Source organism: Saccostrea cucullata, unplaced genomic scaffold (assembly GCF_032062105.1).
Source record: "Saccostrea cucullata isolate Sc308-1 unplaced genomic scaffold, CSIRO_AGI_Scuc_v1 ctg99, whole genome shotgun sequence".
NCBI lineage: Eukaryota > Metazoa > Mollusca > Bivalvia > Ostreida > Ostreidae > Saccostrea > Saccostrea cuccullata.
The window spans coordinates 680,372-782,652 of record NW_026939269.1 but is presented as its reverse complement, the minus strand read 5'-3'; the positions used below and the strand labels follow the sequence as shown (position 1 = coordinate 782,652).

The window sequence follows — 102,281 nt, the reverse complement described above, 5'->3', positions numbered from 1 at the left end:
CCCAGGGGAAAATGTCAACATCACCATCGGCCATTAATCCTTTTGTGTCTATGGCGCTAACAGTCTTTCCACATCCGCTGGTCTTGGACCAGTCTTGTCGGCGATCCTCAAGAGTGCTGCATTGTTCTTATCTCATTCTCCACTGTGCTTCAACATGTTGTTCTAGGTCTTTCTCTTTTCCTCTGGAGTCCAGTGGAGTACCGTTCTTGTGACTGATTGAAGATCTCTCCGAAGCACTTATTCTTCTCCATCTTTTCCTATTCATAATTGTACACGTCCTCCTTCCTACATCTCCTGTAGTCTTCATAGAGAACCACATTAACCGCAAGGTACATGTAATTATAATGACTGTCGTTGTTTCACCATGTTCAGTTCTCAGGCCTTATGATGCTGTCAAGGTAGACAAAGCAGTCTGAGTGATTTAAAAGATCTGTTCCATTCACTTGAACAAGAGCAGCTGTATCAACGTTTAAAGCCATTTCTTTCGATGAAAGGTTTCTGAAAACGGTTTTAATGTGTCGGTCCAAAACGTTATAGCAACATATACGACGTAATGTCATTTAGTTCAAAGCAAAATTTTGAAAGATGTACAATCCAACATTGTGTTTATGTCTGTTAAAAATGAATCTCTAAGTTAGAAAATCTGCCTCCTACTAAGGTGACACACAAAGTCAAATCAAATAATATCAGAATTTTCATTTCTCATATTTTGTTATTAATCATTACCCTATGCAACAATAGATCAATTATCATTAGTACCCATTAAATAATTTTTTGTTACATAAAAATGTTTTACTACTTATTTTTCTAAGGTAAAACGAGTAAAGAGGGATAACTTAGGAAACATTATGTCACACAACCCATTACACTTGACCATGAAAGGATCGAAAGAAAAGCCCTCGAAATATGGTAAAGAAGGGGGAAAGCCATGTTTTTATTGCTTATCAAAAATTTTCCGCCTGGATCTTTCGTTTAAGTTCGTGGTTTAAAAAGGGACAAACTTCAAGGTCCTGAGATAAAAGACTAACCTAACAGAATTTCTTAAAGAGTTGTCATAATTTTGTACATTTCGTGTGAAATATGAGATCTTTATCTCCTTATCCAAATACCAATATTTAATTTGATATAAATTTACTAGTAACCTAAGCAAAATTAAATTAAATCTTATTTTACAGGAGAACTAAATAACCGTTTTCTTAGAGATGATAGGTTATTTTATTTGAATGATAGGGGGGACACATATTTATACTTTCTTCATTTTAAAAACGACAGTGAAAACGATTTTGTTTGTGATTGTCTAAATATTTTGTTTAGATATACATGTACCTTCATTTACTTTACCTAGCTTCACTTACATGACATCATAAAAAAAAGAAACTTTAATTTTTTTTCAAATTTTACAAGAAAGGTTAAATGGGTTTAACGGTAAACTAAGTACATGTACATTTATGATCAGATACAACCCTGTAAAGCAAAGAATAATTTAATTCCAATGACGTTTGAATACTAGTATTTGGAGTAGTCTCCCCTTGCATTATTTATGAAAACCTTTAAATGCTGACATACTTAGAAAAAATGGAAGTGTATGAAGAATGAGAGATTTTAAAGTATATGTACGGATTGATTACAAATATTCTCTCGATATGACAGAGGCACGGTCAACGTTTGTTTGTTAGTATGTTGTTTAGCGTCCCTCTCGAGAATTTTTCACTCAAATGAAGACGTGGCCGGTGGAGAGCTGCAAATATTGTCCTATACTCTGGCCTTTGTCCTATACTTAGGGCCATTGAGCAGTGAGGGATCTTTTTCGTACCAGCATCTACTGCGACACGAGACGTCGGTTTATACAGTCTAGTCCAAAGGACCAGTCTCCACGACACACAGTGGGAATCGAACCCGCGACGCAAGGATCAACTCCTTAAATTACACGGCGACTCTAGTGCAAACGCTCTAACCACTACACAGGCGAACTTGGTGAATATTTTTGATCGTTATATATTCGCATGCATGCATATTTATCAAATGTTATCGAAATTATCTGTCGGTCGTTTAAAGACCAATTGATACTTGACAAGAAATCAATTTTTCTTTCGGTTACCAAGAAACAAATGACATAAAAGTATTAAAATATTAGATGATTCATTTCAGACATATTCATTCTCATTCAAAAATAATAATTTCCATCATTAAATCATATCGATTGTTGGAGAGATACTTCCTCGACCTAAAGATTACATTCACTTTCCGCTTTCAAAGGAAGAAGGAAACCAATTTATATATATTAGGGTACATGTAGTTTCGCACGAGGATTTCTTTTTTATTTGGAGATTCCATTGATAACTTTATAGACAATAAATTTTCATTTAAGGAAATAAATGACTACCGTAATTCATAAAGGATGAATGTAAAGATTCATGCAATATTGTTTTGTGCTATTTTCATTCATTTGCCTGCATCTATGAAGACTGGATCGCATTTATATGGTAAATGCATTGAAACTTCTTATTCGACAGATGTGATAGTATCATGTACATGTGACTCAGATGATGACGTCTTTACCTCCGTTTCAGAAAACGTCACTATACTTATCTATTTCAAATCGAGAAGCAATAAGGCGATTGACAATCTGTGCCGTAATACTTTCAAGAATTTAAGGGCTATAAACCTCACCAATAATATGTTGAGCAGCATTCCAAAAGGATGTTTTTCTAACTTTCCTTCTCTTGAGAATCTCAGCATATCAAACAACGAGCATCTTGGATTGGATAATCTATACAATGCGTGTTTCGGACTTAATAATACCAGAATAAAACACCTTTATGCAAATAATATTAATCAGGTGAAAAACATTTATCCTTTTCCAAAGAATATATCTCTTCTACTTCAAAACACGACAATGAAATCGTTACACTTGGCGTACAACGAAATTCAATTTATTGAATCTGGGACGATATATTCGTTGCCACAGACACTTCAAGATATTTCAATCCGTGGAAATAGAATTGAAACAGTGCCAAATTTTATTGAGATAGGGCACCTCAAAAGCCTCAACCGACTGGACATAAGTTTCCAATGCTCCACGCGTAAATTCCGCTCCAGATTTCGAAGACGAGTAGATTTTGAACCAGAGTTTGAAAACCACACAATCGATGAGTTTTGCAGTTCAGAAGTGTCACAAGAAAGCAAGACTTTAATGGCACTTCCGCCTAGTCTAAAGAAGTTGATTTCCTCGGGTATGAAATCGGGATCGACCTGCATTCCGCCAATGAATATTCGACGAGACAGCATGCTCGAATACATTGACTTATCTAAAGATGCATATTACAGATGGATTGGTCCCCTTAATTTCACCCAATCTAATCAAATCAGGGTTCTTATTTTATCACATAACCAATGCCGGGATATTAACAGTGGATTTTTTGACAATTTGTTCAGCCTCTCCACGCTGGATATAAGCTACAATTTATTGGGACTTTTTTTCAAACGCAATAAGAGCAAAGACGTCTTCGAGGGACTGAAATCTTTAAAGAACCTGATAATGAGTTACAACTGGATCAGCCAAGTGCCTGATGATCTTTTATTACATAACAGTTTGTTAGAAAACCTGGACATCAGCAATAATGCGCTGGAAACTTGGAACATCAGCATCGGCCATCTTAAAAATTTATCATCCATTGACTGTTCCTTCAACAAGCTTGAAACTCTTCCCAAGACCATCAGGGATAATTTGGATGAATTAAGTCTTCACCATAAAATAACTTTAAATTTTCATCATAATAAAATTTTATGTTCATGCGAGAATGTTGAATTCATCAATTGGGTCTTCAAATCAGAAGTTATCATACACTTATCAGAAGCCGACCAGTGCTCAGGATACAGTGGAAATATTACCCATGCTTATATTTACCTAAAAAAAGAATGTGGCAAGAATCTGGACAGAAGGGACTGGCTTTATCCAGTTCAGTTCATTGCTCTTCTTTTTATTCTTTCTGTTATGGCTATTGTTGGGTACAGGAAGCGCTGGGCTATCATTTATCGTTGGTACCTGTTTCGTCTGCGTAGGAAAGGATACACTCCAATAGGGGGATGTGAAGATGGCTACAAGTATGACGCCTTTCTGTCGTTTGCAGATGAGGACAGGGCCTTTGTTGATAAAGTTGTGGGGCAATTGGAGGAAGATTCCGACACTCAATTAAAGGTCTGTGTACATTACAGAGACTTTACTCCGGGAAAATCAATTTCCAAAAATATTGTCAATGCCGTTCACTCCAGCAAAAAGACAATCGTGTTCATGTCGCGTTCTTATCTCAAAAGCCATTGGTGTAATTACGAACTTCGCATGGCGGTAACAGAGGAAAACCACATGAACCGCAAAGTAATTATAATGACTGTCCTTGAAGAAATACCCAAAGCAGAACTCACCTTAGAAGTATTACAGTATTACAAAACGAATAGCTACATTTCAAAACCAAACAACGAACAAGAAATGAAACTGTTCTTGAAAACTTTGAAAGGAGTAGTTGCAAATTATTTAGGTTAAAAGGCGAGTTTTGCGCACCATTACCATTAATGTTTTGTTTTGTTTTTTACAGAAAACTAAAACACTTTTGTGTATGAATCCGGTGTTGGACAGAGAATAATGAAATTAATTTATTGCAATATAAGGGTAGACAGAACAGCTAAATTTGTTGCATACTCAAATAAATGGATTTTCATATCGTAAATAATTGTAATAAATCATTATTATTTAAAAAATTATTATAAGAAAATCAATGATTTACAAACTAAATTCACGCATAGCCATCACACATATTAGATACCAGGGTCTTATTGGAGAAAATGAATTGTTCAAATTCTTCATTCGGAATGTTGTTCCAAATATAGCGCGTTTGGCACACAACGTGACCGTATTTTCATTAAAAATGTCACCCCTATCTGTTCAATCGGGGATAAATCGGTTGAAAGTGTGATTTCTGTCATGTATTAAAGTCATTGACAACACGGGTAACATTTGGTATGGTGTTATCCTGTTGCACATTTTGTTGTCTCTGTATGAACGGTTTCACATGACGTTGGTTTCTTTTCATCCCAAATGAAAGTGCATGTCAGGTTATAGATAGAACGTTCTTTCGTTAAAATGATACTGTCATAATTATGGACCCAGTTTGTGAGGGTTTGTCCCGAGACACAGATCATTCTAACTACTGTCAGGCGTCCATTTACCGGTATTACCCATTAAGGGGTCCTATTTTGATCTGTAATATCATCCCACACCTTGACGCTAAATTGTCGACGTTGCACTACACAGGCTACCGGTAATAAACCCTCCTGCGCGACGACCACCATTGCTGCTCAAATGAATTTTGATTCATCAGTGATTAAAACGTTGGTCCAGTCTTGAAATCGGTACCTCAGATTTCTCCAACACCATGCTAATTCTGATGCGACTGGGGCAGTATTGGACGTATCGTAGGAGTCTACGAGTAGATCTGATGTTATGCTTACACAAGCGATTAGTACAATTCTACAATTCTCTGCACTTATTCGCTTCATACCAAGGATTATAAGAGCAATCAAACTTGCTGTCTGAAAATGATTTTGTCGATATATGTTATTATAGATATGGTTATTTTGGTGTACCGAAGTCACATGGGGACATCCTGAACGAGGTCGTTCCAAATTGTCGAATTATTGGAATGAAATGTATGGGGATAACCAACAGTATTCAAGCTCAAAAGTCCATTAAACAATACAAAATAGGATCAGAGCAAACAGGGACCTCCAAAACATTAGAGGTGGGATCAGGTGCCATGGAGAAGTTAGCATCCACAGCAAACCGGTCACATCCGCTGTGTGCTCCTTGTCATGATCGGGAAACAACAGAAAATTCTGTCGACACATTATGAAAAGAAAAAGTCAGTATTTAACTTATTGATGAATGGTGTTCGATGACAAGGTCATTGTATCGACCAAACAACTTACGCTAAATGATAACTTTAAATGAGACTGCTGATATTCTTGTCTCAGCAACTTGTTTGTCAATAACGTTTTTTAAATTGTTCAAACGTAGAGCATGCTCTTGCGTATATCGAATTAACTGAGAGATATTAACCCCGTATGCAGGTGATAGAAACGTGATGGAAACGTCTGTATAACGACCAAAGAGGGTTTCTGTGAACACCAAATTTTCAGACAACAATGTTTTGAACTAACTAAGCCTGTATCATTCCAGCAGCACGAATTCTTTGATTATCATGAAGCATTTGCACAAAAACAGTTTCTCAACGAGCTCAAAAAAGATACCCTCCGATATGGCGAAATCCATGTTTTGCTCTATAGGACACCCAAAAAAGTGTCAGATGAAAAAGTAAAATAGGAAGTGCACAATTGAATAGCATTGTGCAATGAAAAATATGTGAAAGTATCATGAAATTTTATTCAGTGGTATAGGGGAAGTTACGGATTTAAGAGATGATTACATCGCAATATTATTGGTAGAATGGCAGTGTTCGCGCTTCCCAAAATATGTGTGCTATCAAAAAGTAAAATAGGAGCTGTACAAAAGGCACTGTGTAAAAAATGTCATTAGTGGTATAGGAGGAGATATGGATAAGAGATGGGTACCCCAAAGTGTAACGGACGGACGGACGTACTGGCGGAAAGACACCTCAATCACTTTTTGCCCCCACCCCCCACTTTTCAAGCGAGGATAAAAAAGAATTAACACATCTGTCTGCTATGTATGTCTGATTAGAATGCCTAGATAATGCATTAATTCAGTACGTGCTTAAATTGACTGACATATACTCAGCATATAGACCTTTTTAAATGACACCAGCTGATCCCTTGATTAGGGCGCTCTATGTTCCCCTATTTAAGTGACACCAGCCGATGTTTTGGTAAGGGCGCTCTATGTTCCCTATTCAAGTGACACCAGCCGATGGTTTGTTAAGGGTGTTCTATACTGGAGATGCGAACATCCGTATACAAAGCACTTGCAAGTTTTCAAAAGTGAAAAAGTAAATATCCTAGTGTTAGTAACATAATTTTTCACGTTGAAGTTTAGATCAGCTGTGCCAATGACCATGAGAAAAAACTTTACTTATTTCATTACCTAAAAGAGAAGGAAACCTTATCGATAGTTTTCGGTGTGTCAGTATTTGGTGAAAAAATGTTTAAATCAAAAATGTTACATAAAAGATAATTTTTTTTTATCGTTACCATCAAGAAACATGAGTTTTTGATTGAATATCTCCATCGTTTTCAGAGATAAGAATTCCAACAATATATCTGAATTTCCATGGATACGAATTGCGCCGTCATAAGCAGACCTTTCTTGGTATTCATTTTCAAAACCTGGTATGAAAAACTCTCTACATGTCTTCAATTCAACATTTAGATGAATAATAGATATAACGAACAGAAATCGAGCTCAGAAGTACATTGAAAACTTACAAACTGGGAGCAGTGCATTCAGAGACCTTTAAAGCATCGTGTTGAATCAGTAGGCCTGGTGGAGTAAGCAACCCATGTCGACTGGTCACAACCGCCGTGTGCTCCTGGTCAGGATCAGGAAAACAGAAAAAATCCGGCGACAATTTTTTATGTTATGGTCTATCAATCTGTATGTAAATGTTAGTCAGCATGCGACTTAAGGACTTACGCAGATTGCATATGTACATGTATACACATACATGTACATATACCGTACAACAGACATACCTACTGATATATTTCAAGATATTCTTAATTTAACACCATAATCTCAATAAAAATTTGAAGACAAAAATCAGTATACATTACCAGGTGTTTTAAAGAAATATTAAATGGTAAAAATCCTTTTTTTGGAGAAAAATTATCAAATTTACGAAGTTTTTCTGTACAATTCGATTTAAAAAGGTGTACAGCACCATGACAAATAATTTTAGTTGTAAAAAAAATTCATCAACTATTGAAATTTTTCAATTATACTGAAAACAAATAAATGAAGCTCAAAACTACGTTGCAGGTGCCCTTATTGTTAGATTGTATTCATTGAAAAGGTGTTTGTATTGGTCATAAAATTTGTCAAATGTTGACTTTAAACGAGCATGTTGATATCCTTGTTTCGTCAACTTGTGTTACAACAACTTGCCTTGTTTCCAAAATATTTTTACGTCGAGCATGCTCATACACTCCAAAATGAAAGATATGGGGATAACAAAAAGTATTCACTTTCAAAAGTCCATTAAACAATACAAAATAAGAGCAGAGCAAACACGGACCTCCAAAACATCAGAGGTGGTGGGATAAGGTGCCATGGAGGAGTGAGCATCCTCTGCCTACCGGTCACACTTGCCGTGTGCTCTTTGTTATAATAGGAAAATAACGAAAAATAACGGAAAACCCGTCGTCAATTAATTGCGTATATACCGGTATAGTGGACTAACAATTAGTATGAAAAACGTCTGTCAGCATAGACTCAAAGTTAAATTGTATTTGCTGACAAGGTCATTATATCAACCATAGAACTTACAAAATGATGACTTTAAGCGAGACTGCTGATATCCTTGTATCATCAACTTATTTGTCAATAATTTGCCTCGTGTTAGACATTGTACATACGTAAAGCATGCTCTTGAGTATCGAATAGACTGACAGATATAAACCCCGCAGGCAGATGATGAAGGTATGTCGCTGCATAAGTAAGGGAAGTTGACGATTGAAAAGTTCAAGTCTTTACGTTTATCATAGAGCTTGGTTGTTAGATTACCATCAACGTCTTTTCTAGTAAAATATCCAAATATGAAAGAGATGTGTCTGACTTTGTGAGTTTTTTTTTATCACAAGCTCACCGGGATATATCGTATCGAATTAAGAATGGAAATAACCATTGTTATCTGACAATACGCAGTCGATATACCTTAAAAAAGAGATGGTTACTCCTCCATGGCACCTGATCCTATCATGTTCTGTCTTTGCTCTGTTTCCAGTTTGATTGTTTCAGTGGACTTAAAAGCTTAATTGCTGTTCATTGTTTTTGAATTCAGTGTGATGACCACTAAAGGGGGGAATTTTAAGAATTAATTTTCATACACTCATGTCAAACTCTTGTTAAAGATCATTTTCTCCGAAGACAAACTCTTCATTTCAGACAATAATTGGCTTCATGAGCAAAGACCTTGTTATAGAACAATACATGTACAGCAGTTCAATATTTTAAGTGCATTGTTCCGAATGACAGCAAGAAAGGCTCATAGCAAAAGACCGTAGAGAAAGACCTGTTTCGCATAAGCCCACCCTTTTGATCTAGTATATACGTGCACTGAGAGAGAGGGGAGAGGATATGTGAAATCTTCAAGATGTTGCATATGAATTTGTGGAAGCAGAACTCTTGGTAGTTCTAACAGAAGACACAATGGCCATGGTTATGACAGAGCTCATCTGACTTTTCTAAGCAGTTAATTCAACAATTCTACCAGAATACTTCATTTTTTCTGCATTTTATGTTAACTAATAAATTATAATATTATAGTTCAATGTAGAGTTGGTAAATTTTTTATAAAATCACATTTCAATGATGAAGGTAAAACTTTAAGGTAGTCCGATCCTTAGGTTTATAAAATTAGCAGTTAAGTAATCAAAAATACTCATAAAAAAACCTCTGAATCCACAAAGTTATGTAAATTTATCCACAGTATTTCTTTCAAGTTAAAAATCAAATTTAATAATATATAGGGAAAGTTGTCAAATCTCCAATATTTTTGCAGAAAAAGCGAATTGGAATATCAGCAATGCATTTTCTAATTGCAAATTGATCAGCAAATATATTTTAGGTTTAAAAACGATAGGTATCCAGGCAATCAGAGAAATTGTCATGATTTTTATACTTATTTGGTATTTTTTGTCTTCTATTTCTGTCATGTATTCTATAATACATAGTGTAAAAGGCTTTTGCTATCATTGCAAGACACCACAAATCACTTCTTTTTTCATATCATGCTAATAGGCATTGGTATCTATAAGGCTGGATTCAAGAAAATCTTATTTTTCTAAAACTGTATTGATTTTTTTCCTTTTATAAGGTACAAATGTCAAATTTTAAAAGACTTTTTCTAAGACTTCCAAAAACCTTGAATCTTATGAAGATGAATAAAATGATAATTGTTGCATGAAAAAATTTCATTTTCAAGCTTCATTCTGATGCATTTCCAAATAAATATTAATATTTGGAGTTATCCTTCCTGGCTGAGGATCGGATATCCTTAAGGGGAATGGAGGAGGAGATTATTTTCGTAGACAGGATCACAACCAATTAATAAATCGCCAGAAAAAAATCTACTGTTTGTTGCGACACGGCGTTATTTTGCCTCAGAGAGCTTCAAGTGTGTAACTACAAGTTCACTAGTCTTCAACTCAACTTATGTGAAGAGGATGTCAAATACTGTGGTCAATGTTTTAGAGATGTCTCCAGTTATTCCTCTTTGCTCATTCTCATGCACAAAGATAAAATAAGTATATTCAAATCACACCCAGTAACCCTATTTGTATAAAGTGTCGTGTTATTCTCACCTTTTTACACTTTTACGCAGTTTGCCCCGTTAGAAGTTCGCTCAGTCATATAATTCTGTTTTTAAAAAAATTATGCCGTGTTCTTTGAATTCACTCGTTTTGAATTCGCCCTGTCGTGAGTACGGCAAAAATAAAACGGGGGCGAAAAAAATCCTGTATAATAGTATTTTTTTCAAATGAACCATTTGGATATAACGAACAACATTCAAGATCAAAAATTCATAAAACTATACAAATAGGAGCAGAACAAACACGGACCTCCAAAACTTCAGAGGTGGGATCAGGTGCCATGGAGAAGTGAGCATCCCCTGCCGACCGGTCACATCCGCCGTGCGCTCCTTGTCATGATCGAGAAATAACGGATTATGTAAGTTTTGTAACAATTTATTTATGTACTGGTGTTTCTTTTTGGGGTAATAAATAAAATCCTACAGCAAACATACCCATTTGGACTTTCTACAATAGAAAGTAGTCATATTGTTGAAAAATAAATACCCCGGTAAAAGCATAACCTACTCTAAGGGAAAGGATTATTAGATTTCTGAGCAGAATTAATTCATTATACGCATTATTTCTCTTTTTTCCGACTAAGGGAAGGATCAAACTGCCTGGTCAAAATTTATAGACATTTGGAAGTACGCACCCATAGTAAAGGTGAAGTGTACAAACATGATTTTCCGACATAACGGGAATTCTTTTGCTTTTTTTCAAATCTTTTAAATTATGACACTTTACAAGGTAAATGAGCAGGACATTACATTTATACACAATTTCGTCGAAGTTTTTTTTTATTGTTTTAAATATATCTTTTTTTTCGCATTTTAAAGAAAGTAAATAAGAAAACCTCAAAAGGTTTTATGAATATTATACAAAACTTGCCTATAAGAATTAATTATATTGGTTTTAAATCAACGTTATCAATCTGTAAAGTATCATTTCATCATTTGCTTACATGTCATTGTTTGAGAGGTACTTCCTCGTGACTTTTAACTCATTTATGTCCGGTTTTTAAAGGAAAGGACCATTCTCTGAGCCCAATCACTTAGTTGTTTCGCACGCGGAACTTTTTACATCGGTGATTCAATTAATTATACGTTGAATTATTTTATTTCAGACAGTTAGTGACTAAACGGAATTCACGAAAGATGAACGAAATAAGTCTTGTTATATCGTTATTTTATGTGGTTTTTATTTACTTGGCTGCTTCTGAAGAAATGGAATTCTATTTATGTGGCAACTGCACTGAAACTTCTAATTCGACAGATGTAAGTGTAACCTGTGATGGAGAATTAGACACAAAATCCCCCATTTCAGTGAACGTCACTACGCTCATTTATCGTAAATCCAGAAACAACTGTGTTCTCCGTGATCTGTGCGACTGTGTTCTCCGTGATCTGTGCTTCAAGAAGCTGGAGAAATTACGGATAATTAAACTATCTAGTAATAAGTTGAGGAGCATCCCAAGAGGATGCTTCTCCAATTTTTCTTCTCTTGAGAACCTAAGCATATCGAACAACGACCAACTTGGATTCGATAATTTATATAATGCGTGTTTTGGACTCAATAAGACCAGAATAAAACACCTTTATGCAAGTAATATTAACCAGGTTAAAATAACATACCCGTTCCCACTGAACATCTCTCTCCTGCTCACTAACACCTCACTGGAGACCCTACACTTGGCCTACAACGAAATTCGAATGCCGGAGTCTGGAGCCATTTTCTATTTGCCACAGACGTTACAAAACGTTTCAATCCGCGGAAATCGGTTTGAACCAACACCACTTTTTTTTGAGATGGGAAATCTTAAAAGTCTCCATCAACTAGACATCAGTTTCCAGTGTACGACGCGTCAATTCCGCTCTAGACTACGCAGACGAGTAGATTTCGTACCCGATTCTGATACAAGTAACCATACGATCGATGAGTTCTGCAATATGGAAAAGTCACCGGAAGCCAACGTTCTTATGACACTTCCTTCTAGTCTTAGAATATTGATTGCTACTGGTATGGTTTCGGGGACGAACTGCATTCCACGTTTGAGTACCGGAACTGGCAGCATGCTTGAGTACATTGACATATCAAGGGATGGGTATCACAAATGGATCGGTCCTATCAACGTTAATCAATCCAATCAAATCAAGGTTCTAAATTTATCGCATAATCAATGCCAGGATATCAACAGGGGATTTTTTGACAACTTAGTGAATCTCTCCTCGCTGGATATAAGTTTCAACTCTTTGGGACCTTTCTTCAAGCGCAATGAGAGCAAATACGTCTTTCAAGGACTTAAATCTTTAAAGAATCTAAAAATGAGTTATAACTGGATCAGCCAAGTGCCTGAAGATCTTTTAATACAGAACAATCTTTTGGAAAAACTGGACATCAGTAATAATGGGTTGGAATCTTGGAACATAAGCATTAAGCATCTTAAAAAGTTAAAATTCATTAACTGCGCCGTCAACAAGCTTGAAACTCTTCCAAAGGCCATCAGAGATAATTTGGACGAACTAAGTCTTTCCCGTGATATAATCTTAGATTTTCATCATAATAAGATTTTGTGTTCATGTGATAATTTGGAATTCATCAACTGGCTTTTCACATCAAGAGTATCTGTACATTTATCTGAAGCTGACCAGTGTACAGGGTATAACGGAAACATTACCAATGCTCACGAATACTTAAAAAAGGAATGTGGCAAGAATCGTGACAAGGAATGGCTGTATCCCGTTCAGTTAATTTGTATTCTCTTTATTCTCTCCGTTCTGGTAGTTGTTGGTTACAAGAAGCGCTGGGCCATCATTTACCGTTGGTACCTGTTTCGTCTGCGTAGGAAAGGATACACTCCAGTAGGGGGGAGTGAAGATGGCTACAAGTATGACGCCTTTCTGTCGTTTGCAGATGAGGACAGGGCCTTTGTTGATAAAGTTGTGGAGCAAATGGAGAAAGATTCCAACGTTCAATTTAAATTATGTATACATTATAGAGACTTCACGCCGGGAAAATACATTTCCAAAAATATTGTCAAAGCCGTTCATTCCAGCAGAAAGACAATCGTGTTCATGTCACGTGCATATCTCAAAAGCCATTGGTGTAATTACGAACTTCGCATGGCGGTAACAGAGGAAAGCCATATGGACCGTAAGGCAATTATAATGATTGTCCTTGAAGAAATACCCAAAGCAGAGCTGTCTTTAGAGGTCTTACAATATTTCCAAAAGAACAGTTACATTGCAAAACCAAACAACGAGCAAGAAATGAAACTATTTTGGAGAACATTGAAGGGCGTTGTGGCAAATGATTAAGTTGTATGTGACTAATGTGTTGCTTCAGTTCTTTGTTCTTTCATTGAGTAGCAGTATAAGAACTTTTTGTCCCCCGCTTGAAAAGTGGGGGATATTAATTTGGGTCTGTCCGTCCGTCCGTCTTTCTGTCTGTCTATAACGCTTTCGTTTCCACACGATATCTCGAGAACCCTTTGAGCTTTTGCAATGAAATTTTGCATAGCAACTTCCTATGGACTAAAGAAGACCCCTATTGGTTTTGAGGTCCAAAGGTCAAGGTCATAAATGTATACATTCTGTTTGTGTGTAACACTATCGTTTTCGGGCGATATTTCAAGAGGATGTTGAGCTTTTGCAATGTAATTTTATACCAAAAGTCCCTAGGACCTCTCTCTGCCCTCTCAATGGGTCCTGTCCCGTTTGTTTTATTAGTATTGATTGTATTACATGTCGCTATTTTTAGCACAGGGGCATGAAGGAGAGTTGTTACGTATGAAACAGATTCTCGGCGGACTTTATATTCTTATTACATCTATTAGAACTGTTTAATAAAGGTTAAATTAGACACCATGCATTGTGTTAAATTTTGACAATATATCGAACGTGAATATATACATGTAGGTGACTTAATGTTTGTATATAATTTTCGCCATGATAACGCGGCTCCGTGGTCTAGTGGTATGTCTCTCACTTTAATAAAAGAGAAAAAAAATGTCTCTCGCTTCACATATGAGAGGGCCAGGGTTCGCACCCGGAAAATCCAATTTCTTTTTTCCCCAAATACTTTTTTTTTTACTAAATGATAGTATTCAGTATGTGAAATGAAAAATTTATGAGGTCTGGCTTGTACAAACTCATAAAATCATCATTACAGTGTGATAAATATTCCATATAAAAAGAATCTTCTACACACATAATAAAGAATAATCAATCAAGCCTTTACATCCATATTGGCATACATGTATTTTATTTGCTTTAGTATACATTTAATAATTCTACAAATTCAGTCAAGGGGATCCGAAACCCCCAACCCCACCCCCTGCGCATGGTTTACTTTTTCCCTAAGCGGAGGGACACAGATTCGCTGAATTATAGCTTGTTTGAGAGAATTTCATTTCAAAAATGAATTCTTTTCCCCTTCAATTAGTTTAAATTTAGAGCATTTGCTCTAGAGTTACATCCTTACGTCGCGGGTTTGAATCCCACTGTGGGACGTGGAGACCGGTCCTCAATTGAGATCGTATTAACCGAGGTCCCGTGTCATAGTAGGTACTGAACTTTCTTCAGTTTCAGCATTTGATCTTTGTTTTCCGGAAGAATGACAATGTTTTAAAGTTTTTGAAACAGATTCATACTCAGGCTTACTTACAAGTCCCATCATAAGTTTTTTCCCAACCTTACTTATACTATAGGAAATGTTAATAGGAAGCCTGGTTGCCCCCCCCCCACTTTTAGTGATGTATCGAAAATGTAGTATTACAGGGGCGTAGCAACTGGGGGGGCCAGGGGGGGCCTGGCCCCCCCACTTTTTTTCCCGACGTTACTTATACTATAGGAAATGTTAATTGAAAGCCTGGTTGGCCCCCCCACCTTAAGTGGTGTACCGAAAATGTAGTATTAGAATTTGTACTAAAAGTAGTTGACACTGAGAAAAAGTACCTTACCTTAACACCCCCCCCCCCCCCCCCCCCACGAAATAGGATTTGGGAATTTGGGCAAGTTTTCCCTTTTTTTTTGCTTGTCAACTTTTTTCAGGTAAGTAAAAAGAATTTTTCTCTGGCTGGCCCCCCCCACTTTCAAAAACGATGCTACGCCACTGTATTAGAATTGGTTCTGAAAGTATTGACACTGAAAATTTTTCAACTTTGGCTTTTTTTTCCGTTTTTTGTTGTTGTTTTTTTTGCTTGTCAACTTTTTCAGGTAAGTAAAAAAATCTCTTCTCTGGCTGCCCCCCCCCCTTTCAAAAACGATGCTACGCGCCTGATAACACTCCAAAATGTATGGATGACGCATTTAGGGATGCAACACCATTAGGCTTTTCTTTCGATGCTACAACTGGCATATTTGGTTGCATGGTCCAGTTAAAATTTATATATTAAATATTTTATAGAAGATCATTTCTGTAAAAATTTGAAAATCTTCAGTCTTTAACACCCCCCCCCCCCCCCGAGCCATATCTCCTTTGAGAGTTTGTCTGGCGTTCTCCATACCGCTTTACCAAGTATTATGATCCACTCTTTTTCGTAAGTTTATGCATATTTCTTGAAATTCAAAAATTTCTCAAAAATAAATCAGTATCTTTTCGTATTGAGATGTCTTAATAAAGCAGACAAACTGCATAAATACTGTTAAAGATATCTTTCCCTCAGAGATCTATAGTGCAAGAACATCAATAGAACATATCTTGCTTCATACCAAACATCAAGATAAAGTTAAAGGTGCACGGCCAAATTTCCTCAGTGCATTCATTATTTTTTGGAGAACAGGCTTTTTTGAATTTGTCATGTTTCAGAAAACAGGTGTATTTGAGTAACTGCAGCAAGAACAAAAGGGATTCGATACCACGCTTTGTTCCGATTTTTAATTAACCTATTTTGATAAGTATTAACAATACGTTTGACAAAATAGAAATAGCTCTGAGAAATAACAAAGACTTTTGGCCATTTACAGGAAATGGACATAATGACGCAATTAATGACGTCAATAAACATCTATTAAAAGCACTTGACAATATATTGCGTCATTTATTAATAGATGTCATATTAATATATGTTTTCCTTTATATAACACTACTGAAAGCAAGCGTTTTTATAACTGTATAAATACATGTAGGGAGTCAAGAGGTCATAGATGTTCGTATGGATAAACGTTCGACGTAATTTCTCTGTGACGTCATAAAGGGTATTACAATTTTTGAAAAAATAATGCATTTCACAAAAAGTCACAATCAGGCAAGTTTAAAGTATGTGTTGGGATGTAAAACGGGTTGGCACATGATCAAATCTTCCAGGGCTTTATGGGATTTGATCACGTGACCAACCCGTTTTACATCCCAATAACACTCAAAAAATGAATTCAATTTTCTTAAATAACGCCAAGTCGGTAATAACGTAAATATATTTCGGCTGAAAATTTGGTTAAAATGACTGGTTTTTGAAAGGGTGATTCACAGTGAGCCTACTCTTTTTTTCTAAATTCAGAAACATTCTAAATGTGCCAATTTAGGGGTTGTAATCTTTAACACGGGGCACCATTTAATGTCACATCCCACTCACAGGCACTTGACAAATGGATGGTGTACCCCCTCTTCTTTTTCCCTTCAGCAGGGGACACAAATTCTCTGAATTAGCTTGTATTTGTAATAAGTGGTACCCTTGTAAAATGCTGCAAAGTTAATAAAAAGTATACTCATACAATGTATAACACAGCATAAGGGCTTATCTCATCAAAATAAATAATTTTAACTACATATAACAAATTGTAATATGCCGCTACAAACAAAATTCACTTTGAAAAAAAAAATTTCCTGCTCATTCAAGATGAGCAGCCACTAAACTCTTTATACCAGGAAACTCATTAAAACAGGACCAACTTTTCAAGAATTGAATGAGTTCAGACTTAATTCAAACGGTACAATCATAAACAGTGGTTTTAAAGGCTTATATCTTCCTTGTAAGTCATTTGTTTCAAAAAGTAAAATAAATAGATAAACTGATATATGGCTTTTGGATTCATTTGATATTGCTTTGTGCACATTTACAATCTAATTTCAAATAAGGAAGAAAATAAACACATCAACACTTGCTCATGGTTTTAATTAAGAGATTATATCACTGTAGCTGTTTCAGTGCCATTTTAATTTATTTTATAACATTACGAGACTTCTGTGCTTCATTAACCAGGAATGTGCACAATCTTTATTAAATAATGTAATTATACACATTTCCCTCTCCGTGTCCTTTTCTTCATGATTTTAATTTTAGATTAGTCTATAGAGTTTCTGACGAATGCATACATGAATTTAAAAAAATTTCCGATGAAACATGTTTACATTCTCAGATAAAATGCATAAAACTGATCACAGTGCTGCTTTAAATCTGTCCGAGTTAAAATTTGCCTTGTAGATATTTTTGTGTGGGCTATAAGTCTCTCATCCTTTGTCAGCTATAGATGGGGCCTGGTATTCCTCCAGCTGTTCAAAATGTCTCTTAGTGGAGAGTAAATGTAACTCAAACTTGTCCATCCCTTTCTCTAACTCCCCTCTCCTAACTATTTCTACATTCCCTGTGTTTGCCTGTCAAAACAAAACCATGCATATCATTAGTTTCAACCATAGGGAATCAAAGATTTCAGATCTCACCTCAACAGTTATCTAGTGAGACAAACTCTCACCTAAATAAATCTTAATGGTAGTGTAAATCTATAGATGTAACATTTATGGAAGTTTGTACTGATTTTACTTTTAATTACTTGGGAATGGACCTGCTCTACAATTAATTCTGCTTAATTGGCTGGAGAATGTCAGATCATGCATCTGAAGGAAGTATCGTAATCTGCATTTCTTCCTAGTTTTGTCAGCATTAATTCATCCCCATATTTTCAGTCAGGCCATATTTTCCCAGTAACATTTTTCCTGTTGTATAAAATATTCTTTATACCACCAAAATTTGCAAACTGCAACCTGCTACTCTTTTCATAACATCCATTTTAATAGTCTATACAGGTAGTTACTTGGCATTGATAACTCCTCCTAGAATTTTTAACCTTTGCAGTCATCTGGAAAAAGAAGGTAATTTCCAGCATGCCAAGTATGTCTGGAGTTATGCCAGTCTGGTCAACATAGGGTGGCATAGGCCTAAAGTTACTTTAGAATGAACCTGCTCAAGAACTTTTTGTTAACAGTGACACTCATCCAGAAAATGTAGGTCAGATCCAGCATCTGAAGCAAGGCTTGTGGTGTGAATCCCTAGATTCATTATCAAGTAAAGAGTACTCGGGTAATGTTGCAGAAACTTAAACCTGCTCAAAAATTTTCTACCTGCCCCCAAAACCTTAACCTGATAATCCCCAAGAGTGCAGCATTCAAATCCAAAATGGTACTGAAAAACTGCAACTTGGATTGATATAGGGCATAAAAATACTCAGAAATTTCAACTTGGGATGCCATTGCTAAGGGTATTACATTAACTCCTCAAACTTTGTTGATGTGAGTTAAAAATATCATACACAAGTCATAGCAGAAGTTTTCTCTCAAATAAAAAGAAATCATTTCTCACCAGCATTAGGGAAGCTAGAAATATCCTACAGACTTCATATGTCTTCTTGGCTTTGACCACCTCTTTAAATGCAGTGTTAGACTCCTTACTTAAGGAACCTATTAGGAGGCTTCCATATTTGTTGATATCAAATGGATCATGTGTATCCTACAGAGAAAAACATACATGTATAATTCTAATGAAAAAAAAATAAATATGCATGATTGCTTACAATCAATTAATCTAATACAGTGTTATTAAAAATGTTTTCTGGAGGAAAATACACAAATGTTCAAGAATAACAAGCTTTACTTAGACAGGAGCATATCAGCCCGCCTTTCACTTTGAATTCTGAGCCTGGTAACACTAAACTTAGTAACACACCTCCTCCTCCAGTTTAGGAATGACCTTCTCCTCCCACTCTGCTACTCGCCGGGACAATTCTGTTATCTGGGCGTACTCCTGGGCACTGATCAGGTACTGCTCCTGTGGACAGACATTCAAATAGGTGTCAAAATATTACAACTTTACTTGTAACAATCTGACTGTTTGGAAAAAGTTATAAACTGTAGCTTACCACATGATGTTTGACAAGCTCTTCATAATCATTTATTATTAAACCATCATCAAAGGTGGCACCGAAATCTGTAAAGGATAAAGCAAGGTGATATTTACAATGGAGTAAAACTAGAGGTACTGATACCTCCTCTTGCATATGAGTATAATGGCAAAGTACAAGATCTCCTGAGAAATCCCAAATATCTATCCACTCAATAGAGAATACCACTTTTACTCTTAGTTTTAGGGAATAGGGAAAGTTATTACACTCACTGCTTATAAATGATATAAATAAAACAAAGGGGGCGGATATCCAAATGCATAAAACAAAAACATAGGTATAAATCAGAGATTACAGAGCTCACCTCAACGAATATTGTCTTTAAGTAAGGCAAAGTCACAAAATTACCCAACAAAAAGTGTACATCCAAAAATGCAAAATTTATGCAATTTTGATCTAAAACTTTGGAATATACCTATATAAAAACTTCAAAGTAGTTCTTCATCACGAAAATGTGATCAAAATCCAGCATTTGAAGCAAGCTAGTTTAAGAGTTTTCATCCCTTGATGCATCATTTGGGCAAGTTTGGTTTATATAAGCCTTATAGTTTTCTGGTAATAGACCTGCACCCATAACTTTTACCTGGTCCATTATCTGGAAAAAGTATGTCGAATTCAGCATTCGGAGCAAGTCCATTAGTATGCATCCTAAGATGTATCATCCATGCGAGTTTGCACAACACTGGGCTTATGGTTGCTTAGAAATGAAACCTGCATAAAAATTTAACCTCTTCACTCATCCAAAAAAAATATAGGTCAGATTCAGCATCTGAAGCCAGCCTGCTAGAACGCAACCTTAGATGTATCATCCATGCAAGTTTGGTCATTAAAGAGCTCATAGTTACTTGGAAATAAATCCTGCATCAAAAACTTTAACCTGTTCACTCATCCAGAAAATGTAGGTCAGATTCAGCATCCGAAGCAAGTCTGGTAGTATGCATCCTAAAATGTATCATCCATGCAAGTTTAGTATAGGGCTCATTGTACTTTAGAAATGAAACCTGCACCAAAAAATTTAACCTGTTCACTCATCCAGAAAATGTAGGTCAGATTCAGCATCCGAAGCAAGCCTGGTAGTATGCATCCTAAGATGTACCATCCATGCAAGTTTGGTCATTATAGGGCTCATTGTATCTTGGAAATGAATCCTGCATCAAAATCATTAACCTGTTTACTCAATCGGAAAATGCAGTTCAGATTCAGCACCCGAAGCAAGCCTGGCAATGTGCATCCTTAGATGTATCATCCATGCAAGTTTGGTCAACATAGGGCTTATAGTTACTTGGAAATGAGACCTGCACCAAAAACATTAACCTGTTCACTCAACCAGAAAATGTAGGTCAGATTCAGCATCCTAAGCAAGTCTGGTAGTGTACATCCTAAAATGTATCATCCATGCAAGTTTGGTCAACATAGGGCTTATAGTTACTTGAAAATGAGACCTGCACCAAAAATATTAACCTGTTCACTCAACTGGAAAATGTAGGTCAGATTCAGCATCAGAAGCAAGCCTGGTAATGTGCATCCTTAGATGTACCATCCATGCAAGTTTGGTCAACATAGGGCTTATAGTTCCTTGGAAATGAGACCTACACCAAAAACTGCACCAAAAATGTTAACCTGCTCCAAAAACATTAACCTGGTCATTCCTTTGCTGAAATTGCAGCATCTGAAACTATGAATGGTACAATGAAACACACTAGAAGCATCTTCCATGCTTTGTCTAATCAATATAGGACATAGAAGTACTTAAAAAGAAAACTGCTCCAAAAAACTTAACCTTAACCTGGGACGCCGACGGTATTACATAAGCTCCCCCAGCTTCGTTGAGGTGAGCTAAAAACTGCACCAAAAACGTTAACCTGCTCCAAAAACATTAACCTGGTCATTCCTTTGGTGAAATTGCAGCATCTGAAACTTTGACTGGTACAATGAAACACATTAGAAGCATCTTCCATGCATGTCTAATCAATATAGGACATAGAAGTTCTTAAAAAGAACTGCTCCAAAAAAGTTAACCTTAACCTGGGACGCTGACGGTATTACATAAGCTCTCCCAACTTCGTTGAGGTGAGCTAATAATTATGCAAAGGAAAAGTTTATTTTTTAAAAAAAATTTGAAAATATAATTCCTACCATTATTCTTCATTGACTCAGAGTACGGCATGTCATCAGCGACTGTATTTATAGCATCAAACAAATTCTCATCATTCATCTGGGGCAATAAAATGTCTGCTGCTCCATCGTCTTCTTCATGAAAATCTGTCAATAACCAGAAGTCTCTGTCGAGACTGAAGCTCTACTGGTTTGTACTTATAGCAAAGGAAGAGAAAAGTACTTAAGCAGTTGGAAATTGAAACTTTTCAACAGCAATAAATAGAATAATGATCCTTGATTAAGTCTCTATATGTTCTTAGTGCAGTCTACTTGCATGCCACATTTATATTATAATCAGACTAAAATTGTATTTGGAGTAGCATTTTGAAAGAATTTCACAGAAATTTCTATTTTTAGTAACCACGGCAACACCGTTCATCGAAATCAAAAACCGATACACAGAATTATGTATCTTATTGTAGATTACTTGTGTGCCAAGTTATACTGAAATCAGACTAAAACTGTAGAAGGAGTAGCATTTTGAAAGAATTTCACAGAAATTTCTATTTTTAGTAACCACGGCAACACCGTTCATCGAAATCAAAAACCGATATACAGAATTGTGTATCTTAGTGTAGTCTACTTGTGTGCCAAGTTATATTGAACTAAAACTGTAGGAGGAGTAGCATTTTGAAAGAATTTCACAGAAATTTCTATTTTTAGTAACCACGGCAACACCGTTCATCGAAATCAAAAACCGATATACAGAATTGTGTATCTTAGTGTAGTCTACTTGTGTGCCAAGTTATATTGAAATCAGACTAAAACTGTAGGAGGAGTAGCATTTTGAAAGAATTTCACAGAAATTTCTATTTTTAGTAACCACGGCAACACCGTTCATCGAAATCAAAAACCGATATAGAGAATTATGTATCTTAGTGTAGTCTACTTGTGTGCCAAGTTATATTGAAATCAGACTAAAACTGTAGGAGGAGTAGCATTTTGAAAGAATTTCACACAAATTTCTATTTTAGTAACCACGGCAACACCGTTCATCGAAATCAAAAACCGATACACAGAATTATGTATCTTAGTGTAGTTTACTTGTGTGCCAAGTTATATTGAAATCAGACCAAAACTGTAGGAGGAGTAGCATTTTGAAAAATTGTTTACAGACGGACAGACAGACAGACAGACAGACGGACGGACGACGGACGCATTACTATCGCATAAGCTCTTCTGGTCTCTGACCAGTAGAGCTAAAAACTAGAACTGTCCAATTGGGACAAATACCCCCGCTGTGTTTTTTTCAGAGTAGGTGCTAATTCACAAATATTTTATGGATCTACTAAGAGGTGTTCACTATTGTCTTAAAACAAATCGGGTGAAAATATAATTGCATGCTCATTAATTTTTTTCAATTTATGAATCTAAGGTGCAACCAAATAAAACATCAATACTAATACACTGTAACAGTTTTTTTTTTTAATTTCATTAAAAAAACAAATTGCAATTATTTGTCATGCTACTCTGATAAATAATTGTTGAAAAAAGAAATATTATACAAAATCAAATTAATCTTTATAACTTTATATCAAATTCATTTTTAAAATAATAAAGTGCCCCACCACAGTATGATAAAACCAGAAGTCTCTGTCGAGACTGTAGCTCTACTGGTTTATACTTAAAACAAAGGAAGATAAAAGTAGCAGTTGTGACTTGAAACTTGAAAACAGCAATAAATAGAAAAATGATCCTTGCCACTCATCAAAGCAAAAACCGATGCACAGAATTATGTATCTTAGTGTAGTCTACTTGTGTTCCAAGTAAAATTGAAATCAGACCAAAACTAAAGGAAGAGTAGCATTTTGAAAAAATTTCAAAGAAATTTCTATTTTTAGAAACCATGGCAACACCCTTCATCGAAATCAAAAAACCAATGCACAGAAGTATGTATCTTAGTGTAGTCTACTTGTGTGCCAATTTACATTGAAATCGGACCAAAACTGTAGGAGGAGTAGCATTTTGAAAGAATTTCAAAGAAATTTCTATTTTTAGTAACTATGGCAATACCGTTCATCGAAATCAAAAACCGATGCACAGAATTATGTATCTTAGTGTAATCTACTTGTGTGCCAACCAAATCTCTAGAAGAAGCATTTTGAAAGAATTTCAAAGAAATTTCTATTTTTAGAAACCATGGCAACACCCTTCATCGAAATCAAAAAACCAATGCACAGAATTATGTATCTTAGTGTAGTCTACTTGTGTGCCAAGTAAATTGAAATCAGACCAAAACTGTAGGAGGAGTAGCACTTTGAAAAAATTTCAAAGAAATTTCTATTTTTAGTAACCATGGCAACACTCTTCATCGAAATCAAAAACCAATGCACAGAATTATGTATCTTAGTGTAGTCTACTTGTGTGCCAAGTTATATTGAGATTGAACCAAATCTGTAGGAGGAGTAGCATTTTGAAAGAATTTCACAGAAATTTCTATTTTTAGTAACCATGGCAACACTCTTAATCGAAATCAAAAATCGATGCACAAAATTATGTATCTTAGCGTAGTCTACTTGTGTGCCAAGTTATATTGAAATTGAACCAAATCTGTAGGAGGAGTAGCATTTTGAAAGAATTTCACAGAAATTACTATTTTTAGTAACCATGGCAACACTCTTAATCGAAATCAAAAACCGATGCACAGAATTATGTATCTTAGTGTAATCTACTTGTGTGCCAAGTTATATTGAAATCGAACCAAATCTCTAGGAGGAGTAGCATTTTGAAAGAATCTCACAGAAATTTTTATTTTTAGTAGCCATGACAACATCGTTCATCGAAATCAAAAACTAATGCACAGAATTATGTATCTTAGTGTAGTCTACTTGTGTGCCAAATTATATTGAAATCGAACCAAAACTGTAGGAGGAGTAGCATTTTGAAAGAATTTCAAAGAAATTTCAATTTTTAGTAACCATGGCAACATCGTTCATCGAAATCAAAAACCGATGCACAGAATTATGTATCTTAGTGTAGTCTACGTGTGAGCTAAATTATATTGAAATCGAATCAAATCTGTAGGAGGAGTAGCATTTTGAAAGAATTTCACAGAAATTTCTATTTTTAGTAACCGTGGTAACACCGTTCATCAAAATCAAAAACCGATGCACAGAAATATGTATCTTAGTGTAGTCTACTTGTGTGCCAAGTTATATTGAAATCGAACCAAATCTGTAGGAGGAGTAGCATTTTGTAAAATTGTTTACAGACAGACAGACAGACAGACGGACGGACGCCGGACGCATTACTATTGCATAAGCTCTTCTGGTCTCTGACCAGTAGAGCTAAATATTGTTCATTCAATTAATATTAACAGTTTAGAGTGTGAGGAAATCATGGCAACCCTTAAAAGGATTTCCATAATTTTTTTTTTATTCCTTTTAATATTTGTTTAAACATCTCCTGTGGTGTAAGCATTAATTATAACAAATAATCATCAAATGGTTGCATTATAGCTTGACAAATGCTCCTCCCCCACAAACACACACATAGGCATATTTTTCATGTGGGACATGATGCTCTGAAATTTGTTACTTGATATTTTAATTTTTTTTTAAATATATCAATTTAACTAATTAGTATTAAAAACTTAATCTATAACAAATTGATTTTAGAAATAGAAGGCTGGCCATCAAATGACATATGCTATTTAAACTGACCAGCAGTTCCTCTGTCTAATTCCCAAAGGACCTTAATCAGAGATAAAAGCTAACATAAATGATTGAGACAGCTAGCTTTCCTACATTGAACTCATTAATTAATCTTTGACTGGATGCAAGTCCATTGATAAATGCCAAGGGATGCAATTTTCTGTTATCAAAATTCTCCTTGACCGGTGCTTGATAATTATACCCTTGGGAGAGGTAGATTATCTCTTATAAAATAACATTTGATATGGATTGCTGTAAAGTATATAATGAAAAAATATTATTTTCTTATTTAAATTTAACATTTTTTAAACAGGGATACAGAAACACTCTTACATTTTTGGGATTGTGTAATTCAATAGTAAAAGACAGGTTTCTTTTTAAAATTTCACTTAAATTAAAGGTCACGGTGACCTTAAAATAGGTCATGACACACCTTCTACCCAAGATGCATAAACTGTCCAAGTTTGATGATTGTCAGTCTAATAGTTTTCTAGTTATGAGCCAAACAAAACCATAAAATAAAAAAGAAAAAACACCTGTAAAATGCAGAAAAATTACCCAATCATGATGAAAATACCAGGTGCACAACTTCATATGGTGAATAAGTGTACAAATTTTCAGACAAATCCATCCAATAGTTTCTGAGAAACGGTCCGGACAAAATCTTGTCTACAGACGGACGGACAGACAGACAGACATGCTGATTCCAATATACCCCCCTAAACTTCGTTTGCGGGGGTATAAAAAATCACATTGCAATGAACAAAGAATATGTAGTATAAATATATGATACTTGTGAATATTTATCTTCACTGTTACATTCAGAGATTTAATACATGTATATTAAATGTACATGCCTTCTTGTTCCACCTTTTCATCTTCATTTTCTTCCTCTACATAAGCAAACTGCTAAAAAAAAATAATTGATAAAGTTAAATGTACATATAAAGGGAAAGTTAAAATCTTTTATACAACAGAATTCTGGATATCATCATAAGGGAAAACAGTGGCATCTTAAAGCAGTTCCTCTCGCAAAGATCATATCTATAAATCTAGACAGAATTTGACATCAATCCTGATGCAAATTAGTCAAATTCTAACTAACTATAAACATGATAAATTAACACAAAAACATTGCACACAAGCATCTTACTATATTCCCTCCAACTCCATTGCAAGGGAAGAAAAAAAAAACATGCAAGCTTAAAATATTCTTAGAAATGACAAAGCAATATTTTATTCCATGCTCTGGTTGAGTACCTTTGCTTTATTTTCTTTCCTTGACAGAGCTTGCCTTCTTTTGTATTCCTCCCAGAAAGGTTTATCAAGTTCAGGAAAGGACACAGTTTTCAAGGGATTCTTTGGATATTTTTCCACATTAGTGACTACAGTGAAATTGTATATAATTTTTTTTTAACTACCATCACTACATGAACAGAGCATATATGAATGTACAATACAAATCTGAAATTGATAATATTTAAAAAATATTATTTTATAATGGAAGAAAAAAAAATCGTAAATTATTATAATTTTTACTTCTACATAAATATATTTACTATTATCTAACTGAGCATGAAAATGAACAATTCCTTTATTATGAGTAACTTTAGCTTAAACTACAGCTACATACATGTCTGACAGACAAACTGAGTAAGGGGACACAACTTCTTTATCTCAGGCTTCTTTTTTCTCTTCCTCTTGTTTGTCAAACTGTCATCTACATTGTCTGGGATCTTAAAAGTCTTTCCTGAAAAATAAAAATTTTAGGAAGTTTAAATAAAATAGTAAAAGCATTAAATGAGAAGACGAGATCTCTTGTAATAAATCTGCTTTCTGTTCAAAATATTTTACCAAAACAACATTAATTTTACCTCTCTTTGTGGTGCGCTCTGTTACATTGCCGGGGTCATGTGGATCTATCATCTTCCAATGATCAATTACCTGTACAGAGAGAATTAAAGGGAACCCATAATACAAGTATTTCATGAATTACCAGGGACCAACCTAGACCCAAAATTTAGGGAGACTTCACTTCTCCTTCAGAGAAATTTAGGGAGAAGTTTTGAAATTTAGGGAGACTTCTTGGCGCACGTGACGCCCACTGATCATTATAAAACTTTTCTAAAATGAAACTATTTCTTTGTTTATAACTTAAAATACATTTCAATAATTTTTCTGTATTGACATCCTAGTAAAAATATTTAAAAAAGACAAAAGGAATCTGAATTTTTTTCCAATTACAAGGTACAGTGAAGTCGCCCGGGTCACGTCAGGGTGTTTCGTTGATATTTTGCAAATCTGTTCAATTTATATTTTATGCAAAACATGTATTGAAAGAACAAATAGTGAGTCATCCAAACACTTTTTTGTTTTCAAAGTAGTACACGGGACCAATATTTACAGGGGTATTTCAGCAAGGCCTAGCTTCCCCAGTTAAGAATCATTTTCTCCATTTCCAGGTCATGTGACTTCATGATCGTGTAATATTCATGGAACGTTTCGGAACTCGATTTTTATGATGTTGAAACATAAAACAATTCATGCAGCTTGGAAAGAACTAAAACAACCACAGAAATTATTTTTAAAACAATTACAACAAAACAAATTGCAGTATGCAGAATTTAAAAAATGTATTAGGATTAAAAATATTACAATTAAATTCATTTATTTAAAAAATGCATTTGAAGGGTTAACTCGATTTTAATTTCTAGAACAAATATTTTCCAGTTAGAATACTTTTGATAATTAATGTAAATACATGGTTGTCGATTGGTTTTGTACATAGAATTTTGACATGTTCATGCCACGAGATTGCGTGACCCGCAATTGGAGAAACTACTACAGTTTGATTTAATAATCATTATAATTTTATTTGAGCAGCGATCATTATGATTGATTTCTGAGTTAAAACTAAATGCATTTGCCATACTTTCTAGCTCTTATTATTTATCTAGAACTTTTATATCAGTCTTTCTGCAGCGAACAAAAACGAAAGTAGCCCGTCACCGCAGCAGAAACATCCAAGTCTTTAATGCGTGCGTTTCAGAATTTCGATTGTCGGATGCTCTTTTAAAGTTGATATTCAAAATTTTGTAATTAATTACATACAGAAAGACCAGTTCTTCATGACCAGCGTATTCATTAAGTTTTTTGCGCTTAAATTTTAACAATATGGCATAAAATACACACGAGTGACCTAGAATTTGAAACGACCCGGAATTGGCGACTTCACTGTACTACGTACGCATGCTGATTGAACTCTGTATATCAGATGTGTAATCTGTTAGACGGTCAATAAGGCCATAATAAAAATATTCCTAGATTCTCATCCCCGCCCGCCCCGATTTTATACCACCGCCTCGATTTTTTTAGTCTCGTTACGATTTTTTTTAATTTCTGTTTTTCTTCGTCTTAATTCTGATCGGGATCGGTATTCATCTTTTAAATCCCGCGAAAGTTGACATGATTTTGACAGCTGAAAAGACGGTAATTGCTGTAATACATGTATATATTTTAAACAGGGGTCATGTTGAAAAAGATCGGTGTAAGTAAGAGATAATTGAATCTTTACTATGACTTTTATTCGGGCATGTAGATTTACACCGATTGACCAGGTCAATAAAAAATCTACAAAACTGAAAAAATAAAAAATATAAAATAAAAGCATTTTTAAAAAAATTCGGATGAGAATCTAGCAATTTATTTATTATGGCCTAACTCCACAAATTAACAGTAAAAATATGTCTGTATTCACAGCATGAATTAATTATTTGGCAATAAAAAGATCTAAAATCATCTTTAACATCTTTGGCATGACATCGATAGCTGACCAGCTGTTTTGCGTCTGGTTGTGCATAACTTGTAACAATGGACTTTTTCATACCCGGAAGCATAAAATCTAGAGGAGTTCCGACAGAGTATTCGATCCATGGGTCATTGGTAGCCAAACAGGTGCAAGTGTCCTGCTGTTTCGTTTAGTTCAGCAGTAATAAAATAAGATTTATAAACTACTGAGGATTCTACCATGTTTCTTAATAGATTTTTTATGATTTTCAATAAAGGGTTTGCAAATGTTAAGGCGACTTAAACTTCGCTTTCATGATCAATTACGGCCAAGTTTGGCGCCCAAAAGCGACTATTTCGCCTCAGTCGCCCCCTAGGTTGATCCTTGAATTGCATGTCGCATCAAACACCTTTATGTTTACAATGAACTTACAGGTTTGGGGGGAACAATTTGCACTCTTTTTCTTTCAGATCTCCTGAGAATCTGTGCATCTAGACTCTGTCAAACATAAATTATACATGTACATGTTATGTCTACTGGTATATATCCAACATTGATTAATTTTAAAAATGAGGAAGAATTCTTTTACAACAGATTACATGTCTTTTTTCTGAAATAATTCTATCTGACAAGAGATGAATATTTTCTGGACACAAATAATACATAATTTGTAATTAAGAGTTCTTTCTTGAGAAGAAAACCGATAGATTACCTCTCTGTTGTTGGGAGGTACAGCTCCGTCCACCTCATCCTCCATTGGAGCCGGCTCGAAAGGTTCTGCCTCATCTCCTGCATTGTCACCCACTGAAATAGTAGAAAATATCTTTCGTAAATATGGTATTTCGGCAGTTTTCTTATTTGTTTATTACTTGAATTATCTGCTGGTTTTACAGAGTCCTCATGATTCTGGTGCCTTATGATTGCTCATTCTAGGTATTTACTAGCGATATCTAGAGGTTTGTTTTTTATGTCTACTTACTAGTGACATCTGGTGGTGGGAGGTCATTGGTTTCCACTTCCTCTACATTGTCTCTTCCCATCATTCCCTGTGTACATTGTTCTGTGCTCTCCTCCTGTATTGTGTTTAACGAGCCACCTTGTGTAAAACAAACATACAAGAGTGTATAACAAGAAACCACTGAAGATAACAAGATAAATGCAGTATGGCCAAAAATAATACTTGGAAGCACACCCTCCCCAAATATTACAAACAATGTATAACAATGTCTAAATTGCTATTACCATGTAAAATACAATTAGATTAAAACAAAAGTTAAAACTACATGTATACCTTGTAGGGAGATGCAGTCTGATAATGTCTTCTCAAGTAGAGCCATGTGAGACATGTCTAGGAGCAGCGTGCCACTCTGATGAACAGAACAAGTGTTCATCTTAAAGTCATTTCTGCTGGCCAGGACCTCCCCCTTCTTACTGAAATAAGAAACAAAGAATTCAGGATGATAAATTTCAAGCACAACAAAATTATTTTTTTTAACCTGATCATACTTTACAGTATATAAGTAAAGGATATTTCCCTTTACTATCTTAGGAATCTGCTGATTACGCTTCACTATACCTTAGTAGAGGGTTAGCTCCCTTTTCTATCTACTGATCATATGTTACAATACCTTAGTAGAGGGTAAGCTCCCTTTTCCATCTACTGATCTTATACCATGCAAAGTTAATTCCTTGCTTCTCAGACCTTTTTTCAAGGAATATGAAGGAAGGAGGCATTTTTTCTTCTTTTTTATTGCCCCCAAATAATGATGAGACAGCTTTTTACATTGCACAAAACCTCAAAAAATGAGGAGGGGGTGATTTGTTGTTTTTATTTTATTGATTTAGCAATAAAAAGGGTCAATGACGCACCCTTGGAAGGGATGAGGGAGGGCCTGAGAACCAAGAAATTAATTTTCTATGGCCTTACAATACCTTAGTAGAGGATTAGCTCCTTTTTCTCCTTCCTCCAGAGGAATCAATGACAGTGGCATCTGAGGTATTGGCATCACATTCTAAAAAACACAAAATTATATCCCGTACACATGAGTCTTGCTTTGTTTTCACCTTTTTAAAATAAATTATTCTTGTCATTGTTAACAATTATACATTGCAAAATAAGTGAAAAACAAAAATTTAAAATCTTGTAACCATGACAGTAAAATTAAAAAAAAATTACAAAAGATGTTTGAAGAAGTGCTTTTACAGTTGTGTACACTAAACACAACTAACAAACCTTATTTCCATATTCGTCTTCTTTCAGCACAATACTCTTGTGTTCTTTAATATCGTCCAGGCTCAGAAACTGATCAAATTAAGATTACAGTGTGTTAAAAAAACATTAACCTCCTTTAATTGTAAGGGGAAAAAACTGTTCACAAACTATTTATTTTGTAAAATTTAAGAGAGCTGCATGTTTTTCTTCATCTTCAATATGAACAATGTGAAGCACCTTCACTTATGTACAACTATGTTATTAGTATTTGGTAAGAATAACCTCATCATCTTCATTTTTGTCAAACCCAGAATCCTCATCATCATTTCCTTCAGCTGATGCCTGTTTATTCTGTTTTCTGTAAGAATAAATCTTACTGGAATCAGCTGTTGCTTATTTGTATAACATCAATTATACAGCAATAAAGTTATAAAATGCCTTTTAAATCATCATTATTTGTGTGATAGTAAGTTGACATTTATGAGACTCAATGGTCATTGCAGTAAAATCTGTTCTTTTAGCATGTTTAGAAATTTCTTTTGAATGTCTAACAAATGACAGTCAATTTTTACAGATTTCGCAGAAAAACTACTTTGCATCATTTTTTTTCATATTTTTTGGAGTGTGTATCATACACTCTTTGTTTTTAAATGAGTTGAAAGTGAGTTTTGTGCATTACCGTAATTTTCGGGTTATAGGTCGATGGGGTATATAGGTCGAAAGGCTCATTTTCAGCCTTAATTTTTGAAAAATCCTAAGATAGGACGAACTTACTATATAGGACGAGGCTTTGTTTCCCGTTTTCTAAAGATTCTCACGCAGATACAACGTATCAGAACAGGTAAACCTCTAAAATTACCGGGGCAATTCCGTGACATGAACGTATCAAGAAAACAAACAGGTATTTTAATGAGTACAGCATTTAAATAAAGTTTTTTAAAAAATGTAGTTAAAACTTCTTTGAATTGTGTTACTACTTTTTTTTCTCCAACTTGCCTGTTCAATGCCTCCGTAGTTTCATACTGTTGTTAAACCAGAGGCAAAAATAACACGTAAATACATTTCTTATTTTAAGCTATAATTCGGGAAATACCCGAGATCAAAGAATAATAATTCTGATTTCAGAACAACTTGGACACATTCCTAATATAGTTTATTCAGTTAGTTATTTACCGGTGGACGACAATTGCTTCGATGTCCGCCATTTTCATTTTTCTTCTTCAGGGATTTGCTAAAACCCGCAAACGACCATTGAATGTATATATAAAGCAACAGTAAAGAATTGAAATAATATTACCACGCTGAAAGTTTAATTTATAAATTTAATTGAGAGTACCGGTACATCCACAATTTGACAGTCATTATGAATTTCATGGCTTTGTTTATTCAATGATGTGTAACACTAATACCCTATAACGGCACGTGGATTTGCTAATCATGCCCTGCGGGTATTAAACCAACACAGGTGTTGAAACCTTTGCGTGTACACACAGTGTAAATCCTTTTATCTGTCAGACAATTAAAATTCGTTAGAAGCCAATCTTTGTATAGCGGTAATTCAGTGTACTTCTTGTGTACGAAGAAGCTTTTGATAAACCTTATTATATTAGTTAAAATTATATTTCTGTCTTAAACATATTTCTGTAACCTGCATTTATTACTAATTCTTTGCTTGTAAAACTCCATATCAATAAAATTAATTTTTTATCATCCGCATGTATATTTCCATAATTGCTTGTAAAACTTCAAACTATCTTTCAAAACGATTTTTAGGAATTGACTGGCAACAATTTATTTCACTCATTTTACATTAAAATAAATATAAGACTTTTACAATAAAAAAATTAATACTATTTCAATTTATCAATCTACTAATTAATGGTAAAACACTACACTTGTGATCTTGAAAATTTTTCCGTATTTCAAATTTTGGTACAGTTGCGGTTTTACTTTTAGTAAACGATAGCGACTTCCTAACTTCACAAGATGGCTACCGCATGATGGCAATGGATAACACGTTGAGGAATTATTAACTTGATGAAGCACAGTTTTTTCCTTTGTCATCAACGGATATTTAATGGAATTTATTTTGTAAGAAAGCTATAGAATAAATATTTTATTGTTTACCTAGGCATTAATTTTTCTGCATAAAATAATGAAAAAAGTTATAAAAGTGGCACAGATTTGCTCTGAAATTTACGTAAATTTTATTGATTTTGGGGCATTTTTCGTAAACTTGAGCCTAAGAAAGGTCGAATTCGTATATTGGGCGACCCCAGCGGTTCTGAGAAAAAAAGTATCGACCTATAACCCGAAAATTACGGTACATAAATCTACATTAATCTACTTGTTGACTTGATATTAAAATCGAAACAGAATTACTTTTTACTTGCCAGCAAGTCCAGAACTTGATACACCAAGGTGTAGAGATATTCAACCTGTAAGTAAGCATAATGTTTGATTTAATTTTGGTACATTATTAGTGCATTTATTAAGATTTCAATGATGAATCTATAACTTTATTTCTCAAAAAGAATCCAATTCACAGTATTTTATAAAAGTTTCAGTTACATGAGACGTATCTTTATATCATTCATTTATTACAAATAAACATACATACCTTTTTACTATATACACACACAGAGCCTTGAATCAGCATTGCTGCTTCAGCAAAATTCATTGTAGTAATCCCTCCATCAAAAGTTATCACTATGTTGCCAAGCTATAGATTATCAGAAACAAGTTCAGTACTAAAACGAATCATTTGACGATTTGCACAGTAAAAAAATGGAAAATAATAAATAGGAATGAAAATATAGGTTAAATTTTACAGAGAAACAGATTTCACAAGTCTCAGACATGGGGCCAAAACAAGGACCCATTCCCATGCTTAAAGCAGCTATCTTTATAATATTGTATTACAATAAGAAAATGAATTCCGTATATACATGTACTCGCCTACCGGTATAAGTCGGATTTTTTGGAGTTAAACTTTGGTCCAAAACTCTATATCAGACTTATAAGCAAGATACAAAAAAAATGGTATTTTAAAAGGTCAATCTTTCTAACATAAGCTTCAAAAATACAACTGACTTATAGGTGTGTATATACGGTCCTGTAAATGTCAAAGCAGAATGTCTTTATTCTTCATGTCACCTCCTCAGGCCCCCAGATTACAATTTTTGGCTCAATATTTTTCCGTAAATCTATTCTTTATATATTGACAGTCAAAGAGAGTCCATCGGACCCTCCTTTGGGTTTTTCTTCCTTCTGCTTTGAAACTTTTTTCTCAATTTTAAGTAAATGTTGCTATTTTTCCCTAATGGAAAGGCTGAGGCTCAAAGTAACAAGACTATCTAAAGAAACCTGCACACAATTTATATCTCAAATAAATCATTGAATAGGTACCTCTTCAAGGTAGTCCTCCAGTGATGATGCGATGTCTACATCCCAGTTCTTGGTGAGGTCTCGGATAGGCTGCAGCAGGTTGGCAAACCTCGACTCAAGCTCATCTTGAGTATGTGATGAGCCCATGATGAGCCTAGATCTGCAAATATAATCTGTTGAATTGAGTGTTCCTTTATTTTTTAAACTTGTACCTTTTTCTCATCCAAAATCATATGCACTGCCAAACACACAAAGTTTACCCTAAAAAAACTATACTGGATGCTCTCATTTTAGGGTTCTTTCTAAGATTTTTTTTATACAAGTTCCAGGACTCAGGTTTTCTAAATTGTTTTTTTTCTCTCCATTTTTATAATTATCAGTTAGTTTTAATGGTATGTAAATCTTTGTTTTCCAATACATTTTTGACTTTCTGTCCTTGACAATTGTCCAAGAGCATTTTGGATGGTAGCTGCAGATCTATAGCTTACTATTCTGAAAAAGTTAGACTGGACGACCTGAGAACTACAGTGCCACATAAACATTGAAAAATGTGTATATTTATTGTACATAAAAGGTGTGCTGTTTCTTAATTCTCCATTCATGCATTCATTCTGCATCTCAAAATTTTACAAACCATATGTTCCAAGCTTATTCTTTTACTACTTTCCACAATGAAAATTTACCAAAACTGTTTGTTATAGCACTTTTGGAACTGAAATTGAGACCATCAAAAATTTCGCCTATTTAGCGTGAAACACTCTTCCTTAATACAATAGTATAAATAGGCGAAATTTTTGATGGTCTCAATTTCAGTCCAAATTTCAGACCAAATTAATTTGCCATCTATTGGCATCTATTATGATCATGATCATATTAGATGCCAATAGATGGCAATTAAGTTAATTTGGCCCTGTGCACTTCATGCATGACTTGTACAAGCAGTTTTGTTATGGAATTAGTAAAAAAAAAAAAAATTAGAAACACATGGTTAGTAATGTTTTTAAATAGAAATTATTTTTTTCAAGAATTAGAACATTTTTTGTCATAATAAATATACACATTTTTTCAAAGGGTAGCACTGTAGCTCACTGCACCTCCATCCTAATTTTTTTCAGATCAGCCAACTACAGATCTGGAGTTATTTGAATGATTAATTTTAAGAAAAGTTTTAGCAATCCAAGTGGCAAATGTTCTCTCTAGGTGACCCAAGGCCCTTAGCTGCATGTTTATTATCTGTTGTGTTATAAATCATAATTTAACCTATATTAAATCACGTGTTATATGAGTTAAGAGTTGAATCCGTTACTCTAAATCTACAAGTTTAAGATACAAAAATATAAGAATGACAGGTCAAATTCACGTGTGTTTACAAACATTCAAGGTCGAGGTGTCACAAATAGACACTAGATATTGATAATAATTTGAGATATTCAGCAAGTCATAACACCATGAAATTTTAGTCAAGAGCAGTTATGAATCAATCAATCAATCAATCAATCAATCATTTATTTGAATCTCATCACCATTTTACAATAGCGTACAGAGACTACAAAAAACATATAGGTGATTTTACATACAACAATGAATCTGACACAGGTGAAATTTTATAATTACTATACCATAAAGCCTTCTTATAAAATAATTACAGATGAAATCATCAATGTTGTCATTTTCAACGTTTATATTCCCGCTTTCTGGGTTCGCCGTCTACTTTCTATAAAAGTTGGGAGATACTAAAGACCTGACCTACTAAAGACCTGACTGACCTGACCAACATAAAATTCGTCAAAATCACTATTATAAGACCAATTATCATATTTTTTAGAATATTTTCTTGATAACAATATAAAATTAAGTTAAATAATTATTAATATACACATTTTCACCATATTTGTTGTTATTTATCTGTTCATTTCATGGAAATGTAATGACCTGACCAAATATGAATTGACCTGACCAAAACCAGAATCATCAATAATAGTTATATTTTTTAAATATTTGATAAGTTTTTAAAAATTGTCTTCATTGTAATAGTTAATGCTTTGGATAAAATGGTTTTAGAATCATTTTTACCTCAAGTGTTATTTTATATCATGGAATTTTAATGACCTGACCTAATATGAAATGACCTGACCAAATATGAATTGACCTGACCAAAACCAAAATCATCAATAATAGTTATATCTTTTAAATATTTGATAAGTTTTACAGACTTATCCTCATTATAATGGCTAAAACTTTGGATAAAATTGTTTTAGAATCATTTTTTACCTCAATTATTAGTTTATAACAAGGAATTTTAATGACCTGACCGGTAATATGAAATGACCTGACCAAAAATGAAATGGCCTGACCGAATAAAAAACCATTGATAATAGCTATTTTTTTTGATATAAGATACATTTTAGAAAATATTCTTCATTATGATGTTTATTACTTTTGGTAAAATTTAAATGCTTCTAGAAACAGTTTTCCCAGTATATCATCATGATCATGAAATTTAAATTTAATGACCTGACCAAATATAATTAAAGAAATGACCTGACCAAATATGAAATGACCTGACCAAATAGAAATCATTAATGATAGCTATCTTTTTTTGAATATTATATTAACCATATGATTGTCTTGATATGAATAACCTCGTTGACCTGACTGACCATTTCTACCAAAGACCTCACCGATCATTTCTGAAGTAAAGACCTGGCCATGCAACCATGTCTATACTTCAGACTCGACCGATTATTTCTACTAAACAGCTAAAGGCCCAACTATTTTGAAAATAACTTTATATATTTCTCTAAACTAAAAACGTAAATTGTTATCAACTGAAATGAAATTATTCTTTTTTATAGAGGTGTTAAAATCAATTGTCCTGACAATTAATGTAGATTTACTGTATAATGTCCTGACTGATCATATTTCATATTTGAATCAGTGCATTTAATATAATAAGATATTTAAAAGGTTATAACAATAAAAATGTATAATTTTATCATATATATTTTGAATTCTAGTCTATAAAACATACACTGTATGGCCTGAACGGCATTAAGTCCTGACCAGTTTAACACGATTCTTTAAATATTGAATATTTAACAAAGATCTTGATCTGACTGATGTAACAAACTAACCTAAAGAAAGAATTTGATTTGAGCATATGATTTTTTTTTTAGTTGAACAAAAATATTATCTTTTTAAGATCATTACTTTAAAGAAATATACTTTGACCTACTATTATATAGATCTCTGATCATGAAATTTTTATTTTAATAAGCTTTTTAAAAGCTTGATCTATAATCATGATAATTGTTTAACATTACATTTAACATTTTCAACAATGAACACTTGTTTAAATCTACAATTTCTTTATAAACTTGGTCATTTTTTTGTTTTTGTTTTATTTTGCTTTATTTGTTTGATGGAAAAAAAATATTTCAAAAGATAATTTAATTTTAATAACCCCATTTTAATCAGTATAATGAAGTTTAATGTTTACTAGTATTATACAAGCAGTATACACAAGGGATATTGAGAGGTAATGGTTAAACAAACAACATAGGTCAGTGCCCCTTTTGACACTTCTATCACAGTAACATTGGAATCAACAATGTAAACTGGGAAACAGTAGTTAATCCATTTCATTTTATCAGTTTTTTAGAAAAGATTTCTGCATGAATGTTATATTTAAATTAAATTAAAATAAAATAACCAAGAATTATTAAAGAAAGAAGGATTAAATCAAATACTTTTACCATAGAAATTGTAAAATTCAACAGTTTTAATTTCATCATTTTTAATCTGAATTTTTGAGAAAAAAAAATATGATATGTATTTTTGATTCTTTCATAAGTTAAAAAAAACCCCATAAATTAATACACAGATATCACAGCCTAAATACATGTAACATGTTTAAATTAAATAACAATGTTTATAATTCGTTTGTCTGCATAAAGGTTACAACTACAGTAGTATATATATATCTTTACATGACACAGATTTAATCTTAATAATCCAAATTTTTAAAACATTGGACGATGTGAAAAAAGATAAAAATAATATTTACTAGTAAAGTGTAATATATAAAATACATGTATCTAAATATTAAATAGCTGCTTTAATTATCTTATACATAATACTGAATCTTATATACTCAATAATTTCGATTATTGCACTCATAAATGCAAAATTAAAAAAAAATAGATATAATTTGAATAAAATTATAGTGTCGGTTTATTCCCACTTAGTGTCAGGTCTTTAGTACAGGTATACAGACATGGTTGGTCAGGTCTTTAGTAGAAATGGTCGGTCAGGTCATTCATATAGACACGTGGTTGGTCAGGTCTTTAGTAGGTAGAGTCGGTCAGGTCTATAGCATTGGACATGGCCATGCAGTCAGGTCATTGCAATATATTGTTGTAATTTCACTAATATTTTTTCAAATGCTTAAAAGAAAGATTTAGTATAATTTTTAAATTTCATGAGTATTTAATTCTTTAATTATAGTTTGTGAAAATTCACATAAATGTATATAAATTCAGACAGTTTGCTTGGTCAGGTCAATGCAATTTTTTCTGTACTAGTTCATATTAAAGTTCATAAATGTGTGTTTTCATGTCTGAAGTGTTTAATTATAATTATATAATATCATACAATTGATTATGATATAAACATAAAGTATGAAATATTTAAAGAAAGATAAAGATTTTAAGTGATTTTGGTTTTGGTCAGGTCATTTCATATTCGGTCAGGTCATTTCATATTCGGTCAGGTCATTAAAATTCAATGATATAAACTAATAATTGAGGCAAAAAATGTTTCTAAAATCATTTTACCTAAAGTATTAACCTTTATAATCAAGAAAATCTTTTTAAACATATCAAAATATTTAAAAAATGTAACCAGTATTGATGATTTTGGTTTTGGTCAGGTCAATTCATATTTGGTCAGGTCATTACATTTCCATGAAATGAACGGATAAATAACAATAAATATGGTAAAAATGTGTATATTAGTATTTATTTAACTTAATTTCATATTAGTATCAAGAAAATATCCTGAAAAATATGATAATTGATCTTAAAATAGTGATATTTGACGAATTTTATGTTGGTCAGGTCAGTCAGGTCTTTAGTAGGTCAGGTCTTTAGTATTTCCCATAAAAGTTCTAATCATTGGCTTACTCCGATTCATTTTAACCAATCAAATTAGGAATAATGAAAAATATCCTTCCACCAAATTTCTACATTTTCAATTTCCTTTAAAATCCTTTGTTTTTCTTCAAATAAATATTGACCTGAATTAAAATTGTTAACATTGACATTAAGAATCAACAATTTGGATATTTCTTGGTTCAAAGATACTTGAGCTCTGTGTTTATAGTGGGACTACAGTTGCTCGGAATAATATCCGGTAGTGTGTTCCAGGGCACTTGCTGATGCTGCTTTCCTAAGGGTTTTATTAACATGACAAGCATCAAGGAAACCAGAGATTTTTTTCTTTGGTGCATTGCAGTCATTTATTTGATTGCATTTTCATCACTTTATATTCAGATACCAGGTATATTATTGAATGTAGCCTTTTCAATGAAATTTTTGTTTGTGGTGTAAAACCGGGCCGAGCTTGTAAAACCACCTACTCAGGCTACTGCAACTTGTTTCTATTTTATGATATTGTTTTATAATTAATCTACCAACATGTTAACTGCTAATGATAAAATGTACACCAAAGATACTTATTACATTTAAGGGCCAAATTGACAGTCATTAACAACAAATTAATGGATCGCAATGCAAACGATATATTAGATTTTTGTATATGCATGCATCAATATACCGTATAACGGGTAATTTTTACTGCTGTAAATTTTAACAAATTTCTGTTGAAATGGGATGATTTTATTTTTAAGCGTTGAATTTTTAAGAATTGAGCATGTCCGTAAAAATCAAAATCGTCAGAGGTGAAGTTCCAGATCAATGTTGCACTAACATACATATATATACGTGTTTTAAATGTCTGGACAACCCGATGTAAAATAAAAATGAAATTGTTCCCGTAATAACGAGTGTCAATTCCTTAAGTGATATGTTTATTCATTTAAATACCTTTATATATCACATGCTCTGAATTTATTCCTTTGTCAATGACATACATGCCAACTTTCCCGATTTTTTCGGGAGTCTACCGATTTTTAACCCTGTCTACCGCTTGTCTAACCGATTAATTTTTTTCTCCCATTTCTACCGATATTTCGAAAATCCGGAATTTTTACCGATTCGCTTTGAATAATACAGTATTTCCGTGTGCAGAAAACATGTCTGTTTCAATGTTTATCGGTAGGGTATCTGTTTATTGCTGCTGATAACAGGTAATCAACAAGGTGTCAACTGTGCTACCAGTCATTACAGAGGTTTCTATTGCTCCTGAACCTCATTAACAGTGTATTTTAACTGAGACAATTAAGCCAGATGTGGAAATTTTAGAAATACACACGACACTGGATACAAACTGACAAACTTGTGAGAGTTCACACTTTACAGCAAACTTCGACAATATACGTATCAACCGTTTATAAAAGGTGTTCAAGTTTTGGAATATTGCATTCCTCATTAAATTATAATCTACTTCATGGAAAAGACACTGCCAAAATCCAACATGGAAAAAACCATTAGGACTGCCCAGAGTGATCAAAATAAAAAAGAAAGGAAAAGACCATGCCTTTTGCAGACTTTGATTGAAAAGTTAAAATGACTTAATATTCCCTCTGATTAAGAAAAAAATAATTTAACAATATTTTGTATAATGTAACAGTAGCCTTATAATAACTTTGTAATTTACCAACACACAATGAACAGTTCAGCTTATTTGCAAAGTTTAACATCCTTATTTATGTACTAATATGTTAACTTTGTGTATCACATTCTTCAAGGCAGAGGGTATATTGATCTTAATATTAACATATTAAATAATTTTGAATAAAATTGTCTTTTTTAAAAAAAATTTAAATGATATATAATAAATATATATTTAAATGATATAAATGTTGTATTTGTGCTTTTCTTTAAGTTGATAGAGAAGAAAACACTTTTTGAAGTAGTAATGATATAAGATATAATTAAGGTAGTAGATTGATAATTTAGAAAAAAAACCTACAAAAAGTTATTTCACGACAAAATGCCGCGAATTAAGAACTTTTGAAAATGACGTTACGCGCAATCTCCCCCAAGACAATTTTCAAAAGTTGGCATGTATGCAATGAATACACATGTTCATGCATTATTCTTGTTGCGCCCCATGTACCCGTCTTCATTTTAATGAAAACAAAGAGAGACAACTCAAGCCATCATCATTAAGTTGACAGAATTACAGGGGACACAGATTACGATGCATTAAAATGTCTAAGTTTTTACTAGAAGCAAATAAAAAGAAGAAAGGGTCAAAGTCTTGAAAAACGGATAAAATTTGAAGACTTCAGTCTATAATAATTAAGCCATTATCGGAAATTATGCGTCCCGTAAGAGGAATCAGGTAATTGAAGGTGTTTGTATAATTCGTGCATTAATTAAGATTTACTTGTTTGATCCTAATCGATAATCAATTAAAAAGTTCCCCAAAATACCAATGAGTGTCAGTACAAATTCTACAGCCTCCAGGTACTAAGCTAAATGGCAAGGATAGCATTGAAATACTCTCATAATACGATGTTCAAAATTTAGGCGAGGCGTTTTTTTACTTCTGTGAAATTTAACGTGTTTAAGTTTTACGGATTTATAAAACTCTTAAAAATTAGCAATACGTGAAAAGTACCCGTTTTACGGTATTTTTCCCCCCACTTCATTACCTAGCCCCCAAAAAAGACACAAGTAAATATGAATTGTAGTAATTTACTTGAAATACATATGAGAAATGTGTAGGTACTTTGCAAACTAAAATACCCTACACATTTGAATTTAATTTGAATTACTTAAGATATATTTAGAGAATCTGCCCCCTCCACCCACTTTAGGAAAAAAAGAAAAGCATGCTAGGATCAAGAGGGGGTGTCAAAAGAGGGGCATGATGCCATAGGGAGTTATTTTATAAAAGTCATTTGCAAAAGCTTCTTGAGATATTGCAAAGAATTGAAACTTTTATTCAGACAGAAAGGATGATTTTATTTCCTTGATCATTGACCTTTTGACCTCAATTTCAATGGGGGTGTTACATAGGCCATTGGGAATTGTGCTTAAAAATTTCTTTGCAAAAGTTCAAAGCCCTCTTGAACATGTTGAAAAATGAAAGTGTTATAACTGACAGTTTTCATGAATTTATGACCATGACCTTTGATATTTGGCTATCAAAATCAATAGGGTTTCTTTAGGCCATAGAGTGTTATTATGTAAATTTTCATTGTGAAAGCTCAAGATTTGAGGAGAAATCAACTGTTATGGACAAGGTATAATTTTTTCAGAGAAACAGACAGATGGATGAAAAGGGCAGAAACACTGTACTCTTAGTTCTTTGATTATGGGGGGAGAGCATAAAAACTGACCCCTAGGTCTAGTAGAGGTGCTATAGGTGATTAAAAATTTATGCTGTACAAACCAGTAGAGCTTCAGTCTTATCAGAGACTTTATAATTTTGCTTCATTGATATACATAAAGTGGAATTTAAATTTTAGTTTGAATACATCTTATTTTTACTAATGAAGAATTAAAGTTCTTAGCGCACTCTTTTGTAAAAAAGTGCAAAATGTACAAATCTTACGAGATTTTTGGGACAAACATAACATAAACATGAAAACAATATGTTAGATGTCGGTGAACAAATCCTAACAGAAATCAAATGAATTATTTTATTGTTGTGGACTTTATATGCATCATGAGTAGAAACGTCGATATCAATTTTTTATCTATTGTTTATCATTTGTATCTGTTATATCGGAATGAAAAATACATTTAACTTTTAAAATTGGATTGAGATTTGCGACTAAAGGCGCCTCTAATTCTGAAGAGTTCCATAATGGAAATAAAACGTATTGTCAATGTTTTGTTTTATAAAAATATTGCTTTCTGTTGCACACTTCGAGTCCATTTTCTCATAGTACATTAGCTATTTAGTTAATTTACACATGCACTTGGCATAGCAAAAGTGTTAAATATCAAAAGTATGGATCTGTTATATTCATATTTAGTGACAAAGTCAAAATTTCTCATAAATATGTAAATCAGGAGATTATAATTGTCAAGTATAAAACATCTGAGAAGTCCAGATGTAACTTCAGTCAAACCGATTTACAAGTATATAATATCCTCACTTTCTGATTCACTTCCTGTTGAAGGAAAATGATTCAAATCCAGTAAATATTGCTTATAGGATAATACCTTGAAAATAGAAACATATTGACTGAACTTGAATAGATTTCTAAAATATATTCTTTTTAATCTGTTGCTTGTAGTTTCCTATTTGTAAATTCTATTGGTAATGCTATATTATGTATAAATTTTAGAATAGAAAGTTGTCACAGGGTTGAAGGGGGGTGGCAAAAATATTAGGTGATTGTTAAGTTTTCATGAAATTTTATCATGCTGGAAGTGATTTATTAAAATGTAATATGGACTGAGAAATGTTTTAGGTATGTTATTTTGTAGTTATATATGTTTTGTGTTCATATTCTGCTGAGAACAAGTTTGAAAAATGCTGAAAATTTTTGTTGTGCCCTTTATAAATTAAAATTTTTTAACACACTATTCCCAAAACATTCATCGTCGGAAACCCACGGGTGATCTTGTCTTTACTAATCACCCGTGGGCAAACTTGCCGAAAAATCGTCGTATGTAATTAAATATGCATGGGTCATTTGATTGGCTGCATCACAGAGTCGCGATGCGAAACAACGAATCACAGTTCACGTTACGTATGCATGTTCGGCATTGCCAAAAACATGAAAAACTCATTCCGTAGTTAACACAGCTGATAAATCCACTCACTGGTGCATTTTGCAGTTAGAAAGAGGTACTCTTTCATAATATCTGATGGATATTAATGTCAGTGACCTGTACGAATTGACTTTCATTGTTTTAAATCAAACTTCGCACGTTTTAACAAGCGTCAAAATATTTACCATAAATAGCAAAGTAATAAACATATTTTTCAAAATTGAAGAGTTCCAACTTTCTGATTGGTTGACTAAAAACAACAAATTAGCATATTTTACGGCGATATTTCAGCTAGTTTGCCCACGGGTGATAAGTAAAGACGAGATCACCCGTGGGTTTCTGACGATGCAAAACATTACACTTTCAGTTTTTGGTGTTTTGATTTATTTTGAAGTAATTTAATTGAACATCATGATTATCTCACTTTGTATTTACTTTAAGGTTTATTTGGTGACAATGGTATTTTGCCAGCCAAGTTGACTTTAAATTCAAAAGGTAATAATTAATTTCAAAGATAAATATTACGCATTTATCAGAAATTCTTTAACAGAATGTTAATGATTTAATATTTCCATTTCTATTTATGTTCTCTGTGATATCTTTTTGAATGTTATTTGAGTTGATATCTTGATAATTCTACTGGAATGAAAATTTTGCCCATCATGCAAATTATCCCACATTTCCAACTATCTTTAATGCCCTGGCATACTCTACTAACTAGACAGTGATTCCTTCTTTGTGGGGGTCTTTTGAAATGTAAGCTTATTAATATGATTGTGATTAACTTTATAGAGATTTCGTCCTGGGAGGAGCTTCTGGAGGGCCAGCCCACCTTACTGAGACTGATGCCGAGGCTTGGGCTGGATACGGAGACCGGGATGGACCTGCTGTGTCTGTGTGGGATCCTGATCTCCTTCTGTTGTGTCGTCTTCTCCACCACCCGTGACATGATCTCCTTCACCCTGCTATGGATGATTTATCTCTCTCTGTATCAAGTAGGAAAAGCTACAGCTTTAGTCTAATGATGGTCAGGTCTATAATGACCTAAACAAGTTAGTTTTGAATACGAACTGGAAACAGGAATTTGCCATCTACATGGACCATTAATGTTTGAATAGCAATGTAGATTCTATTTACAAATGCTTTTAGAAATATATTGCATTTTGCCTTTGAATAGAATATTTTATTATACAATAATTTAATTTTCTTCTAAAATAATGAGAGAAATTACATTTTATTTTAACTATTACAAATAACTAGTAAGTATGTGTATTTTATGTATTTTAGGTGGGCCAGACATTCCTTTGGTTTCAGTGGTAAGTGAAACAAATAACAATTTAATGTTGTAAAAGTCATTGAGGCCTCTCTGTAAACATGTTGATGATAATGTATTTAACATATACAATAAATTATCATTTGTAGACAGTATATAAGAAGTTTGGCTGCACAGTCATCCAGTTCATCCAATATTGTATTGAATTTTATGAAAGCGTATATTTTTTTGAAATTAATGAAAAAAATAAATTTAAAGGTCAAGTGAAATTCAAAGTATGTCTATGTCTTTACATTCACAGGGACATTCTGTTGCTGGAGACGGGATTTCTCGCCGTTCTCCTGGCCCCGTTTAACATGCAGTTTTTCTCCTCCCACCACCAACACGACAGAATCACTCTGTGGTTGGTCAGGTGGCTCCTCTTCAGATTGATGTTTGCCTCGGGGGTGGTCAAACTGACCAGTGGGTGTCCCACCTGGTGGGGACTTACAGGTAGAAAGTTTCCAAGACTTCAGATTAACTTTAAAAAATTATTATTTTGGGTCTTCTTGGAATGAATTAATTTCATGATGATTTAAAGTACATTTATAAGATTCATGCTGACAAAAGGTATTTTTTATTTTGTAGCTCTCACAGTGCATTTTGAATCTCAGGTAGGACTTACCTGTAATATTTTAAACTAAACTGTACAAGTATTTTCTATTTCTCTAAATTATTGAATTAATGATTATGGTCATTTGCAGGGACAGAGATTATTTAAACAATAAAATGCTTTCTTTGTTTGTTATTACTGGAATGAACGGAAGCAGCTGTTGCAGAAAAAATACATAACCCGCTTATGCGGGTGTGTAAATTTTTTCTGCAATAGCTGCGACCGTTCATTCCAGTAATAACAAACAAAGAAAGACATTTTATTGTTTATATTTATATCTGTTTAAATTATCATTTTAAGTAGGATTAAAAATATTAATTATTGTTTTAATGATGCGAACGTCTTTGTACGTTTCATTGATGGAACGGCCACTGATCAAGAAATCTGTTCAGGCGACATGCCTAATGTAGTTCATGCAGTGATGAACGCAATGGGTTTTCTTAAGAAATAAAGAAGAAAATATCAGTGGATGTAAATATTTCCCTTTGCATGTCTCAAAAAAGATATAAAAATTGTTGGAAAGAAAATGGTTAAAATTTCAAAGAAAATAAAAATTTAATATATAATCATTTGAAATGTTTCAGTGTATCCCCACTCCCTTTGCCTGGTTCTTTCACCACCTGCCTGTGTGGTTCCTCAAGCTGAGCTGTGTGGTTACCTATGTGATAGAGATTGCTATACCTCTGTTGTTCTTCTCCCCAGTCAAGTCCATGAGGATGTTCGCTTTTTATTCACAGGTGAGTACATGTACTTCTCTAGTGATCACGTTTTGTGCCATTTGAAGCTTTGTAATAGATGCAAAATAACTTTGAGTTGAAAAAGGGGATTCTGTTTGTTAAATTTTAGGGTATCGCCCAAAATTTCGTATCGCGGTATATCAGGGTTTTTTCCCACAATATCACGATAATATCATGATATTTTTAAAAGCAGTTTTTACAATGATTTTTTATGAAAAGTCATTATTTTTCTAAAAAGTATGCTAGATAAACAAAATGTTGCTTTCTTGAAATTTTTATGTATATAAAATCAATTATGTTTGGACGGTAAGATGCCGTTCTTTTCACTTTTTACAACCTTTTTTCTACTTTCTGTAACTGTAATTTGAAAGATTGAACAAATAAATGAATAATTTCTGGACTTTATAATATGTACCTAAAGACCGGTATTTAGATCTCGGTATCACGATACGTATCACGCAACAAAAAATCGCGATATACCGGTATACCGATAAAATCGCACATCCCTATTAAATTTCCACAATCTTCCTGTTCTCAGGATTTTTAAAAAGTATTTTTATCAATAAATCTTCCAAGCTTAGTGACCAAGGTGGGCAATACCAAAATACCAGCAATTGTTTCAGAGTTTGTTTTTTTTCGTCAAGATAAATATGGCATCACATAATAAATACATGAATTCAGTAATTCATTCACAAATATGAGTGAATGTTGCAGCAGGCAGTCATTGAATGGACACATAACCTTTGGTGTGTGGTAATGTGTCAAAGTGGGTTTGGAACAATTGTATTTCTATGTGATTACCAATCACTGTCTTTCTTGAATCTTTATTTAAACCGGTTTGATGAATCGTAATTGTTGATGGACTCCATTGATTTTCATTCTAATGTAGAAAATCTCTCCATTGAATTTTCATTCTAATTTAGAAAATCTCTTCATGAAAGAATTTCTTAACAAGCTTATCAAAATTTTGAATTTCTCATCAATAATGGTTTCATTTCTTTGAATTACAATTGATTCTACTTTTTTCCATTTTGAAAATAAAATGATCACTGGACATAAAATTGACGTAAAAAGAATTATACCAGTAATTAGGATGATAGTTATGAATTGCCACAACTGAAATACTGCTTAACTTAAATATATGTTGTTGATGGATTATCTCTTTGGTTGCATATTTCTTTTGGTAAGAGAATGATTCTTGAAATAAAATGTTGTCACAAGTACAAAACAGACACTAGTTTTGGAGAAGGATATTTTTAAAACTTTAATACAAGTAACATTATGGCCCCCATCTTATTCGTGATATGAAATATGATAAAACTTGGCATTTTAATTGATTTTATTATGGAATAAAACAATAAATTTAATATTCATATAAAAAACTATCAGCTGAGCATTGGCATACATGTAAATAAGGTTTGTATTTGATTGGAATGCACTTTATCTCTTGTATCACAGATTTTGTTCATAAAGTTGATGGGTACATATATGCTAATGTGTTTGCATAAATTTGAAAAGGGTTTTCATGATTTTATAAATATTCAAACATTTGTGGTTAAACATTCACCTAGCATGACACTCATACACACACCCTCATACATCCTCAAACTGTCAAATATACCTTCTGTAGGTCATCTGATTCAGTCCACAGTTTAATCTAGCATCATCTCAGCAATAAATAATAAATATTCTTAATGTTAAATTTTTAACAAATTGGCTAAAAAAAATAGAGTCACTCTTATTCTTCAGTTGTGATATCTTTCTTTCTGAATTGAATAACTTGATTGAGCCATGCATCTTTGGGTGCCTTAATTTTCCACACCAGACCCTCTACTTTGAGAAGTGTGTTAGCTATGACCTGTGTGATTGTTCTCATACTTGATGCCGGGAGGGTTTCAGACTGTCCTTTGATCATAAGAGTTATTGAGTTGCATGAACTAGGGTCACTCACTGAGCAGAGAAGGAGGAAATTGGCATCCTCTAAAGTAGCATAGACCGCATTCTTCCAGTCTATGCGGGAAAGGACGTAGTCTTGAAGACAGGCAGAAATCCTTTCAAACACACCCTTTGGTAGTCGAAGTGGAAACTTGTATTCCAAAGTAATGGGTTTTACATTTTCAGGAGGACCTTTCTCAAAATCCTCAACCAAGTCGTTTTCTGCCATTTCTTTGTTGAACCAAGGAAGCACCATTAGAGGAAGTTTGATGTTATTTCCTGTGGGGACCTCTGGCTGGGGAATTGTGTAACAAATGTCAAGATAAGGCATGAGTTCTAGGAGTTCTGTAAACTTACAATCCGTAAGGCGATGGTTGAACCACAGACAGCTCAAGAGTGGTCGAGAAATCTGTCCATATTTTACAAAGATTTCCACAGCTTCATTGAAAGTGTCTTTATTGAATTTTCCCATGCTCATGAAGATTTTGTTTTCATCGTAGTTGAAGAATTCCTCAAAGTTATGATGATATAGTGAGGTGATTAAATCCACCAACAGGCGTGGTTTGTGGAACAAGATTTTGGAGAGTCCAGGATTGTTTTTGAACCACATCACTTCTCCAATGTCATGGAGGTATTGAAGAGCACTTTCCAGGGAATCTTCTTTAACATGGCAAAGACTGGCTACTTTTTCCACTACTTCCCAGCTGAGATAGTATCCACTTCGTCTTTTGAGCCTAGCCCTGAGTTTGTTCCACAGGTCTGGTATACATCGCTGGCCATGCGGGAAGAGTTCTGTGTCAATGGCCAGTAGTTCAATACTGTTAACAAGCTTACTGACACCTGGTAATCCCTCTTGTGAAGACACAGTGGCAATTTCAGGTATAATTTTTACAGGTTTTGATATAAGGTACTCCAGTTTTTCTTTCAGATTTCCTAGATGTGCCACATATTCTTCATTGGAACTACTTTTTGCCTCTTTTAAGTCTTTCTCAACATTACCTAGTTCCATTCGTAATTTTCCAAGATAGTTTTCCAAGTGTTCCTGAACTAATTCTCTAACCAGATCTTCTGTTTCTTCAACAGCAAAGAAATCTTCACACAGATCTATTTTGGTTCCTACAAGTTTGATTGCAACACCAGGTGTGTACCTACTGAGCAGGTCCAACCACTGCCCGATGGAGGTTTGATGGGTATTTTTTGAGTACTCACTATGGTCATAAACCAGCAAAACCAGGGCATTGGCATCTAGGAATAGTGGATAACTTATCCTGTAGGCATCATCTCCACCAAAGTCATTTATCACAAACTCCACCATGTTTTCTGTCTTCCATATAGTTTGCTCAATGAATTCAGTTTTGTTGGTAAGAGGCAAACTTTCTGGTTGACTCTCTCCATGCTCTTGAACTACACTCTCTATGTTGCTTCCGTAACTTTTTCTTCGCTTGTCTTCCAAGTCATAACTTTTTCTTCGCTTGTCTTCCATGTCTTCCTGCTTTGATTTCCTGCCTTTATCATCCTCTTCCACAGAAGAGAGAGAAATACCATGAACTAGCCCCATCATCAGGGTGGATTTTCCACACTGAGATTCTCCCAAGACTAGCATTTTCTGTCTCTGCAGGTTCTCTGTTTTGATAATGGCCAGTTTTTTGAGGTAGTCAAAAATCTTTTCAGTTTTGTCTGTCCTCCAAATCTCCATTGGTGGAGTGGTGAGTGGGTTTTTGTAAAGCCACAAACCATGCTTGTTATATCTGTCATACACATGGGCATCTTTCAGTTTGGTCAAACGATGTAGCCTCATTGGTAAGGTGTGGATGTTGTTTTCTGTCAAATTGAGTGTCTCTAGTTCCACCAGTTCACATATTTCATCAGGTACAGCAGTTAGGTCATTCTTTTCAGCATGGAGATATTTAAGATTTCTTAAACCTTTGATGTTGATTGGAAGTCTCTTCAATCTGTTAAATGACACATCCAATTCTTTCAAGTTCTTTAGGTTTCCTATGGTCAAGGGTAGAAAGTGGATTTGATTGTTTGCAAGACGAAGCTTCATCAAACTTTTCAGATTTCCCAGTTCATCTGGAAGATTGCTGAATTGGTTGTCTGATAAATTCAGTAAGGTGAGGTGATTTAAATTGTACACACTCCTTGGCAACACATTCAGAAAATTTCGACTGAGATTTAGTTCTCTAAGACCATGGTTAGTTGTTTCAGGCATGTTGTTAATTTTGGTACCTTCTAAATCCAGTGACTCAAGTGCAGGTAGGTCAAACACAATTTGAGGAATGTAGTCTGATTTAACTTGTCCAGTATTGAGAAACTTTTCCCGCATAGCATCCATTTGTCCACAGAAATCACGATAATTCAGACCGAGTGTTTTTAATTTCAGTAGTTCAGGTAGAGTTTCTGGTAAAGTTGAAATCTTGTTTCCCCACAAAAGAATTTCCTCCAGGTCTTGACAATACACAATCTCTGGTGGCAGGGAGGTGATATTTGTGTGCTTCAGGTTTATTTTCCTGAGATTGCTCAAGTTTCCAACCTCAGGCACAAGAATGTTGATTTTGTTGCGGCTGACATCCAGAACGTGGAGGTTTGTCATTTGCCAGATGATCGTAGGAAGTCGCTGTAGATTGCATTCTGATATGATGAGTTCCCGTAAATTGGCGAGGGTCAGAATTTCCTGTGGTAAGCTGGTGTTGTCGTTGGCCTTTGTTCTGCGTAGTCCGTAGTTCTTGCTCAGGTCTAGCTTTTCTAGCTTGTCCCATCTGGTGATCTCAGGCGGCAGAGTTTTGAGGTTGTTTCCTGAGAGGTTCACAATACCAAGGTCTTTCTCTGAAATTAATAGATCTAATTTAGAATGTATAACATAATTTGAATTGTACTGAAATTCTTATTCTATTTATAAATCATAAAATCTTGAAATTTGCTGTTTTTCTGAATCTGAAAATGCATCCATTCATGTTTGGTTTTGAGGGTCACAAAATGTTCCAATTTTAATGCATTATGGCAATATATACTTAAACCTTATCAATTAAAAAGATCTCATTTGAAAACACTTTTACTCTCAATTGAACTTACCAGCCAGTAGGTTAGGAGGGACAGCTGTTAGACCTTGGTCTGACAGATCCCTGATTTTAAGTCCTGACTGGGTCCTGGAAGGGGACTTAACTCTCACTTTCTTCTTCCCTGCTGAACGGCCTCTGGAAGAAGCAGAGGAGGTTCCCTTACGATTTGGGGAGGGACTTTTGCTTTTCTTTCCCCCAGGGCTGATGGAGTCTCGTTTACGGGAGCTTGACCTTGACTTTGCCGAGCTCTTTCTGGAGGGGGAGGGAGATTTGGATTTACCAGACTGGGGGCGAGAGTCGGACATCTTGGCAGAGCTTGCCCTCTTTGGACTACTGCTAGCAGCTCTTGTAGGGCTAGGGCTTTTGGATCCCTGTAGATATTCAAAAGAGAACAAACTTTTATTAAGAGTACATTTTAAATACAAAAAAAGAATAACAATTTATGAAAAATACTATTTTAAAAGATACTAAGAGAACTTGTGATAATATTGTAGAATTTGAAGCTAATATGGTCTACTTGGTTACTTATTATACTAAAATACTAAAATACACATGTATATAACTTCTTCAAAAGCAAACAATAAAATACAATGATGGGTTTTTAATGGTATACTTAATAAAAAGCAAAGGATGTAAGAAAACATCATAAAGTTGATGCCACAACAGACGTATCTCTTCTGTAATCTGTAGATTATTATCTACCCACATCATTCTTCAGTGGACTTATATCAGTTAGGTGTCAAAAATGTCAATAAAATGTTAATGGCTGATGGTAGAGACTTTTATGAAGTACTTGTAAATTCAGCATGCCTATTGGATGTATAAGTCTAGACCATGAATTGGATTTTAAAAAATTCCATTCAAGATTAAAAGATATCCCAGATCAATAATGTCTCTTTATATTCCTGGACATATTTGTCCCTTGCAGATTTACAGATAAGAAGACTTAAGTACAATATCCATGAAACATCTGTTTGAAGTGGAATGTACTGTAAGGAATAAAGTAAATAAAAGTTATGTAACATATCTCAGAAAAGCCTTGCACTCATTTTTTTTCTGAATTCAATATTATGAATTCATGCAGTGAAAAAGGAGATAGGAAATGAAATTAAGGAATGCCAAAAAGCATGGTTTTTAGTATCAGATTGCATTTTATATACTTGAATAGTTTCAAATTGAACTTTCCATGCATTTTATAAATCAGCATTTCAGAATAAACAAATTTAAAGCTCGCTTTCATTAATTAGCAGGCTGATCTAGGTCTACACCACTGAGTATTTCAAGCTTAGACTTGACATGTTTGAAGTAGACATAAACTGGGGATTCATGTTTTCCTGATTATCTCCTAAAATGTGAAGATATTTTCCAGATTATCTCCTAAAATGTGGAGAGTATGTCATTTCCACCATTACTTCTAGAACTCCCTCAATCTCCATAAGAATATATTTCAGACTTAACTCAAGTACACAAATGCATTTGTCAATTTAAAAAAGGATCTAGCTTAAACTATTTGACAGGTACAGCAAACAAATGCCAAGGTTTCCAATGGACCACTTTGTAAGCATTTTATAATGAATGGTAATGCCCTGTGCTGGCTGAATAGGTAACATGGGTTACAGCTTTAAATCAATAAATCTCTCACAGAATTCCATTACTAGCTACTATTCCACCCCAAATCTCACAAAACAATTAATAAATACCACGCTGATAAGATCCATTTAGAGCTAGAAGGTCCACAGTGTAAATAAATTGTTATTAAAAATTGACCACTTCGTAATTATAGATTGCCTTATGCTTAGATAAAAGGAAAAAAATTCAATTTAAACTGAATACATTTCTAAATAAAATTGAGTACATGCATTTTCATATTTATAAAAAGTAAAAGTCTTTAATATGCATGTAAATACATTTCATATTCAATTTAAGGTTATAGATTATTGCTGTCAATATTAATTTTTTTCTTCGGCAATTGTTACCTTTTGATCAGGAATCCTTTCAAATCTAGCCTTTTTAAGCATGCCTGCTCCCTTGTCTTTGTCCTTCATTCTTTATATTAATTAAAACAATATTTTTCTGCATAAAATTACTTTTCACAGGTCATTTGATGTTCTCAGGCCCAAGTCTCCATTCTAATGTTATTTCCCAGAATTAAGAAATTTAAATTGGATATTGTTTACTGCAAGCAGGTTGTCACAGCTCCAAAAATACAGAGTTCTCTGATGTCTGATTAAAACGCTTAATCCTACATTAATCCTCCGTTAATAAAAGGTTTAAAGCCCACACTAGCAGTTGAATAAATTTCTTCTGTGCCAAAAGTTTTCCTAAACATGCATAGTCATTTCTAGAATGCATTCATGTTCCTTTCCATTCCATTTAGAAATCAATATACATTGAACATCCGTTATTAAATTCGACAACATGATCTTTCCATTTTTTAAAAAAGTAGTTGTTGCTTGTAAGATCGTAACCTTGGAGCCTCCTATGTAAACTTGTGGATTTAAACTGAGGGGCTCTTCAAGGGATTTAAATTGGAATAGATTTGACTGTTCAAGTTTTAGTAAAGTTGAAGTAGGGTGCATATATAAACTAAGTTTGAAGGAAAACAAAATGAGGATTTTAGAAGTCAATGGTTTTATTATAAATTTTAGGGGACTTTAGTAAATGATAGTATGTAATCAAATACATAAAATGATAATAAGCATGAAATTGGATAGAATTTGTTTTAGGTCGATGTTTTTTCTTTTAATTATAATTTTTTATTTCTCCTTCATTAGTTTCTAGCTACGTATTAATTAATAACTTTATTTTACAAATCCTTTTAAAACCAAAGTGAAAGTTTAAATGGTTACTGTGACAACAATTGAGAGTTTTAACAATTTGAGATGGTTGTACATACCCGCTGAGTATTTGTAACCAACTGACAAGTTATGGTAGACCCATTTCTGGTCATCTGAATATTATCCCTGCTCTCTCTTCTCATAGTGAAGGGAGATAATCTGTGATCTACAAGTACCTCACAGAATCCATTGATGTTCAAATTTACAAACTAGATCACACCATTTCAGAGATGGAAGTGTTGAAGTCAATGGCAGTAACTAAGCTATGCAGTATCATTATTGAAATTTAACCCTGTTATAAAGACGTAATACCCCTTGTGGTCAAATTGAAGTACCTGTACAATGAACTGTGTAAATTGTTTTAAATTTGAAAAGACTACTTTGGCCAGAAACACGTTTTAAGACTTTGGGCAGTTTATATCTTTAATATTATGTTTAAAATCAAAAGTAATTGCACTTGTTAGCTGTATTAATTCCTTAATGACCCCTTTCTTTCCCGAGAGGTCTGAGCCAATTTAATCCTGTTGCAGTATGAATAATATTTTTCTTTTGGGCGTATATATTTAATGCAACACAATATTCATTGCTCACCTGTGAGCAGCTGTGGATTAAGAATCGGAAAATTACTAGTCGTCCCCGCAAAGTGTGTTAATCTGTCTTATCTCCAGAGCAGACTAATTCAATGGGATTGTTTTCACAAAAAACTTATTACTTTTCTTACTTCTCCTTAAAATTTCTATAATGCCTTACATTTTTAATGCACAGCAAATCAAAAATACTAACCTTTAATATATGGAAGTAAAATTAAGTTATGTCCAAAATGAATTCAAAATAAATCTCTTTAGGTAATTATGAGTCCAAGAGATAAATTCTGCACCATTACATGGTGGCAGAACTGTACAGATATAAAACAGCAAAATCATTTCTCTCTCTCTTGACAAAAATCAACAGTATTTATGTGTTGTCAAGACGTTAAAATCTTTAAATTTATCACCTGTTATTAAGAAAATTGCACTGAATAAATGCATCAAAAAGTTTAAGATATATGATTCAGCTTTATTCAGGGACATTTAAATACATTGTTGTGACCAGTGAAATGTGTATTTAGGATACTATAAGATTCTATTCTGTTTGAAAATGCTTGATAAGGCCTAAGAAAAAATATACATGTTTACTACTTCATGCTAAAAAGGGGGGCTCTTATAGAGAATCATACAAGGATGCAATTTCAGGATTTTATATCAAAAAATAAATAGTAGAACATGCTTATAGTTAACACACTTATGACAAATAATGCTTAGAACAGTGATTTTTCATTCCCTGTGGGTTTTCTTGGGTGCTTAGATATGTGACTGTATATATGTTCTATACAAGTTTTGCACATTTTTTTAACTTTATGACAAAATTCTTCCACTTTACTTGGCAAACATTATTCAGGTAACTGCATTATTTAAATATAAATCTATGAGAAATGTCCTGATTTCTTTAAAAAAAAAAGGTTTGGTTACTTATCCTTTTAAAAATATTATGATATAATGAATTTAATTTTAATGAAGCCAAATTTCCCATCCCTGGCACTTCTTTATAAGTGTGTTTTACCATATTCTGGTTGATCAAATAAGGATCACTTGGCTATAACTATAAATAAACATCTTACTTACTTAGGCCTATATAGGTAAAAAAAGAACAATTAAAAATTTTATCGCTGTAGATGAAAGGAGTTTGAAAAAATATTGAAAATGAAATGAAAAAGAAGTTTAAAATCTTTTAATAACATTCATATTGAAAAAAATGTGTCCTTTAAAAAGATTATAGACTTTTTATCTTGATTCAGGTAATAAACATATGTTTTCAAAGTTCATGACATACTAGTGAATGAAAATTACAAAACTCAGAAAGATTGTATATTTTTGGGATTTACTTTTCTCCACTTTCTTCTTTGTAAAAGAAAAAGTCACCGAAGCAACGGATAAAACTTAAAATGTCAATATGAAAATCCTGTAAGGTACCCCTTTAAAGTTCCCATTTCCTATCAGTCCATTGATCTATTTTAATTCAGTATTTCCCCTATGTCTGAGCCCTGGATGACAATAGTCCAGTCCTACTCTTCACAAGTTCAATGCCATCTTCTACCAAAAAAAAAAAGGTTCAAGTGAACATTATATTTACTAATCAACAGTTCGATGACCAATGCCTACCATTTATAGTTGAATGGCTTTAACAAATAAGTCTATTGACAGCTATACTTTTAGATAAACAGTTTATGAACAGCTGGAGTATGATGCCAGTAAAACAACTTATAATTATTTTGATTGTGGTATTCTTGAAATCTCCAATGAAAGTGGTACAAATAATCAGTTAATTACACTTTCACAAAATTAGTTCATTGGCATCCCTAAGACAGAGTGAGCTCGTATAATCCAACAGTTCAATGGCATCATAATACAGAGTGACCTCACATAATGTATCTGCTTTTTGGCAGTCCTTATAGACTACTCTAGATCTGTGGCAGTTCTAGTTAACATCTCAGTGTTATTCCTACTAATAAATAACCAAATGACAGCCCTAGCAAAAATTGATCTGAAAAAGGAAGCTCCATGACAGTCCTACCAATAAAGAATTCAGTGGCAGTTCTACCAAGACAGAGTTCAGAGGCTGTTCTACCAATAAGAGCCATAAAGACCCTTAAAGAGTTCAGTGGCAGTTTTACCAATAAAGAGTTCAATGGTTGTCCTAGGAGTTTAATGGCAGTCCTACCAATGACAGTCCTACTGTCCAATAAATAGTTCAATGGCAGTCCTTCCAATAAATAGTTCAATGGCAGTCCTTCCAATAAAAGTTCTATGGCATTCCTACTAGTACAGTGGAGCCTCGTTTGTCCAGACGCCTTGGTTCCCAGTCAATTTGTCCGGATATATGAAGCGTCCGGATACCTGAATCACCAGTTAAATAAAACAAAATTACATTTACAAATTTTGTTCCTATGAAAAGTCGTCCGGATACTGAAGCATCCGGATATCTGGGGTCCTGATATCTGAAGGTCCACTGTAAATAGTTTGTTGGTTGTGTTACTCAAATTGCTAAATGCAGGAAGTCTAATAGCAATCCTAACAACATAAGCTCCTGCAGTCCATAAAGCAAAGTTATTAATAGTCTATCAACAAATTTTATAATGGCAGTCTTATGAAAAAGCACAATATAACAGAATTATGACAATTCTACCAGTAAATAGCTCATTGGTCATTAACATTCAACACAGTCCTGCCAATATTGCAAATTGGCATTATTCCTACCAATGAACAGCTCAGTGGCAGTTCTTCTAATGATCTATTTAATGGCAGTCCTACCAATGAACAGCTCGACTGAATCTTAAGCAGTCCTACCAAAAAATTGTATTAAATAGTTGATAAGTCTTGCTGCTGGTAACAAGTTAGCCTGTTGTTTTCAGATCAAATACATTGTTACTTATAAAGAAATAAAATTGAGTCTTTCATTTTGTGCTGTATTGAAATTACTATGTTTGATGTATGTTTTGTTTCAGATTCTTTTACAGATACTGATTATTGCCACAGGGAATTACAATTTCTTTAACCTTCTGACTATGGCTCTGTGTGTATCACTGGTAGAGGACGATTTCTTCAAGAGAAGTAAAGGTAAATTCTAAAGTGATAGCAGAGTGACTGTATGAAAAGAGTGATTTTGTAATATGCATAGAGGCAGTTTGAAATGTTTTCTATAACAATTGTTTTGGTTTTGATTTCAGTAAAGAAGAAGAAGTCAGGAATGCAGAGCCTTTTCAACTGTGTGTTTTCATTTGTCATATACAGCTATTTTATATACCAAACAGTGAAGCAGTTTTCTCTCCAAGCTTCTTTTAATCCTACCTTTGAAATTAAGTCCAAAATAGGTAAGATTTTAGTACAAATGTATAATTTACAGTTACAGTTGAACTTTGATATCTGGAACAATGGTTTTTCAAATACCATTGATATATTTTTTGGAGTTTGATTTTTAAGTTTATCTGGTATTACCATTTAAAATTTGTGTATATTTGGAAGATTTTTCTTAGTCTCTTTAAGTTCAAGATAACGAGGTTTGACTGTAACATATATACAGTGAAACCTGTCTAATCCAACATACACTGGGAGACAAATTTTATGTCGGAATGGACAGAGTGTCGGATTGCACAGTGTTAAAAACATGGAAAATTGGAAACAAATTTTATGTCAGAATTCACAGTGTGACAGTTTGAACATTTCACAGGTGTCGGATTAGGCAGTGTTCACTGTAAACATATATATATATATATATATATATTATCAATTTAAGGCATTTTTTTTCAAATCTAAAAAATGGATCTATTCAAATTGTACTAGGATATTGACCAATTTTCCATTAAAAAAAATAAAATTAATAATGTGTAAATCTTCTCTTTAGCTTTCTCCAAAGCAGATTTTTTCCAGTGGTTAGAGTTTATTGTTCCTTGGACTATTGTTATTGGGGCTATCTCCTTAGGATATCAAATTCTTATCTCCCTTGTCAGGTATGTAAACTGTGTCTCTCTTCTTTTTTCACATGCTCTTGGAGCTTTTTTACCTATTAATCTACCAGCTATCAGTGAATCACTGAATTGTACCTCTAAACAGAGAGGTAAAGATTTTTAAGGGGCGACTTCAGATGGATCATTTAATTTGATATCAGGGATATAAAACAAGACTATTTGATGAAAAGAAGTGTTAATGTCAAACTCTTATCAGAAAAGGACCTCTTCACATTGATTTTAGTTGTCAAGAATCAAAAGTAATTGGTGTAGGAAAATCAAAGTCCATTGATTTCTTAGGTTTGGAACTGTGAACTGTTAACCAATAACTAACTGATGGTCAAACAACCAATATTGGTTATTATCAATAGCAGAACTGCTACAGCATAGATTGTAACAAAACTGTTAAAACATTCTGACAGATATTACCTTGTTTACCTCTGAAAATTAAGATTATTTGAGATGTGGGAATACTTAGCATATAGACATTGTACATATGACAATGTCACAGTCATATAATTTATAAAAAGATTTTTTTGTGTGAAGTAAGTCAAAGTTTTAAAGAAATACTAAAAGAAATGCAATCAACAGTTATACTGCTGAAAAATCAGCAGTTATACTGCTGAAATGTACATGTACTCAATTTTTAGCTCACCTGAGCCGAAGGCTCAAGTGAGCTTTTCTGATGAAAATTTGTCCGTTGTCTGTCGTTGTTGTCGTCGTCGTAGTCGTTGTCGTTGTTGTAAACTTTTCACATTTTCATCTTCTTCTCAAGAACCACTGGGCCAATTTCAACCAAACTTGGCACAAATTATCCTTGGGTAAAGGGGATTCAAGTTTGTTCAAATGAAGGGCCACGCCCTTTTCCAAGGGGAGATAATTATGAATTTGTTAAAAATTAATGGCATTTTTAGCTCTTCTGAGCCAAAGGCTCAAAGAGCTAATGCTATGGCCATTTTTAAAAAATCTTCTTCTCCAGAACCGCTGGGCTAGGAAAGATGAAACTCATGTGGAAGCATCCTCAGGTAGTGTAGATTCAAGTTTGTTCAAATCATGACCCCCGGGGCAAGGGTGGGGCCAAAATGGCCGACCAAAGTTTTACATAGGAATATATAGGAAAAATCTTTAAAAGTCTTCTTCTCCAGAACCACTGGGCCAGGAAAGATGAAACTCATGTGGAATCATCCTCAGGTAGTGTACATTCAAGTTTGTTCAAATCATGACCCCCGGGGCAAGGGTGGGACCAAAATGGCAGACGCAAGTTTAACATAGGAATATATAGGAAAAATCTTTAAAAATCTTCTTCTCCAGAACCACTGGGCCAGGAAAGATGAAACTCATGTGGAATCATCCTCAGGTAGTGTAGATTCAAGTTTGTTCAAATCATGACCCCCGGGGCAAGGGTGGGGCCAAAATGGCCGACCATATTTTTAGATAGGAATATATAGGAAAAATTTTTAAAAATCTTCTTCTCAAGAACCACTAGGACAGGAAAGATGAAACTCAAGTGGAATCATCCTCAGGTAGTGTTGATTCAAGTTTGTTCAAATCATGACCCCCGGGGCAAGGGTAGGGCCAAAATGGCCGACCCAAGTTTTACATAGGAATATATAGGAAAAATCTTCTACTCCAGAACCACTGGGCCAGGAAAGATGAAACTCATGTGGAATCATCCTTAGGTAGTGTAGATTCAAGTTTGTTCAAATCATGACCCCCGGGGCAAGGATGGGGCCAAAATGGCCGACCCAAGTTTTACATAGGAATATATAGGAAATATCTTTAAAAATCATTCTCAATTACCACTGGGCCAGGAAAGATGAAATTCATGTGGAATCATCCTCAGGTAGTGTAGATTCAAGTTTTTTCAAATCATGACCCCCTGCCCTTGGGATATGGTGGGGCCAAAATGGCCGACCCAAGTTTTACATAGGGAAATATTGGGAAACCTTTTAAAATCTTCTTTTCAAGTACTTCAAAGCTATGATTAGTGATACCCAGGGTATTTATATGGAATCATCCTCAGGTAGTGTAGATTCTAGTTTGTTCAAATGATGAACGCCTGGAAGGGGGGGGGGGGATAAATTCAAGCCTGATGTGCTCAGGTGAGCGCTGTGGCCCCTGGGCCTCTTGTTTTTAATGTTATCTGAAAAATGGTTTGTGTTGATAATAAAGCAGCCAGTTACTTAGTTGAATGACAAGAAATCAATGTCTAAATAAATAACAGACTTTTGAAGGTATTTCATATTTTGATTATGTTTCAGTTGCCTTATAGAAGAGAAAGGATTAATATGGAAGGTCTGGAGTTTGATCCAGTGTACAATAATAGCAATCGCTGCAGCAGCCATGTTTTCTATCAGTTTGGTAAATCTTCCTTGTTCTATTCAATATATAATAATTCATAAAGTGGTTTTCCTAGTTTAACACATATGAAAAAAAATTATTTATTCAGAATTCAGATTGTGTTCTTTATAATGAAAGGTGCAATTCATACACTGATATAGACAACCAGGCTTATAACATGCATATTTTGTTAGCATCTTGACCCCAACTTTTGACAGACAAATTTGGATACAGGTTATAAAACAATTATGGAAACATTGTAAACCAAAAAACAAAGTTGGAGACAATTAAGAAAAGTGAAAGTAGGGAGATATCACAGTACATGTACGAGGGTTGATCCAAAAGTAATGTCACAAATTCAATAAAATCGCTACCCGTCGACGTAAAATAACAAAAATAACAATGATGAAGTCTACATTTATTTCAAACTGGACCTGAAAAATTCAATTCAACATGATTTATACTTTTCAAAATATCGGATTTTATACAATGTGCGATTATGGTAGTCGCCGCACCTAAATAACGTCATATGACAGATACGCGCCGTCATACATTTAAACGCTTCCCTTCGTTTCATTAAAAACATTTGAGATCCACGAACACGTTCACGAATTTCACTTTCTTAAAGAAAACTTGGTACCCATCGTATACTCAATCTTTCCATAATGAATTCTTCTGTCAAAGTTCTTTGAACAGTAGAATAAGACCAACTTAAAATTTCACATATCGCTCTAATCGTCAGTCTTTTTTGACAACGTCACACACCATTGAACATATCCGTCTGTCCTCCCATCTTTCGATCTTCTTGTCATCTGCTTAGCATTAATAACCCACCACCCACCCAAAATCGCTGAAACCATCTAATCGAGTCTCTTATTTATATTCTTTCCTCTGTGAGTCTGGTGAATCAACGTAACTGTCTGCAGTACTGGCGATTTCTCCATTTTTAAGCGAAATGCATTACAGTTTGTTTTGGCTTTTTTGTCCATTTCGACATTTGCTTTTTCAATGCACCGGAGTAAAACAACGATGTTTTTTATTACAACATAGCAATTGTCATATAATTTTCAACTTAAGACTAGAAAATGATTTAAATTTTTGTCTTTTAGAATGTTTTCTGATAAAGTGCTTTTAAAGATGCTTTTAAATGTGTTTGGCTTTTCTGTTCTTAAGAAAATACACTTTAATTTTTGACGTTCGGTTGTGACGCGGCGACACCCCCTATGTTCTATGTTTTAAACACCTATAAAATAAATTCAGTAAAACATTATTGAATGAAAATTTCAAGTTTAATTAGAATTATATTTGTGCATCTTTTGGTATATCATATTTGATTATATTGCGCCAAATATAAAAGATATGGACACTGTGACATTACTTTTGGATCAACCCTCGTATATATAGAAAAAAAATTCTGCCACAAAAACATATCTTGGAATATTGAAGAATCTTTCTGGACAATGGCACAGCCTCTAGCATGTTTAGTCAGCCATATTCAATTTTCGAAAATTTTAGAGGACTTGGGGGCTATGCCAGTCCATTCAGAAAAGATATTGATTCAGCAAAGAAATATACAGGAAAATTTTTAAAACTTTCTTCTTGAACTTGACATGCCATCAACCCCCCCTCCCCCCTCCCCTTTCCCATGTAGGAAGCTGTCTTGAAAAAATTGAGTTCTGGTCCTACTTGTGTTACAAAGAATGTATATTTAGTGAAACAAATTAAAATCTCTCTTGTTACAAAAATGGTAAAATTTCCTTATTTTTAGCTCACCTGAGCCGAAGGCTCAAGTGAGCTTTTCTGATCAAAATTTGTCCGTCGTCTGTCGTTGTCGTTGTTGTTGTCGTAAACTTTTCACATTTTCATCTTCTTCTCAAGAACCACTGGGCCGATTTCAACCAAACTTGGCAAAAAGTATCCTTGGGTGAAGGGGATTCAAGTTTGTTCAAATGAAGGGCCACGCCCTTTTCCAAGGGGAGATAATCATAAATTTGTTAAAAATTAATGGCATTTTTAAAAAATTTTCTTCTCCAGAACCGATGGGCCAGGAAAGATGAAACTCATGTGGAAGCATCCTCAGGTAGTGTAGATTCAAGTTTGTTCAAATCATGACCCCCGGGAAAGGGTGGGGCCAAAATGGCCGACCCAAGTTTTACATAGGAATATATAGGAAAAATCTTTAAAAATCTTCTTCTCCAGAACCACTGGGCCAGGAAAGATGAAACTCATGTGGAATCATCCTCAGGTAGTGTAGATTCAAGTTTGTTCAAATCATGACCCCCGGGGCAAGGGTGGGGCCAAAATGGCCGACCCAAGTACATAGGAATTTATAGGAAAAATCTGTAAAAAAAATCTTCTTCTCCAGAACCACTGGGCCAGCAAAGATGAAACTCATGTGGAATCATCCTCAGGTAGTGTAGATTCTAAATTGTTCAAATCATGACCCCGGGGCAAGGGTGGGGCCAAAATGGCCGACCATATTTTTAGATAGGAATATATAGGAAAAATTTTTAAAAATCTTCTTCTCAAGAACCATTACGACAGGAAAGATGAAACTCATGTGGAATCATCCTCAGGTAGTGTTGATTCAAATTTGTTCAAATCATGACCCCTGGGGCAAGGGTGGGGCCAAAATGGCTGACCCAAGTTTTACATAGGAATATATAGGAAAAATCTTTAAAAATCTTCTTCTCCAGAACCACTGGGCCAGGAAAGATGAAACTCATGTGGAATCATCCTCAGGTAGTGTAGAGTCAAGTTTGTTCAAATCATGACCCCCGGGGCAAGGGTGGGGCCAAAATGGCTGACCCAAGTTTTACATAGGAATATATAGGAAAAATCTTTAAAAATCTTCTACTCCAGAACCACTGGGCCAGGAAAGATGAAACTCATGTGGAATCATCCTCAGGTAGTGTAGATTCAAGTTTGTTCAAATCATGACCCCCGGGGCAAGGGTGGGGCCAAAATGGCCGACCCAAGTTTTACATAGGAAGGAATTTATAGGAAAAATCTGTAAAAAAAACTTCTTCTCCAGAACCACTGGGCCAGGAAAGATGAAACTCATGTGGAATCATCCTCAGGTAGTGTAGATTCTAAATTGTTCAAATCATGACCCCCGGGGCAAGGTTAGGGCCAAAATGGCCGGCCATAGTTTTACATAGGAATATATAGGAAAATTTTTTTAAAATCTTCTTCTCAAGAACCTTTAGGACAGGAAAGATGAAACTCATGTGGAATCATCCTCAGGTAGTGTAGATTCTAAATTGTTCAAATCATGACCCCCGGGGCAAGGATGGGGCCAAAATGGCCGGCCATAGTTTTACATAGGAATATATAGGAAATTTTTTTTAAAATCTTCTTCTCAAGAACCATTAGGACAGGAAAGATGAAACTCATGTGGAATCATCCTCAGGTAGTGTAGATTCAAGTTTGTTCAAATCATGACCCCCGGGGAAAGGGTGGGGCTAAAATGGCCGACCCAAGTTTTACATAGGAATATATAGGAAAAATCTTTAAAAATCTTCTTCTCCAGAACCACTGGGCCAGGAAAGATGAAACTCATGTGGAATCATCCTCAGGTAGTGTAGATTCAAGTTTGTTCAAATCATGACCCCCGGGGAAAAAAATGGCTGACCCAAGTTTTACATAGGAATATAAAGGAAAAATCTTTAAAAATCTTCTTCTCCAGAACCACTGGGCCAGGAAAGATGAAACTCATGTGGAATCATCCTCAGGTAGTGTAGATTCAAGTTTGTTCAAATCATGACCCCCGGGGCAAGGGTGGGGCCAAAATGGCCGACCCAAGTTTTACATAGGAATTTATAGGAAAAATCTGTAAAAAAGACTTCTTCTCCAGAACCACTGGGCCAGGAAAGATGAAACTTATGTGGAAGCATCCTCAGGTAGTGTAGATTCTAAATTGTTCAAATCATGACCCCCGGGGCAAGGATGGGGCCAAAATGGCCGACCATAGTTTAACATAGGAATATATAGGAAAATTTTTTTAAAATCTTCTTCTCTAGAATAGCAAAGCCATAATTGAAACTCATGTGGAATCATCCTCAGGTAGTGTAGATTCAAGTTTATTCAAATCATGACCCCCGGGGCAAGGGTGGGGCCAAAATGGCCAACCCAAATTTTACATAGGAATATATAGGAAAATTTTTTTAAAATCTTCTTCTCCAGAACCACTGGGCCAGGAAAGAAGAAACTCATGTGGAATCATCCTCAGGTAGTGTAGATTCAAGTTTGTTCAAATCATGACCCCCGGGGAAAGGGTGGGGCCAAAATGGCCGACCCAAGTTTTACATAGGAATATATAGGAAATATTTTTAAAAATCCTTCTGAAGATCCACTGGGCCAGGAAAGATGAAACTCATGTGGAATCATCCTCAGGTAGTGTAGATTTAAGTTTGTTCAAATCATGACCCCCGTGGTTAGGGTGGGGCCAAAATGGCCGACCCAAGTTTTACATAGGGATATATAGGGAAACCTTTTAAAATCTTCTTTTCAAGTACTTCAAAGCTATGATTAGTGATATTTATATGGAATCATCCTCAGGCAGTGTAGATTCTAGTTTGTTCAAATGATGAACGCCTGGAGGGGGGGGGGGAGTAAATTCAAGCCCGATGTGCTCAGGTGAGCGCTGTGGCCCCTGGGCCTCTTGTTACGTAAGTAATCCCATGAAGCATAATTTAAATCAGTCATGATATGGGCTCGTACATCCTCCTCTGGAACATTCGGAGTTGGGAGGTTAATAAAGCAAGTTTTGGTCCCTTTGGTGAGGTGGGCTATGAAAGGGGGAATTGACTTTGTCAAATTAATACATGTTTGCAGTCTACTATTTGCCATAGACTCAGATTGGTGGCAGTTGGGAAAGTTTCATTTCATACTAACTGTACATATCCTTTTGTTTGTCAGGAGAGAGCTTATTGTGACTCAGTTAAGTATTGCACCCCATCAGCCTCATCTCAACTGTTTTCAGTATCTTGTAAACAAAATAAAAATATGTATAGAAACCAAAAGCTTTGTCTTGATTTAGTGGCAGAGCTTATAAGACCATAAGTCAAAAAGTCTCAGGGTTTTTTTTTATTTTGAAATTATTTATGTATTCAGAAATACCAAGTACCACCAAATTCTGAAATGTAATTATAATAATAATGGCAAATCTTAAAAAATTATAAGACTGCGACTTGGGAGACCTACCTGTATGTTAAAGCTGCTGTGATCCATGGTGTATGATTGATTTTAGGTACCCTACACGGTAATAGAGAAAGGTTCCCAGCTGTATGTCTCCCCCGATTTACATAGATATAGGAGTTACCTCAAAGACTACCATCTCACAAATTCCTATGGTTTGTTTAGAAGGTAACTATTGCAAATATGTTGTCCTGGGCACTTCTCTCGGAAAATAAAATCCCACACAAATCTAAAACAACAGAAACAAATTATCCACAGAATTAGCGAGAAGAAGTGATGCTTTGTGAAAGTTTTTAAATTGCCTGTTTATCTAGCAGAAATCTATAATCTTTTCAAACACTGGTCTCAATTTCCTGTTTGAAAAAAGATAATTGAGGGGAAGAATTGATTTTAAGATCAATAGTAAGAGATTGAAAAAGTTAACAAAATTCTAATTTAAATATTGATGTGCGTATATGTATAATCTGACCGTAACGTTGCTGGAGGTCTTACTTTATAATAGCCACATGCATACCAATATCAGTCATTGTTAAACCTCTGTATTTTGGTATCAACTACCTGCATTTATATTTGGATGATCAATTCAGGCATTTGGATTTTGCTTAACTACTTCAAAAAATAGTGTGGGATAGTATGGGATAACAAGATAAAATTCTCACAACCTAGAATAACAGAATGAATTTGATTCAGACTGGATCTCTTAAAGTCCTTACTTCATGGATTCCCTTTCATATGGTACTCTAATGCACTATTTTTATTTTTTTTTTGCATTAGACTGTATTGAATAGTTCCTTTTCTTACAAATGTTTTAATAACATTTCCTTGTTTTAGCAAATTGAAGTTATTGAAATCTGTCAGTGTGCACTATTAAACTACTAAATGTCAGCCCTATACATGGAATCATTTTAATTTGTTGTGGTCAGTGTTCAGGGACAAGTAAAATTTTGTTGGTCCATCGAGATATAATTTTGTGGGTAACTTGTAGAAGAGTCAATGAATAAACACATTAACAAAATAATTGTTCTGGGGATGTAAATTCTTGGATAAGGATAACCCCTGAACATTAATTCAGAAGCGGAGAATTTGGTTCATTTTTAGATGTGTGGGATTTATTTTCCTCTGCCCAAGGACACAGACATAGTTAATCTGCATGTAACCTTGAACTTTGACTTTTGGTGTGTCATTTCAGATACCCTATACTGTGATTGACCAAGGTTCTACCAAACATATTCCTAAACCAATATTCAGATTGAATGAGAAATTAGATTCTTTCCAGCTTACCAGTTCTTATGGACTGTTTAGAGTGTAAGGCATCTGTTGTGATTTCCCTGCATGAATTTAACAAATTAATCATTCTTGATAATAAAATCGGCTTCTTATTTAAAAATCACTTAATAATATTTTAGTGCATGCAATACAATTCACCTTTTTTCTGAAAATATAAGAAATATTCTGTGCTATTAAAATAAATCTGCAAGTTTCTTATCTTGAATATTTTTAAATTTTTGTCAAACACTAAGGTTGGTGTCTTACAATTAGGACATAAAATAAAAAGAAATCTAGCTGCTTCACTAAAAGTACAGCATTTTTGGCAGGATCACATATTATTTAGTTGTTCTGAAATAAGAGGGTTAAAACTCCTACAGTGAATTGCATGTTGCTGTGGATTTTATTTATTGATTTTTATTTTGGTCTGTCAATAACAATTAATTTTTTTACTAATAATTAGAGCATTAATTAAACCAGGTATAAATTAAAAAAAAATAAAGCTATGATTTGGATGTACTATACCAAAGTAGTAGTCAGGGTTTTAACACTTTGCTCAAGCCTTTGGCTTATGCCCCATGTATCAAATCCTGAATTCTGTTTACTAGGCATAGTGCATCCAAAATCATAAGTCTTTTATATTTACATTGCATTATGCTGACTGTTGTATGCACGGAAGAGTTAAATTAGATTCTTAATCCTAAAGCTGGTTGCTGTCATCAAATCTAAATGAATTTTTAAAAACATCATTCATTATATCAAAAAACTTTGTGTTGAGCCCTCTTCCAAGGGGAGATAATTAAGAATTTATGAAAATTTAAACTACTTTTCAAGAACCACTGGATATCAGAAATCATGAATCTTACAAGGAAGCATCTGTTCTTACTGTAAATTCAAATTTTTGGGGCCTAATAGGGTTAAGTCAAAACAGGGGAAAAAATCCAAATCAAATCATTAATCAATATGTACAGAATATTACCCTTGTCCCTTTCTGTTGGGCAGAGCTTCTCTAAGCCCAGCTTAATGAAATATTCTTTGTCTTGCATGTACATAACAAATATTCTGGTTAGGTGTGTGTAGTTTTCTCAGAATAAGGTGATGTAATTCTTGCTGATGGTTTTACAGAATGACCGGAGTAGGAGGTCGTCCAGAGGTCATTATCGAGGGCAGTAACAGTGTGGACTCGGGCTGGAAGGAGTATGAGTTTTACTATAAACCAGGAAACATATCTAGAGCTCCTCCTATCGTAGGCAAGTCTCTAACATCCTATCATGTTCTTTTACAATGAATTTTCAGTGCCCGTGGTTGTTATTGCCAGAGAAAATGTTTAGGTCTCTGTTATATAGCTTACAGTCCAAGCATAATTATTTAGAAAAGGGTCGCTTTTGCATATTTGTTTTTTGAATGTGGCAACCAGGAAACATGTCTGTTTTAATTTCTCCTTTTATTTTGTTCAAAAAAAAAAATCCTAACATGTTCTTTTACAATGAATTTTCAGTGTAAGCCATTGTTTTGTTTATGGCAAGGAGCCTGCTAGAAGAGCATCAAAAAAGAAGCAAAAATGAATGTACAAAAGTTGAGCAATTTCTTTTTACTGTAAAAAAAAAAAGTTTTAAAATTTAATGCTAAATATAAAGTTTTAAAATTCCATATTTTGATTACCTGTCATTTTGGGAACTTTTGAAAATCTCATAATGAAAATTCTTTCTAAATAAGTTACTGCTAATTTTAAAGCAAATAAATTAGATGTTGATACCACACAACCCACTCTCTTCCAATAAGAATCAACAACACCGCACCTCACCCCACTGAAAACCCACCCTCTTTCCCCAGGCTAATACAGTCATACACTACATCAGCTTTGAGGTGGTTATATTGAGCAGTTGCAGTGTAATTGTTATGTCACTTCAATTCATTGACATCACCATATTGGCATAGAGACAGTCAAGTTAGCAAATCAGATGACAGACAACAAAAAAACTGAAATATAACATGCTAGAACATTCAAGGCAAGCTAGTTGTTGTAAGGTCCCTTGTTAGTAGAGGTGTCTCCATCACTGACAGCCTTACATTACTGGTATTCTACCCTCCGTGTGTTATAATGCTGTGATCCTGTTACAGCCCCTCACCAGCCTCGTCTGGACTGGCAGATGTGGTTTGCCGCCCTGGGCAGCTATCAACACAACACCTGGTTTGTTCACCTCATCTACAAACTTCTGATCGGGCAGCAGGAGGTTCTAGATCTGGTACAACACAATCCTTTCCCCCAGAAGCCCCCCAAGTTTATCAGGGCTAAGCTGTACCACTATCACTTTACAGGACAGACACCCAAAGATAAAGGGTATAGGACAAAAGTTTTTATTTATCTTTATTTAGTTGTCTACTTGATTTAAATTATTGATACTTTCACTTTCAGAAGGAATATAATGTGCTCTTTTAGAAGTCTGTGTAGGTTTCTGAAAGGTTACAAATTAAAAAATGTTTTTTGCAATAAAATTGATAAATCCAAAGTTAATTACCAGTAGATGAAAAAATAATGGATGAAAGCAAGCTGTTTTCACAAAAGTTTTATTTTGTGGGAGTAATAAAAATCTTGTGCAGCAAATATATTTTTATTATGTTAGGTACTCAAAGAAAAACTGGTGGGTTCGAGAGGAGAAGAGTGAATATTTCCCAGCGTTGGAAAAAGATAATACTTCGCTGATAGATTACCTCAAGAGAAGTGGAATGTTAAAGGTGCATATCTTGACAATATTCTTTTACATATTTGTATATTTATACCCCCACTCTGAAGGAGAGGGGTTATACTGTTTTACCCTTGTGTGTCTGTCCGTAACAAATTTTTGGTCGTAGTTTTCTCAGCAACTACCAGTACTCATTGCAGATGCTTGAAATTTTAGCACATTCTTTGCTGAGGCATGCCATATTGTGGGATTTATCTTTTTTATGAATCTGCTGTCAACTTCCTATTTATCCGTGCATATGCCAGTAACTGAACTAGTGTATATTAACATGATAGTGTATATTCACGTCAGAGCAAGGGTATACCATGATTCTTCTTATCTAACCATGTATATTTTGAAAAGTACCAGCACAATCTAAAAAATCTCACTGGAATAGAACATGTTATTCACCCCAGGGGACCTATTTGATCAGATTTTATCATATACATGTAGTATAGTATTGTAGTTTAAACTTGTGTTAGCTTTTCTAACTGAGATTATCTATAGTCACTGTGTACATGTCTGTCTAGCATAAATTTCTCTCCTTGATGCTTTCTTTTGGGTGAGTTTGCTGAACCCATACTTGCCCAAATGGGAATTCAGTTTGGTTTAGTTGAATTACTTATCCAGTTAATTAGAGTTCATGAATATGACCTTTAGTAAACCTACAAAGAATGAAAGAAATTTTGATGTTGAAGTATCCATGCATGAATCAAGTATGTTATAGAATTTTTAAACGAACATCACAATGCCATATTTTTAGTAGAATTTAAGAGTGTGCATGAAAAACACAGAACTCAGTTTTACACCAAAATATATATCATATAATATTGTTATTGTAGAGTACAAAGAAGGACAAGAAGACTTTGACTTGGATTGGATATTGTGTCCAGTACATCCGACGGCTGATTGGTCAACCCGAGGGCTTCTCCTTTGTTATAACTGTCACAGGAACAGCGGTGATGGCTAACGTCTTCAGTCTTATTCTGTTCTGAGAGATTTAACATCAAAGACATGTTGGACTTTTTAAATGTGTATCTGAATCATTTCTTATCACAGAGTGAATGTTGATGTATGAGATTGCAAGAGTGTTCTATCTGCATGGTATCTCCATTAATTCAGATGAAGTGTGGTGTGTATGACATTTGTAGGGTGAATTTTTTTTTGTACATCTGTTTATAGAATTTCACTTCTTCCTACTTTCTTTTGAAAGAAAAATTCATTTTATATTTGTGAATGAAGATTTATTGAAAGGTTATACATGTAACTCATAATCAAAATATTGCAGAATGAATCAGTAATGTATTACACTTGTCTATGTGTCTGTATGAATCAGAATATGGTGCTAATGAAGTGTAATGGTTTAGACCTTGGGTAGCAGCTGGGATAGCTCACTGAGCACCTGACTGGTAATGATGGGGGGCTGGGTTGGATTACCTGTCCAGTCATATATTTTCTCCTTTTCTTTTACAGTAGTAACACATCAGCCAAATGTCATATGATATAAATTTCATTTTAGCAAAGTGAAAATTTCAATTCCTTAGCATTATGAATCTGTACATTTAAAGTTTAAATAGGTGCAGGGTATAGATTCATATTTATTTAGTTTTCCTAATTGTAGACAAAAGGATTCTTTTGAAAATCATGTTAAAATCTTACTATTGCATTTGCATTTCAAAAGTTCAAAAAGGATTGATATGATTTGAGATTTTTCAATTTTACTGGATTCAGCATTACTTGTGATATGAAATGTATCTTTTTGTGTGTATTTCTCCTTTTCTGTATGTGATTCTTGCCTTCATTATGAAATGCTTACTGTAAAGCAATTCTTCTTAATCTTGTTTTAATGTACATAAAATGAAGTAATCTCATTTAGAGCATTATATTTATGTTACAACTGGCTTGAAATTTTATGTTTTTGTTATGTTAAGTTCATGTGCCATACATGTGTACTGTGCCTGTAGTGTTGTTTTTTATCCTTCTCCTTTTCTTTATTGTTGTATGCATGAAGTCCCATCTTTATTTAATACTAGAAATCTTTTGCTCCAGGTTGCAGCTTTATAAAATTTGGTTCTTTAAAAAGTCGTATTTTCATGATCTTAGTTCTCATCATCTGAGATACAGACAACATAGGAAGGAGAACTTTATCTTTACATGCCTGTCTTTTGGAATTGTGATACACCACAAATTGTGCTCTCTCTATCCACAAATACATTTTCAGTCATGAATATCAATCTGCCTTTATTGAAATCCACAGATGGAGCGAGTTACTGATTATCATGTTCCCAAAGATACCATGTAAATATTTCTTGAAAAGGGCTGTTCAGATCTTATATATGGGCATTATCTTATTGTCACCTGAGCTGATGTTTGGATGCTAGGGTGCCTTTCTTTTACAGTTTTCAACATTTTATTAAAACTTCCTGTAATTGTAATTTGGAACTTCGAACAAATAAATGAATAATTTTTAGAATTTGTTTGTTTACCTAAATACCAGTGATTTTCTGTATCATGATATATATATCACACAATTAAAAAATCATGATACACTGGTATACCAATAAAATTATACATCCTTAATAAAGTATTAAATATATCAGAGATTATCAATGAAAATTGTTGTGTCTATCCTAGGGTTGGGTGGGGCCAATTATTTACCAGTATTTAAACTGAACTCTTTGCTTTTCTCCAAATGTGCTCAGGTGAGCAAAAAGGCTCTTTTTTTAATTACTTTTTCATGTAAATGGATATTTTTTATCTTTAGAACATACAACATGGATATTTTTTATCTTTAGAACATACAACATAATCATTTTTTCAACAAACGCATCATAAAGGACAGATGATTTAATGTACAGTAAGGTGGATATATGCTTGTACATCATGTATGCTCTTTGCTGGTCGAATGGACTAGATATTGTTTTCTCTTGTTAATGCTTTTTTTCCCTCCAGTACAAGAAATAAATTAATGAAGAATTGAATTCATGTATTTATTTTTTATATAAATTAATTACAACACCCTAAAATGGGTAAAAAGTACATGCATTGCACATGATGTTGCAGTGAATTCACTAGCAACATATTGTGTAAATTTCATGAATTGCAACATGACGCTATAAACAAAACAACAATATAATGTATGAAGAGAAGGCCCTATGATTCTCCAAACTTGGATTTAATTTTAAACCAATACTTAATTTACAAGCTAGAAACTAAAATGAAGGCAAACATTTTCAACATGCAAATCCCTATGTTTTCAGCAGATAAATTTAGAACAAGTTTTATGCTGCAAAATGACTATTGGTATATAAACTGTCACAACCTACATTTGTATATTAAGGACTAGATTAAAATATATTTTATTTACACATGGAGGGCACATTTGTTTTAGAAGTGGACATCACTAAATAGATGCATTAAATCTGATTTTATTTTCTTAGTTTGTAAGAAATGTAGTAATTCATTTATATTTTTTAAAAAATTTAATACAAGGATCTTTCAAAAAAAGTAATCTATTTGTCCCACCTACAATAAATTGATTTATTATAAATTATAAACTATCCATGCAGGTATCTATCATACTGATTTAAATGTATTTGTTCAAACTAGTAATCATCACATAACAATATATGTAAGTGAATGCCCTTTCATCAATATTATTTTGTAGAAATTATACACCACAACATTCAAATACACATAAATTGTAAACTCAAACATTTTACACTTTAACAATATTTTCCCTCTAGAACATGGAAGGGAAAACAATCTACAGCTTTAGATCTGCTCCGTCTTACACAAAGTTATAATTCCCAGTTAATATACATATGCCACAACAAGAAACATTGATCTATAGGTCTTGATATAGAGAACACATGAGGTAGAGTTTGTTATAGTAAATAGTAGTTGACCAAAAAGCACCGTCTACGTAGAACAGAAACAAGCCATTTGCTGTATAACTAGTCCAATATTAAACAAAATTGTTACCTTATTTCTTTAAAAAATTAATTTTTTTTATCTGTAGGTCTTGATGTATATAAATATTGAACTACATCACATGAAATTAGATGAATATCATTTCCTTTGCATGTGTAGGATCTAACTTTTTTTCACAATATGAATAACTTGGAAATAATGGCAATCTGCATTTATCCTAATTATCATAACAAAAATACTAACAAACTGAGAAAAACAGTTTCTTCTCTGCAAGAACTGTACTTTACTACATAGTGAGAAATATTGCGGATTTGCCAATCTGCATTTTGATGTAATAATCATAATAAAAACAATCACGAACTGAGAAAAACAATCCTATGCAAGAACAGTACATAGACTTGTACTAGGACACCTACATGCATAGATGTCCTGATTTAATAGCATTCAAATATCCATGTCTATAGAAAGTCTCAATTAAACAAATACAATGTGTTTTATAAACAAAACAATTTTCAATTATTAAATTTCTGAACAAGCAAAAAATAAATAATAAAAATCTCTTACAATCTGTACTGGTAATTTATATCTTTAAAAGCAGGATAAAAACAAAAGCAAACAATAATGCATCACACTTTTGTCAAATTTACTTTGTCTTGCTTTTTCAAGAAATATACAAATAATAAGATGAAATAACCATGGAAAAAAGTTACAAATGAAAAAAATGTACAATGCAAAAATAAAGCATTTTTCAAGTACAACAAAGGTAGAAAAATATGTCTTTTAAAAATTTGTCGGTTTGAATTTCCAGGTTACTCAGATTTCAGCAGCATAATTTACTGTTTGATGAGAGAACAAATGAATTCTAAATATATTCAGTTTAAATATTCTAAATCTGGCTCTTTTCTAATAAACTCGAGTAAACCATCTATGTCACATGAATAAGATGCCAATTCATCATCGAGATAGGACTCTTCTATAGTCACTTTATTGCCTGGGAGTTCTAGCTGGATGATTCCTTCCTCCCCCAGATCTTGTCTCAGATGGACCGAGCCCTCAATGAACACCTTTTTCTTTTTGACAGGTGTCAAGCACTCGGCTCGGTGCTCGCTTTCCTGACTAGATCCTTGGTCCCCTGCTTTACCGCTAAGTCCCGAGGTTTCTGATGCTCGGCCGTCAAACTCAATCTCAATGCTGTTACATCCGTCGGAGCGAATCATGGCATTGATTTGTAAATCATCAATACCTATTATGTCACATTCAAACTCGGATGAAGTTGCACTTGCATGACTTGCATCGTCACTCAGAACTGAGGCTGGCCGTCTGCTCCAGTTGTAAATATTGAACATGTCCCACGGCATATTAGCACAGTAACCTGGTGCTGCTGGAAGAGCAATTTTATGTCTGTCTTTCCTAGACAAAAAGTCCCAGTAGTCTGAAGACGATACATTTTGTCTTCTCCGGTCGGCCAGATTAAAAATGTTTCTTGTGCGTTCAGCCAATTCCATTTCATCAGCCTTCTGATTTTTGTGAGAATCCTTGGTCTTTTCATCACTCTTAGAACTGACATTGTCCTTGGAATTGGGGGTAGACCCATACCTCTCCTGCATCAGTTGGGTATCCAAAATCTGGGATGCAGGAGGGCACTGCCCGTTTTTTGGACACCCGATAGACTGGTTGGAGGGAAAGGAAGGTGTCTGAAATGCTCCATAATGTGGCCCATTGCCCGGCATAGCAGACGGATGTAAAGGTGGGTGCATTCCAAGACCTGAGTACCCTGGTAAGGAAGGAGCACTGGGATATGCAGCTGGGGTATGAGAGAATCTGGACTGTGTAGAATATGGATAACCTGGTGTCGCTGAAGGTATCGATGTAAACGGTCTGTACAAGTCTGAGCTGTTGGGAAAGTAAGTAGGTCCATTTGGAGGTCTGTCCAAATATCCCACTGGATTACGATCAAATGACATATTCATTGGTGACACGGAACTAGGAAGGGGTGGACGAAGGGATGGGGGTGAGTACATACACGGTGACTGCACTTCTGGACGCGGTTCATTGACCATAGGTCTGACGTAACCTGGATAATGCATAAGTGAAGGAGATTCTCTAATGGAGTGAGGCAAAGGAACATGAAGTGGGGGTCGTGGAAATGAAGAGCTGCTGAAATCTGACAATGGTGCACAAATTGAATTATTGGTGAGACTTGGTAGTAGTGATGACTGATGGTTGTTCATAGGCCCTGGTAAAGAAGAAATTGAATTTGGACTCTTTAGCTCATTTGTATTGCTGAAAATATCTGGAGCCACCGTTGAAGGTGGTTTGAATTTTGATTCAGTTTGTGTAGGTACTGGTGGCAAACCGAATGGAAAAGGCAATGGAGGTGAAGATACTGTGTTATTTGGCATCAGCGTTTTTGCAAGTCCATTGTTGTCGGGGAATAACGGGGTGGTGACCTGCTGAGAGGTGGGGCGGGGAGTGTCAGAGGGTGGGGAATTTATCAGAGGTCTCTGGTTAAGAGGAATGACCTCCTTTGGCTGCCTGGAATAAGGCTTGGGCTTTGATCTGAGGTATACACATTTTCGATACACACAGGTCTGTTTTAGAACATCCTTGCGAACACAGTAGTGACACTTGTTGCAGTTTTCCTTGACCTGACATGGTCCACACTGTCCACAGCGACGACGCCTCTTCAAACGTACACCTCCTAGTTGATCCTCACTGGTTAAAAATCCTTGATCTAAAATCAGAAATGTCAATATTACAATTCTTTCAAATAGAAATATTTTTTTTTATGAAACAGGAGAATTTTTTTTAGTTATTTTGTTCATTTTGATAAAAATGCTGCCTTTCTAATTTTTGATAAATCAGAGATGTTGATTATGCATTTATAAAAAAAAGTTACCAATTTACAAATTTAATACATTTCTGGTTCAGGGGTTAATGAAGAATTGGGCTATGATGAACGTCTAATTATCTGTTACAAGTGTATTTTCCCTCGTATTTGTCCTAGGTACATTTAATTTCCTATATATCTTCAACTATAGAGTAAGTACCAGCAGTCCAGTACATAAATAAGTTGTGTCATAAACATAAACAGGATTGACAATGGATTCTGGTTGTTTTTGCTGCAAATGTTGATTTATGAAGTGTAAATACAAACATCATATGACTGTCAACATTTTGCCTCCAGCATTTTGTTACAAGGTTAAAATGTCCTAGGGATTACACATAACACTACTGATAGGACTATGGCCCAATTAATTAATCATATGACTTTATTTCGAAATAATTATTTGTTTCCTGTTGGATTAATTAAAATACATTAATTATGAGGTGAAAAAAATCAGAATTGCAAGCTGGCAAATAAATTATTTCATACTATTAATTTTTTTTAATTTAGCTATAACAGTTTTACTATTCATGCACCACCTGAGGGGGATTGCATTTTAGAACATCACTTATTATAACTCTACTGATCTAATAGATTTTTATTTAATATATATTGATAACCATAAGAATTTCTTGTTTGTTTTCAAGTTAAAAATATTATGTATTTATATGACTAAATTACCATTGCAAAAGATTTATATGACGAAGAATATACATATTTTCATTTTTAAATTAATTACAAATCAACTTCATGACTTTTTCTATTTTTACATCCATATAGTAGCTATTATTATTGATACAAAATAGGGGGGAATAAAAATTAGCAGCATTTAATATTTTTTTATCTAATAAAAGCAAAGAGTGATTCTATTTTCCATGTAAAATAATATTAAATGTATCATTTGAATCGGGGAAAAACACCAATAAATTTTGTATTAAAAAATATTAAAATATTAGTAAGAAATGCCTAACAATCGTATAAAAATTGTTCTATTAGAGTTCGATAATAATTACCAGCGTTTTAAATGCTACTTCGAAAGACTTACTGTCCAACAAAATTTTTTTAAAAAATAAGAATAAATTTCATTACCAACATTCATTTACTGAAGATAGGTAAAATGGGCAACAGTCTCGGTATACACTAACAGACTCACCATCAAACTGCGGTGCTGATGGACTCGTGACATCATCACCGTCTTTTTCGATTACAAACTCCTCATCCTCTGTGCTTAAGTGCAGAGGAAACTGGAGTGCTGCATCATCGGCACTCATTTTTGCATATTTACCTGTAAAATATCAAAATGTTAATATGATACTCCTTTTATGTCAATCAAAATAAATAATATGCAGGGGAGTGAATAAAATCATATTTTATGAAGGATAATAGATACCATTTTCTGGTATGAATTTAATGCAAATTTGCAACAAGAATATAAACCTCATAAACAATCATATTCTTCCACAAACTGAACTTCAAGATGTATCAGTATTATATCCTTGAATTAATTATTTTATCAAAATGAACTTTAAATTCCTTTATAGCTGCCTGCAATCACCCGTGAGAACCATGAGTTAAATCCAAACAAAGCACATCAAATTTACTGTCTAACATACGCTCATATCGAGTTTCAGGCGATCATCTATTTATAGTAACAGTTCGCGGCCGCTATACCGCGGTAACCTGCAATTAATTGTCCACAACCATTGAGGTTTAACAAAGTGATATCATCTACTACAAGCTTAAAGTAAGCTATCAGCTTGTATATATTTTCAAACTAGCATATTGCACAAATCAACATCGAATGAACAAAATATTGCACCACGATAATAAATTTATTGATTTTAACAAAATTATGAACGGATGTGAGGATGCACTTCAGCTTTTGGTTCACATCACCAGCCTGTGTTGTCATAAAACACATCATTTACGTATGCCATTGCACAATAAACTCTTATAATTTACAAAGAACTTTGTAATCCATCTTACCTCCAAGATTGCCCGAATAATAAGGTAAAAACCATGTTTATTTTTCAATCGCTTCCTGTCCTACAGCCGCCATGCTTGTTTATACAAAAAGGAAACAAAAGTAAGCGATAAACTTTTGAGGATTTTCTCTCTCGTGCAGAGTTGTCGTTCGTTACTCCCTCAGAAATTATGAAAAAAATGTTTTAAAGTGTTTCCTCCGTGATTTTTTTCGTAATTCATTTTTTTTTCGTAATTCATTTTTTTTACAAATTAATAATAAAGTTATCGAATATATCCTTTGAAAACTCTAGAGAAATCCTTATATTCCTGTCTTTTTTAAATAAATAGGGAAAATGTTTATATGCTTAAACGGAACGATTTTACACTAAGACATTGGAGATAGTTTTTGGCTTTCTTTTTACAAATTAATAATAAAGTTATCGAATATATCCTGATTTCGGAATGTCTCATATTTGTTCCTATTGTTAGATGAAAACTCTAGAGAAATCCGAAAAGCTGTCACTATTTTAAGATGATGGGTGAAATGTAGGCTTATATTCCTGTCTTTTTTAAATAAATAGGGAAAATGTTTAGCAAAATAAAAAGAAAATTTATCCGTATATTTTTTATAGCATATAATTGAAAGTATTTACCAATTATCTTTTTTTTTAAAAAAATTGAAAATAATTATATGAGATGTAAAACACAAAATAAAGGAGAGCGGGAGAGAGAGAGAAAGAGAGAGAGAGACAATGTTGCAAGAGTTATCGCTCTTAGAGGCCACAATATTTGAGCGAATTAAACGCATTTTTTTTACGTTTGTGTTCAAAATACACAGTTTCGTTAATAAAATTTATCATAAATTATCATAAAATGACTATTAGAATATAATTCAAGGGGCATTTCATAAATAAAAATGGATCCGGCTTCGCTAGAATACGTGGAACAGCTTCAGCAAAATGTTGCTGAATTACATCAATTGGGACGAGAATGGGGAATGACAGACGATGAAATGTCAGATTGTATTGAAAGAGTCCTTAGAGAAAATGAAAATGTCATTGTATCCCCACCTCGAAAGTCTACAGCAAGACGAATCTGGCGATGCATTGGTTACACCCCCGTGGTTGTATCCTGTTTGATTTTGGGCGTGTTGATTCTTTTCGCAGGATCGTCTCTCTTATTTGTTGTGTTCCCTTCTGCTGAACATTACATGTCCGGAAAGCTTCAACCATACGGTTATACAATTTTCAGAACAATACGACTCGCAACTCTCCCTCTCCACCGCTATTTCAACATAACAAGTGAGTTGAAAGTGGAAATTTTCCAAGATAAAAAATTCTATTTTTAAAGATGTTTAAAAATCATTTTGGAAGATAAGAATATAATAGAATTTATTGCCAAATTAGGGCCCATTGGGCATAAAACATCATTTGGGTAGTGAAAATCGACAATAGACAGTGTGGTACTGCTCTTTTGCAGTGCAAAATAATATGGTTTGGTGAAATATGACGTAAAAGTGATTGTTTAATATTCATCATTTAGTTATCTGTCAACAAAAACTGCACCAAATGTTATTATTTTGCCCTGCAAAAGTGTAGTACCGCAGTTATCATGAACATGATGAAGGGGCTAATATTTTCATAATAATAATTTAAGATATTAGGCTTTTAGGGTTTTCACAACAGGGACGTACAGTCAATCCTCGATATCTCAAATCTGTTATGAACAATAACAATTCTCAAATTTTATCCATGAAATTGTGATAAAAAGATTGTTTAGGCGATTAACTCATTTTGATATATCAATGACGGGGCTTTAAATAAGGAGACAACTGTCAATTTATTCCCATTTCAATGATGGGAAAATCCACCTATCAAATTCAATGGGACTGTGGTAGAACATCAAGATATCGGAGAATTTGAGATATCCAGGGTAAAAGATATAAGGAGTTGGGACTTCCGTAATCCTTAAAATAACCATGGAATCAAAAAAATCAGTGTTCAAGAGACTGAAGTTGAATTGTATATGGGGGTCCAGGGGTTTAAAAATACAGTGGTCTGAGATCTGGGACTTAAGTTTATGGGGCGGACTAGCTAATTGTTACCCTTGGATAGTCCGTCTGACTAGTAGTTTTGAGAGGAAAAAATATTTTAATTAAAAGTATTTTTAAAAAAAATTTTGAACTCCCTGGAATGCCATGTTGCCTCAGAAATTGATTAAAGTTATAATGCCTAAAAAAAATTATGTTTGTTTCCTGTAACCCGACAGACCCATTCAAATTACCCTCGGATGGGTTTTTTTTTCCTGCCAAAAGGCAAAACTGCATTTGAACAATCAGCTGATTCCATTATTCAAAACAAAAGAAAAAAATTAATTGTAGCTTTATTTGAGACATAAAATATGTCAACCTAGTCAACATTTCCCTTAAATATAAAGAGTAATCATTATTGTAACATATTTCATTTGACACTTGACAGCATATTAATATTTAAAGATGAATGTTTATGTTACAATTATTTTGGTCTAGGTCTATATGATGCAGAGTGCCTTGTTGAAAATCCATGGTATGAAGAGCCAACATTGGAATGCAACTGGTGTGAAAACATAAAGAATATTGAAAGTCTAAACGATACAAAAAACCATGACTTAATTGATGAATTTATGAGAGAAGCTAGACCTATTGTTTTTAAGGTACCGGGTATCTATTTTGGAAATAATTTAATTTCACATAAATGAATCAACCTGAAAATTTGTTAAAGATTAAGAAAAATTGATCAAAATTCTGACAGGAGAGTATTTTTAATAGAACAAATGTCGTAATTACAGAATCTAGCAAATGTAGTGAACTTTGAGGATCTGCGAGGTTTGTACAGACAGAACAATGTAGTCCTGGACAATGCAGCCTTCTTCAGGTCCAGTGTCCCAGGAATGAGATCCATACAGGAACTCTTTGGTGATGAAGTAGATGAGAACACCTTAATGAAGGACGGAACAACTATACACTGGTGAGACATGTTATTAGAGTGATATTAGATATCAGTAATATTAGAAATGATTAGAGTGATATTAGATATCAGTAATATTAGATATCATAAGAGTAATATTAGATATCAGTAATATTAGGTATTATTAGAGTGATATTAGATATCATAAGAGCAATACTAGATATCAGTAATATTAGGTATTATTAGAGTGATATTAGATATTAGTAATATTAGGTATTATAAGAGTAATATTAGAAATCTAAATCAAGAAGAAGTGGTTAAAGTGATAAGAAGTCATCTATTCCTGAAGTATTTTACATTTGATATCTTGAATCCTTAGATATCCTAGTCCACTGAAGTTTAGATATCAAGGTTTGACTGTTATTAAAAACTCCCATCATAGCATTGAATTTATAGTTATTTGATTTCTTTTAGAACATTATAGAGAATGTTGTGTTGGGAATACCTCAAATTTGCACCCTATTAACCCCTGACAAAAGTGACGTTTAGAGCATTTGTTTTATAGGGTGACAAGAAACATGGCTGGCAGTCAGGTGATCAGGAAGTTGTTCCCCCGGCCGACTTTTATTCCACCAGAGAGTGAAGTGGCACTAGAAAGAGTTATCTTCATCGATGGACATAAATCAGATCATTATGAACTGGTGAGTGAAGTCAACAATTTCTCTGCTCATCTACAATCAATACATGTCTTAACATGCTTAAAGAATGTAATTTTGCATAGATTGGTGAAGCTGATTGTTTATTTAGTATATTCTATCATACCTTCATATAAAATTTTAAAATAACATCGAAACAGAATTATATGTTTACAATTTAGGATATGAATTTACCATATTTTTACCTTTGTTATGGCATTTAATACAAAACTGAGAAGGAGTAAAAGATCATTAAGTATGTGATTATTCAAAATTTTATAAATGTTAGTAGGAGGAAAAATCTTTTTCACTGTCATTTAAGTTTAATTAAGTTAAAATTTTATTTGACTGATTTATAGGTTGTGTTGCCGCTACAGATGGGATATTATATCCAAGCCTCAGGAAATCACAAAGTCATTGTCACCCCTCTGAAACATTGTAGAGATGTATGTAACCCCATGCAAACTGTTCTAAAGGAAGGAGACATTTGTAAGTGTACAAATAATCCTAGAAGACTTGTTATAGGGAAAATATAAGCTGCAAGTCATAAGTTTAGGCCAAAAAAAATAATAGTCTTGTTTCCTGCTACCAGCCAGAAAAAAATGGGGTAGGTAGGTAGGGAAATTATTTTATTTTTATTTTTTATTTTATTTTTTTCTGGCGGTGTTTCTTTAGATATGTTCTAATACAAGATCAAATTAAACATGCCATATGTCAATATTGCCTTTTAAAATTGAATTTCATGTCTTTTGATGCACAACTCAAGTGGTACTTTAAGAAAGTCCTTATTTAAAACATAGAATTTTATGAAATACGTACCACTTGAATATTATTTTTTTCAGTTTTCGAACATGAAATTCCAAAAATTCCTGATCTTTTTTCCCAAAACTAAAAAAAACTTAAGGGTCGGCTGCAAAAAAATAGGGTAGGTCGGGTAGCAGGAAACAAGACTATTTTTATTTTTGGCCTTAACTGAATTCTGTGCATGGGACCTGTGCATTGAGGAAGCATTCTAATAGATGTATTAAAAGGTTTTTAAAAAATAGTGTCAGATTCTGGAACAGATTTGACAGTATTGTTAACTAAAGACATTTCAGTCTCGTGTTCTCAAGATGGACCATAACAGAACATTACACAACCATTTTGATACAATTCCCACAGATTTTTTTTAGCTTAATGATAAGGTCACATGAGTTTGGAGTCAGTGCAAAGGTCTTTTTATATTCTTGTGTTTGCAAGTACTGCTTAATATTGAAAAGGATTTTTCATAGGATTTACTTTCATGATGAGATGAAATCAAAAACATTTTATGGCTCATAGATAAAATTTCCATGCTTGCTTTGAAATCATTGCCTTGCTGTTAAATTACTATAGATCACTATATTTTCACGGCACTTTATTTTCGCGATTAAGTAATTTGGTATTTCATTATCTGTAGTTTCTGTTGAACATCATCCTTCATAATATAAAATAGTATTATATAATATTCCCAAGAATTAAATTTTGACAAGTTGACAGGCTCGCGTAATTAGGTGAAAATAAAGTTCTTGCAAATAAAAAGTTATTTACGATATTATACTATTTATTTCAGTGACTTATAACCCCTCAGTCTGGAAGGTAGTGGTGATGCCTAACTTCCAGAATAAGCTCAGTATTGGGTACGCTGGATCATTTTCATTCAATGGTTTGGACTTTGACCTCAAAGAGTCAGAGGATGCGGAAATCCAACCGGATCCTGATGCCGAGCCTCAGGAATCAGTCCAGGAAGAAGACAGCAAAACGGAGCAAACATAGAGGGCAGTCCTGTAAATCGTCAAACGTATTCTCCACCTCACCTCTTAATTTTAGAACTCTTTAGATAAAAAAAGATAAAATACAATTGAAAGATTGTTTTGGAGAAAAAAACTGATCAACTTGTCAATTTTTATTGTGTAATGAAAAATTAAAAAATAAAGAAGACTGCAGATCAGTAGTTTTTTATTTTTGATACACACAGGAAAGCAAGTTTTATTCACATGCAAGAAATTTCATGACATTTTCCATGAAAATTTTTCACCAAAAATCATTATTTTAATTGAGGTATACAAGGAGAAGACAATCTCCCAACTCTGAGTCTAGATATTTCTCAAATTTCAATCAAAAGGTCAAGATCAGAAATTTATAAAAATTACTTTGAAAGTGGTTTTCAAATGATAATTTGTTTTGTTCTGAGTTCGTAAACTATAGTTTACAATAAAAAATGTTTTATCCACTGTTAAACTATGTTAAGTTCATTTTAGGAATTGTTGTGCCTTAGTATTCAAGTGTTTAGATGTTTATTTAATACGTATACAGAATTTAAAACTAGTACTTTGAGCACTCAGCTCACTAAATGAACCCCCCCCCCCCCCCCCCCCCGCCACTCTGGGAGACCCAAAATAAGTGTCTGATCTAAAAAGTTAAATAGGAGGTGCGCGATGGCATTATGTAATAAAGTGTAGAAGTTCGGGCTTTACAGACCGTGGATATCGGCCTGGATAGCTCAGTGGTTAGAGCACCTGACTAGTGATACAGGGGTCCCGGGTTTGATTCCCAGTCCAGCCATAGGTTTTCCTTGTGCATTTCTCCTTTCCTACTACATTTGGTGGCCAGTGTGGAGGGCCTTCTTCAGGTTACAGTGTATGTGTAAATTAGTAATTCCTAACAGGGTCCTAGAACTTGTGTCTTCGAGGTTTAAGACTGTTTAAGGAGGGAGGAATGTAGAAGTTCGGGCTTTACGGACTGTGGATATCGGCCTGGATAGCTCAGTGGTTAGAGCACCTGACTAGTAATATAGGGGTCCCGGGTTCGATTCCTGGTCCAGCCATAGGTTTTCCTTGTGCATTTCTCTTTCCTACTACGAAAGAATATGTGATAGTCTCATTTAATTATATTCAGTGGTATAGGAGGAGTTGCGGATAAAAGATGAATACCCTTTAGTATTACAGAAAAAATGACAATGTCCATATTTTTGCTATGGGAAACCCAAAAAATGCAAGCCGAATCGAAAAGTGAAATAGGAGGTGCACAATGGCATTACTGAGTATTTCAGTTTTATTCATTGGTATAGGGGAAGTTTCGGATAAGAGGTGGGTTTACCCCAAAGCGTAACAGACGGTAGGCGAATGTCGACATCCCGATTACTTTATATCTTCCCACTTTTCAAGCGTGGGTAAAAAAAATCAATAATTTTTTCCCGCTCCTCCTTTTTTTCAAAACTGTACATGGGTACCACATTACGAACTTGTTCTACTCTACGAAAGGCCATTGAGCTCATTAACTTGCGTTAAAAAAATATATACGTATTTCGCGTTACAATGGGAAAGTTTTGCATTAATACGCGAAAGTTTCGCGAATAAGCGCTTAACTTTCATGTTTAAATGCAAAACTTTCGCGAATATTACTTAGGCTTGTTGTTCCGTGAGAACATAGTCAATTGACGACAGTCATTCAACGAACTCGATTCTGAGCTGCTTTCGCTGCATCCTGCTAGGTGATCATGTCCTGTGCCTTTACTTCTGACTCCGAGTCACGCCCCCAGGTGTTCCTTGGACTTCCCCTCTTTCTTTTGCCCTGTGGGATCCAAGACAGGGTCTGTGATGCTGGATGACGACTTCCAGTCCAGCCACACTTTATTTGTCTTATTTTCTGTCCATTGGTTCCTGTCATGCTCTCTTCCATAGTTCTTTGTCGGAGGTCCTTTCAGGCTATCGAATATTGAAGATGCGACTGAGACAGGTGTTGTGAAATGTCTGAATCTTCTGTAGGGTTTGCTTTGGTCAACCGCCACGTCTCTGCGCCATACAATAGGCTGGACTTTACATTAAAGTAGCTCCAGAACAGTAGCGTTACGACTCTCTATATGATTGCGCCCATGAGAAAAGGGTCCTTATGGCAGTTTTAACACATTATATATTCCTTTGACCATATATATACGCTAGTACAGATCCGTAATGCAAGAAGTGCATGAGAATTTCCCTTGACTGGAACGTTTTGAGCTACTATCGTTTTACAAACAGCGCGACAGTTTGCTTGATAGGGCGTGCTAAAATTTTGTATGCCGATTATCATTTAACTCATCGATTGGACGATTGATTTCAATGGAATCAATAATACTTTGCATATGAAACAGAGAACCCAACAATACCACTGACAATACTGGCCAATCGTTTTGAATGACAGTTACTTCGGAATAGACCTGTTTACGGGTATGCAGTAAACAACAATTACATGTGGACGGACAAAGCAAGTTTTACAACCTATAATGATAGCTACATTAGTACAGCAGTAGCTGAGTAGCCTTGCTTACTAATTCCATTCTTTGAGTTTTCTTATACATGCACGTAGGCCTATATAATACCCCATGCGGTCAAATCACAACAAATATAATACACGCTTTTTTAAAGGACAGAAAGCGGTATTAGACAGACAACGTGCTGCTGGTGAGTACAAATGCCGCACTGGTGAACAAGCATTCAATGTGATTGGCCAGTATTATCAGGATATTGTTGTATTCTGAGTTTCATATGCAAATTATTATTGATTCCATTGAAATCAAACATCCAATCGATGAGTAAAATGATACAGAACTTTAGCACGCCCTATCATGCAAACTGTCACGCTGTTTGTAAAACGATAATATCTTTAGAACGATGATTGTCATACAATGACACGCCCATTTCTTTAGAAAGGAGAAATCGGTCAAATGGTTCATTCGAATACCTGTAGAACAGGTATTCCTTAAATAGAGTAGCCAATCAAATTGACGGTTTACATAAACACCGAATGAGCACGTGTTCGACTGATACATGTGTTATAGTAACTCCAAAAAACATAATAAATTAATACTTATTGACAAATTCGTTGCTATATGTGTTTTACAGAAGTGGGAACTCTCAAGTCTCTCTATTATAACTTGAAAAATCTCCATTTCGGTGTAACCTGCGTTCCTTGTCCCGAGGAGTAGGTGTCCTTAAATATATGACGAATATTTCTTTTTCATTTCTAAAGAAATGGGCGTGTCATTATGTTATAATTGACGTCCAAAACATGACTCAGAACGTTTCACCCAAACAGAAAATTTTACCACTTCAATGCGCTTCATTGTATGAAGGGTTGGGAAGTGGATTGATTATACAGGTTGAATATAAAATGTGTCTAGAATTAGGGAGTGAAAGGTAGTTGATTGATCTGTGCTGGAAAATGGAGAAATTGTCCCCAACAGTTCGCACAAAATCTTGCCCATTAATTGCACTTTTTAGCTCACCTCGACGAAGTCTATGCTATACCCCCGGCGTTGGCGTCGGCGTCTCGGTTAAAGTTTTAGGAGCAAGTCCATTCCCAAGTAACTATCAGCCCTATCCGGACCAAACTTGCATGGATGATGCATCTAGGGATGGACACTACCAGACTTGCTTCGGATGCTGGATGTGACCTACATTTTCCAGATGAGTGACCAGGATAAAGTTTTAGGAGCAGGTCCATTCCCAAGTGACTGTAAGCCCTAGCCGATCCAAATTTGCATGGATGATGCATCTAGGGATGGACACTACCAGCCTTGATTCGGATGCTGGATGTGACCTACATTTTCCAGATGAGTGATCAGGTTAAAGTTTTTGGAGCAGGTCCATTCCCAAGTAACTATCAGCCCTATCCGTACCAAACTTGCATGGATGATGCATCTGGGGATGGACACTACTATATTTGATTCGGATGTGACCTACATTTTCCAGATGAGTGACCAGGTTAAAGTTTTTGGAGCAAGTCCATTCCGAAGTAACTATCAGCCATACCCGGTAAAATCTTGCATGGATGATGGATCTAGGGATGGACACTATTAGACTTGCTTCGGATGCTGGATGTGAGCTACATTTTCCAGATGAATGACCAGGTTAAAGTTTTTGGAGCAGGTCCATTCCGAAGTAACTATCAGCGTATATGGACCAAACTTGCATGGGTGATGCATCTAGGGATGGACACTACTAGACTTGCTTCGGATGCTGGATGTGACCTACATTTTCAGAGGAGCGACCAGGTTAAAGTTTTAGGAGCAGGTCCATTCCCAAGTAATTATCAGCCATATAGGGACCAAACTTGCATGGATGATGCATCTAGGGATGGACACTACTAGACTTGCTTCGGATGCTGGATGTGACCTACATTTTCCAGATGAGTGACCAGGTTATTCCCAAGTAACTATAAGCCCTCCCCGGACCAAACTTGCATGGATGATGCATCTAAGGATGGACAGTTGAGACTTGCTTCGGTTGCTGGACCAGACCCACATTTTCCAAACAAGTGACGAGGTTCAATTTTTTGGAACAGGTCAATCCCCAATGAACTTTAAGACCTATTTAAACAGAACTTGCTTGAATATTGTTGTCAGAATAAATACTAAAATACTAAATAAGTAAGAAAATACGATTTGAGATTTGCATTACCTTAGTCGTACACTGATAACATTCGTCGAGGTGAGCTTCGTAATCTTTGATTACCTATGTTTGCATTACGGATCTGCACTAGCGTATATATATGGTCAAAGGAATATATATATATAGAGCCGTAACGCTACTGTTCTGGAGCTCCTTTAATGACTTTAATGTAAAGTCCAGCCTGTTGTATGGTGCAGAGACGTGACGGTTTCCAAAGCAAACCCTACAGAAGATCCAGACATTTCACAACACCTGTCTCAGTCGCATCTTCAATATTCGATGGCCTGAAAGGACCTCCAACAAAGAACTATGGAAGAGAGCATGACAGGAACCAATGGACGTACAAATAAGACAAATAAAGTGTGGCTGGACTGGAAGTCGTCATCCAGCATCACAGACCCTGTTTTGGATCCCACAGGGCAAAAGAAAGAGGGGAAGTCCAAGAAACACCTGGGGCGTGACTCGGAGTCAGAAGTAAAGGCACAGGACATGATCACCTAGCAGGATGCAGCGAAAGCAGCTCAGAATCGAGTTCGTTGAATGACTATCGTCAATGAACTATGTTTTTCACGGAACAACAAGCCTAAGTAAGTAATATTCGCGAAAGTTTCGCATTAAAACATGAAAGATAAGCGCTTATTCGCGAAACTTTCGCGTAATAATGCAAAACATTCGCATTGTAACATGTGTAACGCGAAATACGTATATATATTTTTAACGTAAGTTAATGAGCTTAATGGGCTTTCGTAGAGTAGAACAAGTTCGTAATGTGGTGCCCATGTACAGTCGTTTTGAAAAAAGGGGGAGTGGGTAAAATTGTTGATTTTAAACCCCCGCTTGAAAAGTGGGAAGGTATATTGTAATCGGGATGTCGACGTTCGCCTATCGTCTGTTACGCTTTGGGGTAAACCCACCTCTTATCCGAAACTCCTCCTATACCAATGAATAACTCGCTTGTTTTGAAATTTCTGCCATCCAACTAAAAAAATCAAAACAAGCGAGTTTTTTGGTCTGTAGAGACAACTATTAAGGGTTGGGAGGTAATTAGAACAATACTGTTGGTTAAAGTATGTGTCTAGAATTAGGGAGTGAAAAGTAGTTGATTCACCAGTGCTGGAAATTGGAGATTCTCCCCAACAGTGCGCACAAATTCTTACAACGTACATTGCACCTGAATCTGTAACGTTATGGTCAAAGACTAATATATAAAACCGTAACGCTACAGGTTTGCAGCTAACATTGATTTGACGTCATGGTCTGTGTCACTATGTCTGTCCACCACACTCCCCAAGTAGATCTTTGATGGGCTCACCACCAACTTTGACTGGTGATTCTCAATGGTGTAAATCTTCATCGATTCTTTTTCGTTCAAGTTGATTTTGAGGCCCGTTCCTGCTGATGTTGTTGCAAGGCGAGTTGAACTTGTTGGAGAGCTTCTTTATGACCATATACAATTCTCCCAAGTCTCCTTGTCACGCTGCTTCTTCATCTTGTTTATACAGGTTGTCAACATTTATCTTTCCTAATGCTTTTCCTAACCTCCTTATCTGTTTCTTGAGCTTTTGCATTTGCTGTTCTTATCCGGCTTGTATTCAGCACCTCTTTCTTTTCCTTCCTCACGTCCAGTTTCCTCATGGTATTAACAGATATCTACTCCTTGTGTTGAGGCTTTCTTCTGCCGAAGACCTCCTCAAATGTGTCTTGCCATATTTCCTTGATGTGCTGCCATTGGGTCTCGATGTTGGTGTCATTGTTTTCTAGCCGGTCTTGTAGCAGCTAGAATCTATTTGACAAGCAAGGTGAAATGCTGTTTTCATTTCTTTTGTTTTGAGGACACCCAAGTTGAACCTTGTCCTCATTTTAACCTGTACTATCAGCTCCAATCTTGAAATTTTCTTCGTCAGCGTTATTGGTGGGAGCATGACATTGGATAATGTTCAATTTGATCTTGCTTTTCTTGGTTTTAAACTTGACTTGAATATACGTGTAAATTATGTTTTACATGGTAAACAAGCCAGAGTGGTATCCTAGCATATTAAACAATTTAAGCATGGCATGTTATGTTTCGATTTTCTACATTGCAGAAATTTGTGAATAGTGCAAATATTTCAAAGTAAAATCCAAACAATCTGAAAAAAAATTATGAGGAGTGAAGACTGTTTCAAAAAACGTTCGGACGACATGAAAAGTCGCATACTCTATTCTCTATAAATCGTTTAAGTAATTGTTTGAATTATATAGAAAATATTTGAAATTCACGTGAAGTTTTAGAACTAAAAAATCTTAAATCTTCTTACAAGTATTTTTGATTAATATTTAGCCGAATTTTGGCAAATAAATTAAAGCATCAAATAAAACTAGCATTTTCTTAGTACCATTCTCCTGACGTCACTGCTTGCATGATCGAATCGAATTTTATGTTTACTTCTGTTAGAGTGGGTTGAAGCGTAAAGTGTGCCGCATACTTATAAGTTCATGTCGAAAATGGGCCACTGCATGGAGAGGGCCGAGAAGCTTATATGCTATATATCTACTACCCAAACTAACCATAGCAAGTGCAGCTCTCGATCTCCTGAGTCTTACACTGAAAGACTACTGGTATGTGATTACATTGTATAGCTATATGTACACACGTTTTATTTCACGATATAGCATGGATTTCCTTTTTTTTTTTCTTCGTTTTAAAATGTCATGATGAAAAATTAAGTTCATGAATAAAATACAAATGCATGCATCTGCTAATATAACATTTTTTCTTTACAGAAAAAAATGATGCTTTACATACTGGTGTTTTAAATGGTTGATCAGTAATATTGGAATATAATAAAAAGCGGAAAGTGGAATTTGTACACAGTGTTAAATTGACGTATAAGACCCAGGGAAATTTCTACATTCTATTATGGCATTTTTCATAAATATTTTACTTCCTTTTTCAGGATTTGAACATAAAACATATATATGAACAAACAATTCTGTTGGGCTCTGTCCATTTCATTTGTATGAGGCGAGGGAATGCAACGTACACAGTGAAATCGGCATGAATATTTGCTGGCTATAAAAGATTTAACTGTATCCATTAAATGTCATTATAAATACTTTACTTCAGCTCATCTTTTTTTTTCAATTTAGAAAAAAAAGACAAGATTTTTACTAAAATTACAAGAGGTAACCTTTTCTTTATAAAAAGATTTCTAATATAATGCTTTCTCCTTTTCCAATCTTGTTACGTATTTGTTTTAGCATTCTGAGTTTCTCTGTAATAAACACGCTCTTTTGCAGTTGGTTTAATTGATGAATTGACTGGACCATCTAAATGACTGATGTTGGTGACACAAATGTATTTCATATAAGTGACTCTAGATAGACATACATGGAGAGGACTCATACAGTCTGTATCCACTGTACTGTCCTTTTATAATTCATTCATAGTAGAATATTGTTTGAATAATTAAATTAGATTGATATTTAGCTTAATAAGGGATATATTGTTTGAATAATTAAATTAGATTGATATTTAGCTTAATAAGGGATTATATTACCATTTATGTGTAATATATATATATATATATTTTCTTCAGTATATGTATTCACTATTGAAAGTGCTACATCTCCAGAATGATAAAAAGAATGAAAAGGAAAAATCAAAAATATTCATTTGAAATTAATATAATCTACTTGAAGTAATGGTTTGTAACCGTATCAAAAACAGTAAATTCAGAAAACGCTATAATGAAAAATATTTTTTTATATATCCAGTGCAATTGGATATTTTAAAAAAAATAAACCTTGAGTGAACTCAAAGTGTCTACTCACATGACACTGTGTCTACAATTAACTTTATTTTGAAAGGACATATATAGACAGTGTTTGCTGTTCAATTACTGGAGTATGTTAATTCATAATAAGATAATGTTTAAGATTTTTTTATCATTATTTATAATTTTATTTCTTTAAAGTAGAAAAATCTATATACTGCAGTATCTGATTCTCATATCAGACAAATGTTACAATACTAAATTAGGAAAGAGAGTTGGACAACAGGTTGGGCTTGATATAATCTTTCCATTATAAAGTTAGAAAAATTCAAAGTTCTTTTTTTCAGTATAAGCCGTTCAGCAAATAGCTATAGATTGAGAGGTCTACATGTATGCAGAAATCTGGTAAGTATTGCAAGAATGTTGATTTCTTTTCAAATAATTGTCTTTTTCTTAAGAGAAAGAAAAAATATTACTTTACAAAAGAATATAATAAATTTTCTTTCAATTGTACTATAAATGAATCTTTATCAAGAGTTTTTTTTATTGCTGGATAGTTGGTACAATTTACGTTAACATAATATTTTAAAACAGGTTTGGTCTTAATTCTGACAGTGTCCTGTTTATTTTTTGGATGAAAAATATCCATTAAAAACAAGACCTATCTGAAAACTAAACTGAACACACCTGTCGACGTGGAATTGAAGATAAGAATGGTGAGGACCAGTGTCAGAGGTTTCAAGTGTTCGAATCAAACTTCTACTCTGGTTCTCAGGCCTTCTGTCTGATCATGCATCAATCCAGGCTTTCTGTAGGATTCATGAGGTCGAGTATAATATGTTTCTCATTTTAAAAAAAAAGCTTTATATAAGTTAAGTACCAACAGTTTTAGAACAGTCAAAGTTGGTTAAAAAAGACTGACAATTTTATAGAGGTTAAATAAGCATTTATCCCGTTTAGAGTTGTCTCTCTTACTAGCGTTTCAAAGAAACTAAAATCTACTGAAATATGACGATACATGTAACAACAGTAATAAAGTTCAAAAGTCCATTGGAACAGTAAAGCTAGCAAACCTGAAGGACCTCCAAAAATAGTAGAGGTGAGATCAGGTGTCAAAAAGTCTTCATATTATCTGTTAGCAGTCCCATGTTTGTATTCATTGTCTATGGAATTTCCAATTAACCAATTATGACAAGGAGCACACGCGGTTCTGACTGCTTGACAGAGGATGCTTACTTATCCATGGCCTCTAATCTCACCTTTGATGTTTTTAGAAATCCGTTTTTGCTCTCCTCCGATTTGTACAATTTGTTACGGAATGACTTTTGAGCTTGGTTATTGTTCGTTATAACTTCATATTGTTTGGTAAGATAATCATATTTCAGGTTCCAGTAATAGTTCTTCCAAGCGTCCAAGGTTTCCCCCCAAAATACTGTATTAATAATAGTAAAGGAGAGACTGCAAGAGTAGGGCACGGCAGTATTGAAGAAGTGGTGTAAATGTGGATACTTTTAAAAAACTCAAAGGAACTTTTTGAAATAAATAATGTAATAACAAAATTTTACCAAAGTCAATAACATAAAAAAATGATGATTTTTTAACATCTAGACAAGCATTTCCCACAACAAATTAAAAGACAGTCTTTTTTGACATCATAGGCAGTTGCTTATTTAAAAAACACGAACCTCTAACATGTTTAAAGCATGGCAAACAGGGAGTCTAACGCATAAGAGGTTGGATTAGGTACTATGGGGAGTGAGTATCCGCTGCCGACCAGTCAAATCCGCCATGTGCTCTTTGTCATGATCGGGAAATAAAGAAAAATTCGTAAACAGTTAAGTTTGTGTAACTAATGGTCTGAAAATTAGAATAAAAACGTCCATCATCAGTTTAGTAAGTGATAAATAGTATCATTGTATCGACCATAAAACTTTGCAAAATGATTACTTTAAATGAGAAGTTGTTTCATCAACTTGTTTGTGAGTAGTTTGACTCCTCTTAGAAACTGTTCGTACGTAGAACATGCTCTTGCGTATCAAATCAACTGAAAGTCATAAACTCTATTGCTACATATTAAGGAAAGTTGACGATTGAAAGGTTGAAGTTAACAGTTTATCCTGAAGATCTAAAAATGTCTAAAATGTCTCTCTAGTGAAATATCCAAAAACGAAACGTGTAATGTGTCGACATGAGAATGGTAATAGCTATTGTTAATTGACAATTCGTCGTCGATATATCTAAATATTGAGTTGAAGGCCACAGCAAGTGTTTTTTTCTTCTAACGTATTTTAAATAAATTTTTTGGTCTTAGTCGTAAGTTCTTTCGTAAAACAGGACACAAGTCCCCAAAACCCACATACGGTAGATATTGTCAGAAATCAAGTATCCGGAGAAAGAAAGCTATGGGTATAGGTTGGATTACCTATTGTAGAATGAAATCCCAGATGGAATAATCTTCAATGAATGGACAATGCATGACGCAAGTTGTAAGGCAATACAATTCAAAAATCAATAAAATTATAAAAAAATAAGTAAGTAAATGTTAATTAAATGCATGCATTTAAAATTTTTTTTTTAGTTTCTGTCTGCTATTCATGAATTTCTGAAATGATTTTTTTGGTAAGAGATTAACATAAAAATGATTGTGAAATCAATCTGAATAAAGGTCGGTCCCTTATTTTAGAAATTTTTATAGTCTTGTTTTCAGGAATTCCTTGAAGTTTGAAATCGCGTATTAAAAGATTGGGAAGCAATATGAAAACCATCTATCCCTCTGAGGATCAGTCCGTACTGGTCCCTGCTTACAAAGCAGGTAACAACATCGTCTTCGTTTGTAAGGCTCATTATATAAATTATATTTAAAAGAGGAACTTTGATTTCATTCTCCAAATGGTAATCCGACATTTAATCATAGTTCCCTTTCTAAGGAAGAAATTCTTCAAAATCTTTGTCAGTTTTGAATATTTTTAATATCCCCAAAAATCCTGATTTTAAACTATCAAAATATAATATTGGATTTCGAAACTTCAGTAGAATCCTATCAAACAAAGATACATAGCATGTTCCAGTAAATGTTCACCCAAGTCTCTTTCTTTACTCCTCACTAAGATATTTAAAACAGTAGTGAAGGAGCAACTTCAAGAGTACTGTGCAACAATATATTGAAGAAGTGGTGTAAATCTGATGTGGATACTTCAAAATTCTACGGACCAATCGGATAAATAGAAATCACAAGATTTTACCAAAATCAACAGCATAAAAACTTACAACTTTTCAACTTTATACACAACCATTCCCCACGAGAAATTAAAGTCCAGGCATTTTGATATCATTGACAGCTGCTTTTTCAATAAAAATGGAACTCGAAAGTTTACATACCTTGTCATTGGCCTTTTGCAAAATTATTTTGTTTGATTGTAAACATAAGTACTCTGAAGTTGACATTAAAAAGATGCTTGAGTTTCTGATTGACAATATCTATGTGGTTTTTGGAGACCAGGTCTTCCGATGAAACATATGGAGATAACGAACAGTATTCAAGATCAACAAAAGTCCTAAAACAATACAAATTAGGAGCAGAACAAACCCGGACCTCCAAAGCATCAGAGGTGAGATCAGGTGCCATGGAGGCGTGAGCATCCCCTGCCCACTGGTCACACTGCCTTGTGCTCCTTGACATGATCGGGAAATGACGGAAAAGTCCGTCGTCAATTCAATATATAAATAATGGACTTACAATTAGTATGACAAACATCAGTTAGCATGTGACTCAATGATATATTGTATTTCATTGTATCGACCATAAAACTTATGGAATGGTGACTTTAAACAAGACTGTTGAAATTCTAGTTTCATCAACTATTTGGTCAATAATTTACCTCGTTTTAGAAATTGTTAACACACATGCTCTTGGGTATTTAATCAACTGAGATATATAAACTCCGTATGCAGGTAATGAATGTATATTGCTGCATAAGTAAGGAAAGTTGACGATAGAAAAGTTAAAGTCATCACGTTTATCATAAAGCTTGGTTGTTAGACTACCATTAACGTCTTTTTCAATTACCGGTCACGGTAGCCTAGTGGTAGAGCGTTCGCTTCGTGATCGGGAGGCCCGGGTTCGATTCTTGTTCGCGTCAAACCTAAGACGTAAACATAGGTAGTGACTGTTCCCTCGCTAAACGCTCGGCATTTAAAGTGAAAGTCACGGGTCTTTCGGATATGAAAACGTAGGTCCCGTGTCGCGGTAGGTGTTGGTACGTTAAAGAAGCCTCACTGCTCAATGGTCCTGAGTGTCGAGTATAGGTCTAAATTTGAAGCCCTTCACCGGCAAACGGTGATGTCTCCATATGAGTGAAAAATTCGCGAGAGGGATGTTAAACAACATATAATCAATCAATCAATCAATCAATCAATCTTTTTCAAGTAAAATACCTAAATATGAAACATCTGTGTCAGACTCTGTGGTATCTTTTATTTGAAGCTCACCGGGATATGTCGTATTGACATAAGAATGGAAATAACCAATGTTAATTGACAATACGTCGTCGGTATTCCTTTATGTCGTGTTGAAGGCCACAGCTAGTGCTTTCTTCTTTTCACTCATAATATTTTGCACATGAAATGAACTCTTGAAAATTTGAAATCACCTTTATTTCAAAATCAATAATACAAAAACTCACGACTTTTCAACATTTATACAATGAAACATAGAGAGATAACGAACAGTATTCAAGATCAAAGTCCATGAAACAATACAAAATAGGAGCAGAGTAAACACGGAAACATCGGAGGTGGGATCAGGTGCCATGGAGGAATGAGCATCCCCTGCCCACCAGTCACACCGCCGTATGCTCCTTGTCATGATTGGGAAATGTCGGAAAAATCTGTTGTCAGTTCAGTGTATAAATAACGGACTTACAATTGGTATGAAAAACGTCAGTCAGTATTTGACTCAATGATATATTGTATTTGCTAACAAGGTCATTTTATCGACCATAGAACTTGCAAAAATGCTGAAATTCTAGTTTCATCATCTCGTTCGTCAATTATCAACCTCATTTTAGAAATTGTTCACACACAGAGCATCTTGCGTACTTAATCAACTAAGATATATAACCTCCGCATATATTTCTGCATAAGTAATGGAAGTTGACGATAGAAAAGCTAAAGTCATCACGTTTATCATAGAGTTTAGTTGTCAGATAACCATTAACGTCTTTTCCAAATAAAATATTCAAATGAAACAGCTGTGTCAGACTCTGTGGTATTTTTTATTTGAAGCTCACCGGGATATGTCGTTTTGACATAAGGATGGAAATAACCATTGTTAATTGTGTTCATATGGAGTACTACCGTTGGCTGACAAAAGTTACCACTGATAGAATTTCTTACCATTGGTATGCCATAGGTACCAATGTTTTCCGACAAAATTTACCATAGGTAGACTTTTCTGCAAAGCACTAGAGCTCTGTTAGCGATGGTAACTTTTTTAACGACGTCAGACAAAATGGCGGATATTGATCGAGTCGGTCCTACTAAATAGAGAACCCGAGAGAACTCTAGGTTTATATGGTAAATTAAAAAATATATATTGGTAATTGAGTTCATTTTTTGGCAAACAGGTGATGGTACCACTGGAGATACTCTGAACGCACCCAATACGTCGTCAGTATTCCTTAAAAAATATTTTAACAAAATGATTTTGCAAATGACCAATGACAATTAAGGTATGTGAAATAACGAGTTCCATATTTATTGAAAAAGCAGCTGTCAAAGATATGAAAAAGCATGGACTTTAATTTATTGTGGGGAATGGTTGTATAAAGAGTTGAAAAGTCGTACGTTTTGATGTTATTGATTTTGGTAAAATTTTGTGATTTCAAATTTTCCAATTGTTCCTTGAAATTTTGAAGTATCCACATCTGATTTACATCATTTCTCGAATACATTGTTGCACAGTACTCCTGAAGTTCCCCTTCACTATTTATAAATTTCTATTTTATTCATGGAAGAACAGAACATAGTAAATAATAACCTTTAAAATCTTCACTGTTCTTCCTTTAACGATGGCAGAAGACAACCTTACGATTTAATTATGATACACTGAAAATGAACTTCGTTAAACATCAATAGTTCTCTCACATCAAACTCGCATCGGATCTGTACTGTTTAATTACAAAGTTAACTTGAGACAGAAATTCATTTATCTAACAAGAACATAGAAGAATCTGGTCAAAGAGTTCGGTTATTACTTTATACTAATGAACTATTAAAAAAAGAAAAAAACATGCAAAAACAACTCTTCGCCTAAAATGTATCTTTTGTCTATTTTCACTAGTAATCTGTTACATTTGTCGCAGGATTGGTATGGAAGGACAGTATTGTAAAACATTACGTTTTAAGAGAAAATGTATTAAATTATAAAAAAAAAAATATATTGATCATGGAAGAAACATTATCAATCACTTACTATTCAACAGACAGAACTAGCATTAAAAAAGATACTGAAATTCGGATATTTAATTTAATTTCATGTTTTACAACATTTGACATTTTCAAACATCCTCAGAAGTCATCCTAATCTACACAAAACCCCTTATTTTGTGTGTTGGTAGCGTAATAAAAAATACAAATTTCCTGGTAATAAAATTTTTGCCAGACAGAAGTCAAGCAAACTGCAAAGGTTTTTTTTTATAACGAGAAACCCTGCTTAAAAGCTAAGTGACTAAGAATACTTCATATATTCTATAGGATATATTTCTACTATGGATCAATTGAATTTACCTCCAATAAATAACGTGCGTCGAATGGCAATCATATAGAAAGTACAGATTATTTTGTTGAAGTTTCTCTAACCCCCGAAACATATTTTCTCTGAGAAAATTTAAAGTAATTCTATAAGAAACCTAAATATTTTAAGTAAAATGAGTTTTATCAATATTTTTCGTCAGCATTCTGAAATCTGATAAAGATTATAAATTATTTTGTCCCCAAAAGGGCTAACCTCTATAATCAAATGAAAAGAAATAAAAAGAAGTTAATAAAAGTTAGGTAAAATAACGAGGTAAAGAAACAGAAAGGGGATATTTAACATCGTAACCTCGTCTGCACCCGTCGCACCCACCGTGATCCATCTGCATGGATCAGTTACATGGATTAATTCGTAGTCAAACGAACAACACTGGCCCAACAATTGGTATGAAACATACCAGCCAAATGCAACCCTACGTCATTTGGTTTTATTTGTACGCGAGGCCATGACAACGACCAAAGATTCTGTGAAAAACATTAACGAGATTGTTGAAACCCTATATAATCAATTTATTTGTCAGAAGCCTCCTTTGGTTTAAAAATTCCTTTGTAATCATGGGAATTAACATTAGAGCTATTACAAAGCCAGCTAACGCGGGTTAAGTATTTTCTGCAACAGCTACAGCACTGATTACCATACTAACAACTACAGAAGCATTTTATCTTTAAAATTAAAATTTGAATATATCTAAAATAAAAGTCACAATAAGATACTTTCTTTTCATGAATTTTTTTAAAACAAATTCTATTAAATAAGAATTTTAAACAGGTGGGCTAATATCGGGGCACAATTACTGGTCATCGGAATTCAAATTGTCGAGAGACCTGGTCTCCGATCACTACATTGAATATAAATGGTGCCTGTTTTGGAGGGTAACAGTTGAAATTTGCACCCCAAGGAAAACCATTGTCAACCGACGCGTCAGCGGAGGTTGACAATGGTTTTCCGAGGGGTGTCAATTTCAACTGTTACCCTCCAAAACAGGCACCATTTATTTTATTATACTGAATGTCTTCTTGATTTAGGATGTCAGCAAAAAAAAAAATCGTCGATCGTCTTTACATCCACGTTTAGAAAGCTTTCAAACCCCCAGCTACTTCGAAAAAGATTTACTGACCTCTTTATTGTTAATTTGATACTCTAAGAGTCCTTTATCATCTAAAGGTTCGTTATTTCTGCATTCGCAAGCAAGTTTCGTCTGTCTTTTGTTGTTTTCAAGTAAGCTACATCGGAGACAAGCTTTTAATGACGTCAAGTTTATTCGAGTTCTTTCAAACGCGCAACTGACGTTTTGAGAATTCTACGGTGAACCGTACGCGCATAATTTCCACGCAGGTGACATTACCGTTGTGTTACCCGTTGCCACGTGTGTTGCTACGGCTGAGGGTAATAGAACAGATTGTTAACTGCGTCTAAACCAATCAGATTGTAGTATTTAACATGATAGTATAATAA

At 34.3% G+C, this 102,281-nt stretch overlaps 7 protein-coding genes across 9 annotated transcripts; 4 read left to right on the top strand and 3 right to left on the bottom strand.

The window, feature by feature from the left end:
• Positions 1 to 2,402: 2,402 nt before the first annotated feature.
• LOC134252673 (toll-like receptor 4) lies at positions 2,403 to 4,700 on the top strand. The gene has a single exon (XM_062735164.1). The coding sequence runs from the start codon at positions 2,459 to 2,461 to the stop codon at positions 4,538 to 4,540; it is 2,082 nt and encodes a 693-aa protein (XP_062591148.1). The 5' UTR covers positions 2,403 to 2,458; the 3' UTR covers positions 4,541 to 4,700.
• Positions 4,701 to 11,558: 6,858 nt separating this feature from the next.
• Positions 11,559 to 14,533, top strand: LOC134252672 (toll-like receptor 4). The gene has a single exon (XM_062735163.1). It carries the CDS (start codon positions 11,697 to 11,699, stop codon positions 13,854 to 13,856), a length of 2,160 nt encoding a protein of 719 aa, XP_062591147.1. The 5' UTR covers positions 11,559 to 11,696; the 3' UTR covers positions 13,857 to 14,533.
• A 3,101-nt stretch (positions 14,534 to 17,634) lies between these two features.
• LOC134252701 (condensin-2 complex subunit H2-like) lies at positions 17,635 to 35,065 on the bottom strand. Its single transcript, XM_062735207.1, has 19 exons — positions 34,927 to 35,065; positions 34,139 to 34,240; positions 33,901 to 33,956; positions 31,801 to 31,876; positions 31,540 to 31,608; positions 31,239 to 31,318; positions 30,598 to 30,737; positions 30,286 to 30,402; positions 30,019 to 30,110; positions 29,739 to 29,804; positions 27,394 to 27,463; positions 27,153 to 27,269; positions 26,780 to 26,904; positions 26,377 to 26,425; positions 21,846 to 21,971; positions 19,668 to 19,735; positions 19,475 to 19,576; positions 19,112 to 19,258; positions 17,635 to 18,129 (listed from the first exon to the last, which is right to left on the bottom strand). Exons 1-19 carry the CDS (start codon positions 35,050 to 35,052, stop codon positions 17,986 to 17,988), a joined length of 1,872 nt encoding a protein of 623 aa, XP_062591191.1. The 5' UTR covers positions 35,053 to 35,065; the 3' UTR covers positions 17,635 to 17,985.
• A 5,183-nt stretch (positions 35,066 to 40,248) lies between these two features.
• Positions 40,249 to 74,364, top strand: LOC134252710 (lipase maturation factor 2-like). 2 transcript variants are annotated; one of them, XM_062735218.1, is made up of 16 exons: positions 40,249 to 40,464; positions 45,264 to 45,317; positions 45,615 to 45,817; positions 46,110 to 46,138; positions 46,397 to 46,587; positions 46,723 to 46,748; positions 47,332 to 47,484; positions 58,857 to 58,968; positions 59,079 to 59,222; positions 59,753 to 59,858; positions 62,117 to 62,216; positions 68,584 to 68,699; positions 69,786 to 69,910; positions 70,782 to 71,001; positions 71,285 to 71,396; positions 72,226 to 74,364. In XM_062735218.1, exons 1-16 carry the CDS (start codon positions 40,371 to 40,373, stop codon positions 72,376 to 72,378), a joined length of 1,938 nt encoding a protein of 645 aa, XP_062591202.1. In that variant the 5' UTR covers positions 40,249 to 40,370; the 3' UTR covers positions 72,379 to 74,364. The 2 variants fall into 2 exon arrangements, with proteins under 2 accessions (XP_062591202.1, XP_062591201.1); XM_062735217.1 differs by lacking the exon at positions 68,584 to 68,699 and adding an exon at positions 67,447 to 67,562 and having other exon boundaries at positions 40,256 to 40,464.
• On the bottom strand, positions 48,846 to 67,525 carry LOC134252708 (malignant fibrous histiocytoma-amplified sequence 1 homolog). 2 transcript variants are annotated; one of them, XM_062735215.1, is made up of 3 exons: positions 67,401 to 67,525; positions 52,492 to 52,849; positions 48,846 to 52,245 (listed from the first exon to the last, which is right to left on the bottom strand). In XM_062735215.1, the coding sequence occupies exons 1-3, from the start codon at positions 67,425 to 67,427 to the stop codon at positions 49,223 to 49,225; spliced, it is 3,408 nt and encodes a 1,135-aa protein (XP_062591199.1). In that variant the 5' UTR covers positions 67,428 to 67,525; the 3' UTR covers positions 48,846 to 49,222. The 2 variants fall into 2 exon arrangements, with proteins under 2 accessions (XP_062591199.1, XP_062591197.1); XM_062735213.1 differs by lacking the exon at positions 67,401 to 67,525 and adding an exon at positions 54,455 to 55,073.
• A 1,071-nt stretch (positions 74,365 to 75,435) lies between the features above and the next one.
• Positions 75,436 to 80,334, bottom strand: LOC134252709 (uncharacterized). Its single transcript, XM_062735216.1, has 3 exons — positions 80,190 to 80,334; positions 79,357 to 79,488; positions 75,436 to 78,050 (listed from the first exon to the last, which is right to left on the bottom strand). Exons 2-3 carry the CDS (start codon positions 79,472 to 79,474, stop codon positions 76,189 to 76,191), a joined length of 1,980 nt encoding a protein of 659 aa, XP_062591200.1. The 5' UTR covers positions 79,475 to 79,488; positions 80,190 to 80,334; the 3' UTR covers positions 75,436 to 76,188.
• A 738-nt stretch (positions 80,335 to 81,072) lies between these two features.
• On the top strand, positions 81,073 to 85,777 carry LOC134252697 (uncharacterized). Its single transcript, XM_062735198.1, has 6 exons — positions 81,073 to 81,469; positions 82,696 to 82,859; positions 82,995 to 83,173; positions 83,679 to 83,814; positions 84,168 to 84,297; positions 85,400 to 85,777. Exons 1-6 carry the CDS (start codon positions 81,085 to 81,087, stop codon positions 85,600 to 85,602), a joined length of 1,197 nt encoding a protein of 398 aa, XP_062591182.1. The 5' UTR covers positions 81,073 to 81,084; the 3' UTR covers positions 85,603 to 85,777.
• Positions 85,778 to 102,281: the final 16,504 nt, after the last annotated feature.

Bases quoted from the DNA above. Each gene is read 5' to 3' on its own strand.
- LOC134252673 (XM_062735164.1), top strand. From the start codon at position 2,459: ATGAAGACTGGATCGCATTTATATGGTAAATGCATTGAAACTTCTTAT.
- LOC134252672 (XM_062735163.1), top strand. From the start codon at position 11,697: ATGAACGAAATAAGTCTTGTTATATCGTTATTTTATGTGGTTTTTATT.
- LOC134252701 (XM_062735207.1), bottom strand. From the start codon at position 35,052: ATGGGCTCATCACATACTCAAGATGAGCTTGAGTCGAGGTTTGCCAAC. The intron at 33,957-34,138 runs GTATGTATGTTT...GCTTACTTACAG, and splicing joins TGTGTGTATATAGTAAAAAG to GTTGAATATCTCTACACCTT. The intron at 30,738-31,238 runs GTATTGTAAGGC...TTCTTATTTCAG, and splicing joins GGAGCTAATCCTCTACTAAG to TAAGAAGGGGGAGGTCCTGG.
- LOC134252710 (XM_062735218.1), top strand. From the start codon at position 40,371: ATGACAAGCATCAAGGAAACCAGAGATTTTTTTCTTTGGTGCATTGCA. The intron at 62,217-68,583 runs GTAAATCTTCCT...GTGTCATTTCAG, and splicing joins CCATGTTTTCTATCAGTTTG to ATACCCTATACTGTGATTGA. The intron at 71,002-71,284 runs GTATAGGACAAA...TTATTATGTTAG, and splicing joins CAGACACCCAAAGATAAAGG to GTACTCAAAGAAAAACTGGT.
- LOC134252708 (XM_062735213.1), bottom strand. From the start codon at position 54,523: ATGAAGGACAAAGACAAGGGAGCAGGCATGCTTAAAAAGGCTAGATTT. The intron at 52,850-54,454 runs GTAACAATTGCC...GAATATCTACAG, and splicing joins AAAGGATTCCTGATCAAAAG to GGATCCAAAAGCCCTAGCCC. The intron at 52,246-52,491 runs GTAAGTTCAATT...TATTAATTTCAG, and splicing joins CCCTCCTAACCTACTGGCTG to AGAAAGACCTTGGTATTGTG.
- LOC134252709 (XM_062735216.1), bottom strand. From the start codon at position 79,474: ATGAGTGCCGATGATGCAGCACTCCAGTTTCCTCTGCACTTAAGCACA. The intron at 78,051-79,356 runs GTGAGTCTGTTA...TTCTGATTTTAG, and splicing joins ATCAGCACCGCAGTTTGATG to ATCAAGGATTTTTAACCAGT.
- LOC134252697 (XM_062735198.1), top strand. From the start codon at position 81,085: ATGGATCCGGCTTCGCTAGAATACGTGGAACAGCTTCAGCAAAATGTT. The intron at 82,860-82,994 runs GTACCGGGTATC...TCGTAATTACAG, and splicing joins CTAGACCTATTGTTTTTAAG to AATCTAGCAAATGTAGTGAA. The intron at 83,815-84,167 runs GTGAGTGAAGTC...ACTGATTTATAG, and splicing joins AATCAGATCATTATGAACTG to GTTGTGTTGCCGCTACAGAT.